The 143,694-nt window shown below is 42.6% G+C and overlaps 3 protein-coding genes, 1 long non-coding RNA gene and 1 pseudogene across 6 annotated transcripts; 3 read left to right on the forward strand and 2 right to left on the reverse strand.

Annotated features, from left to right (window-relative positions):
* The first annotated feature begins 3,537 nt into the window (after nucleotides 1-3,537).
* LOC134481993 (microfibrillar-associated protein 1-like) lies at nucleotides 3,538-36,777 on the forward strand (annotated as a pseudogene).
* Nucleotides 16,173-57,909, forward strand: Elf1 (E74 like ETS transcription factor 1). 2 transcript variants are annotated; one of them, NM_053520.2, is made up of 8 exons: nucleotides 16,173-16,475; nucleotides 36,633-36,813; nucleotides 42,069-42,176; nucleotides 43,822-43,986; nucleotides 45,944-46,027; nucleotides 47,134-47,326; nucleotides 49,453-49,899; nucleotides 55,794-56,816. In NM_053520.2, the coding sequence occupies exons 1-8, from the start codon at nucleotides 16,404-16,406 to the stop codon at nucleotides 56,389-56,391; spliced, it is 1,848 nt and encodes a 615-aa protein (NP_445972.2). In that variant the 5' UTR covers nucleotides 16,173-16,403; the 3' UTR covers nucleotides 56,392-56,816. The 2 variants fall into 2 exon arrangements, with proteins under 2 accessions (NP_445972.2, XP_038949632.1); XM_039093704.2 differs by lacking the exon at nucleotides 42,069-42,176 and having other exon boundaries at nucleotides 16,334-16,475; nucleotides 55,794-57,909.
* Nucleotides 57,910-62,624: 4,715 nt separating this feature from the next.
* On the forward strand, nucleotides 62,625-103,450 carry Sugt1 (SGT1 homolog, MIS12 kinetochore complex assembly cochaperone). Its single transcript, NM_001013051.1, has 13 exons — nucleotides 62,625-62,714; nucleotides 62,802-62,859; nucleotides 69,316-69,406; nucleotides 69,946-70,015; nucleotides 70,614-70,684; nucleotides 75,969-76,022; nucleotides 76,424-76,440; nucleotides 79,787-79,818; nucleotides 81,521-81,617; nucleotides 82,707-82,814; nucleotides 94,860-94,950; nucleotides 99,545-99,726; nucleotides 103,232-103,450. Exons 1-13 carry the CDS (start codon nucleotides 62,677-62,679, stop codon nucleotides 103,331-103,333), a joined length of 1,011 nt encoding a protein of 336 aa, NP_001013069.1. The 5' UTR covers nucleotides 62,625-62,676; the 3' UTR covers nucleotides 103,334-103,450.
* LOC134481994 (uncharacterized) lies at nucleotides 83,987-92,909 on the reverse strand. The gene is made up of 2 exons (XR_010057965.1): nucleotides 88,158-92,909; nucleotides 83,987-88,046 (listed from the first exon to the last, which is right to left on the reverse strand). It is a non-coding gene; the product is annotated as an uncharacterized LOC134481994 (long non-coding RNA).
* A 9,313-nt stretch (nucleotides 103,451-112,763) lies between the features above and the next one.
* Nucleotides 112,764-137,529, reverse strand: Cnmd (chondromodulin). Of its 2 annotated transcripts, none has more exons than XM_006252346.4 (7): nucleotides 137,300-137,529; nucleotides 136,758-136,901; nucleotides 131,120-131,260; nucleotides 125,372-125,482; nucleotides 120,676-120,829; nucleotides 117,113-117,279; nucleotides 112,764-113,250 (listed from the first exon to the last, which is right to left on the reverse strand). In XM_006252346.4, the coding sequence occupies exons 1-7, from the start codon at nucleotides 137,369-137,371 to the stop codon at nucleotides 113,038-113,040; spliced, it is 1,002 nt and encodes a 333-aa protein (XP_006252408.1). In that variant the 5' UTR covers nucleotides 137,372-137,529; the 3' UTR covers nucleotides 112,764-113,037.
* Between the last annotated feature and the right edge of the window lie 6,165 nt (nucleotides 137,530-143,694).

Consider the following 143,694-nt stretch of genomic DNA (forward strand, 5'->3'; position numbering starts at 1 on the left):
GAACTAAACCCAGAGCTTGCACATAACTGGGCATGCTGGTTACCACTGAGCTGCGGCCGCTGCGCTACAGAGCCGTCATCGGGCTTACTGGGGACACTTATTTATTTAATGTTAATTTTGAGACAGTGTCTTTATTATATAGCTCTGGCTCTTCTGATCTCACTATGTAGACCAAGCAGGCTTCAAACTCATGGAAGTCCACCTGTTTCAGTAGAACAAAGAAAGGTATGCACCACTATGCCTGGCCTTATCAAGTATATTTGATTTCAAATAATGGAGGGAAATGTAAAAGAACATACGTGTTTTTGTGGTCTTATTATGATAGTGTAGATGGCTGCATTTTCTTCTGTATACCCTTTAACATTTTCTTGGCTTCTATTGTGTCTTATATTTGGAAAAGCTGACTAAACTCACAAAGCGCTGAAGACAGCTGAGGGGGTGAGACAATTTCTTTTCCTTGGTGGAAAACTTTGTTTTTTACTAGGTTGTCCCACCTCGTTTTTAGATTTAAATGTTACTGTTAGGATTGCTCCTTCTGACTAGAATGTCTCCCTCTCTTTCACAGACTTTGAACTTGGGAAGATCAGATGGGAGTTATCACTAATGAGCTAGCCCCCTTATAAGGCTTAATCTCATAAGTATTTGTCCTTTCCCCTCCTCCCATATTTGATTGATACATGTATTTATATTTAGTTATCTGCTCCCAGTCTTTCCTAGGAACCAACCTAGTAAGGTCAAAGATTATGCCTTAATTGCCTTTAGTTTTGTATACTCAATATCTAGGTCACACCTGAGTACAAGCATAGGTGCACACGTCCGTGATAGCTCCATAGCCAGGCTTTGTATGCACTAGGTGAGCGCTCAGTGCTATTACATTGAACTGTGGGTCCTTATAAGTAAAGCTGTCCTGAATGTTGGTGATAGCAGACTGTATCAAGTAATGAAGAAATTTAAATCTGTCACATTATCACCTTGCTTTACTGAACAGCTCGATGTCATCTATTTGGGCCTCATATTTTTTTATTGTTTATGAAAATCAAGTATCTTAAATTATTAATTTCTATCCTAGTTCAAAGCATTGATTGTGGCTGAGGACAGGTTAGTTGTATTAGATTTCTGAGTTTAGAATCCCTTGAGGCTGCTAGAAAGTGTGTCTTTACAGTCCTGATTTATGCATCGAATGAGATGAATACGTTTATGACATCTTTTGTCTATTTATATTATTTCCTGTTGTCAGTAAATCTTATGTGCTTCTGTGACACAGAGCAAGAATTGTGACAAGTAGGCATTTAGCTCAGAACAGTTATTCCAGGAAATTATGAAGTTTGCGTATTATCAGGTTTTTTTCACTTGAAATTTGATAGAGGTTGGGAAAATTACAATTTATATAATTCAAATGTCAACTCTTGTTTGCTCATCCTTTTATTGGTCCATGCATCAAACCAGGGTCTTACAGCTCAGGTTAATCTTGAACTCAGTGTGTCTGAAGGCTGGCCTCACTTGGAACCCTGCCTCAGCCACCGTTCCAAGCTTGAAAATTATTTGTAAAAGATCAAAGGAGGATTGGGTTGTAGCTTAGTTGGTAGAATCCTTGCCTAGCATGTATGAGGCCCTGAGTTTGGTCTCCAGGATTCTATGTACTAGGTGTGGTGAGGCAGGCCTGTAATCCCAGCACTCTGGAGGTGGAGACAGGAGGATTAAGAGTTCAAACCCAGTCTCCTGCTGGGGGTCAGCATAGTATCTTGGTTCAGTGAGAAACCCTGTTTCCAGGGAATGGGCAGAGTGTGACAGAGCCTCTACATGCACAACTGCACACATGTGCACATCGAATAACTGAATGTTTTAAGAAAAACAAACCCGCAAAGCAGAAAAATGCTTCTAGGAAAGAGCTAAGCGTAAATGTGACTTTACTTGTTCAAGATAACCATTTCTTCACGAATATCACTTCTGGTATCTCCCTGGAATAAAGTGAGTACTTCTGCCTTCTGCCTTCCTTCTCTTCTTCCCTTTTCCTGTGGAGCTGGGAGTCGAGGTCAGGGTTTTGCACATGCTAGGTGTGCTCAGCTCTCTGCTGAGCTGGGTCCTTAGAAGTAAAGCTGTCCTGAATGCTGGTGGTAGCAGACTGGATTGAGTGGCAACAGGATTTGAATCTGTCATGGATATCACCTTGCTTTATTTCACAGCTGAGTGTCATCTATTCAAAAATACTTAATTCAAGTTGAGAACATAGATGCAAATAGTCCATATTTTTCCTGATATTCAAGTGAATGAAGGTTATTTTGATGTTTAGTTGAGTAGCAGATACAAAGAATGTAATAGAGTCATGTTTTTACATTTTTTTTGGCTGGTCATGGAGGTCCACACCTTTAATGTCTCTGAGGGGGAGGAGAAGAAGGAGGGAGGGAGGGAGGGAGGAGGGAGGGAGGGAGGGAGGAAAGAGGGAGGGAGGGAGGGAAGGAGGGAGGGAGGGAGGGAGAGAAAAAGAGAATTTTTAGTTTGTGAATTTTTTTTTTTTTTTGGTGATATTGGGGTGATAATGGGTCTCACACATTGAGCAAGCACTCTGCAGGAGAAGCCAAACCTCTTTTAACTTTTTTGGTATTTTAAATTTCTTTCTTTTTTAAACAAATTTGAGAGCAGGCCTCTCTGTGTCAGTTGCCAGGCTGGCCTTGATCTCCTGTGCAGCCCAGGCTTGAGCTCTTGGTCCTCTTGCCAGGCTGTTGAGTAGCTGGGATGCCAAGCCAGTGCACCCTCGTAGCTTTCACTGTGCTTTTAAGTTATTGGGGGTAAGGTCTAAGTGCACAACTTAGGATGACCTTCAACTCTCTGTTGGCTGGGATAATGGCTGGCATGCACCACCATACCTGGCTTATTTGTGAGACAGGAACTGATTATGTGGTCATAATTTCCTCCTCATACATCTGTCTTCCTGGTGCTGGAATTCCAGATGTGTACTACCATTCCTGTATTTCCTCCCTCCTCATCCTCAGAGAACAAAGCTGCAGTCCACTCCTTCAGTCACGTTTGTTTGTTCTTCCCACAACCTGAGCACTTTACCATGCTTGTTGGGAGTGTCTAGGCCATCAGGAAGAGGCAAAGGGGAGTGGCTTACATACACTTCAGCAGTGCATCATCTGTGCAAGTCACAGCTCTTCCTGCCATTTTGAATGGTAGTACCAGATTATAGTGGGACTGTCATTGGGCTTTTTGAGCACAGGGACCACCCTCTGTTGTTAGAACTTGTATAGGCCCTTCCTAGTTGTTAACGACTGTATCTGGAATGAACTACAATCCAGAATTGGAAGGCTCACCTGTGATCCTGATCTTGATCCCACGAGCTTAAGGCAAGGAGATCTCTGAGTTCAAGGTCACGTGGGACAAGACAAGTCCCAGATCCAGGTGTGGTGGTTCACACATTTAATCGGGGTCATACCTTCTGCTGGAGATTTACATAAGAACATTGGAAGAAGGAAGAGTCTCTCTTTTTTTGCCTGCCTGCCTGCCTGCCTTGTGGGACTGAGCCACTGCTAGGTCCTTGGACTTCCATTCAAAGCTGCTGCTGATCATTGTTGGAGAGTTGGACTACAGACTGAGATTTCAATGGAAAAAGTGAAGGTAAAACGTTGTGTGCCTGGAAAGAGACCAGATTATGCCCCTATGGAGTCCTCAGATGAAGAGGGTGAAGAATTTCAGTTCATTAAGAAAGCTAAGGAACAAGAAGCAGAGCCTGAGGAACAGGAGGAGGATTCATCCAGTGACCCCCGACTCCGCACTAGTGAAGATGTGGAAGAGAGGCTGGCTCGACCAGAAACATGGTGGAAGCTGAAGTAGTAGGAGAAAGAGACTCAGAAGGAGGAGACGCTTGGCGCATGGAAGAAGACAGCAGTGAGGGAGAGGAGGAAGAAATTGACGATGAAGAAATAGAGCGGCACTGTGGCATGATTCGGCAACGAGCACAGGAAGGAAAAGATGAAGAGGTGGAAGTCATGGAGTTGGAAGATGGAGGACGCTCTGAGGAGGACGCTCTGAGGAGGAGTCCGAGTCAGAGGCTGAGTCTGAGGAGTACACAGACAGTGAAGATGACGTGGAGCCTCGACTTAAGCCTGCCTTCATTCGAAAGAAGGATTGGGTGACAGTTCAAGAACAAGAAGCTGAGGCATTGAGACGGAAGGAACTGGAACAGGAAGTAAAACACGTGGCTGAGGAGCGGGGAAAGTGCGTCCTCAAGGTTGTAGAAGAAGAGACCAAGAAAGAGCTAGAGGAGAACAGGCGGTCCCTTGCCGCCCTGGATGCACCCAGTATCGATGATGAAAATGATGAGGAGTACGAAGTGTGGAAGGTTCGAGTGCTCAAAAGAATCAAGGGGAGCAGAGAAGACTGAGAAGCACTAGAAAAAGGAGAAAGCAGAAATTGAATGCATGAGAAACCTGACTGAGGAAGAAAGGCGGGCTGAACTTCTGGGAAATGGCAAAGTCATTACCAACAAAGCTGTTCCTGTCTTCCTTCAGGTGAAGATGTAGAACTCAGCTCCTCCTGCACCATGCCTGCCTAGATGCTGCCATGCTCCCGCCTTGATGATAATGGACTGAACCTCTGAACCTGTAAGCCAGCCCTGATTAAATGTTGTCCTTTATAAAACTTACAGTGGTCATGGTGTCTGTTCACAGCAATAAGACCCTAACTAAGACAGAACCCCAGGGGCTGGAGGGATGGCTCGGTGGTTAAGAGCACTGACTGCTCTTTCAGAGGTCCTGAGTTCAAATCCCAGCAACCACATGGTGGCTCACAACCATCTGTAATGGGTGTGTCGGAAGAGAGCTACAGTGTACTCATATATAATAAGTAAATAAATCTTTAAAAAAAACAAAAACAAAAAAACAAAACAAAACAGAACCCTATTTGGAAACCCCCGGACTGGGTGAAAAGATGCATTGTGGACCTGCTTTATTAACAATTAGATGCTGCCTCCTGGGGTTTAGCTGTCTTGTCTTATTTACTGAACCACACTATAAACTTCACTGTAAACTCCATGGATCAAGGACAAGGCACAATTTTCTGTATTTTCCACAGTACAGCACTTAGGTAAATTCAGCAGTCATTCTTGAATTGCTCACCACTGAATCCATTAATAGTAGAGGTGTTTCTGAACATAGATTCTTGAGATCTTTTGATTAGCTCTAGACAGAGCCAGAGATAGACATCAAAGAAGTGTGTTTCCCATTGGAGAAAACCTCATCCAGTGTCCCTGATGCACTTTAGGGGTTTGTGGAGCCTTTCTGCACATGGCTACCTCTGTCCTGAGAGATTTTACATGACCCCTAATTATATACATATGTAAAATAGGTATTCAGACCTAATGTTTACTGATGCTAAATCAGGGATTATTTTGTAAGGGTCAGTGAGGAGAGGTTCTTGCTGCCAAGTTTACCAACCAAAACTAAGTCCCACACACAGTACCCACATGGTGGAAGGGGGGAACTAATTCCTGCAAAGCTGTTCACTGCACTTCAGAGGCAGATGCAAAGGGTCAGGAGGAGCCCGAGTTACAGGGCAGTCTAGGCTGTGAAGAAAAACATCGTCTCCAAGAAACAAACAAAACCAAGCTGGTGGTCATATATGTGTGGCACATGCCAACTACACATGATCGTGCACACATGTGTGCGCACGCTTGTGCGCGTACACACACACACACATACAAACACATACACAGATGCTCTGAATGTAAACCATTGAATAGAACAATTCTTTCGGGGTTGGGGGTTTAGCTCAGTGATAGAGCGCTTGCCTAGCAAGCGCAAGGCCCTGGGTTCGGTCCTCAGCTCTGAAAAAAAAAAAAAGAAGTCTAAGTTTAGAACAATTCTTTCATATGTGTATAATTTTATCATTTATTAAAGCATACATGCTAAAGAGGGTTACTTGTTTATTTTTCACATACAATAATTAAATCTTAGCATTGTGGTACTAAAACATTTTTAGAGTTGATTGATATTTTGATTTTATTATTACAAAACTGAGAATGTTGCTTCAAATAAATACATGGTACAAAAAAAACGGGAGAAGTATGTTTGGGGCTGTTTCCAAAATTGTTGCAAATTCTGTCTTAATCCAAAACTAAAATTCACTGAACTTTTTTTTAAATCTTAGAGAGAGAGAGAGAGAGAGAGAGAGAGAGAGAGAGAGAGAGTGTGTGTGTGTGTGTGTATGTATCCATGCCCTGTGTGTGTATGTTCATGCCGTGGCTTATTCGTGGAGGCCTGAGAACCATTTTTTTCAGGAGTTAATTCATCCACCTTTAGGTTTCAGGTATTAGAGGTTAACACAGGCATAATAGAAGTTCCTTTACCTGCTGAGCAATCTCCTTGACCTCACGGAACATTTTTTTAAATGACACAACTCATAAACACAAGTAATGATTTTAAAAACCAAACATTCTAAACATTCTAAATTTGATACTCAGGTATCAAACAATGATGATAGGAAAATACTAAAACTCATTGTTTTCCATAGTAAAAACGTTTCTGTAGGAACAGAAAACATGTATAGTAAAAACCACCCCAGTTCATGACATACAGAAGTCTGGAGTCTGAGCTGAGGTCTCAGGCAGCGCTCACAGCGTTGCATAGTGGACAGTGCAAGGTAGGCATGATGTGTGTTCTGAACCAAAGCTACAGTGAAATCATATGGATGTGTGCTTCCAGAAGCATCTCAAATTCATTATACATTTAATTTTGAATTATACTTTTGTCTCTGTATAGTCAGGAACCCTTTTTTTCCCCACAGTGGTAGTGAACACTTATAATCTCAGTTGCTCTAGAGGCAGAGGGAGGTGGTCTTTGAGTTCAAGCCAGGCTCAATATGCAGCCTGGTCTGCATATTGAGTCCAAGGTCAGCAGAGGTTATACACTGAGAACTTGTCTCCAAAACAGAGAGACAGAGATAGAGAAGAAATCTCTTCAAGGCATTCATAACCCTCACATTCTGTCACTGGACCCACTACAATCTAAGGAGCTGAGCTTTAATTGATGAAATGTAGTTGAAATGGATTCAAATGATCTAAAAATTGTGCCCTTAATATTTTAAAAGATTAAAACACTGAACATTTAGGCCATATATGTCCCATACCTTCAGATTACTTACAGTGGAGTTTGTTTTTGAGACTCATAAAAAGGAAAATAGAGTCACACATGCTTTTTAAGCACTCGGTATTTTAAGTGTGTTTTTTACACTTCTATCCCCTGCCTTCTGCTCTCCTGTCTCTCATCTTTGAGGTCTTTATGCTGCTGGTGTTTTATTTCCATTGAGTTTAGAAGCCAAGGTGCCCATTAGTCATGAGGATGGTTTTAAGGATCCCCAGCCATAAGACAGAATCTTTGTCTGGCCTGGAGCTCAATTAGGTTAGACTGTCTGGCCAGTAGGCACCAACACATGGGGGCACTGGCAACCGAACATATTTGATTGACTGAGTGACACACACACACACCAATACCAATGACGGGATCTTGGTAAGCATCCCTCCCGCCTCGGTCTCTAACTTGTGAGTGCTGGGATTATTGTGGAACAGAGTGGCCCTGGAGGTTAAGCCTTTCCCTGCCTTTCCCCATGCAGTCAGTGCTAAAGCCCAAGTGATAAGGATCAAACCATGGCGTTAGAGCCTGGTCTTCTTTCCTAAAATGAAAATATTAACCACAGGAATAAACAGCCCCAGAAATAAAACAGATTTCTGTCAGGTTAATTCTTGTTTGTTGCAGAGAAATGTTTCATTGCCTGAACAGGTTTTACTGATAAGGGTGTTTTAGCATGTTGGTGTTTTCTGGGTAGATGTTTTTTGTCAGAGTTCAGGTTTTGGGTACTGGACAGAAGAAAGTTTCTGTAGACAGTTAGCGTGCATAGTAAAACATAAGGTAATATTTTGACAATAATAGCCCTTTTGAGAAAGACATTAAATATTTTCATGACTAAATTTATGATTGTCACGGTTTTAAATTCTTAGTTTTAAGTTCTCATGTTTTCAGAACATGTTCAGAGAGGGCTAATCCTGAGACCACAGGTAGTAACAGGCCTAGGTATGAGGTCTGTTGGCTTTTCAGGTGCAATAAATGCCGACTGAAGGTAACCTGACACCGGGCGCGCTGAGTGGCCAATAGTGGAAGTGGAGAAGTATGTGAAAGAACTGGAATTTCAGGTGTGGGGAGTAATTGCAGCCTCCCTCAGAGGCCTGAGACTGTTCTCCGGGTGTCAGCAAAAGGCAAGAGTAGAGAAAGCCAGCCTGATTGGTTCCATCATCCTGATGGGCTTTCAAAGTTAACAACACAGTTGAAGGTAAGGTGAGTGTGATTGGGAAAGGCCCTGCCTCAGCTTCCCCAGAACCGTGTGTGGGCTTTATATTCAACGCTACCATTTGTGCTTTACTTATACAAAAGTCAAAGCAGGTTTGGTAAAGTTGTGCTTACCACTCCTCTGTGCTCTTTCTGTTTAAGAATGTCTAGTCTTCTCCTGTCTTAATTAAATAATACCCGATGTAAAGGACAGTTTATTTAAGTTGACAAATGCCTAATACTAAGCTACACTGAATAGCTAGCTACTTAAAAGATGTGGGAGGCGAACGTGATTGCACACACGTGGATTGCCAGCACTTCAGAGGCAGGATAAGGCCTGAGTTCTTAGGGTAGCCTGGGCTATGTAGGGAAACGTCTCCAAGACACAAACAAAACCAAGCTGGTGGTCAGATATGTGGTATGGTATGAATTGCAGAAACTTAGTTTTATTCATTTATTTCTTTCTAAGAAGCAACTCCAGCCACAGAATTTTAAAAAATCAGAAGACTCATTTAAAAAAAAGGATTAAAACATCAAGTTTATTTATTTTTGGGTTCTCATGTGGTCTAGAGAAATTCTAGAAATTCTAGAGAAAATATTCTCTTGCCTCTACTTTCCAAATGTGAGATTACAGATGAATAACAGCCAAGTCTTGCTTTTAAAGAAATTTTTGTTTGTCTGTTTGTGTATGAGTATGCCACTTACTGCCTGGAAATGTATACTGGTCCTCGTAGAATAGCACTGAGCATTTGTAACTCACAAGTCATCTCTCCAGCCTCTCCAGCCCCACTCATTTTATTAATTGTTTGTTCGTTTGGCTTTTTTGAGATAGGGTTTTACTATGTAGCCTTGGCTGGCCAGAAGCTTGCTATGTTGACCCCAGGCCTTGAACTCTTAAAGATCTGATTGTGTCTTCTTCTCAAGTGCTGGGTTAAAGATCTCTCTGCCACCATATCTGGTATTTTTTTTTAAATTAAATTATGAAAGGCCTAAATGCAGTGAGAAATGATTTGTTTACTTTGAATATTAGCCCCTCCCCTTTTGTGAGTATGGTGCATGACTTAGATCTTTAGAGCGAGCTTTATTTTAACATGGTTGTCTTACGGCATGTGAGATGGCTCAGTGCTTGAGAACACTTGCTGTTCTTGCAGGGAACCCAAGTTCAGTTCATCACACCCACACTGTGGCTCATGAACTCCATGAATTTCAGTCCTAGGAAATCTGATTCCCTCCTTTGACCTCCACCAGGACCTGGGCATGCATGTGGCGCACATACATATATTCAGGCAATAAGCACAGAAAGAAATCTTAAAATTACCGTCCTTTCCTTCCTTCCTGTTGGTATCTAGTAGACTAATATTGTTCTTATTTGGAGAAATTTAATTGTAATTGCATAATGGCAGTTCCTTTGTGGTGTGGGTATCATCCCATGTTTACATTTATTTTTCTTTTTAAAGATTTATGTATTTTGTTCCATGTTTTATGTGTGTTCTTTTGGATGTATGTGAATCACATGTGTGCCTGGAGCCCACAGAGGCCAGAAGAGGGCACTGGATTCGCAGGAGCTGTGATTTCAGGCAATGTGGAGTTGCTGTGTGGGTGCCGCCAACCAAACCCAACCTCTGCCAGAGCAGTAAGCGCTCCTAACCCGAGTCAGCTCTTCTGTCCCCATGTTCACACACCTGTTCTCTTCACGATGGCCGCGATACTGTACTTGAACTGTGAACATCAGTGAACAGCACGGAATATTAAGTTGTGGTGGCTGCATAAAAGGCTTACATGCTTTTATTTTTATTTTATTTTTATTTCCCTATTTTAAGGCTGATTGACGCTGTGAAGAATATGGTATGATAGACTTAGGGATGCACAGGAATAGTAAACCAAGGCTCCAAGCTACAAAGGAGAAATCTTCAAACCTTCTTTTCACTCCGACTGTACATATGGTTAGAAGGGATGCATTCCAAGTATCAAGAGGATGCATAAAATATCTTTCTGAGACATTTCAATTAATAAGTGTACTGGAGTGGGAACATGTTTGGGAGCACATGCTTGGTTTTGGTGGTGCTGTGATCTAAACTCAGGGCCTTGTGCATGCAAGACGAGTTCCCTGTCACTGAGCTGTTCCCTAGCCCCTGGTTCTCTGCTAATAAAAACATGAATGAAGTCCCACTAGTAAGATGGAGACAGGGGCAGGAAGAGACTGGGCCTCTAGTGTTCTCTTTGCTGCTTATTGGCTGTCCTTAGGCAGGTCAGCTTGCTTACGGCCCTAAATTCCTTACCTTTTCCATGAAATGTGTAGTCCTCAGTTATTCCTAGGCGTTTTTCAACTCTGAACCCTGTAATTCTACAAAACTTTTGGGTTGATAATGAGCGGACCATTGTGCAGTCTGTTTCAATAACCACGGACTGGATTTCGTTTCTGTTGCCTCGCATTCTAAAACAATGAAAAACATTAGAAAAAAGCCCAATTGTGATCCACCACAGAAAAATCACAGTCATTGCAAGTGGTGGGTCTACTGAGTCTGGTTTCTAGCTTTTATGTGGAGCCTCTCTTTTTTCATGTTGTGTTCTTTAATTTCCGATGCATTTCTTCTAGTATTTTTTTCCCCAAATAGCCTTGTTTTTTTTTTTTTTTTTTTTTTTTAAGTCTTGCAAAGGTCTCTTCATTAGCTATGGTTTGGTGCAAGAGCACTTCCTGTTCAGGCATTTGCTGTTCAGTCATTACAGAACTCCACTTGCTGAGGTCCCACTGTCTAGCCAGCTGTGTACATATACACCAGGTGTCCTCCGAATAGTTGGTTAGCCATTCAGTTATCCCCTTCCTCCTCACTGATGTCTTTTACCTTTTTGAGCTAGAATGATCTACCCTAAAATCTTTTGTTTGTTTAATTGATTCTCTATATTTATTGATTTCCACAGAGAACACTAGAGCCTTACATTAAATGCATGGTTTACTTACATTACATGTGTTTGTACTATAGTAATTTTCAAAAAAGTGCCAAGATTAAAGGAGTGTGCCCCTACCATCTGGCTAAAAAAACCCAAACTTGATGTATTAAGTATTTTATTTAGGATAAGGTTCTGTAAGGGAAGGAATATTTGAGGGAAAAGACATGGGATTCAACATTTTTATGGGCTGTTATATCTGTCTCTACTTTGTATTTTTGAAAACCAACAAATAGCAATATAAAAGTTATAAATACCAGTTTTAATGTATAATCTTAATGGATATTTTATACTTTTGTGTCTGAAATGGTCTTTAAATCCTATATTTTAGGCTTTATATTCAAAGAGGGATTAATTTTTGCAAGTTTCAATTTATGCTTTTTTATATTTGAAATACTTTACATTAAGTTATACAAAACAATTTGAATTGAGTTATTATAGCCATTAATGTGAAACAGTGTTTTGTGTTTAAAATTGATAATGTCACTGTGCTTGGGACAGGTCCTAACTGGACTCTGTTAATTGAAGTTTTTTAAAAATTTTTTTCTATGAATGGGTGTTTTGCCTGCATGAGGGTATCATATTTCCTGGGACAGAGTTACAGATGGTTGTAAGCCACCATGTGGGTGCTGAGAATTGAGCCTAGTTCCTTTACAAGAGCAGCAGTGCTCTTAGCCACTGAGCCATCTCTCTAGCCTCATAAGTAAAGTTTTAAAGTCCTAATCTTTATACCACTGGATTTATCAAAAGGATACCAAAATGCAAAGCACTGAAGTCCATCGATTTTGTTGCTAATGGGCTATGGTGCTGGAGTCTTACCAGTAGCTCTGGTCAAAGACTCTTAGTGGTTATAGAAAGGAGACTTAAGAAATAATTAGAATCTAAGGAGCACCTGTTGCATATTTTGCCCATTATACACAGAGCTATAATTAAGCTAATGTTTACTGAGTTCAGTTTATGGAGCAGGCACTCTGCACATGTGTTTGGCTTTCTCTTTAGGCCGAGCTGGAGACTGAAGCTGGTGTCTTTCTAGGCAAGTGCTCTGTGGCTGACCTGCAGTCCCAGTCCCAGGGACAAGCATCTCAGATGATTTTCACAGCTCTGGATCTTATTGCCATTTATTATGCTCACTTAACAGAATGAGGAGAGCACTAAGGCTTACGTTAAGTGTACGGAAACCTTGCTCAGGGCCATACCTCAGAGGCGAAGCCCAAGAGGTCTGGGGTTAGGGTTCATCAGAATTCAAGTGTGAAGATTGGTGATGAGAACTTAGGAGTCTTACTTAATTCTCAGCGTTTCTGTGCTATAGTCCCCCAAAGGAAAAAGGCAGTAGAGATAGTCTGGGAATTGTATGGATGCTCAAAACTGGGTTACTTCCTGAAACATGCAAATAAGGTACCGGCGTGTGAGCGGTAAGTGAAGAAAAGCTTTCTCCTTTTTCCTTGTTACTTTGTAGTGTTGCAGAAACGCATTTGAGAACTGTTGTAGCAGCCATCTTCCTGAATATATGGCTCACTCGTGGGTACATTTAAACAGGTTTGACTGTTTTAGGCAAGGGTTGGTTATATAGCCAAGACTGGCCTCAGATTCCTGCCTGCAATTATAGGCTGGTGCCACCATGTCCATTATTAAACAAGCTTAAACTCTGTGAGGCTCTCAAGTCGTCTTAGGGTAGATCAGATACTTTTGTTTTCCGTCTTGACGCCCATGGCTTTTCATGTTTAGGAATAACTTCCGGGAAGCATCATGGTCTGTTTGGACATTTTAGACAGAGGACTCAGAGCCTCTTGAGATGGACTTGACTGATGGTGTACTGGCTGGATTTGGAAAAAAACAGAAAGCCGAGTGCCGCCTTAAATTTGATATAAAGGTTTACTTAAATCTGTGTTTTAAACTGTTTAATAGCATAAAGGTCTGGGTGGATTTAAAAGCAAGACATATAAAACACATATGTTTTATAGTAATTGAGTTTTGATTTAGGAAATGAGACTGTAGTGTTAGCTGTGTTGTGCTTACAGATCATGAGATCTCGGCACCTCCGATAATTTAGTGAAAAACTGAATTACTGGTGTAGGTATATGTCTATTACTAAATAAAATTAATACAGCTGACCTATGTTAGCCTTGGCGTGCAAAGAAGGTATTTCTAGTTTAAGAACCAGAAAGTTTTTTGTTTTCCCCTCAAGAACCACTTTAAAGCCACAAGAGACCTAAACAGGAAAGAGGATGAGTAGGAAGAAGGCAAAGAGTGTCAGAGGCCTAAATAAACCGAAGAAATGCTTTTCTTATGTTTTGGGTCGGTGAACTTCCCTGCACATGTGAACTGAAACTGTGGGCCAGAGCTCAGTTATCTTTTCCTAACCATGTGGCTGGGTGATGGGGATGCAGGGCAGCCATTTTGGGTTATTTTTACAGGTTGTCAGTCATGGGGCGTGAGGTCAGCCTATTTTCATTGCTTGTCATTACTTTTGAAGTTTCCAAAGGGCAGTTGATAAAGCACAATAGCACTGTGGAGATGCTGCTAAGAAAAAGTAACTTTGTAACTTTAGACAGGCCACTCCTCACACAGGTCCTCTGCCTGTACCTACTAAGGAAGCCAGGCCTTAGTGCACCCTTGAACCTTTTACGGAAAAACCTCTATGTTCAAACGTGCCTCAATCTTGTTGTATTTTCTTGCTCTGGGGTTTGAACATGATAGTAGTTTCCCCTTTATCAAAAGTACTTCATTGGTAAACAAAGAGCATATGTAGAAATAGCTTGAATATTCAGTGGTAGATGTTTAAAACATAATCTGTCCTTAGCGTGGGCACCAGGTTTGGTGGGTAGAGGAGAAATGGAAAACTCTGGTTCTTTCCCTAGGAGAGGTTTAGCCCTACTTATTTCAGATTCCTACTGGTTTTCAGACACCAAGCACTGAAACATTTATTCAGTTGAATTAAGTGAGCAGCAATTTAAAACACTGTGTGCTTAGAGCTAAGTTCGTAGGGTAGGCAGGAAGTGCTGTGATTTTGGAGGGAACCATCCTTTTGGGTTTAGACATGAAGTTGGAAGACTTTATGAAGGAACTCGGAAGGTAGAGGCAAGGGGATCGGGAGTTCAGAGTTACTATTGGCTACATAGCCAGTCTGAGGCTTATCTGGCCTACATGAGTCCCTCTCTCCAAAAAAAAAAAAAAAAAAAAAAAAAAAAAGAAAAAAAAAAAGAAAAGAAAAGAAAAGAAAAAAAGTGATGTAAACATTGACGAATGGGAAGATAAGACTGAGAGGTGGGAGGGGATGTTTCAGGATGGGGATAATGGAAAGAGAGAAGGGAGACAAGAACAAAGATGCCGTGGCCAGAAGAACGACAGAGAAGGCAGGGCTACTACAGAGGATGGGCCATGTCACAATGTAAGGGCAAAAATAAGGAATGCTTATGCAAGGTCAAGAATGCACCTATGTTGATACACCTGAGCTTAATTAAACACAAATGTATACATATTTGTCCTCTCTAGGCTCAAAACACGACCAGACAGCGTTTAAAGCACTTTCTTAGTGTTATACTTAAATCTCGGTTAAAAGGAGCGGACTGGGTCAGATTGAACACCACTGATTTGAAACTGAGTTAGTTTAGTGAGTAAAAATCTGACTTAAATTCCTAACCCTTATTTAATTTTGATTTCTAATTATGAAAATTACAGTGATCTATGTTGGTCTCTAAAACCTGAAATATACAGGGCATTGGCTTGACTGGTTAGGAGATGGTGTACCTGACCTGGCTACCTCCTGCTAACTAGATGTAAGCGTTCCAGGAAACTGGCTCACTCGCTGTGGCTCTCAGTCCCAAACGTGTGTTTACTGTTATTAGGATTAGTCACCTTCCTTTACTTCAAGTGGTCATCCTTTTGGATTATTTATGTTAACATTATAAAAGATATTTTAAATAACTAGATTTTAAAAACATGACTATTTAAAATCTTAACTTTTCATGTCACATTTATGGCCCATGCACATTTAATCTTTAATACAATTGTAATAAACACCTATAATAACTTTGTTAGTGGCAGCTTTACCTTTAAAAACACTAATACCGGGGTTGGGGATTTAGCTCAGTGGTAGAGCGCTTGCCTAGGAAGCGCAAGGCCCTGGGTTCGGTCCCCAGCTCCGGAAAAAAAAAAAAAAACACTAATACCCAAATGCGGCTGGCAGTCCTTTTCAGAGCTCTGTGAGGCTGGTTTTGCTCCTCGGTTGCATTTCTGTTTTTCTACTGTTGTAAAGTGCGGCCCTTTGCATGTTCGAACTTGCCGTGACGTGGTCAAGTACAGTTTCCTTCCTGTTGCCTGTGTTGGAGATAAGGCTACATTTTAGTACATTCAGAAGGAAGCCCCTGAAGACAGGCTTGGTCTAGCGGTTTTTTCTCACCCCGGGCTTTTCAGGGACAGAAAAGGAGGCTTTAATTTCTGCTCACTCTTGAAAAGCTCAAACGGCATTTACAACCTGTAACTGCCTTCATTTAGATACGTATGGTGGGGATGGCGCTTGCACGCTGCTGTCAAGGACGAATGCGTTTGTTGTGAGACTTAGAGAAAGTAGTGGTTACTGTGCATGCAGGTGATTTGCTGGGTGAGTGAGAATGAAATTGTTTATGTGCTCTGCTGGGATTTAAAATTTCCTGATTATTACTGGAACATCCCTCCCCTCCCCACCCCACACCAGTAAATACTTTACTCAAGTACACCTCCGGGAAGCAAGAAAAAAATAGCGAGGAATGAGGTCTTCAAAGAAAGTTTGTCTTGAAAACCAGAACCCTGTGTTTCCTAGCCACGCTGACTTTCCTTAAGAGTAACAATGGCGCTTGGAGATACTGTGCTGAAGCAGTTGTTACATTATAGCCAGGAGACTGCTTTTTCACCACTCACTTAAGTCTTTGTCTTTCAGGGACAAGAAGACCTAGTGAATGATTTCAGAAAAAGTGCCTGTTTGCTTAGGATGTCAGTGCACCAAGCAAATCTGAAGCACTCCTTTCGCTGAGGAGCGTCCTGTCTGCAATAACTTCACAGACCTGCCCCAGAGGCTTTCCTCGAATTCCCTTGCGCCTTACCTACTGCTCCAGACTGGAAGCTGCTTGGGACTTTTTCACGTGGATCTAAGGGGAATGCTTTACTATGGCTGCTGTTGTCCAACAGAACGACCTAGTGTTTGACTTTGCAAGCAACGTCATGGAGGATGAACAGCAGGTGAGCCAGAAAAAGCCGGGCTCTTGTACATTTCTTTGAGTTTTCATCAGTGTCAGAATATTTGCTTTAGGAGATAGTACAATGTTCTAAAATAAAAATTTAGAAATTAAATATTAGGTAGTAATGTCATATTTTAATTCACTACATGTAAATATGACTGTTCATTTTGATGTGGTAACAAGGAAGTAGTATTTGGGGTTCATCTTGGTTTTCTGTAAAATTAGACCAAATAGTAACTACCCTTAGTAATATTTCTTTAATTATTTTAAAGAGTTCTAGAGAACATAACCGATGTCTGTAATTAACCTTTTAATTATTTACTATTTCAAGGAGAGTAAACCGTTTTGGCCATCTCACCACACTTTTCAATCCAAACACTATGACCGCCCCACCCCCCAAGGAAATTTTCTGACAACTTGATTTGTGATTTGGTAGGGGAATTGAACCTAGAACTTCCTAAGTCTCCTTTCATTGAATCTGTGTGCTGTGTTGTTTACTGACTTCACATAAGTAAGGTCTTAACCTTAACTCCGAGCCTCTGATCCCTCCACAGTGTGAAAGGGCTAAACTTCATAATTAGGACAGGCTGTGCAGGGATGTGAGCAGTGGTGTGGGAATTGATGTGTCGAGAGAGGTCCTTTGCTAAGAGGCTTTTGAGAAGCAGTGGGGTTGAAGTGTGCTGAAGAGGGCTGATTTATAGCCTGACATGAGGCTGCTCCCCAAACCTTAGTAGATCAGTTCTGATAGCTGCTTTATTCTAGACACAGTTACTACAAATAATAAAATTGGCTCTCAGTTTTGGCAGGACATTGTAGTTTTGTATTGTGTACTGGAATGGTGTAATACCAAGTTTATAAATATACTTTCAAATGGCGAGAATTTGGGACTAACTATCCTTAAAGTCAAGATGACATTCACCTGAGGAAAAGGCAAACGCCTGAAAGCATACTGGCACTGATAGGAATTTAATCTAGAGACAGTAGAGGAGATGTTTCCAGGGGGGAAAGTGATTTTGAATTGTTTTGAGACAGGATGTTTGTGCACATATGAAAGCTTGAAAAAGAGTGCTGCCTGCCTCCTTTCTAGATGAAAGGACCCGTGACAGGTCCCAAGCTAGCGGTGGTGAGGTTTGCTGTGGCACTGAGGCCGTGGCAGCAGAGGACAGAGCACTGCTCTGCTCACTGGCATGTTCTAGTGTGCTGGCTCTCACACTCTGACCAGGAGAAGTACGTTTTACACTATAGTTCTGACTTCTTAGTGTGTATAAAACTGAAAGATGTATTGAAAATAATGGATGTACACTTACTACTGTGTTAGATGTACTTAATTTATTTTAGTTTTTTTTTCTTCCCTTTATGTCTTTAGGAAGGGTCCTGGTAGTTTGGTTCTTGCTCTAATATTTGTTTATTTGTTTTTTTTGTCTACTTGCTTAATTTTTCTGAGACAGAGTCTTACAGTGGAGTTCTGGCTGGCCTAAAACTCCTTCCTTATAGAGACCAGGCTGTCCTCCGATTCACAGATACTTCTTTTCCAAGTGCTGAGATTAAAGGCGTGTGTTACTGGATTCAATTTTTTCGAGAAAAGGTCTCACTGTGTTGCCCTGACTTGCCTAGAACTCCCTGTGGAGACCAGGCTGATCTCAAATTCAGAGATCTGTCTGCTTCTGCTTCCCAGGTGCTGGGATTAAAGGCATTCCCCAACATGCTTGGCTCACTTTCTAGATTTCGAGATCTGACCTCATATAGCTGAAGATAACTTGAATCCCTGGTTTCCCAGCTCCCACCTCCTGAATGCTGGGACGTCAGATGTAGGCCACCGCACTTAGCAACTGCTTCCTTTTCCTTTCTCTTCCTTCTCTCATTTCTTTTCTTTGTCCTTTTTTCTTTTCATTCCCTAATACACTTACTTTATATGTTAACGTATGAAATAAATGCCAATAGCTTTATTTTCTCATGAGGAAACCATGATCTAAAGTAGTGAAGTAGCTGCTCCAACCCGTCCAGCTAGTGGTTAGAGCCTGTGCAGTTTGACTTTCAGGACTGTGTATTGCGGCTGCTCTGCAGGGCTTGTGTTCAGGGGACCCATTGCTCGCATTATCAAGCTATCTGAACTGTGGTCTGCTTCCTTGTTTGGTGTTGTTTTCACTTTTATTCTTTACTTTTGAGATGAGATCTTATTCTGTAGCCAAGCTAGCCTTGGCTTTAAGATCCTCCTGCATCCATCTTCTGAGTGCTGGGATTTGGAGTGTTGACTTGTGACACCATAACTGGCTTAGTTTAATTTATATTTTCACATGAAAGTAATGACTTGCCTGCTTAAAATGACATACTACAAAAATGCATGAAGTATGTCAGATGTGGCAGCTCGTACCTGCAGTCCTACCACTCAGAGGGTTGAGGCAGGAGGATTAGGAGTTCAGTACCAACCACTGTGATAAAATGAGTTTGGACTTGCGATCTCTTCTTTTAAAAAAAAAAAAGTGTGTAAAATGGTCTGTGTAGGGTCCGTAGTATTTGTTTTTCTATATTTGAGTGGAACATTATTTACCCTACTAGTCTTTAACCATGACATTACCACTATTTTGCTTAGTGTGGCAGTGAAAATCCCTGTTTGGGAATGGAGTGGCAGTGCTGGCATGGGTTGGTCACTAGCCCTGTTCCTTAGTTTACTACCGAGATCTTTGCAAATTACTTAATCCTTTGCGCATTGCTTTTCTCCTCTGCATGGTAAGAATGAAAATGAAAGGAGCTGTAGGGCGGGTGTGGAGGGCGAGTGAGCTGCTACTCTTCCCTCTCTGAGAGCCAGTTAGAGCAGGACTATGACCTACCTACCGCCATCTTGTCATGACACCTGTTTCTGTACAGCGTCTCTCTCCAGCTGTGGAGGTCATCTGAAAAGTCACTAACCTGGGGTCACTGCTGGGTGTGTAGTAGCATATGCTCTTAATCGCAGCACTCAAGAGGGAGGCAGGTGGATCCCTGTGAGTTTGAGGCCAGCCTGTCTCCATAGATAAATAGTAAAATGATATTTTACTATTTTAATTTACCTTTCTGTAAATGAGTAATGAGTAGCATTTTGTTTTAAAATTTTGTTTATTGATCACTTGAACTTTCTTTGAGTTACATAGTGTCCAATTGCCCAATACTTCTTTATAATGCAGATATGGTATAACCATTGACTTCTTGGTAATCTAGTTTTATGACTAGACTGGGTAAATTGTCTCTTTTGACATTTCCTCCTAGTCTATTAATAGTTTTTATTATATGTGTTATATGTGAAATTTCAAAAGTTCAGTAAAAATTCATCAGTACTTTGAACTAATGTTATAAAGTTTGAGCTTTTTTTTTTCTTAGTTTCTGCTTAAGGAAGCTTTCCTTAACACTAATGTTACTAAATTTTCTTCTAGTATGTTTCTCATCTTTAGCTCTTCAGCTCATCAGAAGCTCATATTTTTATGTGGGAGGTGCTACAGTGATCTGACAACTCTCCCTCTTCCACAGTTTTTTACTCTCTACTTTTATTGATTTTTAAACATGTTTTTCTATCTTAAAACTGAATTGTTATTTGAATTACCCTAAGTCAGACATAAAATTTGAACTTATATTTATTGTATAACTGAATAATTTTTTATGGTGCCAAGGTTGTATTGATTTCGTTGTCACTTTGTAGATTGGTATAGGATAAGCCACTTCAAAGGTGGTTTGCTATTTCTACCCACTTTCAGCACAGGAAACCACTAATTTTATTTCTGTCCTTGTATATTTGCATATTATAGTCATTTTATATAAATGGAACCATAACATATTCTTTTTATGGTTGGATCCCTTACCCACTTTGTCCCTTTCTTGTACTGGGAATTAAACCTAGGGCTATAGCCTTTAATACGCATGTTCATTCATGCTGTGCCAGGACAAAGGGAAAAACAAAACAAAACAAAAACCTTAAGATGATCCTTATTTGCCTTACTTTTGGGAGATGCATGGCCAAATTAACAATTTAACCTGACTTAAAAACAACAACAACAACAACAACAACAAAACAGAACAGAACACCTTTTCCAAGTCCCTGCCCTTTGTTTTTATTACTTGTTGTTGCAAGACAGTATGTGTGCTGTCTTAGACAGGGTTCTGTTGCTCTGAGGAGGCACCATGACTGTGGCAACTCTTATAAAAGAAAGCATTTAATTGGGACTCGCTTACAGTTTCAGAGGTCTAATCCATTATCACGCTTGGAAGTGATGGCACGCAGGCAGACATGGTGCTAGAGAACTAGCTGAGAGTTCTGCACCCGAATCGGTAGGCAGCAGGAAGAGAAAGCCATTGAACTCAGTTTGCTGTGGTTCTAAATACAGGGTTCAGGATGAATATAGCCATCTATACATCTTCAAACCCGAGCTTTAACTGAGATGAACCTGATTACAGTGATGGTTCACCTGAGGAGCCCAGACCTGCACTCTGTGGTGGCCAAGCCTGCTGACTGAGCAAGGTGTCGTCAGTCGTATTGTCTGGGTTTACGTCGGCTGCTTCTGGGCAGCTTGGCTAGGGAATGTCAGCAATATGGCATAGTTGTGGAGCTTCAGTGGTGTAAGCCATCTGTCTGTCTTAGGGTCATATTGCTGGGAAGAGACACCATGATCGTGGCAAGTCTTCTAAAGGACAACTTTTAATTATGGATAGTTTACAGTTTCATAAGGTTTAGTCCACGATCATGGCGGGAAACATGGGAGCCTGCAGGCAGACATGGCGCTGGAGAAGGAGCTGAGAGCTCTACATCTCGATCTGCAGGCAGCAGAAGGAGACAGTGTGCCACACTGGGCGAGGCTTCAGCATACATGACCTGTTTCTGCAGGGATAACACTTTCTTTAGCAAGGCCACACCTCAGGATAGTGCCACTCTCTGTGGCCGAGCATCCAGGCTTAGTGCCACTCCAATTCAAACCACCACACCATCCAAAGTCCTTAGCATGACAGCCGCTTTCACCAGGGCTTTTGTTAAAAGCATCGCTTTAAACCGCTTTCAAAGGTGGAGACTAGAGGGGGATGCAGAGATGGTGCGGCCTCTTGGTTTTCTGTAATGTGACATCACAACATTCCGTGTTACCTGACAACTACTAGACTTAGAATTCTCCCCCTATAATAGACTTTATAGCCAAGGATGAAAAGGGACCCAGAATCAGTACTCTTCAACATTATGTTTAATATATGCCTGGATTCCAGTTCTGATTGTTGCACTTCTTTGAGACTACCTATTAGGGGATACTTTGTTTTTTAATAGCTGCTCACCCGTTTCCTTAGTAAGTTTGATAATTCTGCACTTGATTTGTTTGATTATATGTCTGTTAAATGCTGATGGGATGGTGCAAGGGCTATGTGGATTTGATACAGGATCTGGGCTACTGCTTTGAGTTATGCTCTGTGTTTTTAGAATTATAGGAATCTAGATTAAATATTTTGCTTAAAATGAAAATTCCTAAGCAGCAGCAAAAGAAATAGAGTAAATTACCATTGAATGATTTCCACATATGTAACACGAAGAGGCCCAAATAATTTAATGGTGAATGATCTTAAACTTTCATGAATTATTTAAACAATTTCCATTCAGAGTTTCTTAAGTCATTTTTTACCAAGTGGACATAACAGTGATACTCAAGGCTGGCAAACTGTTCACAGCCACATGTGCAGAGTGTGGCGGCTCCATGTAGACACCTGTGTACAATACTAAGAGCAGGCATTGCTGTCCCTGATCCTTAGTGCCTTGCAGGTGACAACAGTTTTCCTCTTTGAATGTCAACAGAACCATTAGTATCTTGCTATCCTTCCCATACAACAAAGGAAAGCTTTTCAGGTGAAGTCTCAGCAGAGGTTGAAGGAGGAATAGTGTCTTGGGACACACAGCACTTGAACTGGACGTCTACATCTTTGGATGCACCTATTGCTCCATGTGCTAGAGCTGATTGCCAACAAAGAGCAAAACACAGCACGGCAATAACAAGGTGGACAGCATCCAAGGAGAAACACCCAGACTTAACTTTTGGCCTTAATACACATACAAGCATGTGTACACATATGCCCACACGGGGGCGGGGGGGGACTGTGAGAGAGAGAGAGAGAGAGAGAGAGAGAGAGAGAGAGAGAGAGAGATGCAGAAAGAGAGACTGGTGCAAAGGAAATAAAAAAAAAAGATCATCCAATTGGTTAAAAATCATATAAGCCGGGTTGGGGATTTAGCTCAGCGGTAGAGCGCTTGCCTAGGGAGCGCAAGGCCCTGGGTTCGGTCCCCAGCTCCGAAAAACAGAAAAAAGAAAAAAAAATAAAAAAATCATATAAGCCAGTTTTTCTTTATTCCCGTCTGTCCATCCTGTATCCATCTATGCATTTTCTTTCTGTTTTATTTGTCTGTCTGTCTGTCTATTATCTACCTATCTAATCAACTTATCTTATCTACTCTTTCAATCTACTTAACTTACCTACCTACCTACCTACCTACCTACCTACCTACCTATCTACCTACCTACCTACCTATCTGTTTAGTATGCATGCCCCTTGGTGTAGATATGGAGGTCAAAGGACATTTTGTAGGAATTGGCTCTCTCTTTTTACTGTATGGGTCCTGAGGATCAAACTCAGGCTGTCAGACTTGGTGGCAGAGACCTTCTCCCACTGAGCCATCTCCCTGGCCCTAAGCCAGTTTTTGAGACTGCTTATTTCGTCAGTGTATGCCTATAATCCCAGAATTTGAGAGGTACAGACATGAAGATCACTGCTGAGTTCAAAGCCAGGCTGGGGGTAGTGTGTGCATGCATGGCATGCCCCGCCTCCCCAGTTTACTTGGCTCAGTGGTAGAGTGCTTGCCAAATATACAAGAGGTCCAGCCCCTAATTCCCAAAAAGCAACAAAAGAGAGACCAATGGATCCTGTTTCTATTAGGTAAAATTCTGAACAGCTTCATCAGGTTATTTTCTTGAGTACCTCCTATGCCTTACAATTTTAAAAGTTATTTAGCTCCATGCTATTTAATTCCTATGGTAATTTTCAAAGATGGTCTCACGTTTATTTTTCTTAACATACACAGAAAATAAGACTTAGAGAGCCTAGCTAATTTGAACACACCAACACATTGTTTTTCTTCCAAGTGTGTTTAAACACTCAGAGACTGAGACTCACTGCTGACTGTGTTTCACGTGGATGTTTGTAATACAGTTGATGCATGGCGAAATACACGTCAGAGCACATGGCCTTCTAAGCATTTGACCTCTTCAAAATCAGAGGCAAAGGAAGTCATTTCAGGAGTAAGTCTGAGGTCTTCAGATCTTCGGAGATTGAAAGCTTGGTCTGAACCCAGTCTGACTGAAACACAGGACACCGGAACTTGTGTTAAAGTGTGTTGTTTAGCTTATGTGTTTCCTAGAGAATTCTTAGGGTCAAGGAGATTCTGAAGATGGTAGGAATGAGGCGCTGGCCTTGTCAGGGTGCTGGTGCTGGTGCTGGTGCTGGTGGTGTGTGTGTGTGTGTGTGTGTGTGTGTGTGTGTGTGTATCTCATCAGCATGGACTGTCCTCTGGGTTTTTAATCTCAGCTGTTCTGAAGGGTGTAAGGTGGAATCTCAGAGTTGTTTTGGTTTCCATTTCCATGAAGACTTAGTCTGTTGAACATTTCTTTCAGTGCTTCTCAGACATTCGAGATTCCTCAGTTGAGAATTCTCTGTTTAGCTCTGGTTCCCCATTTTTTAATTGGGTCATTTGGATTCTTGGTGTTTAACTTCTTGAGTTCTTTAAATATCTTGGATATTCACCCTCTGTTGGATGCAGGGTTAGGGACGATCTTTTCCTAATCTGTAGGCTGTCATTTTGTCCTGATGATGGTGTCCTTTGACTTACAGAATCTTTTCAGTTTCATGAGGTCCCATTTATTAATTCTTGACCTTAGTGCCTGAACCATTGGTGTTGTGTTCAGGAAGTGTTCAGGAAGTTGTGTCCTTGCAACAAGTTCAAGGCTATTCCCCACTTTCTGTTCTATTAGATTAAGAGTGTGTGTGTGTGTGTGTGTGTGTGTGTGTGTGTGTGTGTGTGTCTGGTTTTATGTTGAAGTCTTTGATCCACTTGGACTTGAGTTTTGTGTGTGTGGGGGCTGATAAATATTGATCTATTTGCATTCTTATACATGCAGACATCCAGTTAGACCAGCACCATTGGTTGAAGATGCTCTTTTTTTTTTCATTGTATGGTTTTGGCTTCTTTGTCAAAACTTAAGTGTCCGTAGGTGTGTAGATTTATTTCTGGGTCTTTAATTCGATTTCACTGATCCACCTGTCTGTTTCTATATTAATACCATGCAGTTTTTATAGGATTTTGTTTGTTTGTTCAGGATTGTTTTAGCTATTCTGGGTTTTTTGTTTTTCCTTATGAAGTTGAGACTTGTTCTTTCAAGATATGTAAAGTGTGTGTGTGTGTGTGTGTGTATGTGTGTGTGTGTGTGTGTATTTGTCTCTCTGTGTTGGTACAAATATATACTAACTACTTGAAAGCATGCTTGTCTTACACTTGTTTTTTGAAGAGAAATTTCTGCATTGAGGGAATTTTAAAAGACTTTTTTTACCCTGCTTTTTGTTTGAGGAAAATGTTTTGCTGTTCGGCTGTGAGCTGTTTTCTAGGATGTGCAGGATGTTTCACAATCACCATGGAACAGATTGAGAGCTGCTGTTAGGGGAACTTGGCAAGCAAGTTCTGTGAGTGCTCTTGTATTCTTTAATATCTGAAAGCGTGTTGAAAACTTAAACTTGCTTGACAGCACTGAGGTAGCATTCTGTAGGTTTTTAGTCTCCATCTAGGACTGCAGGGCCTGCTCTAGTGAGAGAACTAGACAAGCTTATTAGCAGAAACACAAAATGCACTGCTCCTATTGGTTCCTTCATTTCTCCTTTAGGTTGATGGCGTTGGCTCATAACTTATGTGATGAACCATGGCTAAGGGAAACTTTGGGGATAGTGTTGAAATGTGAGGAACTGCCCTTGGTTTGATTTGTATTATTGCTGCTAAAATGTTGGCTGAAATTTTGCTTTGAACATATACTCTAGGATTTACGTGTATATAATATTTTTTCCTCTTGAGCTATTAAGAATTCCAGTAAAATTTGAAAAACCTATAAGTCAGTTTTTCTCTCTATAGCGAAATAGACTTTTAGAAGCAGATGCTTTAAAAACTGTCTTGATAGACTTTTTATTCCAGGAAATCTTTTTTCTCTAGTCCCCAGGGTTTGTGGCTTGCTTTGTTTCTGTTCCGCAAACAAAATGAAAATTATGTACAAATGCCAAGTAGCAAAAGACCTGCAATATACGCTTAGATTTCTGTCATGCAGAGACTTGCATGAGTAATAGCGTTGACAACTGCAGTTTTGAGTAATCCTTTATATCAGTGGTCCTAGACTCTGCGTGCAAATCACACTCCATCGGGCTAGTTTATTTATAGGCCCTGGCTGTATCCCCAGATGCTCTGAATTATCTGGTACTTATTTGGTGTTTTAAAATGTTTCTCAGTGCACAGACAAGGTTAAGTAATGCTAGGATTTAGTGAAGTTCTCCTCAGATAACAGGTAGAACTGGGGTGTGGCTCAGTGGTATAGTATCTGCTTAGCATGCAGGATGCCCTGAATTTTATTTTCAGATTTCCAAGGATGAGGCTGGGTTTAACAAGGTAGAAAAGATGATTAATTTAATTATTTAAATGAGGAAAGCTTTTAGACATCATTGGAGAGAATTTTTCCTTCCTTCCTTCCTTCTGTAGAAAGTGGCTTATGTAGCATAGACTAGCCTAAAAGTTCTCATAGAAATAAGGATGTCCTTGATTTAAAGGAGTAGCCAGACAAATAGAATTTAGTATCTTTTAAGGCAGACTAGAAAACCGTGCTGTACAGCGATTTGAATAAGAATGACCCCCGTAGATTCATATATTTGAATGCTTAGTCACCAGGGAGTGACTTGAGAAGGATTAGAAGGATTAGGAGGTGTGGCCTTGTAGGAGTGGGTGTGGTCTTATTAGAGGAAGTGTGTCACTGGAAAGCTCCTGCCAGCTCCCTCCGTGTGTGTGTGTGTGTGTGTGTGTGTGTGTGTGTGTGTGTGTGCATATAGCTCTTAGCTATTGCTCCAGTGCCATGAATGCTACCATGCTTCTACCATGATGACAATGGATTAAACCTCTACTATTGTAAACAAGACCCCAAATAAGTGCTTTCTTTTATAAGAGCTACCTCGGTTATAGTGTCTCTTCACAGCAATAAAAAAAAAAATGCCCAAGAGAGGTTGTCACTTTATTTCTTTAAGGGAACATCAGGAGTATGGATGTAGCTGAAATATAACCCTTGCAATGCTCAAAGACCTGGGTTTGACACCAACACAACAAAAAAGGGATGAATAATAAAAGAAGTTTTATAAAAGAAACTACTGATTTTCTCTAGGTGTTGTAGTCTCATCATTTTATAAATAATTTAAAATTTTATTTATCTTTTGAGTTGGTATTGTCATATGTTGACTCCAAACTGCTGTAGTCAAGTAATCCTCTGTGTTAGTCTTCCTGGTGTCAGGGACTACAGGGGCATGCTACTGTGCTCAATGTTCTGACCTTTTCTGAAGACTTTTCTAAGTCGGTCTGGGAAAGGAGTTAGATTTAAACAATGTAGAAAAACATGAGTTGAAATCTGAAGATTAAAGTCTATTAATTTTAAAAGCAGCAGCAAATTTATTTACGTCTGTATTTTATTTTCATAAGGTTTTGGTATTGGGATAGAAGGAATCAGTTTTCAAAGCTAATTTAAATAGAGCTGTGTTAGGGGTAGAATTTGTGTAACTGAACCCCTCTTTATCTATTGAAGTCTTAACCTGTGTTACCGAAGAGTAACAGACCTTATCTGGAAACGGTGTCATTGCCCACGTAGTTAGAGTAAATGGAGCAAGCCCATGCTGCAGGGTGGTTCTTTATAGAAGGGGGGAGCTCAGACCCAGAGCAACATGGGAAGGATGTCATGTGAGCATGAAGACAGCCAGTGCAAGCCAAGGAGAGTTGAGCAGCTCTGCAGAGGAACCAGCCATGTTCCAACACCTTCACACTGATCACAGACTTTAGAACTGTGAGAAGACATTGCTGTTGTTGAAGGCACACAGTTTTCAGTACTTATTATAGCAGTTCAAACAAATGGTCTCAGATTTTATTTTTACTTACTTTAAAAATCTAAATCTTAGATAATTCAACATGTGAAATTTATATGTTTGCTCAAACCATCTTCTCTTCATGGCCCTGGCTAGACTGAAACTTGGTGTGTAGATCCTGGCCTTACCTTTCAGCAATTCTCCTGTCTCTGTGAGGAATTTTACAGTGTGTAGATTTGAAGGTTTGGATTCTTGATGACTCATTCTTTAGTCAGTTGCTAGTCAATCCAGAGGAAAGGCAGTTTATCTTGAGTTCAGATCAAAAGCTCCTGGAGTGTGCATTTTCTGTCCATATATGGTAATAGGGCCGAACATCCTGAGTTCACCTGAGAGGTGTTATATACTTTTAGGCTTCTTACTTTACTATTTCTATTTTTTGATTTATTTATATTTTATTTTTTGTCTGTTTGCCTGCATGTACGTCTGTGTAGCACATGTGTGTCTGCCATGGAGGCCAGAAAAGGACATTGGCTTGCTAGGATTATAGTTAAAGATAGGTGTGAGCTCCCATGTGAATGCTGGACTCAATCTCAGGTCCTCCGGAAGAGCAACCAGTTTTCTTAAGCCATCTTTCCAGCTCCTTGTCTTCCTATGAACATGTGAGTTGTTTATTTCATATGACTTGATAGCACCTTGAAGAAGTGGGAGGTGAACCACTTTGAAATAAGCCCATTAATTTTTTTTAAAAAAATTGAAATTATGATAAAATTTCAACATTTCTCCCTTCCATTTCCTCTTTCCAAACCCTCCCATTTCCCATCCTGACTCACCTTCAAATTCATTGCCTCTAGTTTTCACTTGTTATTGTATACATCTGTGTGTGTGTGTGTGTGTGTGTGTGTGTGTGTGTGTGTGTGTGTGTTCCTAAGTATATCTAGCTCAGTCTGTATGGTATTACTTGAATATATGTTTTTAGGACCTACCCTTTGGCACTAGGCACCAATTGATGTGCTCTTCCAGTTGTTTATAGTTGTCCCTCCCCTTCTCTGAGAGGGTGGGTCCTACCCCCGAGTATCCCCAGACCCTGGCAGATCAAGTCTCTGCAAGATTAAGCACATCCTCTCCAACTGAGGCCAGACAAGGCATCCCTGATGGGGAATGGATTCCACAGTCAGGCTACAGCTTTAGAGACAGCCCACTGCAGTTGTTGGGGGGCCCGCACGGAGACTGAGCTGCACACCTACTTCATAGGTGCAGGGGCCACAGTTCAGCCTGTGGTCTTTGTTGGTGGCTCAGTCTCTGAGAGCTCCCAGCGTTCTGTTGGTCTTCCTGTGGAGTTCCTATCCCCTTCAGGGCCTTCAATTCATCCCCCAACAATTCCATGAGAGCCCCTGACCTCCATGCAGTGTTTGGCTGTGGGTATATGTTCATGATTTTAATGAGACACTCAAGGTGCCTTAGCAAGGGAAGACTATAGGCATAAATCAGGAGTGATTCCCCAGAGAAAGTAACAATGCCAAGAAAGTTTATAGCAGACTGATGTAACAGGAATGAATGTAGTGTTAAAGCCACACTGTAAATGTAATCATAGCTTTTATTTCCTCAGAGGAAGGGATGAGAAGAGAGCTGTACCCAAGCTATAAGAATACATGGCTTGGACTGAACCCAGAGTGTTTCTATCTTAACTATCCCTAGACCTAGGCCTGGAAGCTTCTAGCTTCTTTACAATCTCATCTTCTGAAAGCCTGGACCTTGCAGGTGTCAGTTTTCAGCCTCTGTCTGCTAACCTAGGCCTAGAGTGTTTTAGCCTCTGAGACTTACTGGTGAATAAATTCACTTCTAGCTCTTTCTGAATTCTTTCTCTCTCAACTCAGCTATTCTGGTCCAAACTCCTCTTCAAGATGATTGATTCAAACTGGCTTCGCTTGGCTTCTGACTGAATTGCTCTGCTGGGTAAGACTGCCTCTGAACTCTGTGAACTGAACTGCTCTGTTCTGAACTGACTTCAACTGCACTCAACTGAACTGCTCCAACCTGAATGAACTGAATTGAATTCCCTCTCCCTCCCTGCTCTTTAAGTTGCTTTTCTTTATTGTCTGTTCTCATGAGAGTAGGGTATCCTATCTCTGACTCATTCTGTTAAATCTTCCTCTGATTGTCACTTTGTCTGACCCTCAGTTAGATGTCATTGTTCAGGTATGTTATTCTACTGAGGGAGGGTCTGACATTGGAACCCAACCCTTGCTTACTTAGGTAGTCCAGCTAGCCAGCTTGCCCACAGGGTTCTTTGTCTTTAACTTCCCAACACTGGGATTAGAGGTGCCCCCCAACCTGACATTTATGGGGTTCTGGGGGTCAGAATGCCAGTCCTCATGTTTGTATAGCTAGAGCTTTATCCACGAGCCCCATATACACTTTAAAAGGTATTTAATCTGCAGCTGGTTGAATCAGTGCTATTCCTCCTGGGTTCGTGTGTGTTTTCCTGTGTGCAGCATCATCACTCCTGTCAGTGTTGTCTCGTGGCTCCTACATTCTTTCTTTGCTTACACCAGGGCGCTGCCCCAACATCTCAGGACCAGTGCCTCTCTTCTTTTCCTCTCCACTTTGTTTTCTTTTTGATACAGTCCTCACTGGCCTGGAATTCACTGTGTAAACTAGGCTGGCCTTGAATTCTCATCGACCCACCTACTTCTGTCTTCCAAGTGCTGACTTTAAAGGTGTTCTTCATATTTAATTAAACTTTTGGATCACAGGAAATATTTTCTTTCCTTTTCTGGTGTCTGATTTCCCCCTCCCCCCATTGCTGAGCAGAGATGGGGTGGGGGTGGGGGGTTGCTGCTGCTGCTGGTACTCTCTGCCATTGAGCTTTATGCGTAACTTTAGTTTTTTCCTTTCCTGTTCTCTGTCTCTCTTCCTCTTCCTTCCCTCCTCTCCTACATCGTCCTCCTCTCCTGCTTCATCTTGTTTTTGTCTCTGTTTTTGAGACAGGTCTCCTTATGTAGCCCATGTTGACCTGGATCTGTATAACTCCAGCAGATCTCAAATTTGGGGCCCTCCTGCCTTAGTGCCCTTGTGGGGAGGCCTTGCCAATGCCTCTGGCAGAGTAATGAACCTCATGAATGAAGGAAAACCAGTTAGCCCGTGTTGGTTCAAGTTTCTAGAGGTTGACCCTGAGTTATTTAGTTTTTGACATATTTAAGCACAGTGCAGTTTTGAAAAAAAGTTTCCTCATGACAGTTATCATGATTAACCTTAAGGCATGAGTACATTGAAACTTATTTTTTTCTTTCAAAAGAAAACACATCTTTTACAAAGTACCTATGACCTCTTCAGTAAGAATGGGTTCTATTGGCTGGGTGGTGGTGGCATATGCTAGCCCTTGGGAAACAGAGGCAGGGTTTCCACATACAGCTTGCTCAATCTGAGTAATATTACTTTGACGCTTGTTCTCAGGGCTGACCGTTTGTTACTGGATAGCCAGTTGAAGGATCTTCCCTGGGGAAGTCTTATCTCTCCCACTCTCAACATTCCTTAGTTGCCTGTAGTTCTTTGTGGAGGATTAAGGCCTCATGCTCCTCTGACCATGGGGTGGGGGTGGAGCACAGTAAAGAGAATAGCAGGGCACAAGTGATCTGATGGGGAAAGGGGTTCTAAGGAGGAAGCTGGAGGGAGATAAATACAGAAGGAGAGAGGAGGTAAAATATAGTAAGACTTTCTGAAAAAGTCATAAAGAGCCTTAGTTTGGGTTTTATTGCTGTGAAGAGACACCATGACCAAGATTGCTCTTAAAGAGGCAAACATTTAATTGGAGCTGGTTTACAGCTTCAGACGTTTAGTCCATTATCGTCATAGTGGGAAGGATGGCAGTGTGCGGACAGACATGGTGCTAGAGAGCCTAGAGTTCTACATCTTCATCAGAAGGTAGCCAGGAGACTGTCTTCCTTTACTGGGTGGAGCCCACCCCCACAGTGACTCACGGTCTCTAACAAGGACAAACCTCCTAATAAAGCCACTTTCCATGGGCCAGGCACATTCAAACCAGCACAGGAGGATAAAATAACAGTGAGAATATCTGTAAAAGTCATTAGGAATCTTGCTATTATCTACTTTTAAAAACTTAAGATACATGTAATTCTTTGTATAACTATACTCATATCATTTAAATGAAGCTTTTTTTTTTAACCCAGGCTGACAGTGCTCTTTCCAAGAGCCACAGATTATCTAACAAAAACCCCAACACCAGTATGAGAAGCCCTCTTTGAGTTGTTGGTCAGTGCTGTCCAAGAGACTCCCAAAACATTATAAACTATTGTTGACCTTGGCTGTTCTCTAGAGATAGAAATTATTCCTGAAGACATGCACTTTAGATTATAGACCTCTGAACTGAAATTGCCCTGAACACCTACTCCCTGAGGACTAGCTTTCCTGGTACTAGAAGGTACCAAAGGAGGGAAGGAGCTAACAGTCCTATCCAACTAGGACACCTATAAGCTACAACAACCAGCATGGTATGATAACCCTAAAGGATGCAGTGGTGGCACACACACCTTGGTGGTAACCAGTGCCTCTCTTATCAAACTTAAGACCTTCTCAACAAGAGGGAAATTATGCCTGGTACTGAAAAATTCTTCATAAATTAAAAAATATTGCATAGGGGTTGGGGATTTAGCTCAGTGGTAGAGCGCTTGCCTAGCAAGCGCAAGGCCATGGGTTCGATCCCCAGCTCCAAAAAAAAAAAAAAAAAGAAAAGAAAAAAAATATTGCATAAAACAAGCTACATGATGTATATATGGATGATTTCTGCCAGGGAACAAAGAAACTGATAACAGTAGTTTTGTCTACTGAGGGTGCTGTGGTAGAAAATAGTGATATTTCACAGGGTGTTCATAAGATCTGTGAATTATGTAGAAAGAATAGTTAGCTATAGACTAGCAGCTACAGTTTTGTAGACTAGAACAAGGAAGATAATAATAACAATACCTAGTTATTTAAAATATATGGTGGGTAGAGAGATGGCTCAGCAGTTAAGAGCACTGACTGCTCTTCCAGAGGTCCTGAGTTCGATTCCCAGCAACCACATGGTGGCTCATAACCATCTGAAATGGGATGCAATGCCCTCTTCTGGTGTGTCTGAAGACTGTGACAGTGTACTCATGTACACAAAATAAATAAATCTTAAAAAATAAAATAAAATATAGGAGAGCTGGAAAATGGCTCATTTGGCAAATCCATGAGGACTGAGTTCAGGATACCAGCAGCCATGTGAAGAGCCGTGTGTAATGGTGCAGGCTTATAGTTCCAACACTGGGGAGACCGATGGCAGGATGCCCTGAGCTCATGGCTAACTACTCTTGCTGAATCTATGAGCTCCTGGGTAAGTGAGAGACCTCATATTACAAAATAGGTAAAAACAATAGAGAAAAACACTCAACACGTACCCAGTCCGTGGATATAACATACATCAACACCCAAATGTGGGAGCTAGATAGGTTCAGATAAAACTGTCAAGGTGTTTCTTGTAGTGTTCATGTTCTTGCCAGTCTGTATTCAAATTGCAAGAACTAGGTAGGTTTGCATTGGGAGGAACATTCCGGTTTTATTTGAGTGAGTCACACACATGTGAGTTGCAGTTGACTTGGCCTCTCTCGTGGACTTAGCAGGTGACCTTGGGTATGTTCTCAACCCAGTACTTTACCTGTCAATAGATGGGATATGAGCTCTGTTCTTATCTTGCACAAAGTAAGGTGAAATCATGTGAAAATTCACTGAACATTGGGCTCAATCCCTTTAGAAATGGGTTTGGAACTCCTGAGAGAGAAGAGAGGGTAAAGTATTTTAGCACGTCGAATGTTCACGTTGAATGTTCACTAGGTTGTATTCAAGAAAAAGAAAGGGAGGGACCATGAAGTAGCTCAAAAAATAAGAGAACTTGCTGCTACTTCTACTGACCCAAGTTCAAACTCTGGGACTTACTTGAAAGGAGAGAACCAAGTCCTGCCTTTGTCTTCTGACTTACAGACACATGGCCTGTTCTGAAAGGAAAGTCCAATGTTTATATTTTGCTTCGGAAAGTAAATGTTTTCTTTACTTCTTGTGTATGTGTTTATGTGTTTCACAATGTGAATTCTTGAGCCCCTAGTTTCACTTTCAAAACTAGTTTTACAGTTTGAAAAGCCAGTTAGTTCTGGCTTACTTTCCTGAAACTGGAAGAAACATTTTGAAGTAAAACCAAGTGTGCTTTAAGATCATTACCTATAAGCTTCATTGCATAGCATTGCTGAAGGTAAGGGTGCTGTGTTTAACACCCAAGGTATGTGTTAACTTTCAGTGAGTAAGTTTTTATGTTACGAGTAATGTTTGACCTTCCTCTGCAGTTGTGTAAACACTTACTCTGAAACATCAGCACTGTTTAGTATATAGCAAAGGCATAGGTAATTCCAGTGTCACACACACTCCAGAAGAAAATGTCGCTTTCTGTAAACAGGAACCGTTTCCCACTTTACCAAGATGCATTTATGAGCAAACAAAACAAAATATTGAAATAAGTAGGATATTTACTAAATGAAGCCACTGATCCTAAAATGAACCCTGAACTAATTTCTGTTGTTGGATTAAAGTTCTAATAAGCCCATATAAAAGACACACAATCCAGATATTTTATTCATAAGCCAAATGCCCAGACTGGGCAGATCTGGGCTATTCTGACTTACTCCCAGCTATGAGGCCCCTTGTTACTTGCTGTTTTTCCTGGCCATGCAGTTATGGTCCATAGCGGCTTCCTCCTCTCCATCCATCCTCTTCTCTCCCCCTCCCTGCCCAGGGGCAACCACACCTTGAAGCACCAGCTTTAGCTATAGGATACAAGCAGCATAAAGACCGACCCAGGACAAATTCCTCCTCTGATTTTTTTTTCTCTTCTCTTTCCCCTCCCCTGTGATGGCCATTAGTGAGATGATTAGGGAATTTGAATCAGATTTGTAGGTTAGAGCATTCATTTCCTGCTTCTGATATTTTGTCCATATTCATTTGTGATATTTTAAAATATTTGTGATACTTTGTAGAGATATGTATTTAGGAAATAAGCCAATATTTTGGGTTACAAAGGAAGTCTGAGGGTTGGAAAGGTGGCTCAGTAGCTAAGAGCTCTGGCTGTTCTTCCAAAGGACCCAGTTCAATTCCCAGCAGCCCATGGCAGCTCCAGCTGTCTGTAGCTCCCACATTTCAGTTTAAGGAGGTCCAATGCTCTGGCCTCCTGAGAGGCACTGCACTCAAGTGGTACAGACGTACATGACAACAAACACCTGTTACCATAAAAACAGTTATGTCTACTACCTCTTTAAAACAAACCAGAAAAATGTCAGAAGACAACAATAGAAATGCTTATGTTAGAACTAGAGGAGTATGAATTAAGGTTGTATGAAAATTCTTTGACGTAGTTTTACAATTTTTCTAAGTTAGAGATTATTTCAAAATAAGAAATGTAAAGGAAGTCAGGCATGGTGGCTTATTACCTGTTATCCCTGCACTTGCGAAACTGAGGCAGAGGAGTGCTGTGAGTTCAAGGCAACTCTGGACTACTTCGTGAGTTCCAGGCTAGCCTGAGCTACATAACACGAAACAAGGCAAAAGAGAAAATAAGTAGCTGGATTGAGTTTTAGTATGTCTGTGAAAACCTCTTGGGAAAGTAAGTCTTCTCAGTGGTAAAGTGAAGTGGCTGGATGAGGGTGAAGTTTTCAGATCTGATACACGTTGTTTCTGGTGTTGCTTTGAGACAGGGTCTTACCAGGGGGCTCTGGCTAGGCTGGAACTGAGTGTGTAGATCAGACGATTCCTAGACATATGGAGCTGAACATCCTCTGCTTCCCCAGTGCTGGCATTAAAGGCATGCGCCACCACACCTACCTAAAATCTTGTAATTTTATAAACAGGCATCAGTAGGAAAAATTTATAACCTTAATACAGTCACCCTAAAGAGAACAGTAATAGAAAATGAAAGTTAATTGTTTGCACGTGAGTCAAAGGCTGTTAAAATCAAGGCTTCCTTGCCAAGTGTAACTACGCTGGGATTTTCTATTGTGCAGGAAACTTTAGTAAGAGCTTATTTAATTCTACAGCCATTGTATCTCACTTCCTGGCTCATGCTTTGACATAATTTTAAAACTTAATTTTTTAATGTCATGTCATTTTAAAATGTACTTTTAGAATTAACCAGTGAAAACTCGGTTATTAAGATGAAGAATCAGACATGGTGGGCACATGGTGGATAATCTCAGCACTTAATAAATGTGAGCAGGAGGGCTGGAGAGATGGCTCAGAGGTTAAGGGCACTGACTGCTCTTCCAGCCGTCCTGAGTTCAATTCCCAGCAACCACATGGTGGCTCACAACCATCTGTCATGGAGTCTGATACCCTATTCTGGTGTGTCTGAAGACAGCTACAGTGTACTCATACATAAAATAAATACATAATATCTTTAAAAATATATATATATATATATAAATAAAGAGGCATGAGCAGGAGCGTCAGGAGTTCACGACCATCTGCTGGCAAACAGTAAGCAGGGTGGCTGTGATACACAAGACCCTGTCTCTTACAAATGAGGCAAAGTTAACATTTCAGTGTTAGAAGTTCATAGTCCTCACACCACAAAACTATGGTTAAAAAGTAAGTGGTGGAGCAGGTATGGTGGGATATGCTTGTGCTCCTAGAATTCAGGGGGTGAGTTTGAGATCAGCTTGGCCTACATGGAGAGGGGCTGTCTCAAAAGGCTAAGACACACACACACACACACACACACACACACACACACACAATCATATGAGGACTAAATAAGGTTGGGTATAAATCAGTGGTTGTGGTTGAGTTTTTTCCTAGCTTGCATTAGGTCCTGGGTATAGTCCCCATTTAATAAAACATGACCAAATAAGTACTACGAGGGTCAAGTGTTCTTTGAAAAAGTACAATGGTTTTTTGCTTGTATCCAACCAGAGCAGAACTTTTCTCTTTCCTGCCCCTCATCTAGCTTGGCGACCCTGCCATATTTCCTGCTGTCATTGTGGAACATGTTCCTGGTGCTGATATTCTCAATGGTTATGCCGGGCTAGCCTGTGTGGAAGAACCCAATGACATGATTACTGAGAGCTCTCTGGATGTTGCTGAAGAAGAAATCATAGAGGATGACGATGACGACATCACCCTTACAGGTGTGTGTGTGTGTGTGTGTGTGTGCATGCGCGCGCGTGTGTCTCAGGGTCTGGGCCAGGGGTTTTTAGGTGCTTATCCAAGAATTTGAAAATATGGGCTCACACAGATTTGGAAAAGTAAAGTAAGTTTATTCATAGTCAAGCAGTGATAGAGATTATAGAGGGATAGCCTATCAAGATGACAGTGAGTCATGGCATGAGATTATTCAAGGACCCCAGGATAAAACCTAGGGAGAAGAAGGGACTGGGTACTAAAGGACATAGCTCGTGGGCTTCTATAATTGATAGATTAGGTATATAATTATTTTTCTAGGATGCATTCCCCATAGCATGACTCACTTGGTTTTGATTGTATGCACGTCCAGTTACACATAGTCAGAAGCTGATAAATAGAGCTTTCTCTGACAGCTCTGGTAGCTTGCCTTGCTGTGCACGCCCCTGAACCCAGTTTGGGGTGCATATGCCTTCTATTGCTTATACTTGCATGTGCTTGAAACACACTCGACTGCAGTCTTCTCTCCATTGTTAGGAAGTAGGGAATTGATGTTATGGTTAAGAGATGTGCAGCCTGGTGTAGGTCAGGAGGGGTTCTGGGGTTCCTAAATGTATTGTTTGGAGAAGGATAGGGAGTGCATAGTATGTGCGAGTAAGGAAATTAGGCTGGTAAGTATGATTACCATGGAGAGAGATGCTTGGCCCCAAACTGAGTAGAGGTCCTAAACCATCTCTGCCTGCCTGTCTCCTTTCCACCACGATACTGGTACAGTACAGCTTTACACAGTGCTCTGTGCCCAGAGCTTTTAGACAGAGGGGCCCTAACTTGTCCTGGGCTAACTTTATTACCCGCAGAAGCTACAGCTTATGGGACAATAAATAAATAAATAAAAATAAAAGCCCCGACACGCCCTGCCATCTCACCTCTCTACACTGCTTTCCTGATCCCCTCCTCTTCCTCCCTGATTCGATTGAAACGAGGACTTGATTCAGAGTCGAGTCTTCATAAGCGCCTGTATAGCTACCCACAGCTACACTCATGAGAACAAAGTGAGTTATCTGTAGGGAAAGAGAGGAACGTTGTTCTCTTAGCAGTGATAGAAAACCAAACGGTAAATCACACCTAATGTGTGATGAAGCCCTGGGATTCACAGGGGATTTCTGCTCAGGGTCAGAGTTCATTCAAGACGAGAACTTGAAGAACAGACTGGGTAGAATGAGGTGTAATAATACCTTCATCCATTTTAGACATTGGTGTGCACTTTAGCTGTTATGATTTTTTAAGATTTATTTTTATTTTATGGGTACAAATGTTTTTGCTGGCTCTCTGTATGTGTGCTATGAACAAGTCTGGCACCTGTGGAAACCAGAAGAGAGGTGTGGGATCCCTTGGAGCTGGAGTTGCAGCTGGTTGTGAGCTGTGATCCTGGATCTGTGAGCCACCACATGGCTGTTGGGAGTTGAACACGGGTTCTCCTCTGGAGCAGCTCTTGGGCACTGAGCCATCTCTCTGGCCCCAGTCTTGTATGTCTGACTTTTCTGTATTTTGGTCAGAAGTATTGAGGATATTTGAGGAAATTATTTGGAAGCAAGCATTTGCATTTTGATTCTTAAAAGAAATTGTTCTGGAAATAGATGTAATAGGTAGAGTAGTAGGTTTTGGTGGCATTGTGACTGCCTTGTTCTCAACTCTGCCTTAGCATGGGGCACAATACCTGACACAGTATGCATTCGGTGAAAACATCTTGCTTCAATAGCTTATGCTAGCAGATACTAAAACTGAAGTTAGAATATTGAAAACCAAGCTATATTAATAAATGAATAAATGAATTATTAGAACTGAATATGTCTACATGCAGGTGCTTATCTATTTAAGAAGTTAACACATGATCTAGTGCCATTTTGAATTAGAATAGGAAGGAAGAATGACTGGCTTTTGGTTGGGGAGAAAAAGGATTCCTACCTAAAAATTATACCAAAAGGGTATATAACTTAGAGGTTAAAAGCAATGGTTGCTATTCCAGAGGACCTGGTCTCAGTTCCAGCACTAAAATGGGAGCTTACCAACTGTCCATAATTCTAGTTCCATGGGGTTTGTTGCCCTCTTTTGACAACCCCTCAAGGGCACCAGACATGCATGTGGTATACATACATACATATATACATACATACATACATACATACATGGAAAGCACTTATACACATAAAATAAATATTTCTAAAGTACTAAAGTAGCAAAAGAGATACCAAGTCAATAAAATTTTTAATGTAGGAAAAAAACCTTTAAGAGTTATTACTTGATTTATTTAAGTAGCAAAAGGTTTTCTTTGTGTGGAAAGGAGAAGAAAGAGTGTTGATATTTTTAGCAAACATCTTTCATTCTTTTCCCAAATTATAACCAAAATAAAAAGGCAAGTGACTATGTGTAGAGAGGGCTTAAAAATAAGTTAGCAACTGTAAATGGTCATAGAATTTGATTAGTTATGTTAATAATTAAAATATAACTGTCTCATATTATGAGCAAGAGTTCTTGCTTAGCAAAAAAATATGCCTGGTGTGCCTGATGCATGGTGGCACAAGTTATAATCCCAGCACTTGGGAAGTAGCAGCAGGAGAACCAAGATGAGCCTCATGATTGCGATCTCAGAAAGAAGAAAGAACAAAAGTAGTGTGAAATGAAAGACAGGATAGACGGGTTCCTTCCTAGAGTCCAGCAGTCTCCGGCTGGTATCTGAAAGCAAGCCGTATCTTAAAAGCCAGATGATTTGTGGCTTGTGCCTTCTTCCTCCCTTCTTTTCTTACCACCCCAGCCCTTACCTCCTCTCTGCTTATCTAAACAATGTGATGAGAAGGGGAAGAAGTTCTAATTCCCCTCATTCCGGAGTTGGGAAGGTAGTACCAAGCCTTTGAGAAGCTGGGGATCAGAAGGCCTAGGAGAAGAACTGGAACAGCGCCTCCTTGTGGCCAGAGCTAGTATAACACAGTACCTCCCACTGTGGGAGCTGGCAGAAAGCAACATTTCCTTGTAGGTTAAGATGCTGGCCTGCTTGGTTTCTTTCTCCTGTGCTTACTGACAACTGTCTTCTGCCTTGTCTTCAGAGAGTCTTCCTGATTACTGCCCAAGCCCAGATTTCCTAGTGGGTTGACAGAATAATGATTTAGTCTACTATGATGACCTCATTTTAACTGGCCTCTCTAAGGACACTCTACACACCCTCTATTTTGTCTTCTGTTGCTTGCTTTGGTTGTGGTAATTGTTCCTGGTTCTGGGCCTGTGTATATGAGGCAAGTGCTCGCCTGCTCTGTCCCATCACCACCTGAAAGGGATTTTGAGGGATGAAAATTAAAAATATGTAATTATTTGATGTTAATTTTTAATACATGATGATATCTGTGTTAGGCTCTTTTTAGAAAATGTGCTAAAATACTTAGAGATAAAATATGGAGTTGCTGGCCCAGATTTGTAGTCCCAAGACTTGGTAGGCAGGGATAGAAGGATCAGCTACTGTAGGCTAGACTCAGCTACATAGTGAGTCTGAGGTCAGTGTGGGCTATAATAAGGTCCTGTCTTAAAATTGAAAAAAAAAAAGACAAAAACCAGGGCTGGTAGGAAAGGATCAAAGAGTGAAGGCACTTGCTGCCAAATGCCTGTGACCTGAGTTTGATCCTGGGGACCCATGGTGGCCAGAAAGAACCAACTCCTTCAGCTCGCCCTCTGACCTCCATACACTTGCTGTAGTATGAGTGCACATCACGCAAAAAATAAGATTACAGAAATAACCAACAGCCAGACAAGTGAATGAAAACGGAGACTTGACTCCTTCACAGTGATCCTTTGTAGGAAGCAAGGACTTGTGGGTGACAGATTAACCACTTGTTGGTTGTGTTTGAAGCTGTGAATGAACACAGAGGCCTTTATTATTTTATTGTCTTATAACTTTGATTTTGTCCAACCAAAATCTCTAATAATATGACGATTAGTTACTTTGTGGTGGTGAATGCCTCTGATCTCACAACTCAAGAGGGAGAAGCAGGAGGATCACTCTGAAGCCAGCCTGGTCTTATATTTTTGGGCCAACTATGACTGTATTACATTGACATGGTCACTAAGAGCCAAAGAAGGCTGGTGAGGTGGCTCTTACTGTAAAAGCCTGATGACCTGTGTTCAGAACCCGTGGGAAAGAGGAAGGAAAAAAAATAACCATAAACATGTTTTCTGACCTCCCTGCATACTTTGTGATCCAGACACATATCACACACACACACACACACACACACACACACACACACACACACACACACACAAGATAATAATTTTATCCACACTCCCCGATAAAAACAAGACAAAAAGGCAATTGGCTGGTAGCTGGCAGCTGGGTTCCCAGCACTTGGGAGGGCGAGGCAGGATTATCTCTGCAAGTGTGAGGCTAGCCCAAGCCTCACATGTCTGAGTTCGCTTCATTATTGATGTGATAAACACCACACCCAAAAACAGCTTGGGGAAGAAAGGGTTTATTTGGCTTGCACTCTTTTCCCCCTCACCCCTCAGGGAAGTCAGGGCAGGAGCTCAGAACCTAGAGGCAGGAACAGAGGCCATGGAGCGGTGCTGCTTGCTGCTTGCTCTCCTTGGTTTGCTCAGCCCATCTCCACCTCTTTGCCTTTTACATTTATTTTTTATTTTGTGTGCACAAGTATTTTGTCTCTATATAATACCAGAGGGCATCATATGCCTTCAGGTGCTTGAGGAGACCAGAAGATGATGTTGGCCTCCTGAAACTTCAGTTAAAGGTGGCTGTGACCCACCATGCAGGCTGGGAAACAAATCCCAGGATTCCTCAAGAATAGCAAATGTCCTTAGCTGCTAAGCTCTCTCTAGACTGCACCTGCTTTCTTCTGCAGCCCACGGCCACCTACCCAGGGTAGTCACAGTGGGTTGGGCACTCCTGAATCAGTGCAGGCCAATCTGATGTGAACGGTATTTCAATTGAGATGCCTTCTTCCCAGATGACTCAAGTTTTTTGTCAAGTTGACAAAAAGCAAAACAAACAAATAAACAACGCCATCCCAGCTAGCATTATGTGAGACTTTCCATACATTTATAATTATGGCATATATTCTGTTCTTACAGTTTATGTGCATACAAGCTACAAGCTCAGTATTACGTGGACATAAACACTGGCTGAGTTTCAGCGTGGCACATGCTATTTCATAGAGCCACACACCTTTTCAGAGCAGCTAACACTATTCTCTCTTTGTTGCAGTCGAGGCCTCTTGTCACAATGGAGATGAGACCATTGAGACCATTGGGGCTGCTGAGGCGCTCCTCAATATGGACTCTCCTGGCCCTGTACTGGATGAAAAGCGAATCAGTGAGTGCTAATGACTGCTCATGTGTGTGCATTGCAAAGGCATCCTTGCCACCTCCATTAGAGAGTAAATGTCAGGAGAACAGGAGAGGATGTTTTCTTTTGTGGGTCCCAAGCACATTGCAAAGGACAGATTCTATTTGTGGTACCTTTGTTAAAAGTTGTTTAACTGATTTAAAATTTGATGAACTTTTTAGAATAAAAAATAATGTGTCCTTTATGAAATAGTAAGTTATGTAAAATCCTGTCTCTTTCCCCTAACACAATATTTTTTTATTAATTTTGAAATTTCATACAATGCATCCCCATCACACTTGCAAACTCTAGCCTCTTCACCTGTTTATTTTTTAAAACTTATGTGCACCAGTGTTTTGCCTGAAAGTGTACATGTGCACCTGCATGTGTGTAGTATCAATAAAGGAGGGAGGGGGTTTAATACACAGAACTGGAGCTAGAGGGTTGTAAAACATGATGTGGGTGCTAGTAACTGAACCCCAGTCTTCTGGAAGAGCACCGAGTGTTCTTAACTGCTGAGCCAACCCTCCGGCCTCTCATTGGGTTTTAGCTGGGCTAGTATAACATAGTCACCTCTACAGATAACTGTAATGAATAGGCAGAAACCTAGTGACAAATTTCCTAACCATTTGTTGTACAAAATTTATTGCCAGATTATTAACCTCTCTTTAAATCGATTTCTTCTTTGTGCCTTTGATAAGGGAGAACTGAAATCTGAAGGCATAGTTACTGAGAACGTGCTGCGTGTCTGATGCGCACAGCAGTGTGCGAGGCAGTGGCATGATATCAGGAGAATAGCTCTTACTTCTTTCTTCAGTCTTACAGTAAACTTCCGCAGTCAAGCATGTGTGTAAGCGAGTAAAAAGCCAGGGAAAAGGCCATAGAAGTGATAGCATGGTGTTCTGCAGGCAGTGGGTTCTCCTGCTTTATGGAGAGACTGTTTTAACCTAATGACAATTAGCCTTCATTAGATAGAGAAGGCAGAAATGAACATTCAACTTACAAGAAGTAGATCTGAGCACTGACTCACAAAATAGTTTCTTGAGAGAAAGATGTGTTGTACATCTGGCTAGCGTGTTAAGCTTCCGGTGAGTGCGGAATGAGATGGAAAGCTAGGGTTAGCTTGTGGGAGCTTTGAGAGGCATGCTGGAGATCTTGAGTTGTTTGTTCTATTTTTCCTCAGTAAATTATAGGACGATGTCCCTATGATCTTTCTCTAGTTTTTAGAGAATAAAGCATTTGTATAGAGGTCTAATGCAGCAAGATAGGGACTATGTTTCAGAAAGTAGACATGGGATAGTAGACTGGAGTAAGATAGCCTGGGGTAAAATAACCTGGAGTAAAATAGCCTGGGATAAAATAGCATGGGGGAGGATAGACTGGGGTAAGATAGACTGGGGTGAGATAGACTAGGGTGGGATAGACTAAGACAGACTGTGGTAGGATAGCCTGGGGTAGGATAGACTGGGGTAGGATAGCCTGGGGTAAGATAGACTGGGGTAGGAAGCGAAGCCTGGTCTGTTTTAGGATCCTGGATTTAAGGCAGAGGAAATAAAAAGCAGAGAGTTTATACAAACAAGACGTGACTTGTTTATAATACACAGCTGACTATAACTTATTTCACTTCCATTAGATAATAATATATTTAGCTCTTCTGAAGATGACATCGTTGCCCCAATCACCCACGTGTCTGTCACACTGGATGGGATTCCTGAGGTGATGGAAACCCAGCAAGTGCAAGAGTCCAATGCAGACTCCCCTGGAGCCTCCTCCCCAGAGCAGCCCAAGAGAAAGAAGGGTGCGTCTCTAACTTGCCTAGGCCGTAAGTCAGCGCTATGTGGGGTCCAAACATACTTTTTATTACAGGTGCTTCTACACCAGGTAAGATATGCAAGAGCAATGAGGACATGAAACAAATCCAGACATTTCTTCATATTAGTCACTAAAGTATCCTAGGCGCTTAAAATATTGCTCTGTCTATCTGTAGATTTTCCAACACTTTATCTTTTATTGTTTGTGATCAAATGTGTGTGTGTGTGTGTGTGTGTGTGTGTGCGCGCGCGCGCGCAGGTGTGCGTGCATGCATGTGCATGAATGGGTTAGAGGAGAATTCTTTGCACAGAGTCTGTTCTCTCCTTCACAGTCTGTGGCCCAGGCTCCAGCTCAGGCTAACGTGGTGGCAAATGAGCTCACTCGCCAGCCCAGATTTTCCAATTATTAATGCCTCAAGTTTTTTTTAATCTAAATTCTTTATCCAAAATCCACATCCTTTTCTCAACCAAAATAACAAACCCCCTGTGGGTAAAGGTAGGGTCAGCCTTGTTTAGAAAGCGTTTGAGGTCTTCCTTTTGTTTCATTATTCTCTGTTTTATTACTTTATTTATATCCTACAAGATTTTGTCTTTTATTCTTTTAATTTTGTGTGTGTGCACATGCATGTGATTATGGATGCCCACAGCAGCCAGAGGCATCATGTGAGTGCTGGGAAGAGAATCCCAGTTCTCTGCAAGTACAGCAAATGTTCTTATTAACATCTGAGCCGTGTTTCAGCCTGTTCCTCTGTTCTGAGAAATGCTCTCAAGTAGCCAGGACTGGCTTTGAATTCCCTGTGTAGCCAAATGATCCAGGCGAGCATCACTTCTCCTCACACCCCGGGGCATAGTTTGAAAACCTCCAGTCTACCAAAGATTCCATTACATGGATCCAGTAGGAAAAAAACTGCAGAGAGTTGGAATTCTACAGGCAATTGAAGAAAAAAGTGTTAAACTATCTTAAAAGGAGAATCTTTAACTTTTCATAGATTGAGAGTGTCTTGGTTAGTTTTAATTGTCAACCTAAAGCCATCTGAGGGGAAAGACTGGATTCAGGAATGTTCTAGATCAGATTTGTCTTCGGGGATATCAGTGGGTCTTGAGCGCTAATTGTTGTTGGAGGCAAAGCGGCCAACGATGGGCAGCACCATCCCTATGTAAGAAAGCTAAGTAGACATGAGCTTGACCAGCACAGAGTGTTCCTCCACAGTTCCTGCCTAAGTGCCTGTCCTGGGTGTTTTCAGATCCACCTCACCTCCAGCCACTCTCTCACAAAAAATGCATACCTGCTCATTTTGGCCTGGAGTTCACAGAGAGCCATCTGTCTTTGCCCACCTTTCAAGTACAGGAATTACAGGTGTACACCACCAAACACAGCTTTGTGGCTCTTTTTTTTTTTTTTTTTTGGAGCTGGGACCGAACCCAGGGCCTTGCATTTGCTAGGCAAGCTCTCTACCACTGAGCTAAATCCCCAACCCCTGTGGCTCAATTTTTAAGCCCAAGTTTTGTCTATGTCATGAATATTTAAAAAATTGTTAGAAGCACTGGTGTGGTGATCTTGGAGAAACTCCAGTATTTGCAATTTAACCTCCTTTTCTTTTTACAGGTGAGCCAAAGGGTGATTTCTGATTTCTTTACCATCCCTGCTAGGTTAGGGGTCAGACTCCAGGCTTGTGCATGTTAAGCAAGGACTCTGTTGAAAGGACTCTGTTGCTAATCCTGAAGTAATAATTTCATATATAAGCAATAATCACTTGTGATCTGACCTACTTAATGTTTAATTTTTACTGAAGCATAAAAGAGATAGTATTTTGAGAGACCAGTTTGTATAGCCAAAGTATAAAAGTTTGGAATTTGAAACTCAATAAACAACAAGATAGTGAAACTGCCCATTTTCTTTCAGTTTTGAGGGCAAATATTTATACAGAGCTATTCTGATTTCAGGAAGAAAAACAAAACCACCACGACCAGATTCCCCGGCCACTACACCAAATATATCTGTGAAAAAGAAAAGTAAAGACGGGAAGGGTAAGTCCTGAGGTTTCTTTATTATACCGGCCTAGTGTCTTCTCCTCCCTCCTCTTATTCCCTGCAGCCCACCCCTTGTCACTTTTAAAGTGTGTGTGTGTGTGTGTGTGTGTGTGGGTGTGTGTGTGTGGGTGTGTGTGTGTGTGTGTGTGTGTGTGTGTGTGTGTGTTGACACACACTTGCACCAAATTGACTGCCTTCGATATGTTAAACCTATAGTCCAAATTGGTCTGAAACTGTCTTGTAGCTGAGGGTGATCTTGAACTGCTGCTCTTTCCCCACCTCCTAAGTGCTAGAATTAGAGATGACACATCACCGAACCCGGCTCATCAATCACTTTTCTTGTTATAGCCAAATAGAACTTGCTGCTGCCCAGGGCTTATAATACTGTTATCAACCTCTATGAAGTGTCCAGTAACAGAGAGGCCTACAAAATCCATTTCAGTTATTTTTATATAGAAATAATTCACTAATGTGTTCAGCAAAGTTTTGTAGCAATTTAACTAGTCTAGAATTTCACTTTGTAGGTCCTTGCTATGGTGTGTTGGAGTGCTAGTGTGTTTTTACAAGTCTCGCTATCATGGTTGGTCTGCTGGTTCTGATATAAAGAGAACAAATGTTGAACCAGGAGGGAGTCAATGACTGGACTGTAAAAATAAATACAAATCATAAAATAAAATAAAAAAGAAGTTTAAAATGAAAGAGAGAGAGAGAGAGAGAGAGAGAGAGAGAGAGAGGGAGAGAGAGAGAGAGAGAGAGAGAGAGAGAGAGAGAGAGAGAGAGAACTACTGTTGAAAGGGATACCCCCCTCTTGTTTATGCTATGTGATGGTTTTTTAAAAACCAGACAGAAATGAGGCCAGTGTCCGCTTAGGTCATTATGAGTCTAATTGACAAGATTGCTGTTCATATGTGATTTATGGGATTAGCAAGGTCTCCACTAGGTCCTGAGAATTATGACCATACTGAGGGGTTGCATCAGTTAATTGAAGGATGTGACATTTCTGTATGGATAAAGATGGGCCTTAAGACTTTTTGGTCCTGTGGTTTTCCTGTATTCTTTTAAAGGCAAATGTGTTCCTTTAAAATCAATTGGTTTTGTTTCAGGAAACACAATTTACCTTTGGGAGTTTTTACTGGCTCTGCTTCAGGACAAAGCTACCTGTCCTAAGTACATCAAATGGACACAGCGAGAAAAAGGCATTTTTAAGTTGGTCGACTCTAAAGCTGTGTCCAGATTATGGGGGAAGCACAAAAACAAACCTGACATGAACTATGAGACCATGGGGCGAGCACTCAGGTATGTGGACTGTTCATTCTGCTGCACTTTATTTCCAAGGCATTGCAATACAGGAAGCTTTCAAAAATATAAAACTCTGATTGTATTTATGATCTTTGCTTTTGTACTGTGGGGGAATGAACCCAGGGCTCTGTGTATGATAAACAAGCACTCTACCACTGAGCTATATCCCCAGCCCGTGAATTGCATTTATGGAAGACCCCAGAAAATACAGAAACCATGTGGTTAAATCTTACTGGAATTGAGGAAAATGCTTCTCTTCTACAAGTAGTCATGCAAACAGCAGAATCTGGCTGAAAGTCAGTCATCCAGATTCTGAAGCTTTGGGCAACAATAAGAGAGTTAGTAGTTTGGAGTGGAGGGCATTTCCAAGTTTGGATGCTCACTGGTAAGGTCTATGCAAATAACTAAAAATAATTCAAAAGTACCTCCAAAACCTCGGAACACCGCTGGTCCCAAGCATTTCAGAAATTAGATATTCAATCTATGTTTTACTTATAAAGAGATCCGAACATGAATAAAATGCTAAAATATGAATCTCAGAAATCTATTTCTATAGTAGAAGAATGAATACATCATATTGATATTAGAGAAAAGAAGGTTGAGCCCATTTTTGTTTTGTTTTTCTGTGACTGTATAATTAATTATTCCAGAACTGGGTTGTATGAGGAAGACTTGAAATAGAAATGATTTGTCAGCCTTCAATTAGAACTCCTCCTCCTCCCCCTTTCTCTTTTCTTTTCTCTTCTCTCTCCTTTTCCTTTCCTTTCCTTTCCTTTCCTTTCCTTTCCTTTTCTTCTCCCTTTCCCTTTTCCCTTTCTCTTTTCCTCCCTTTCTCTTTTCCTCCCTTTCCCTTTTCCCTTTCTCTTTTCCTCCCTTTCCCTTTTTCCTTTCTCTTTTCCCCCTTTCCCTTTTTCCTTTCTCTTTTCCTCCCTTTCCCTTTCCCCTTTTTCTTTTCCCCCTTTCCCCTTCCCTTTTTCTCTTCCCCCTTTCCCCTTCCCCTTCCCCTTCCCCTTTCCCTTCCCCTTTCCCTTCCCCTTCCCCTACCCCTTTCCCTCCCCCTTCCCCTTTCCCTTCCCCTTCCCCTACCCCTTTCCCTTTCCCTTTCTCTTTCCCTTTCCCTTTCCCTTCTCCTTCCCTTTTCTTTTTGAGACTGGATTATGTATACCATGCTGGCCTTGAACTCACAGTTTCTTTTTTCTTCTTCTCCAGTTTCTTTTCCTCCTCCTTTTTCAGACTTGGAACTTACTAAGGTTTTTTTTTTAAAGATGTATTTTATGCATTTGAATGTTTTGCTGGCACATATGTCTGTGCATTATGTGAGTACCCAGTGCCTACACAGGCCAGAGGTAGGCATTGGATCCCTTGACATTGAAGTTGTAGACATTATGTGGGTTCTGACTCACCTCTTCAACCCTAAGGAAAGGTTTTATGTGGATTTAAGGACCAGTGTTTGAGGAAAGAGACTTAGGGAAAGGAGACACAAGTCAGGTTTGTGTTTTCAAGAATTACTTAGTTTTTTGATTTTTATTAAAACCACTGACATTTGAATCACTAAATTTTGCACAGTTGAGTTAAATTTATTAATTTTTATGAATTCATGCTAGTAAGGGAAGGACGTCTTGAGTTTTTTAATAGATTTTATCATCCCAGCAAATTAGCAGCAGAGAACAGGGAGGGAGAAAAGCAAACATCCTGTCATTCTTCACAGTTCCTAGTCAGAATTCATCATGCTGTATTTTGGTACCAGATTTCTTACTTAACCTGGAGCTCATTGATTCAGCTAGGCTGCTTGGTCAATAAGCTGAAGAGATCAGCCTGTCTCTCTCCTCAGGATGGGGTTACAGGTCCCTTTCTCTTTTCCCTTTGCAGGGTGCTGGAGATCTGAGCTCAGGATCTTAGGCGAGCAGGCTGAATCATCTTTTCAGTCCCTCATTGGAATTAATTTGTGTATAATATATTATATATAATATATATCTACAAACAACAATTTTTCTCATTTAAAAACTTCATCCCTAAAATTTTGATTAGGGAAAAAATAATTTTGTTGAATGTCATCTTAATTTAGTTGAATAAGATTTTATTTGATTTAGTAAGATACTGATGAAATCGTCTGCTTTGACTAGGTACTATTACCAAAGAGGTATTCTTGCAAAAGTGGAAGGTCAGCGCTTGGTGTATCAGTTTAAAGAAATGCCAAAAGACCTTATCTACATAGACGATGAGGGTCCAAGTTCCAGCACAGAGTCTTCAGATCAGTCCTTATCTTCAACGACCACTTCTAGTCGGAATCAAGCAAACCGAACAAGAATGTCTTCAAGTCCAGGAATAAAAGGAGGGGCCACTACAATTCTAAAACCAGGGAATCCTAAAGTTGCAAAACCCAAAGACACCGTGGAAGTTGGGCAGCCTTCAGAAGTTTTGAGGACAGTGCAGCCCTCACAGGCTCCCTATCCTACCCAGCTCTTCCGGACTGTCCATGTGGTACAGCCAGTACAAGCCATCCCCGAAGAAGCAACCATAACCAGCACCATGCAGGAGGAAGCTGCAGGTTCTTCAGTTCAGGGCATTAGGTGAGCAAACCCTAACCGGAGCACATGGCCGTGTGTGACGTGTGATGTCATTGCTTGTTAGTGGGTCAGGATTCAGAAGGCAGAGGTTTTGGTCAACAGATTGTTTCAGGTGCAAAATTAAATCCGTTTTCTAATTCTATCAGTGGTCCCCTTTTTGTTTATTTTTAATTTTGTGTATTTGTGTTTGTGTCTGTGTCCGGGTTTTGTGTACCTGACCTCAGAAGCCTGTGGAGGTCTGATACACTAGATCCCTTGGAACTGGAGCTATAGACAGTTGTGAGTTGCTTGAGGTGAGTGTTGGGAATTGAATTCCCTAACCTCTGCAAGAGTAGTGCCTGCTCCTAACTCACTTTCATAACCGATAAATCAGGATGCACTGACTAGGAAAAATATGTCATCACCTGGGAAGATCCTTTTGGAATACTTCTGCAGCTTAAGGGGAAAGTCAGGTGTCAGGTTCTCTTCTTCAGGTGTTAATGTGCCAGATGTTGGAAAGTCTCCCAGTCTGCTTTAATCAAATCAGACTTGAAAAGATGTTAAATATCTAATTGACCAAGAAAAATCCTATCTTTAGATTGGTTCTCTGAAAAATTTAGGACTGTTCTCATTTGATTTTAGAATAAATCAAGAGATATTGGTCTAAAATTAAGTGGATATTTATAGTTCTTGGGGCTTGTCTTAGTTTGGGTTACTATTGCTATGAAGAAACACCATGCCCAAAAGCAAGCTGGGGAGGAAAGGGTTTATCTGGCTTACACTTCCACATCACAGTCCATCACTAAATGAAGTCCGGACAGGAAACAGGGTGAGAACCTGGAGACAGGAGCTGATTCAGAGGCCATGGAGGAGTGCTCCTCATGACTTGTTTTCTTATAGAACCCAGGACCATTAGCCCAGGGTTGGACCCACCACCAGGGCTGCCCCGCCCCCACAGCCCCCATCACTAATTGAGAATACGCTCTGCAGATGAATATGGGTTGATTACACAGAGGCATTTTCTCAACTGCGGTTTCCTCTTCTCACATGGCTCTAGCTTGTGTCAAGTTGACATAAAACTAGCCAGCTCAGGTTTTTTTCCTTTATTCTGCCATGGGTTTCCAGAACATGAATTATATGTAGAACTTTATTGGGTCTGGGAGAACCACTGCCTCTTCAGTTTGGATTACTACTGCTCCGATGAAATACCATGACCTAAAGCGAGGTGGGGAGGAAAGGGTTTATGTAAACTTATGTAAATCATCAACATTTCAGTTTTTCCTTTGACTCAATTTATAATATGTATCCCTAGTCTCTAAAAGTTTTCATTTGACTTTGACTTCATGCTAGTTCAAGCAAATTGTTTTCTGAGAATGGTCCCTGAAAATGTGGAAGTCCGTTTTCTCTACTACTTATTCATTCACTAATAGTTCGTCTAAAGACATTTAAAATTACCCTCTAAAATGTCTGAAGCTGCAGTTTAACTCCAAAGCAAGGTAGCGCAGTGGGAAGAAAGCCTGCCAACGCTTTCAGCCCTCAGCCTTGCAGTTATTAAGTGTGCCAACCAATCAACTGGGATATTTCCTCATCTACACAGCAGCGAGTACTTAACCGTACAGGCGGCTGTAACAATTAGGTGACACTTCTTGACACCTGAGGCGATTTTCAACACAAACTAAACGCCATGTAAGGAGCCTCAGAATTCTGATGAGTCATAAATCCACAATGTGATTCTGCTTAGTTACAGGCAGCTTGGGAATTTAAAAAAGCAGTTAACTTGAAGGAAAAACCTGAGGCAACAGAATCGTGTACAAGTGACGATTTAATTATAAAGAAAAGTGTTGGGACATCCCTGTGGCTGCAGGAACTTCACGGTGTCTTCTTGAGTATTTCTCCTGACGTGGTTTATTGTGTCCCAGTCGGGCCTCAGACTCGATAGTACAGGGTGCCCTTGACCTTTGGTCTTCCTGCCTCTCCTCTGTGTGTTTAGATTAGAGCAGTCTTCTTGAGTCTTCCTCCTGACGTGGTGTATTGTGTCCCAGTCGGGCCTCAGACTCGATAGTAGAGGGTGCCCTTGACCTTTGGTCTTCCGGCCTCTCCTCTGTGTGTTTAGATTAGAGGAGTCGACCACCTTACTCAGCTTTTGTTTGGTTTGGAGACACAGACTTGATATGTAGCTGAGGCAAGGTGTACAATCCTCTTGCCTTAGCCTCCTGTGTGTTGTGATTTCGAGCCTGCACTATTGTAATTTCCAACTTTTTAGTGAAAATTGCTCCAGAGTTTTTTCACATGAGATAGTTTATTTATTCTGTAAGTAGAATCTATGTTTCCTGAGAGAGAGCACTCATCACAAAAAGGCTGTTTTCAAACTGACTGAACAGTGCTGAAGACCTGGAGCTAGCTCTAGTTTGCATGCAGGATTTCCAAATGCACGTGGGGGCAGCGCACGAGGAAGAGTTCAAATATTTATGAGATAGGGCAATGGATGTGAAGCACAAAAATTCATATGTATATGTCTCCCAAAAAGTTAAAAATGAAAATTAAAATAGTATTCATCTTCAGCTGGCGTTATTCAGAACTTAAGAAGTATTGTAATGGTTCTGACGGGTCTGAAGGCAGACAGCTACTTTATCTGTTTACCTTAAGGAGCCTGTCAACTTTTGCGACAGAGCATTTACATGTAGAGTCAGGATCATAGCATTTACATAGAGAGATCATGTATACTTACAGACTTTTGTGACAATGACAAATGCTATTTTATCTATAGACTTAGGTAAACACTTAGTAGAGGACGGTCTCATAACTTTAAAAAGTGGTATGTGCTTGGGTATAGTGGTGTTGCTGATACTCTTGTCTGGATCAGATGTGTCCAGATTCGTGGTGTCTTATCCAAAGAATTGAAAACACACACACACACACACACACACACACACACACACACACACACACACACACACAAACACGGTAAAGTAGCAAGAAGTTTTGGTATTTGCCATGGGCTACTGGAGCCAGGGTGCCTCAGAATAGTAGGTAATATTTAGGACTTTCTTTTGTGTTCCAGGAAAAGGGTTTTTAAGGGTTGTATAAACCATGGCTTATTATGAATGTTATTTTTATTTTTAAAAATATACTCTTTAAAGTCACTTAAGTGTCCCTTATGTATAGTCATAAGATGGTAAGCAGGGATGTTTCCCTTTAAAGTTGACTGAGAGGATACACTTTGCCTTAACTCAAATGCACTAAAATGAGTTCAGATCAGTCTGGGGACCCAGACTCATGTCTGGACACGAATCTGGACATATTCTTAGACACATTTGAATGGAAACTAATCACAAAACAGGAGTCACCAATGGTTTTTAAGAGAGGAACAATGTATTCCATTCTTTGACATGGGGGATATATGCAGCTTGATGAAGGGAGGGGTCCCCAGGCTGCTAGGCTGTCCCTGTGCTTGCTTGTTTCAGTGGTACACAGCTACAGTCTCCTCACTCAGGATATTGAGGCAGGAACATCATGTTGTGAGCCTGAGCTATATTATAGTAAGACCCTATCTGCAAACAAACAAAAAAGAAAATCTAGGGCAATAGAATTTACTGCAACACATTTGCTTCCATGATCTAAGTTTGTTTTTTTTGGATGGGACCCATATGGTAGAAGGAGAGAACCGATGGATACAAGTTGTCTTCTAACATCTACAGGTGTGCCTTGTGGCATGTATGCACACACACACACACACACACACACACACACACACACACACACAGGCTTTCTATGCACACAACCTTTAAGTATCTATTTGGGAAAGCTGGCCAGGTCAGATATCTACTCAAACTCTCATTCCCCCAGTCGGTCTCGTCCACATGGGAAGCACAGGGATGGGAAGCACAGGGATGGGAAGCACAGGGATGGGAAGCACAGGGATGGGAAGCACAGGGATGGGAAGCACAGGGATGGGAAGCACAGGGATGGGAAGCACAGGGATGGGAAGCACAGGGATGGGAAGCACAGGGATGGGAAGCACAGGGATGGGAAGCACAGGGATGGGAAGCACAGGGATGGGAAGCACAGGGATGGGAAGCACAGGGATGGGAAGCACAGGGATGGGAAGCACAGGGATGGGAAGCACAGGGATGGGAAGCACAGGGATGGGAAGCACAGGGATGGGAAGCACAGGGATGGGAAGCACAGGGATGGGAAGCACAGGGATGGGAAGCACAGGGATGGGAAGCACAGGGATGGGAAGCACAGGGATGGGAAGCACAGGGATGGGAAGCACAGGGATGGGAAGCACAGGGATGCAGTGTATTTGGAAGCGCCTGGCTCCTAAGGTCGTTTTTCTGTTCCCTCTGTTTGCCTAATGGTACCACAGCTTGGTTTTGAGTCTACTCCTCCCACTACTAAGTCTCTATTACTCGGCACTTGCTCTCATTTAGCTCTACCTTTCTAGAAAGCTAGCAAAGCCAGACACGCTGGTGTATATCTGTGACCTCAGCATTCATGAGGATCACTGTGAGTTTGAAGCCAGCATGGTTGGTATAGCAGGTTCTAGGCCAGCCAGAGCTACACAGCAAGACCCTGTCTCCAAAATTAAGAAAAAAGGAAGAGAAGAAAAAGAAGCAGCCTGTAATGTTCTCCCACGGACTGATGTTCCAATGCTGCCTCGGGTGGGGATCTGAACTGGAGACAGCATCCCACACAGATGAGCTGCCCGTGCCTTTCCCTGTCTTTCCCAGTTCACATGGTCTTTGTTCATATGGCCTCTCACATGTGACAGGTCACCTATAACTACTAGCACAACAAAATCCACGTTTAGTAATTTGCTAGTTGAGATTAATTTAGCACTGAGCTATTTGAAGTATAACTCTCACAAAATAACTTCACCAAATTCAGGGAGAACAGTTGAACTCAAGACACAGAGTTTTCAACTGACTTATGATAATAACAGAAAGCACAACTGTAAACTCTAAGTTGTGTGAGGTAGAGACAGGGCCTGGTGATAGACTACGAGGCTATGAGATGTGTCTCAAGCAAGGAAACAACCCTACAAACTCCACAGTGTGAACTTTTAAAATTACAGTCATCACATCATTTATAAACTTTTATTTACTAATGAGGTTAGCTCATCATTCCAGTTCCTTAACTGGATTTTTTTCTGTTAAATTATAGTTTTATGCTGAGTAGGGCAGTACATGGCCATAATTCTATCTGCTGGTGGATGGGGTTAGGGATAGTCTGCGCAACACAGAAAGAACCTGTTTTGCAAAAGTTACTGTGAAAATTACTTTGGTGTTTAAAATTGCTAAAATATATGTGTATTTTATTTTGCCAAAAATGTGGCCCTAATTTTGTTCTCTATTGGCTTAGAACTTGTAGGAGTTAGCCATGACTTCTTTGATGTCTATCTGACGCCAATTATGAGCTACTGAAATCCTAGTAACTCCTTTAAAAAATAGAGAATCCTGTTAAGATATGATTTTTTAAAGTTAATCAAGCATTTTTCCTTGTATGTTAAAGTTGAAAACTGTTATCTGATGTTGGCTATTTATTGGGCGTGAGCACAGTGAGTTGCTTCAGTGTGTCTGTCTCATCCATCAATGCCTTGTTTAGTGTCAGTACCCAACTGTCTTGTGGTAATGTGGTGGTGTTTACAGAGTTCATCTGAGGCATGGGCTTTCTACACAGCCGAGGCCAGCCTCCAACTGCCTCTGCCTCCTGAGTGTGCTGATTACAGGTGTGTGCTGGTGCCACACCAGGCCTGTGTAATGTTTAACACAAGGTTTGGCATGATGTTAATTATGCTGTGAGAAAATCAGGGAAGTAGCAAGGGATGTACTTTTAAGAGTAACTTGTAACGTATTAAAGCTTTAAAAGATGTTCCATTTGCTAATTGTCTCACTTCTGTTTGTTGATCTCAATAGGACGATACAGGCTTCAACCCAGGTTCCAGTAGTCGTGTCTCCTGGCAACCAACAGCTACATACAGTAACACTCCAGACAGTGCCACTCACAACGGTTATAGCCAGCACAGACCCGTCATCAGGTGCAGGGCCGCAGAAATTTATTTTACAAGCCATTCCATCATCACAGCCCATGACAGTACTGAAAGAAAACGTCCTGCTACAGTCACAGAAGCCGGGCTCTCCTCCTTCAATCGTCTTCAGCCCTACCCCAGTACAGCAGGTCCTTACGGGCAGCGTTCAGTCCCTTGGCAATGGAGCTGTCAGTATGGCTTCACCTCCAAACTTCAGTGCTACCGCACCTGTGGTGACTTTCTCTCGGAGCTCACAGCTGGCTGCACACCCACCAGGCACCGTGATCACGTCTGTTATCAAAGCTCAGGAAACAAAAACTCCTAAAGCAGAGGTGGAGAAAAAGGCTGAAGGTCATTTGAATGGAGACCCTGAGGAAATTGAACAGCAGCCCCAGCCTTATGTGATGGTGGTGTCCAGTTCAAATGGGTTTTCCTCTCAGGTAGCCATCACACAGAATGAACTGCTAGAGCCCAGCTCTTTTTAATTACTACACCAAAGGAATTATGGGTGGTTATTTTTTTTAATTGAACTCATTTTTGGTTGTCTGACCATAACATGATTTTTTTCTAAGATAAATCCACAGAAGATCTTAATTTTGTAATTGTTAAAAACAGTGACCTTTGCCTTTGCTAGATAAGGAGGAAAACCCATGTATGTCTCCTCTCTAAATGTTTCAGAACTGAGTTGTGAAGGAGCAGGAATTTTATACGATGAAGAAATTCTTGAAATTTTTTTCAGTTGCTATATCATAAGTATTTTTAAAGTTTCTTTTCTAGCTTGACACTGTATTAGCTTCCTGAATTGTTCGAAAATACTACTTAAATATACGTCAAGAGGAAATTTATATAGGAAACATTTTCATTCCACTTGTATAATTTAAGTCTTGACTCTTTTCAGATGCAAGAAACTTATTTTATACTATTAAAATTGTTCCGCTGTCACTTAGCTTGACTCTAGTTGGCTGGACTGTTTAATATACTACGAATCTGTAAAGTAACATAAATTGAAATGTATATGCCCAATGTGTTAGCATATACTTGTAATCCTAGCGCTTGGGAGGTGGACAAGGGGCAATCAGGAGGAGTTCAAGGACAGTCTTAGCTACATAGTGAATTTGAAGCCAGCCTGGGCTATATGAAACCTTTCAGAAAAACGAAAATAACAAAAATATTGTGTGCCTATGTTAATGTCTGAACCTGAGTTCACAAAATGTGATATTATAAAGGCAGCACTTGTGACATTTCTACTAGCTTGGTGTGTAACCCTGGGCAGGCCATTCACCTGATAGTCTGTGCCTTTCTGGTAAAATAAAGGGATGCATTGGACTAGACAAAATGATCTACAAGTTTCCTTCTTACTAATAAATTTTATGATTTTATTATCTGTACTTTAAAATTATTTGGAATATTACCAGATTGTTTCCTTAAGTAAATATAGGTAAAATATTGCTTAAAAATGTTTTCCTACAAAATTACTATCAGTAAGGTCTGCCATAAATTCTTCCTAAGTTCTTTGTTCATTAATCCTTAGCCCACCGTTTACTGTGGCTTATTAGTAAGCTGAGTGCTAAATGACAGACTGCTATTCTAAGAGACTCAGGGCTCCAAGGGCCAGAGAAGCAACTAGAGTCCTGAGCCAGTCTGGTTGAGTCAGTTATTATAAAGGCATACTTGTTTTTTTATTTGGATCATTTTTTACTGTGGGTGAAGGGGGAGGGAAGTTGCATACAAAGATATTCTATATCCAAGCTTCTGAAGTAGGGTTTTTAGATTACTTTTCCAATGTAAATAATGTAATTTAATGTCACATGAAATTGTTTTCTGCAGATTCTTTAGTATAGAAAGTTTTGTAGAAGAAAAATTATTGTGTTTAGAGGTCTAATATTATATGTTTTCATATTATAAAATGAATTTGTATTTAAACAAAAAATTTAAATTTTGGAATCCTCTAAACATTTTGTATCTTTAATTGTTATTATTAAATCATGTAAAAGTTTTCAATATTTCTGTTTTCAAGAAAATGTTTCTTGTCTGTAACTCATTTGCTTTTTGACACAAAGCCTCCCGACAAACACACAGTGACACAAACTCTGTGCTGTCCTGGAACTAGTGATTGTCCTGCCTCAGACTCCTGAGTACAGGCACATGCCACCAACCAAACCTGGCAAGGTTCTTACACTGTGTGTGCACATCCATGTCCATGCCTGAAGGGGAACACAGTACAACCTTTTCTTCCACCATGGGTTTCCAGGGTCAATCTGGTTACCCTCTGAGCATCACACAGCCCTAGTAAATAATGCTTAGAAAACACACACTCTGCAATGAGATTGTCACAGAAAGCCAAAGAGAAAATAAACTTGTGGTGTAGAAGCAGTGGCTCTAAGTCAGCCTTTTAAATGTTTGAGTACACATGCAGGAATGCACGTAGAGACGAGAGCACAGCACTGGCTGTGGGTCCTCGCCATGACAGGACCTGAGGTGTGTCCTACAGGCCCTGTGCTACTGCTTCCCGCACTTCCTGGGTCCTAGGGATCCTTCTAGGCCACGGGGCGTACACAGTAAGTGATTATTTTCATTGAGATTATTTTCCCCAGCCCCAAATCAGGCTTTTGTATTAATTGCTAAACATGGAAAATGAAAAATTCCAGAACAAAAATCTCTGTAATGTGGTATGCCCCTACTCTCTTAGTGGTAAACAGTAAATTTTCAGATATTCATACCCATCTGTGTGTATATGTGCATGTGCGCGTCGAGACAAGGTGTCACCCACTGTGTACCTCTGGGTGACTCTGAATTCAGAGGATCCACTTTTGCCCCCCAAGTGTTGAGATTTAAGACATGTGTCAGGACTGATACATAACCTTTAAAGCATTAGTGTGTGTGTGTGTGTGTGTGTGTGTGTGTGTGTGTCTAGAGTTTCTATTGCTGTGAAGAGAAACCATGACCATGGTAACTCTTAAAGAAGAAAACATTAATTGGGGGTTACTTACACTGTCAGAGGGTTAGTCTACTGTCCTCATGGTGGAGAGCATGGCAACATACAGGAAGATATACGGTAGCTGAGAGGTCTACATCCACATTGGAAGGCAGCACTGGCCCTGGCTTGGGCCCTTAAAATCTCAAAACCCATTCCCACAGACACACTTTCTCCAACAGGGCCTCACTTCCCAATCCTAGTTTTTTGTTTGTGTGTTTGTTTTGTTTTTCAAATAGGGCCACTCCCCAGTGTCCAAGCATTCAAATCTAAGAGACTATGGGGCTATTCTCATTCAAACCACCACCTGTTTGTCTGCACATGTGCATGTATGTATGGGTGTATTGGCTGATTTTGTGTCAACTTGACACAAGCTAGTCATCACAGAGAAAGGAGTCTCAGTTGAGGAAATGCCTTCATGAGATCCAGTGGTAGGGCATTTTCTAAATTTGTGATTAATGGGGAAGGGCCCAGCCCACTGTGGGTCGTGCCATACCTGGGCAGGTGGTCTTTGGTTCTGTAAGAAGGCAGGATGAGCAAGGCTTGGGAGCAGGCCAGTAAGCAGCATCCTTCTATGGCTTCTGCATCAGCTCAGCCTTCAGGTTCATGCCATTTGTGTGCCTGTTCTGACTTCCTTCAGTGAGGGACAGCAATGTGGACTTAATAGAAACCTTTTCCTCCTCACCATACTTCTTTCTGGTTATGGTGTTTTGTCACAGCAGTACAAACCCTCATGAGCCACATTTGTGAAGTACTCATTGACGCCTGGAGGTGTTGGATCCTCTGAGATGAGAGTTATAGATGTGCGTGAGCTGCCATGTGTGTGCGGAGGAATTGAACCTCTGATTCCCTGGGAGAACAGCTCGTGCTCTTAACCTCTGAGCCATCTCTCCAGCCTACTAATGACATTTTATATATATATAATATATATATATATATTACATATATATTAGTATACTATAAACAACTTGCAACAAACTTTTCTCAAGAGGGGGTCTCAATGTATAGTTCTGTCTGACTTTGAATCATTCTATAACCCAAGCTGATCTTGCACTTTTCGCAATTCTTGCCTCAGACTCACAATTCGAGATTAAAAGTGTGTGTCACAAAGCCCAGCTAAATTATATCTGGTTATTGTGAGAGACACACAAACCCATACACAGAGGTGGAGAGAGTCAGCGAACTTTGTGAAGATGGTTCTCTCCTTCCACCTTTACCTAAGCCCCGGGGAGCAAACTCAGTTCTCCAGGCTTGTGTAACAAGTACATTTACCCACTGAGCCGCCTCACCAGACAGTAAACCAAGTCTTTTAACTCAGGTCAGTAGTGTTTCTCACTGACTAGGAGGATAGCAATTCATTTGTGCCACTATAACACGAACTCTAAGACAGGGTCATTTACTAGGCACAGGAACGTTAGAGTTTTAGGGTCTAGAAAATTCGAAATGAATGTGCTGGTAAGCCTGGCACCTCTGTTTCCAAGAAGATGCCTTGACTTTTGAATGGAGAGATGAAGTGGCCATCACGTCTAAGGGGAAATGAAGATTCTTTTCAGTAAGTGGGGTTGGGTTAATTGGTATCTGTGTGGAGGATAAAATAATGAACTTTTATTCTTTGTTAAAACGTCCAAGTAGGGCTGGAGAGATGGCTCAGTGGTTAGAGCACTGATTCCTCTTCCAGAGGTCCTGAGTTCAAATCCCAGCAACCACATGGTGGCTCACAAACCATCTGTAATGGGGTCTGACGCCCTCTTCTGGTATGTCTGAAGACATCTGCAGTGTACTTATATAATAATAATAATAATAATAATAATAATAATAATAATAATAATAAAGTCCAAGTAGATAAACTTAAATGTGGAAAGTGAGCAATCGACATGTTTCAGTAGCCTTTGAGTAGGCAGTCTCACAGCTGGCACAAAGGAAATGATTATAAGTTGATCTACGTGAAAACTTGTTGTAGACGATATTAAGATATAAAGAACTGCAAACTGAACAACATGAACATTTGCTTTCAAGACATTTAGGCAGAAGACAATCCTCATCTTTATGCTTCTGTTTGGTGTCTGCTGGGTACACAAAACAACCTTAAATGGGAAAGATCCAAATGGAAACTCTCTACCTTCCCTTACAAACCTGCTTAGCTTCAGTTTACTTCAGCTAACTCGATCTTCTCAGCAATCACTCAAACCTGAAACCTGCACCTCTTTGAGTTTAGTGGCCAGCTGGCCCTGTTCTGCCTCAATTGTCTCTCCCTACTTCTCCATTCCTACAAGTGGGTTCAGATTCCTTTCTTTGACCTGTTATCTTCTATCAGCCCTTCTTTTCCCCCTTCCAACCACTCATTTACAATATAGATGGTATATACCTACAGGTTGCAAATTTGTTACACTTTAAACTTTGTAGTATTCCACACTTCTATCTCTTGATGATCCCACACGTACTTAAATCTTTGTAACTTCCATTTTTTCCATCTTGAATACGGACTCGTTTTTTCTATCTTGAAAATGGACTCGTTTCTCCGTGTTTTCAAATGCCCTCCCACCCCTACTTTTTGCATCTGCAAGGGGTGAGTGGTAGGTGGGAGTTTTTAACAAAAAATGAGCATACCCAGGATAACTAGCAAGCACAATCAGGAGTTTGGCTAGTATGGAAAATGTGCTAGAAAAGCTCTTTTAAAGTAAGAACTTAGAAAAGTGGGCCAGTTTAACAGTGGGGAGATGTACGCAAATGCCTAAACTGTAATTTTTTTCTTCGTGGACTGTCATATTTCCAGACCTGAGGTCTTACATACCATGATTGAAGAAACCATGGACCGCCTTATTCATTTCACCTGCTAAAATGCATTTCGTAAAAAGACTTTCTGAGCGTATTAACAGCTTTTAAATCAAGTTTGGTGTGCAGTCTTAATGCAGCGGATATTTTAATTCTGCTACTTGCTCCGCTGAACCTATAATTGCCACTCTTTCCTGTTGCTTCTTACCACTTAGTCTCAAAGAACTCGCAGGAAGTTTCCCAGTTGATGTTTGGCTCTAAGGATGGCGGGGGATGGGGGATGCTCATTGGTTACTTGGAACACAAGACCATTAGTTGTAGGTCATTTTCATCCACGCGGTGCCTGCGAAACAGGCTTTTCTTAGTTTGGAAAGCGGACTAGGAAGGAAGCTTGGAGTGTGGAGCACTAGGACCTGGTTGGGCCTCCGGAAAACTCCATTCTTCATGCCGGTAACGTGACTTCCGGCGAGCCAGCCCGTCCGGGTTCTCCACGGATAGTCGAGCGAACTGATGCGCCATACCCGGCTCGCTGCCGGAAGAGACTTGGCAGCCACGAATGACGTCACGCACAACTTGGCCGCCTGCGGTAGCCATGATGAAAACCGGAGGAAACAGAGCTTAACGTGACACGCTTTAACAATACGAGAAACCCCGCAACGGGTTCCAGTACCTTACAGCGGCCTTTGAAACAATATTAAAAAGCCTACAAGTCATGCGGGAGCCCCCGCCCCGGGCATGCGGACAGGCACAGGCCTCGTGGCCACGCCCTCGGGGCGGGACCTTGTGCGCGTCACGGGTAGGGGCGGGGCCGGAGAGCGTTTCCTCCTCTTTCCCAGCCGGCCCTGCGCCTACCTGCCCACCCTGCGCCTCCTTTTCCGCGGCCGCATGCTGAGCGATCGCTGATTGGCCACGGAGGACGGAAGCTCAGTTGGGGTTTCTTTAGAAGTTTTCCCCTCCTGGGCGGCGGCGGAGCTGGTAACCAAGGTAGAAAACGCTCAGGCAGACGCTTTCGTGACTCCTAGGGATGGCGGCAGCTGCAGCAGGACCTGCATCGTCCCAGCGGTGCGTGATTTTCTTCACCTTTGCTATTTGTCGTTCAATTCTTTCCTTGGTTAGACAGCCCTGCTGAAGTCGTTGTTTTCCTGGCAGGTTTTTCCAGAGCTTCCCAGATGCTCTGATCGACGGGGACCCCCAGGCGGCGTTAGAGGTGAGTGAGCTCATTTCTGCTTCTTTTGCACTGGGACTGTTGGGTTCCTATAGACTCCGCCTCTTCCCAGCATTACCTTCGTGGGACCAGAGCTACAATTTTCAATGTGTCTCAGTCCCTAGATTAAGATCCATTTCTTTGTCCCCTAGTAATCCCTTTGCTATAGATCTTGTCCCTCCTCTCCACAAGCTCCTGGTGGGGGTACCTCCCTCCTATTTATTTCTTGGACACATAGTTACCCTCCGTGATTGCTCTTATAATGGCATTTATGATCAAGGAAAAGGCGAAAATCGGGCTTGATGTATTATTTTTTACTTTAACAGTTATGTTTGCCCTTATGTGTCAGGTACTGTTAAGTGTCCTTAATTAAGTTTACTAAAGAACGTTTTCCCTTCTGTGCCTGCAACTTTACAGATGACTGCTTGTTCTTTATACAATTGTTTATTAAAACGTGTTTTTTACCTAGACTAATCTCAAGGTTTGGATCCTGAGAAGGCTTGGGATGTACTAGTAAATAAACCCTGCCTACATTTTTAATATTATATGAATTTCCTTTGGTTCATTTCAGGTGAAGTCTAGAACAAACTAGCTTTGTATGGATGTTAGGAGCGCTAGCTGGATTCTGGAGAGTTATCAGCACATATCCACTATGGTGGTACAGGCCTGTAATTCTGGTACTCAGGCGATGAATGCACTAGGATCAGAAATTAAAGGTCATCCACAGTAACTTAGTGAGTTGAGGCTAGCCTTGAATGTGTGAAACTCTGCTACACTTCAGAGCTCCATGAATCACTGGAAAAAGGCAACATTTTTATGTTCTGAGCCTTAGAGAAACCGCTTTTCTAGAGGCTAGCAGACTAGAATAGCTACATTGTTGCTTGAATGTTACAAGCTCCATTTTGTATCCTTAAGTCTACGGAATGGTCATCAGGTTTGAGAGCAAGGTATTATTAGTGAGCCTGCTGTTGGCGGCACACACCTTTAATCCCAGTACTTGGGAGTGAATTTCTTTGAGTTTGAGGCTCACCTGGTCTACCATGAGAGTACCAGGACAGCCAGGATTCCACAGAGAAACCCTGCCTCAAAAGAAAACAAAAACCAAGGCATTAGTGACTTTGAGATTAGGGCTACAGAGGCAAATATTTTTTTATATTTTCTGCCAAAGGAAATAAAAACAAAATGGAGAGTAGGGGGAGGCCTGAGAAAGGAGGAGGAAACAAAAAATTATTGAAAGCTTATTGAATGCTGGGTACAGATCTAGGCTGCCCCGGAAACCCTAGGATCACTGGCAGATGCTGTTCCTTCTAATGTATTCAATGTGGTACTCTACAACCTCTGGCTGCCACACATTCTGGACTTTGAATGAAAACGAGCACCAGTGGAACATGGGCACAAGGGTAAAAAGCTGAGAGAGAGAGAGAGAGAGAGAGAGAGAGAGAGAGAGAGAGAGAGAGAGATATCTAAGTTATATGGTAAGCTGTACCTGTGAGGGACTGAGAGAAGTGTAGAGGCTAGCATTGACCTTGACAAGCTGATAGGCATCACTGAAACCTGTTAATAGAAGAGCCTACATTCCTTTTGCCAGAGATAAGGAGAAAGCTCCTTTAGCAAGTAGGAACTATCTTCAGGCCCTTGAAAGAGTGCTGGCTTTTGTCTAAATGCCAGACTTGGGGAAAGGAGTTTCTTGGGGGGGACTGACACTGTTTCTGGTCCTGCTTTGTTTTACTGTATTAATGATACAGTAGCCAGACTGACAGTTGAATCATGTCACTTTCCTACTAGAACTTTCCATGACCTTCCCTCATACTGAAGGTCCAAACAACTTACAATGGCCAGCAGGGTGCCTGGTGCAGTGGACATCTTGGAATTTCTTTCTGTAGAGCTACACTGTTTCCGGTGCTTCTGCTGCTTTTGCCCCAGATACGCTTGCCCTATATCTTGGTTTACCCGGGGATGCCTGTTTCTTTAGATTTCACCTGAAATGATCCTGCTCAGAGGAACTAGTTTTTCTGTCTAAATCAGGCCTGAAAATAGCCTCAAGACAGCAGGGGTTTTGTGTATCTTGATTCTTTACTGCTATGTTCTCAGGGTAGCACTTGGGGCTCACGATGGGCAAGCTTTCTCCTGCACGGATTCTTGCACACTTGTCATTAGCTACATTTTTACTCAGTAGGGAGTTGAAGTACAGCATAAAAAGGTTAACTTGCTCAAAACAAAGAAGCTTGGAAGCAGCAGGTTTCTGGTTTCAAGGGATTAAGGTCATCTGGCAGGGAGAGGACTGGGCTATATGATACCCCAACTAGTAGCTACTTGGAAGCCACTTTGTTGAGGGCACAGGCTGAGATTGATAAACATGTAGTGTGCTGACATTTTTCTCTCCAGCAGTGCTTAGTTAAATGGACTGATGTTTCTATGCTTAGACCCTAGCTAGGTAACTGTAGGGAAAAGAAGAGGAACCGGATACACACACACACACACACACACACACACACACACACACACACACACACACACAGAGGTTCTTTGAACCTTAGCATTTTTAAAGGGCTTAAAAACTTAAATATTTAAAAATTTACTAAGAGTTAGTATTAATTAAAAAAAATTGTTTTGAAGCTTTGCTGGGGTTTGAGCCCAGGTCCTCATGCATGTTAAGTGCATGGTCTGCCTCTACACCTATTCCTACAGCGCCAGCTTCAAAGTCGTATTTGTTACTGAGGCAGGGTTTCACGTATCCTAAGCTACCCTCAAGTCATATGTAACTAAGGGTGACTCTGAACTTCTGACCCTTATGCATGCTAGGATTATAGGCCTGTGACAGGGATCAAACCCAGGGCTTCATGTATGCCAGGCAAGCATTCTACCAAGTGACCTACAGCCCAAACCCATCTAAAGTCTCAATTTTAATGTCCTACATCCCCCTCCCCCAATTATTGTTCGGTTAGTGGTGTGTTTCTCACTGTGGTTTTTGCTTGCCCGTTTCTTGTGGCAGTGGAATTGATGCTGTTCAGTTGCTCTACCACGGGAGCCACAGTACTCATTTTCTGCACGTGTATTTTTGGACTTGTTTACAATAGGTTTGGCTTAGGTCTGCACTAATTCATAGCCTTTTGCTGCTGTGATTCAAGTGTTGGCACCAGAGATGTCGCCTCTTGAGGTGCTGCTTCCATTGACTACCATGCTTCTGTAGGCAGCAACTCTTGAAAGAGAGTGGTGCACTAAAAGCATGCTAACTAAGATCGTGAGTCATTGTCTTAGTGGTTTGTTTGGGGCTTTATTATACCTGGCTTATCCATAAATCACGTTTTATTCATTGCAAATTTGTCATTTTAAGTTTGACTCTCACTGTTTTTTGTTTGTTTGTATGATTGTTTTGGAAACAACTTTTTCGTTACAGCCTTTCCAAGTCTGCATGTTTTATGAGACTGAACTATTATTACTAAATTTGTTTTTCTTAACTAACAATGGATTAGTGGTTTTAAAGAACATTTACGAGTGGCTTGAACTACTGAGCCTTTTACTTGACTTTATAAGAAGAGGAATCAATAAGCTGCCTGTGGCTCATGCCTGTAATCTCAGCACTTGGGGCTACAGGAGGGGACAGCAAGTTTGAAGCCAGCCTAGGCTACATAGTATATCCTACAGACTATATAGTACATACATGGTAATAACTTTTTTTTTGACTTTTTGTTCTTTTCAACTTCTTTTAATTTTAGTTTAAGACACAGAAGCCCAGGTTGATTATGTGGGCAAGGGTAATTTTTGAACTAAAGGTCCTCCTGCCTCTCCTTTTCTAGTGTTGGAATTATAATCTTATGCAGCCATATAGCACCACCATGCTGGTTTTTATGTGGTGTTGGGGATTGGAAAGGGGTTTTGTCAGACCACAACTAGACAATGTGCAGACGGGGAGAGACACTGGGGCCTGCAGCTAAGTGGGGTACTTTTATCCAACCCCTTTCTGGAAGGCTTAGGATGGGGGGCTTAGGGGAAAAAGGAAGCTGGAAGGGAGGCCAGAGGTGATGGATGACTCCAGGGAAACAGTGCCTTCCACACACAATAGGACAAGTCACATAACAGCTCATATTGGAGCAGTGTGTTCAAGACTTACAGGTTCAAGCACCGAGGAGAGGAAATGGATGGGAGGCCCTAGTTCTAAGCAAGAAACTGTTGGCAATTTGTATCTGCTGGCAAAGGGAAATCCGTTTTCTCCAGTGTAGTCACTGCTTATATTAACTGCACTCCAGGGCAAACTCAGGAGTAATCCATCAGTACAAAGTGAACTCCATGGTTTTGTTTATTTGTTTAGAGACCATAAAGTTAGGTGGATAGGGAGGTGGAGGGGTCTGGGAGGAGTTGTGGGAAGGTTAAAAACATCAAAGTACATGAAAAAAATTCTTAAGAGGAAAAGGGAGGGGGGTTGTATTCAGTATGGAAGTTCTCTGCCTACTGAGCCACATTTATAGCCAATCAAAAGGGCTCAACCTGTTATCTGGTTTATGTGTTATATAATGTTTCTAAAAATACTTTTTTGAATTGATGATCTTGACATCAGTATAATCTGTAATAACCTTTCGATCATAATCCATTTCTCTCTCTCTCTCTTTCTCTCTCTCTTTCTAGACAAGATCTCTCTCTGTAGCACTGGCTGCCTAGGGATTCCCGGTATAGACCAGGCTGGTCTCGGGCTGAGATCCCCTACCCCTCTGCCCCGCCCCTGCCCTTACACTGGAATTAAAGGCATATGTCATTATTCTCAGTTTATTTGCTAATCTCAAAGTTTTTTAAAAATTAAGTAGAAAGATTTACTTAACGTAGAGATTTCAGAATACTAGAAAACATCAATACAGGTGGTAGGGAGAAATGCTTGGAGTAAAATGATCTTGGGGGTTGCTACTGTTTTGTGTAAGTTCTACTCTGGGGTTTCACAGAGCTGGATTTGAATGTAGTCTCTTGCACTGGTTTGTCCCTAAGGAAGTTAGAGAAAGAATTTACTGCGTGCTCTGGAAAGAGCATGCTGGGCCCCATGGTGCTCGGCCTTCCTCACACTGGAACTCCTTTCCTCATGTTGTGGTGACCTCCCCCCCATCCCCTACTATGAAATTATTTTTGTTGCTACTTCATAACTGTAATTTTGCAACCGTTATGATCATGATGTAAACACCTGTTTTCAGATGGTCTTAGGCAATCCCAGTAAAAGGGTTGTTTGACCCCCAAGGGGGGGTCACAACCCATAGACCGAAAATCACCATTGTAGCCAGATGAAGTAGCATATTTTGAGGGACTATTAGGTGATTATTGTGGTTGGACCTCAGCTGGACAGAGAGTAACACAGGATTAGAGATAATAAGGGAGTCTTGTCAAGAGCCTTTGGAAGGACCTAGATTTCTGCTTGGCATCAGCTGGAAAGCTTTGTGCAAAGACTCAGTGAAGGGTTTTGATGTTACTGGTTGGACTAGATACATTTAGTGCTTTTGAAGTGGTGGATTGATGGTGTACTTGGTGGGAGTCTTTGTTTAATTTGTTTACAGACAAGGGTCTCATGTAACCCAGGCTGGTCTGGAACTTGGCTGTATAGCTGGGATGACCTTGAACCCTCAGTGCTGGGATTACAGGCATGAACCACTATATCCAGTTATGTAGGTGGCAAGGGTTGAAGCTTTGTGCATGCTAGGCAGACACTCTGCAAATTAGGCTACCTCCTATCCTGGTCTAGGTCTATTTTGATTTTCTGGTATACATTGGTTTTGGGAATCATTAAAATTAAAGTCAGTGGTAAGTGGTTATTTAAATACATCTTGTATAAATACTCTTGTATGGGAGAGAATCAGTCTTTTTGTCTGCATTTGGTATTGGCCTTATTAACACGTGGTGTTTTCTTGTGTTGTTAATGGTCCAATTACTGTGTGAATACTGTGACTACTCAGGGCAGTGAATGTTTTTATCTCTCTAATGCTAACTCTTAACCGGTTGTTTGCTAGATTTTATCTGGGCTTTGAGCAGAATGTTGCAGTGTGTTTCGGTTTTCTGGAGTCGACAGGGAAGGCTGGGTAGTTATGCATTCACTTATTTTGTTGACCTCTATGAGCTATAGATGTTAGATATTTTATATTTTGTTGGTTTGGTTTGGTTTGGTTTTTCAAGACAGGGTTTCTCTAACAGCCTTGGCTGTCCTAGAACTCATTTTGTAGACCAGGCTGGCCTCTAACTTGGGGTCTGCCTGCCTCTGTCTCCTAGGTGCTGGGACTAAAGGCGTGTGCCACCATCCAGCTAGCTTTAGGTACCTCAAATTCAGCCTTCTCCAAATGAGAAGGAATATTCTGGTCTGTGTATCTCAGCTGAGCTTTGGGGAGTAAATGAGATAATAATTGCCATTTTCAAGCTTTTACAACAGACGAAGAACTTAAGTGTGTTTCCTAAGTATTAGTTTTTGCTGACATTCCACGTTTGTATTCCTAGGAGCTGACGAAGGCTTTGGAACAGAATCCAGATGACGCACAGTATTACTGTCAGAGAGCTTATTGTCACATTCTCCTCGGGAAATACTGTGGTAACTACCCTTTCTTACAAACCGTTTTGTCATTTTGTAGTTTACTTATAACATTTTCCCGAGTCAGAAGGTTCAAATGGAGTGTGTGCATGAGTGCCTTTGCACACACTTGCGCATGTGTGTGGAAGCCAGAGGACAGGCTCAGGGGCACTCAGGAATGCCGCCCACCTCTTTGAAAGACAGGATGTCTCATTGGCCTAGAGCTCACCAGTTAGGTGAGACTGCCGGCCAGTGAGCCCGGGGGTTGTAAGTCAGCACAGCCGGGTTCTTACATGGGTGCTGGGGACTGACTTAGGTCTCTGTGCTTGCAGATGAAGGTCTTTTTCATGGCCAAGTCTTCTCCCCACCGCTGTCTTTGAGGGTCTTTAACATGGTTTCTCTGAGAGAAACATTTTGAATAACAGGGGAGTCTGGGCATTGAATTGAGGTTGTTAAGTGTGACAGCTGAACCACTGTGCTGCCCTTGATTCAAATTTTGTGTGTAGTATGTGCTGGACCTGCAAATATCTGATTAAACAATCTTACCTTTTTATATATAGATGGTATTGCCGATGTAAAGAAGTCTCTTGAACTCAATCCAAATAATTCTACTGCTCTTCTGAGGAAAGGGTATGTAATGTGCTGAGTTTGGACTATAGCCAGTAGGTGCTAATTGGTTGAGTAAATTTGTAATATTTATACATGTTGTAATCTTACAATACTAACTTATGCTAATACTAGCATATGTTAACTGAAGTAAGGGATGACAGATGTATGATTTCTAAAGCAGGGGTGATGGAAATATCTGTAAAGTATGGATGGAGCCGACGGATGCTCTCTCAGCGAAGCTGGTGAGCTGTGTTTAATAATCAGCAAAACAAAGTCTACTTTGTGTGTCTTTGTTAGGCACTGTTGATTACCACTGATAAGCATGACTTATTTAACTGAGAACCTCATTCTTTTGCATAATTGTTGTGGCTTAGAACATATGGATATTTGGATATATTATACAGTTAAAATCAGATTCTTCTGAAATGAGTATTAAAATTGAGTTTTAATGACCATTACACTGAATATTATAGTATCTTAAAAAAAAACCTCTGATTTATTAGCATAGAATTAAAGTAAATTCTCTTTCAATATATGAAAGTCAAATATTTTATTTAGAAAGAAGGTATTTTCTATGGTTTACCGTGTATATTAATTTGTTTGTAATGCTCTCGCACAGAATATGTGAATACTATGAAAAAGACTATGCTTCTGCTTTAGAAACATTTGCAGAAGGACAGAAATTAGATGGTAAGTATTAGAGTTACATTTTCATAACGAATATCCTTTCTGGGTCTTAAATACCCTAGTTAGGTTTTGCTGAAATCTCATTTTCCCAAAAACCCAATATCGCCTTTCTTTTAAAATTATTTTGTGATGATTTTAGGATTTGAATTCACTTAAGGTTTGATTAAATATGACTTTTTTTTTTAAAGTATTTAAAGTACAGATAAACTTTCCTACTAGAAAATTAGACCCAAAATTAGGATCTGGGGAATGGGTTAGCTGCTTATGCACTTACTGTCAAGCAAGAGAGGACAAGAGTTTGGACCCCAGAACTTTTGAGTTCCAGGTCAGGGTGGTACCTCGCTTCTAATTCCAGCCTGGACTGGCTGGGGCAGAGGGTTTCTGAAGCAAGTTGACTGTCCAGAGTAGCCAAGCTCTGTGTTAGAGAGAGAGATAGAGAGAGAGGAAGGGAGGGAGGGAGGGAGAGGGAGAGGCAGGCAAGAGACGAGAGAACTCGCTTGCGAGAGAGAACTCTCGAGCGAGTGAGCCAGCGCTTGCCCTAAAGAACAGGTAGAAGACCAGTTGAGAAAGATTGCTGTCAACTCAGACCTACAAACATGCACATCCGTGTTCTGGCATCACACACACACACACACACACACACACACACACACACACACACACACACACACACACGAGAGAGAGAGAGAAAAGAAAGAAGAAAGTGGAAGGAAAGAAAAAGCCAAAAACTATATGTATTCATTCATTCTGGCATCACACACACACACACACACACACACACATGAGAGAGAAAAGAAAGAAGAAAGTGGAAGGAAAGAAAAAGCCAAAAACTATATGTATTCATTCATTCAGTGTGTTTTCCCAACTAATTAATCTCCATATCTCCATATATAACCCCATCCCCATGTGTTCTTCTGTAGGAATATTTGTTGAGTGCATGCGGCAGCCAGGGTAATGGCAGCCAGGGGTAATCTCAGGGCATTACTTAGGAACTGTCTTTGTTTTCTTGAGCGGGCACCTGGGCTTGCTAGATTAGGCTAGGCTGACCTGGCAGCAGGCTTCAGGCATCTTCATATCTTTGGGTCCCCAGTGCTAGGATTAAAGCTCACGGCACACCTGACTTTTTACATGAGTGCTACGAGTCACATGGTGGTCCTTAGTTGGTAAAGGGTAGGAGAAACACTTTACCAACTGAGTTGTCTCTCCAGAGTGTGGCGGTGTTTTCTTCTACTGGAAAAGTGAAAATTTAATTCGCTTTCATGTTCAAAAATATGTTAGTGGGGCTAGAGCGATGGCTCAGAGGTTAAGAGCTCTGGCTGGTCTCTGAGGACCCAGATTTGATTCCCAGCATCCACATGGCAGCTCACATTACTGGGTAGCCCCAGTTCCAGGGGCCCCCACAACCTCTGCTGGTCTGTGAGGGCAGCAGACGCAAACAAGGTGTGCACACATACGTGCAGGCAGATACCAGCACACATAAAATAATAAAACGATTTAAATGTCTGTTCATTTTAAGTTACTCAGATTGCTGAAAGGGATTTTACCCCAGTGTCTTTTTATGAGAAGTAAATTATTAACTTTTAGAACGTTGTGAGATACAGAAGAAAATGAGAACTTCCTGTTTTTGAGACATTTGTGTATTTAACTCATTATGGAGCTGAGGGTGGCCCTGACCTCGTGACCTTCCTGCTCTAGCCCTGGAGTGCTAGGTTAACTGGTAGACATCAGTATACTGAGTTTGTATGGTGCTGGGTAACAAACCCAGGGGTTCCTGCAGACATATCCAGTTATAGCCTCAGGAAAAAATAATTTTGAAAGTATTATGCTTTCTCTAAATTGTCATGTTTTCAAGAAGTGTGTATGAAACATTATCATAATGCCAAGATCTAGTCGCATAGAGCTAGAAAACTACAAGGTAGATTTTATAAGTAAGTAGAAAATGATAGGAAACTTCATAACCCTAATTGGATTAGTTTATCTTTTCCTTTGGTGGAGCTTACCACAGTGACTCTTTAACTGGAAATAACTCTGCTTCTTGGGGGGAGGGGCCTTTTGCCAGTGTTCAAACAATGAATCTATAGGGACCATACCTAAACATAGCATAATGCAAAATACTTTTAGTCCAACTTCAAAAGTCCCTGTAGTCTATTGCAGTCTTAACAATGTTAAAAGTCCAAAGTCTATTCTGAGATTCATCCAAACACTTATCCTCCAACATCATCCAGGATATATTACTGTTCAAAGTGAGGAATTAACTCTACTAATGCAAGACTAAACCAGCCGAGTAAACTCTAAACTCTGTGTCTCCATGTCTGATGTTAAAGTGCTCTTCAGACCTCCAACTCCCTTCATCTCTATTGATTGCAACAAACTTCTTTCTCCTGGGCTGGTTCCTCTCCCTGTGAGCAGCTTTCCTCAGCAGCTAGCCCATGGCTCTGGTGCCTCAAACATCTTAGGGTCTCCAAGGCAACTTCAACATTACAGCTTCTTGTTCCTGTATCTGGGATCCACACTCCATCTTCTGGTCTTCTCAATAGGATTTGGCTCCCATCTCCAGCTCTGCCCTCTGTAGCACTCCAGGCTCAGGTTCATCCACTCCACGCTGCTGCTGTTCTTGGTGGTCATCCCGTGGTACCGGCATCTCCAATACCCTGGGGTCTTCTGCTGCAACCAGACCTCACCAATAGTCTCTCCTAGGCTCCCTTCATGCTGCATGATCCCTCTGAGCTTGGGCTGTCAACTGCAGCTGAGGTGACACCTTTACCAGTGGCCTTCTCTGGCCTCTCACTGTGCCAAGCCTCAGCTGCTCTTCATGACCCCTTCATGCCTTCAAAACCAGTATCACCTGGCTGACTCTTACACATTACCAAGTCAGCTGCAGCACAAGGTACAGCCTGGACTATCTGGAACACAGCTCCTTTGTGTTCTCAGAAAACACTTGTAGAAGATTTCACCTCAGTGGTGCTGGTCTCTTCTTAATCACCACTAATTTCTTAGCTCCAGTTAACCAGCATCAATTGTCCCAGTAGTCCCTTCTATCCTTGACTCTAAAGCCAGTGCCACATGGCTGAAGCTGCAGAGTTTTGCTGCTTGCTGGGGCTGGAACATGGCCCCTAGTTCTATTACATCATCACCAGCTTCCTGTTTTCCAACTTCTCCTCTGCCTAAGCTGGGCTGTCCTGGAGCTTGCTCTGTAGATTGACCTTGAACTCAGATCTGCATGGCTCTCCTGAGTGCTGGGAGTAAAGGCATGTACCACCGTGCCTGGACTTCAGCTTTTCTTTACCTGGAATTTGCTCTGTACCAGGCTGGCCTTGAATTCAGAGTCTGCTTCTCTGTCTCCTGGGATTGAAGACATGTGCTGCCGTGCCTGGGCCTAAGATTTTCGTGGTCACTGTTCATCCGGATCAAAACCTTGTGCCCTCTATTTCTGGATTGTAGTTCATTTCAGCTTCAAAGTCCAAATGAAAGTAATAAGCAGATAATAACACCTAGATAAAACTATTCCTTGATCAACAGCAAACCCAAAAAGTAAGCTAAACTGGCATCTTCCTGAGGTCACCGCTCTCTTAATCTGTTCACTCCTTGAACCAGGATTCAGCTCCTTTCTACTTTCTGCTGCCCCATGATTTGTTAACCACACATTGTGCACTTTTCCTTTTGGAGCTTTCTATGCTTGATTACTATGTTGTTCATCAGACTAAATTAGAGAACAAGTCTGTGTTGTGTCGTATAAGTCTTTTTACCTTAGCCTCAAGTGATCTTCAGACACGGACAAAAAGCAGCTGCATTCATCACCAGAATACCACAAATACAGTCTCTAGGCCATATCCTGAAATTCTCCTCCACTGGAACCTCTCGGGCCAGGTCTGCACAGTTCAGATCATCCCAAGCAGCACCAACTTCCATATCCCTACCATGATGGCCCATTAAGGCCCGCTCAAAGATTCCACTGCTTTCCAAAGTCCCCAAATCCACATTCCTCCAAACAAAAGCCTGGTCAGGCCTATCACAGCAATACCCCAGTCCCTGGTACCAGCATCTGTCTTAGTGTTTCCACTTCTGTAGAAGAGACACCATGACCAAGGCACCTCTTATAAGGGACAACACTTAATTGGGGTTGGCATATAGGTTCAGAGGTCCAGTCCAGTATCATTAAGGCAGGCACAGGAGGAGCCGAGAGTTCTCATCTTCCAAAGGCAAACAGGAGAAGGCTGATTCCTGTGTGGCTAGGAGGAGGATATCATATCCACTCCAACAAGACCACACCTGCTAATAGTACTGCTCCCTGGGCCAAGCATATTCAAACCACATAGGCCCCAATATGCAAATAGAAGCAATGACTTAATAAGGGTAAATTTCCTGGCAACAGTAATGCTTAAATTTGTTTACCCATGTCTGGGAACATGAATTTAGCTGTTCATTTAAGAAGTCAGAGCATTGCTCTGCCAATTTAAAGCATCTAGTTTTCTAATTCTGTGATGTGAAGCATTCCATATTTTGTATTCTTTGCTTTTGTTCCTTCTTCCCTCTTGTATAGTAAGAGACTTTTATTGGTTTGGGGAATAATAGGGTATTTAAGACTAGTGTTTTAATACAGTAATTCCCCAGAAGAAAACATTGTATCTGTGCCTAATATTTTGATAAGGCATGAATACTTAATTTTATAAATCAGGAAATTTTAAAAACTATTTTTAGATTATTTAATAAACTTTTGATTACTTAATAGTTAACACCTTTTACTAGGCATAGTAACTAGTTAGATATTAATCTTCAGAGGTAAAAAATTTGTTGATTCATTCAGCTTGCTGTCAATAAATATGCCCCTCACCATACATACTCATTTTCTTGGATACCATATAGCTTGGAGATGGGACATTTTCACAAAGTATAAGTATGAAGATGGACAAAGTCACAGAAAAGAGTAGACAGTTGGTGGCTGTGTTGTAGAGCAAGATGAAGGGGTGAGAACTGGGAATGTGACTCAAGTCTGCTTTTGCCGTATGAGGGAGCGTTCCTTTAAGATCAGGGAGTCGGCTGTACTTAAACTGTTTAGCGTAGTAGTTTTCTAAGGTGAGCAGGTCAATGGTAAACCCGTTGTTACACTAGAGTGTTAACAGTATGGTTGCTGTAATTTCTGTTTGCGTAGGCAATATCTATTTTATTGACTGCTCGGTTCCCAGTGCCTGGACTACTTGGGGCATAGTAGCTGGCCAGTAATATTTGTTGAATTAATATGCTACATTTTGCACAGTGGGGATTTTATATAGGTTTTTCTTTGTTCTAGGTACAGATACAAATTTTGACATCTGGATTAAAAGATGCCAAGAGATTCAGAATGGTAAGTATGTTAGGTAGGCTTCCACAGTCCTCTTTAATCTTGCTTTCTTGGTTCTGGGAATCAAACCCAGGACCTTGTGCATGCTGGGCAAATGGTTGCTCTGCTACAAAGTTACACCCCAGCTCAGGAGGAGACTGTTTTCTTCTGACCCTTGTTTTCAGTCTTAATGTCAGAAGGAAAATTTGATGGTTTTGCTTTGCCAATAGTAATATGTTATTACCAGTTAAAGTTAACCAAGGAACCAAAAACTGACTCCTGGATGCAAAGTGGAAAGAGTTTGCTTCATTTGAAATACATAAAAGATTAGCTTTTTGGTTGATATGTTTGCCGTAGAAATCATGTATGTGGCTTTGCCTGTAAACATACTAGTATCTGAACATGCGTTCTTCTTTGTTTTATAGGATCAGAACCTGAAGTGGTAAGTCCTCTCATCCCTCACGGTTTACTTAGTCATGTTAAATTTAACTAATCAAATTCATATTTAAGCTAGGGCTTGGGATAAGCTCTCAAAGATATTAAACAATTTCATTTAAATATTAGTTATCTGAAATAACTCATTTTGTTGAAATAAAAGCTACAAGTTTATAATCATGGAAAGTATTGAACTGTCTTAATGAGTTTAGTATATAATCCAAGCTGACTGGGATTTTGTGTCATCAGGATGGTTATTTCCTATCTTTTCTTTACCAATATCAACAGCCCTCAGGTTAAATAATTGTCATCATGTGGAGTTTTTTTCCAGTAGACTTAAGGATAGTTGGAAAGGCTTCTGTTTGGTCCTTTTTTTTTTTTTTTATTTTAAAGATTTATTTTTGTATATGAGTTTTGCAGTTTGTATATGCAGCTGTATGCCAGAAGGAAGGATCAGACCCCATTAAAGATGGTTGTGAGCCATCATATGGTTGCTGAGGTTTGAACTCAGAACTTCTGGAAGAATAGCCAATGCATTTCACCGCTGAGCCGTCTCTAGCCCCATTTGGTTCATTCTTAATGTTTGTTAACAGTTAAGGGTTCTCATGTTCAAAATGTCATTACAGATTACAGTGCCAAGGCTGTAGAGCTGGTTCAGTACTTAAAAGCACTTGCTGCTCTTCCTGAGGACTCAAGCTTGGTTCTCAGTATCTGCATCAAGTGGCTTGAACCACATGTAACTCTAGTAGTTTCAGGGTATCTGATACCTTCTGGTCCCCTAGGATGCCTGTTCTCATGTGGTGAGCAGACACTTATGCAGGCACACATACATACATACATACATACATACATACATACATACATACATACATACACACACACACCACAGAGAGAGAGAGAGAGAGAGAGAGAGAGAGAGAGAGAGAGAAATAGAAAATCTTTAAGAAAAAAAACGATGAAATTATAAGGCAAAGTAACTTAAAATATTCAATTTTAGTTTTTTGAAATTTCTTTTATGTGTATTAGTGTTTTATCTGTGTACCTTATATGTGTGTGGTACCTGTGGAAGTCAGAAGAGGTCATCCCTTCCCTGGGACTGGAGTTGGCATATGGTTTTGAGCTGTCATGTGAGTGTTAGGAATTGAACCTGGGTCCTCTGGAAAAGCAGCCAGTGTGGATAACTGCTGAGCCATCTCTCCAGCCCCTGGGTCAGTTTGGTTTTCATCAGTTTGGACTTTCATATATGAGGCTTAAATTGTGGCATAGTGTTTTACTAGTAGTTGTGACATACATAGTCAATAAGGAAAATGACATAAGTTGAGAAATGTGTGTAGTCCTGACTTATTTTATGGATAATTACCTTTTTGAGATGCTTATTCCTCTTTTAAGAAGGATTTTCAGCAGGGCCTGTAATTCTAGCATCGGAGGCAGAGGCAGACAGTCTCTGAGTTCTAGGCCAGCCTGGTCTACAGAGTGAGTTTCGGGACAGCCAGGGCTACACAGAGAAATACCATTTGGAAAAACTGCATCTAACAGAGCTATTCTGCTTCAGACAAATGTCTTGGGAGTATTAGTCAATGCATGTATATAGGTAAAGTTTACAACAGCTTCCAGAATTGAAGCCCTGTTAACCACCTCTGTATGTTTGTACTTGCCCTTCATGCCTAGGCAATGTGTGGTAAGTGAGGAACTAAGTGAAGAGGGTGTACAGGCTGACTTCCTAATTTACCTGTTAATAGTTTTTATTCAGGCCATAGACTATTGGAATTGAATCTAGATTTAAGTATGGGCCAGGCTTTCGCAAGTACTGTGAACTAAGAAAAGCAGTTTAAGGGAAGAAAGGTTTATCTTGGCTCATCTGCTTAGGGAGATCAGTCAAAGCATAGCAGTTTACATCAGGGTGACCAGGAAACCGAAAGGGTGGGCAGATAGGACACCCAGTATAACTTTCAAAGGCATTCGATTCCCCAGTGACCTTTCTTCCAGACAGGTCCTGACTCCCAGAATGGTACCATCAGGGGATCCTTAGTATCTAAACTATAAGGGCTTGCAAACAACAGAATGGCATTTGGCTAACAAAACCACATTTGTCCAGGAATAAAGCATATATAGCTTTAGTGGTATATACCCTTTATTTTGGTCAGTTGGTCTGTCCATCCGTCTGTTCATCTGTCTGTCCATCCCTCCATTCATCCGTCTGTCTATCTTCTTTTAATGTGCCTGAGTGTTTTTCCTAAATGTACATGTGTGCATCATGACGTCGAGTGGTCCCTGGATCCCCTAGAACTGGAGTTCCTAGGCTGTGAGCTAGGTGTGGGTGCCATACATCACCCCTGGACCTTCTGGAGAGCATCCCTCTCTCCAGCCCTGACACAGGCTAGTTTTGCCCGGTGCCAGGTTAATTGTACTTGTTGTAGTCAGAATCTACGCCTGTTTCCCGTGAGCTGACACTGGAGAGGAATTCCAGGTTGGCTTTGTTCCTCTAGAAGTAGTTTTGCCTCTGGTTGCTTCTCTTTTCATCAGGGACAAGTTAGAGGCCACCTATACTGGGGCATCTTCTTCCCTGTACAGAGCCTTATCAGTGAGCACGCGGTTTCAGGGTATGGTTTGTGTAGACCCATTTTGTTGGCTGGGTGTGGAAGCTCGCCCTTGTTTTTTTTTTTTTTTTTTTGGTTCTTTTTTTCAGGGCTGGGGACCGAACCCAGGGCCTTGCGCTTCCTAGGCAAGCGCTCTACCACTGAGCTAAATCCCCAGCCCCTGAAGCTCGCCCTTGTTATCCCAGGACTTTCATTTCCTCATGGTTAGGGATGCAGAGATGCCTTGGATGTGGTAAAATGGCCTTCGGAAGCCAACGCTGGGATGAGCCTTTCCAGTTTCGAGAGAAATGTTTGGTAATCGTAATTAAGCCTCAGGTCATACTGTCTTAATGACTTTTCTTTCTTACACGGTCTCCTGTAGCCTGGGCTGGTCTTGTCACTGAGGATGACCTTTCACTCCTGTTCTTCCTGCCTCTACCTTGCATTACAGGTGTGTGCTGCTGCCACACCTACTGAAAACCGTCCTCAGAGTGTTAACCTGATCAGTGTTCGAGTCTGTCTTTCAGCTGGACGTACCACACAGTCGGCTCTCCCTGTCATATGAGAAGGGTTGTGTTGTGTTGTATTGCCTCACTGTGTAAGGCTGGTGTGGCACCTTCTGCTGCTTGGAAAAGCAGCCTGCCAATCATGAAAATTACACAATTTCTTCCATGTGATAGAACTACAATGCTCAATTAATCAAAATATGTGAATTTTTAAAATATAGCTGCTAAACTAACATGTAAAAATTTTTCTCTTTCAAATTGCCAAAACCAGTCTGCATCTCAGAGGACCCAGTCAAAAATCAAGTAAGTGTTTCTTTTCTTATAAAGCAGCTGGTGGTAAATGTGCTTAAAGAGGAGAGAATTTTGATTTCACAGAAGGCAGATCCTTAACTGTGATTTTAAGTGTTTTTTAATTTAAAAATTGTGTTACAGTCCTCATGAAAAATTTAACTTTAAGCCTGTCTACTAATTAGTATTAACATTTTAATGAATTGAAATAACTGTCATCTCTAAACTTGCTTGGCTTGGTTCCGTGTTCTGTCGCCTTTGTGTATATTAAGGAGAGCTGCTTCCAACTAAGTTACTGCTATCCCTGTAAGGAAGTAGCAGGCTACACACAATTGAGATTGGCCATGCTGGTGTGTGTGTGTGCATGTGTGTATGCATGCATGTATGCATGTCTCCTGTGTGTGTGTGTGGGGGGGGAGACGTTTGCATGCATGAGAAAGAGGTGCTGAGGACTGAACCAGCAAAGTCCTCATGCATCCTAGGTAAGTGCGGTGTAGGGGAACTATACCCTCAGCCTTTGTCCTGCTTCTTACATGTGGCTCAGTTTTACTTAGGAATGTTCTACCCGAGTTCAAAGCCAGTATTGCAATCACTTAATGGATGAATAGCTAGGCTTTGACTGTGGCTCAGTCCATGAATTCAGTGCTTGCCCTGCAAGTGTGAGGATCTCGGATTCCTATCATTCCCATAAATACAAAGTAACAAAAGCAAGCAAACAAAAAATGGCCATGGCAGCACACATCTGTAATGGTGGTGCTGGGTGAGAGAGAAAGATGGCTCTCTGGAGCTCGCTGAGAGGCCAGCCAGCTTGTCTAGCCATGTTAAAACCTCCAGTTGAGTGATAAACTCAGTTACGGAAGACTCCCATCCACTGGCCAACACATACACTCACTAGGACACATGCACATGCACACAACATGCAAACTATTCTCTAGCCACGGAAACAGCTTGTGTTTTTAAAATGTAGCAAAACACAAGTCGCTTTGGTGTAGGACTTCGGAGTCTCACCAGTTGTGAAGGCATGTGCTGGGACTGTTGAAGTGCATTTCTTTAATCAAGATGCTTTTATTTTAATCGAATCCAGTGAGTGACAGTTCAAAACAGTTTATTAGGTTGAGTGTAAAGTAGGCACTTGCCCTTCTTAGAAATAGATTAGTGCTGGATAGACAGCTTTGCCCTCTGGAGATTTTAGTCTAGTGTAGTTTGGAAGGGAGAACACCTACATTTTCAGTGCTTTCCTTGTGAGAGGACATCTCTTTAGACACACTGGTCTTCCCTCAGAACTTGAATTACTCCTTTAATATGGTGCACAGTGTGTCGGCAGGCACTGTGGGCGATCTGTGCAGTGTTCCTAAGAGGACTGACGCAGATTGACCCATGCCCACTGTGTCATTGCTGCCAGTTGGTTCGGAAGCTAACTGCTTCATCTTTCTAAGCTAGCACTCACAATCTGTGCTTTAAAAAGTTAAAAGATGAAGGTGTTGGTGCGGCACATAACTGGTAGCTGTTAAATTTTCATCTGTATTAGCACAGCAGCATCAGGAACTAGGGCGTTGGGTCTGGAAAGGTTTGACGTTGTCTACCTACTGATAGGAAGTAGTTGTTTATAGCTGCTCTATCATTTGCTTCCTAAAGGTGGAGCTCTTGTTCTTATCAGACTATTAATTTGACAACTTTAAGAAAATCAGAAATTATATTAAGATATTTCTTTAAATAGGTATGACTGGTATCAAACAGAATCTCATGTAATCATTACACTTATGATCAAGAATGTTCAGAAGAATGATGTACGTGTGGATTTTTCAGAAAAAGAGGTACTTAGTCTTTGAATCTTATATAGAAGTTAAATTAGTATAATTATAGAAGTTAATTTGTAATTTAGTATATGAACAGTTTATACCATTTTATTAGATGTATTTCATTTCTTCTTGAGCTAAAATGGAAAATACTAAATGTGTTAGAAGTATTGCTTTTCATTTGAAGTTTTTGAAAATTTGGACTAAGAAAATGTTTGAGACAGGCTGTCTCTAGAGGTCTTGCTGTGTAGCCATCCATGGCTGGCCTCAAGCCCGTTGCAATCCTCCTATCTCTGATTCTGGGGTACCCGTCACTGTGCATGGTGGGCCCAAGCTACCATTGCTGCCTTACATCCTCTGATGTATTTGCAGTGCAAAGCAAAATTATGCTGACAGTAAGATCAATGCTTTGATTTAACTTACTGCTACTTGTTACTTTAAAACAGGTTTCGTTTACTACCACCACCTATCCACCAACACCACACACAAAAACAGTTTACTCGTGTGGGGTTTATACATGCCTTCAAATTTATTAACCATATTAAATGAGTATGATTTAATAGCTTTTTCCTTCCTCGTTATAGTTATTTACAAGCACTATTGTGGTAGAATTAACATAGTTTACATACGGGTAGGCATATAAAAAAGCTGTATGCTCTATTACTTTGTTCTGTGTGTTATGTCTTCTTGGTTTGAATGTTATAGTGTGAATCTGTAATTAATACTATGCAACATTCTTTTCTACCATTCGGTTCTATATATGAGAATTCAAATGAGAGATGCCATGTGAAGAAAAGAAAACACTCTTTTGAAAAGTGCTTAAATCTGACATTGTAGAGCTGGTGAAATGGCATGGAGGGTAAAGGCCCCAGTCCCCAAGCCTGACAGTCTAACTTTCATCCTGGGGTTCCACATGATGGAGTGAGAAAGCAGACTCCTACAACCTGTCAGTACACACACACACACACACACACACACACACACACACACATCTGTATTTCTTTGTAAAATACTTCATCTTCAACATTGCTGAAATGTGTAGTTATAGTAAATACTTAGCCTTTTATATACATCTGCAAAGTATGATACTAACTTTGTTTTCATTAGTTGTCTGCTGTGGTGAAAATTCCTTCTGGAGAAGACTGCAGTTTGAAACTGAGGTTGCTTCACCCTATAATACCAGAACAGAGTACATTTAAAGTACTCTCAACAAAGGTAAGCAAGCAGGAAAGATGTAATATTAAACAAGTAATGTCTGTAAAAAGATCCTGAAGGATGAAATCGGCCATGTGTAAGGCTTGCAGCCCCTGCTCTCTGTGCTAGGCAAGCATTGTGAGTTTCCATCCCACAACGTAGCTTTTTGTAAGAAACACCATTAAGTTAAAGGGATAAGTAAGTAAGAAGAAAGGTTTTGTTTTGGTAAATTTTAGAATTACATTTAAATTGTGTGTGTGTGTGTGTGTGTGTGTGTGTGTGTGTGTGTGTGTGTGTGTACAGGAATGCTGTGATGGGTGGATAGAGGTCATAGGACATCTTGTGGGAACTGGTTCTGGTTCTGGTTCTCTTCTACCACGGGGGTCCAGGGAATCAAACTCAGGGTTGTTGTGGTTTGAATATGCTTGGCCCATGGAGTAGCACTATTAAGATGTGTAGCCTTGTTGGAGGAAGTGTGTTACTATGGGGGTAGACTTTGAGAAACCCTCTTCCTAGCTGCCTGGTAACCAGTCTTCTAGTAATCTTCGGATGAAGATGTAGAACTCTCAGCTCCTCCAGCCCCACATCTGCCTTGTTAGATGCTGCCGTGCTCCCACCTTGATGATAATGGACTGAACCTCTGAACCTGTAAGCCAGCCCCGATTAAATGTTGGCTCTATAAGAATTGCCTTGGTTATGGTGTCTGTTCACAGCAGTAAAACCCTAACTAAGACAGGCTTCTATTTAATGTAGATATATCAGTCAGCCTATTTAGTTACTGTGTGTATGTGATACTTCCTTGAGCATCTATGTATAAAGGCTGAGGTTGAAGTTCGGTGTCTGTCTTTCTCTATTGCTCTTCTCCTTGTCTTTTGTAGTAGCTTCTTTAGCTGTACTGCATCTCCCTGTCTTATTAGATTGGCAGGCCAGTGTACCCCCTGGAATCTGCCTGTTTGTGCTGTGTAGCTCTGGGGTTAAGAACAAATGACAGCTGCATTTTCTGTGGGTGCTGGGAAGCTAAGCTTATGTCCTCACCCATGCAGAGCAAATACCTTAGACTTTATTGTTAAAATCATGCATGTATTTGTATCGGAATATGTGCACATGAGTGCAGGCATCTAAGGAGGCCAGAGGCATTGGATCCCCTTGGAACAGGAGTTATAATAAAGGGGTTGTGAAACCATCTGTAATGGGGATCCGATGCCCTCTTCTGGTGTGTCTAAAGACAGCAATAGAGTACCCACATATAAAATAAATAAATCTTAAAAAAAAAAAAAAAATAGTGGTTGTGAGCTGCCTGATACTTTTTCCACTGAGCTGTCCGTCTCTCCAGTTCTAACCAGCCTCTTCATGAGATCTGATACTCAGGAATTGTTAGTGTGGTCTGTTTTGGTATACAAATGCTCTGTCTTACATAATTTATAAGGACTGTAAGGGAAAAAAATCTGCATTTTGTTTTTTATTAGTGAAACTGAATTTAGGCTATTTTGTTTGTTTGAGACAGGATTTCTCTGTGTTCCCTTTGCTGTTCTGGAACTCCTTGTGTAGACCAGGGTGGCCTTGAGCTCAGAGATCTGCCTGCCTCTGCATTCCAAGTGCTGGGATTAAACTCACGCACCACTGCTGCCCAGCTCTGGAGTATTTTATAAGAGGAAATGCTGGATATATTTGAATTATAGTTGATTATATAATTTAGTTTCCTATATATTTCTTTTTTTGGAGCTGAGGACCGAATCCAGGGCCTTGCACTTGCTAAGCAAGTGCTCTACCACTGAGCTAAATCCCCAACCCCCCTATATATTTCAAAAGTAAGACTATACAATGGAATTAGTTTTTAGAGTTTTAAATGTCATTGCAAAAGAAAAGGAAGTAGTACAACTTAGTAGAGAATATAAGAAGATTAAAAATCAAGACTGTCAGATATAGTGACTCATTCCTGGATCCCAGCACCCAGAAGGCTGGCGTGAGAATTATTGTGAGTTTGAGGCAAGCCTGGGCTACAGCGTGAGTTTCAGGTCAGCATGGGTTAGAGTGAGACCGTCCCTCAAAAAAAAGAAAAGAAAAAGAAAATACAGTGCAAATACAGCGTGTGACTTGTGTAACCCAAAATGAAAGATATAGGTTATCTTGATCTTTATGTAAAACTATGTAATTGTATAACTGAACTGGTTTATCATAAATACAAGCATATTATAAATGAGTTAATGAAAGAGGAATTGTGTAGGTGGACATTTTACAGTGTAGTCTTCTCTGTTCCTGGAATTAGGATGATGACCTTCCTCTGTTGGAGTAGAGTTTTCATTGACTTAAAATTGCCCTTTAAGAAAGGTATGGCTTGTCAGGAACAAAACTGGTCACTTAGGAGGCAGCTACCTGGCTGACAGCGCTCTGTGGGATGATGGAGAGTGAGAAGACGGATGTCTGAGAAGTTAGGCTTCCATTGCTGTGAACAGACCATGACCAAGGCAGCTCTTATAAAGGACAACAGTTAATTGGGCAGGCTTACTGGTCCTGAGGTCCACTTCATTATTATCCAGGCAGGAGTATGGCCACTCCCAGGCAGGCATGGTATGGTGCAGGAGGTGCTGAGGGTTCTACATCTTGTTCCAAAGGCAAACAGGCAGCTAGGAGGAGGGTCTCTCAAAGCCACACACTACAAAGCTACAGTGACACACTTCCTCCAAGGCCACACCTCCTAATAGTACCACTCCCTGGGCCAAGCATTTTCAGACCACCACATTTCCACTCCCCGGCCCCCATAGGCTTGTTCAAACACATGAGCCATAGTATGATGCAAAATACATTTAGTCCAACTTCAAAAGTTCTCATAGTCTATAGCAGTCTCAATAATGTTGAAAGTTCAAGGTCTCTTCTGAGATTCATCCAAACACTGAACTGTAATCCCTTATAAAATCAAAAGCAATCAGCAAAAAGCAGATCGCATATCTCTAACGTCACAGGCTATGTGTTACCATTTGAAAATATCATAGTGAGGAAATACTGGACCAAAGCAAGATAGGGAACTACTGGGCAAACTGTAAACTCTGCATCTTCATGTCCGATGCCAAAGCGGTCCTCAGATCTCCACTCTTCATCCTTGTTTCCACGCCCTGTGAGCAGTTTTCCTCAGCAGGTAGCCCATGGCTCTGGCATCTTTAACATCTTGGGGTCTTCAAGGCAACTTCAGCGTTACAGCTTCTTGTACCAACTTTTGAAATCCACACTCCATCTTCTGGGCTCCTGCAAAGGGCTTGGGTCCCATCTCCAGCTCTGCCCTCTGCAGCACTCTAGGCTCTCATTGACTCCACTCCATGCTGCTGCTGTTCTTGGTGGTCATCCCGCGGTACACTCAGGTCTTCTGCACCCAGGCTTCACCAATAGCCCCTCATAGGCTCCCTTCATGGTAACAAGCCTCACCTTTGCATGACCCCTTCTGGCCTGGGCCATCAACTGCAACTGAGGCTGCACCTTCACCAGTAGCCTTCCCTGTCTCTCACAGTGCCAAGCCTCAGCTTGGGTGGGATCTTGCTCCAAAGTCACTACTCTTTTAATCTGTTGATCTTCTTGAACATAGGACAGCTCCATTCTACTTTTTGGTGCCCCTTCATAGTAATACCCAATTAATCCTACTTAAATCAAATCTACCTGGGTGGTGGTGGCACTCATTGCTACCTGCCCCAATATTCTGGATTTTCTAATGAAAGGCATGTATGTATGCATGCGTGTGTGTGCGCATGCGTGGCCTTATATTTTAATATGCCTTTAACAGCTCAATGGCTGGGCCACTTCTAAACCTCCAAGTGGCTGACACACACACACACCCTCCGATATTTCTGAGTTATTACTTACTAAAATCTATATTTCATCTATGTTTCTTTAGACCCAGTCTAAAGGGATGCCCCTTGGGGCCTACTCTTCCCCAGCTGTCTCTCTATCCTCTGAACCTCTCAGGTGTGATGTCTCCTCTCCTTCCCCATAATGGCCGCTGCTGTCCCTTTCCTTCCTGAGTTTCTTGCCTGGGAATCCTAAAAGTCCCACCTCTGTCTCCCTACCCAGTTGTTAGCCACCTGTAACTGTATTTACCAATTAAAACAACTGGGGACAGGGTTCCATGTGCAGACATGCAATTTTGGGGACCAAATTAACATAATGCTAGTGGCATTAGACCAAGTCCACGACACTCCTTTTTTTTTTTTTTTTTTTTTTTCTTTTTTTCGGAGCTGGGGACCAAACCCAGGGCCTTGTGCTTGCTGGGCAAGCGCTCTACCACTGAGCTAAATCCCCAACCCCCACAACACTCCTTTTAACCATATGTTTTGTAGTTTTCCTTTTAAAGCTCGCCCCTATTCATCAAGGCTCTTCATAAGAGTGAACTTTAGTAACCACACAACAGAATCTATACCAGACTGTTTTTGAGATTCCCTTTGTCAAAACAATTAATCTAAATCTCTTCACCTAAGCCTCAGGCATACTCTTGAAACATTGGCAGAAAGCAGCCACATTCTTCACCAAAATATCACAAGAGCAGTCTAGGCTACACACTAAAATTCTTCTCTTCTGAAACCCTTGAGCCAGCAGACCTATGCAGTTCAAATCACCCTCAGCAGCACAATCTTCCATATTCCTACTAGGATGGCCCATCAAGCCCCACTAAAAACATTCCATGGCTTTCCAAGTCCAAGGTCCCAAAATCCACATTCTTCTAAACAAAAACATGGTCAGGTCTATCACAGCAATAACCCAGTCTCTGGTGGGTTTCCATTGCTATAAAGAGATACCATGACCAAAGCAACTCTTATAAGGGACAACATTTAATTGGGGCTGGCTTATAGGTTCTGAGGTTTAGTCCATTGTCATCAAGGTGGGGGAGCAAGCAGCATGTATGCCAGCCTGAGGAGCTGAGGGTTCTACATCTTGTTCCAAAGGCAAACAGAAGACTATTACCAGGCACCTAGGAGGAAGGTCTCTCAAGCCCAACCCTATAGTGACACACTTCCTCCAACAAGGCCACACTTCCTAATAGTGCCCCTCACTGGGCCAAGCATATTCCAACCTCCTGAAGGGATTACCATATTCAGTTGCTGCTCTATCTACATAGGGTTAAATTTATTTAATAATAGAATTTTGAGCAGTCAGTCCCCAGGCTGGGGAGTTATATGAGAGGCAGGTGAGGAAATGGTGTATTTTTTGTTAAGAGTTTTTAGCTCTTTCACTTTAAGTCAGAGGCCAACCTCAAACTCTATATTCTCCTACCTTGGCCTTTTTTTTTTTTTTGGTTCTTTTTTTTCGGAGCTGGGGACCGAACCCAGGGCCTTGCGCTTCCTAGGTAAGCGCTCTACCACTGAGCTAAATCCCCAGCCCTACCTTGGCCTTTTGAATACCAAAATTCAGATACTGTCCTTTGTTATAGTCTGTCCCTGAACCCCCCACCCACTTTCCCATCTTGCCTCCTGTTGCTAGGTATTCAACTTGGGCCCTTGTGCAAGCTTACCACTTAGGTGTTTTCCCAGCCCTTCCTGCTGCAAATCCATTTGAAGTAATTTAATAAGAATTCTGGGGGCTGGGGATTTAGCTCAGTGGTAGAGCGCTTGCCTAGGAAGTGCAAGGCCCTGGGTTTGGTCCCCAGCTCCGAAAAAAAGAACTAAAAAAAAAAAAAAAAAAAAAAAAAGAATTGATTTCTGTAAAGAGATGATGAATGACTTTTATTTTAGGGTTTTTAAGACGGGGTTTCCCTTGTGTAGCAAGCCCTGGCTGTCCTGGACGCACTCTGTAGACCAGGCTGGCCTCTAACTCACAGAGATCCACTGCTTCCTGAGTGCTGGGATTAAAGGCATGTGTCACCACACCCGGTGACTGAATAATTTTTTAGCATAAATATACTCACTAATTTATTTGCTAAATTTGGTAGTTCTCCCCCCTATATACATGGTGCTCAGTGATTCTTGTGGAAGAATCTGAATGGGAGTTGATAGAGTAAATGTTTTGGTTTTAGTTTGTTTTTATTATTGTTTTTTTGAGATGGGGTTTCTCTGTAGACCTGGCTGTCCTAGAACTCCCTCCATAGACCAGGCTGGTCTCAAACTCACAGAGATTGGCCTCTCTCTGACTCCAATTCCTGGGATTAAAGGCTGGAGGAAGAAAAGTCTCACGTGTTTAAATGGTTTCCGCAAGTGTACCCCATAGTAAATAATTGGTCACTGTGCATGGGGCACACACTGTCCCAACCCTCAGGCCGGTGATCTCTGTTAGTTGTTAGTGCTGACCCAGGATACATATTTGAATTCTGACATCCAGCCAAGAGTAATGCTTAAGTTTTTCTTTCTTCTGAATGGAACTTAAGATTCTAAGGTTCTAAAGCAGGGCTTTTAAAACCATTTTGCTTGAGAAAATTTTATGTGGCTCTTGGCATATATAGATATATAACTCAAGAGTTCACCGATAATAAGTTTTAAAGAATTTTATTTTAAACAGTGTTTTGGTTCTATGTAGAGCCTTGCCATTTACTAAAAACCAAAGTTAAGGTAGGTGTCATTGGGATTTGCATGAATTAAACATGGTGGTTCCTTGGTGCTAGAGCGTCTTGGGTTTTTTAAGAGCTGTTGACCTTTGTTTTTGTAGCCATCACATAGAACGCTGCTTCACATAAGCACACAGTACAAAATGACCAGTATTTTTAGGGCTACTTCAGAAAGTGTTGGGATTCTGTCCTAATCCCAAGCCAGAACTCACTGAATGACTTATTTATTTTTATGAAATTCATTTTGGCAACTCAAGCAGCAACTTAATAAAGTCCCAGGATAGCATAGTTTGATATTTCTCTGTTGCGGTGTGACAGGAGTATAGTAATGTCCAGAGACTTTGCTAATGAAAATGTGTGTGCAGGGGTTTCAGGCGGTACTCTTATAGCGTGTTAGCATGCTGTGAGAGCATGTGCAGGGCATAGAATGCATGTTGTGTGGCTAGGGCTGCCCAGATGCTATGGGCTCCTTACACTCTTGGTTCTGAATTAGCTTGTGGTTGTGCATTATTGTATCTTGTGGTTGTGCGTTATTGTTGCCAAAGCCTTTGTGGGTCCTGGATTCAGTTGCACAGCTGGATACAGGGCTGAGAGACTTACAGATAGAAGAAGCTGTGCTCTGACCCTGGGGTCAATATATTTTGTATATGTAACCGTAAACTGCTGTGTTTTACAAAAAGAAATTGAGCTTTTTTCATAATTATGTTTCTTTAGGGAACTAAATGGTGAAATCTTTGATCATTTCCTTTTTCAAACAGCAGAGGGAGGCAGTGTTATATTCACCAGTGGTAGGAAGATGGGATTTAGTAGGTAAAGAGCTTGCTGCACTGAGGGCCCAGATTTCTAGAACCTACATTAAATCAGGTGGGTGTGGTCGTTGCTTATGATTCTCAGCACACAGGAGATGAACACCAGGGATCCTTAGAGCAAGGTGTCTTGTCAGACTAGCTGCAAAGATGAACTCTACATTCAGTAAGAGACCCCATGTCATGAAGGGAAGCAGAGAATGATAGAGGAAGACATCTAATATCCTTGCACAGGCACACGCACGCACGCAAATAAATGGATATAGACAGGAATCTTTCATGGTTCTGCTAAGTAGGCTGGCATATGCAAAGCCCTGAGCACATAGTGCTCAACCGAGGCTGCTTGCCGTCATCATTGAGGTCTTTATACATGGGGAGCATAGCAAAGGTAGAGAAGTATACAGAGGCGCTGAGAAGGTAATCCCTGCTACCACTGATGACGTTTTAGCATGCTTCCATCTAAACGTCCAGATCTTCTGAATAGAACATAGTCACTGTTGACATTTTAGCACACATTCTGCTGAATAACCAGCTCTTTTCCAGTATGCATGTTGTACACTGGAATGTTGTTGCGGTCTTCAAAAGAGTCACGAGATAGGATTTTGGTAGTAAGTCAGAACATACAGCAGAAGGGAAGAATATGATGACAGCTTAGCTTGGTCTTGTATAGGATACATTGCCCTGACGTAATCTCATCCTAGTAAATAGTAGTAAATATTAGAATTAAGCAGTTAGAAGAGGTGGGGAAAACCAGCTTCCTGTAAATTGCCCTGTGACCTACACATGGTTGAATATAGGTAAGATTACTGCGTCTGCTCACGGTCTTGAGATGCTGCTCTAACAGCAAAGGAATTGGACTGCATAGAATGCTCAGAAGGCTTCATCCTGAATAACTGCCGGAGAGAGCTCTTCAGGTCCTGAGGAAAACCCTTCTACCATCAGTTTGTGGCTCTTGCTCAAAGGGTTTATGGCTACTTCGGAAGGCAGTAAATGCTATGATTGCCTAGGAGTAGTGCTAGAGCATTGTCCTTTGAGAAAAATTAATAAATTCTCTTACACACAGAGTCCTCTGAGGTGGGTTGGTGGTATTACAATACTGAGAACTAGTGAGCCAACACAGTTTGGGTTCTTATATAGTGTGTAAATATTTCTCTGAGATAGGATCATATCTTAAAAGCATGTTCTGTGTACTTGAAAGTAATATTTAAGTAAACTAACAAAGGTTCAAAAAGATAATTGGGGGAATGTATGTAGGTGTGTGGGTGCATGTGTGTGAAGGCCAGGTCAACATCTAGTGTCTTCCTCATTTTACTTTTTGAGACATGGTCTCCCACTGAACTTAGAGCTCGTTGACTGCCTAGATTAGTTGGCCAGCAAACTTCAGGGATCCCCTTGTTCACGCCACATACCCCCAGTCTCCTGAGCTCTGGGGTTATGAGCACATGCTTCTGGGCCCAGCTTTGTACCTGAGGATCTGATCATAGGTCCTTGGGCTTTACCAACCGAGCTATCTTCTCAAACTTTTAAGGAAGTTTTACTTAAATAAAAATAGGTTGGCTTATTAATGGTTACAGTGGAAACTGGGCAGGTAATTCTAGAAATATCTACCAGAGTCCTCAAGACTTAAAATTTTAAGAGCATGTATGAATGGAAAATTAAGAATAAAAGGGGGTTCACAGTTCTCCCCATCTTTAGAACGTTTAAGAAGTAAGTATCTTAAATGGTTTATGGCAGGCATCAGTGACTAGATTAGGTATGACTTCAAGTTAGGTCAGCCTGTGCTAAGAGAGAAAGACTTCTTTGTTCAAACTGCACAAATGCCCAGGTTACAGTAGCTTTCAGAAATGTGAGCTAGTATGTGATGTTCTTCAGGTGGAAGAAGGAACTTTTTAGTAAGAGTGTGCCCATGAACCTGATGGGGATTGTTAGTTCACTGAGCCAGACTAAATTTGCGATCCTTTGGTTTAGCAGTGCCCTGTTTGAGGTACGTGTTTGTTTGTCTCTGCAGGAAGAGTCAGAGCAGTTGTGTGTCGGGCATAAGGAGAGAATTCTAGGGCCCAACCTTGATTAGTTGCTCTTAACCTCTGTGCCTGTGGTTGGTCCCCAGCACTGCTACCCAGCTGCTCACAGTGCTTAGAACTGCAGCCCCAGGGCACTAGGCTCCCTTGTCTGTCCTCTGTAGGCACTACTCGAGCGCACACGCGCACGTATACACACACACACACACACACACACCCTAAAAAATAAAAGTAATTCTAAATGTATGCACCCTAAAGCATTTGTATATTGTATAAAATGATCTACAAACTGGGTGTCTGTTGTCTAAAACAGATATGAATTTCTATTAGTTTTTGCTTTAATCCCAAGACATATTATTTAAAAGCAAAAAACCCTTTAAGAAATAAATCTAAAATCTGAAGTATTTCTGTCCTGAGCATTTCAGCAAATGGAACCTGCCTTGCAGTGATGCAGTGATGTCAGCATTAGTTTTTACACAGCACTGTTGTTCCACAGTCAGGTAAGCTCCTCTGAAGCAGCCGAAATGCACGCACGCTAGAGAGTTGAGAGCCGGTATCTCAGGGACACCGCTGACTTTGCTCTATGAATCCATCGCAGGGTTGTAAGAGTTCCCTAGGCAAATGGGATCTCATAAAACTGCAAAGCTTCTGTAAGGCAAAAGACACTGTCGTTAGGACAAAACAGCAACCAACAGATTGGGAAAAGATCTTTACCAATCCTACAACTGATAGAGGGCTTATATCCAAAATATACAAAGAACTGAAGAAGTTAGACCGCAGGGAGACAAATAACCCTATTAAAAATGGGGTTCAGAGCTAAACAAAGCATTCACAGCTGAGGAATGCCGAATAGCTGAGAAACACCTAAAGAAATGTTCAACATCTTTAGTCATAAGGGAAATGCAAATCAAAACAACCCTGAGATTTCACCTCATACCAGTGAGAATGGCTAAGATCAAAAACTCAGGTGACAGCAAATGCTGGCGAGGATGTGGAGAAAGAGGAACACTCCTCCATTGTTGGTGGGATTGCAAGCTGGTACAACTATTCTGGAATCAGTCTGGAGGTTCCTCAGAAAATTGGACATTTTACTCCTTGAGGACTCAGCTATACTTCTCTTGGGCATATACCCAAAAGATGCTCCAACATATAACAAAGACACATGCTCCACTATGTTCATAGCAGCCTTATTTATAATAGCCAGAAGCCAGAACCCAGATGCCCTTCAACAGAGGAATGGATACAGAAAATGTGGTACATCTACACAATGGAATATTACTCAGCTATCAAAAACAATGACTTTATGAAATTCATAGGCAAATGGATGGAACTGGAAAATATCTCCTGAGCAAGGTAACCCAATCACAGAAAAACACACATGGTATGCACTCATTGATAAGTGGCTATTAGCCCAAATGCTTGAATTACCCTAGATGCACAGAACACATGAAACTCGACGGATGACCAAAATGCAAATCCTTCGCTCCTTCTTTAAAAGGGGAGCAAGAATACCCTTGGGAGGGAATAGAGAGGCAAAGTTTAGAACAGAGACTGAAGGGACAGCCATTCAGAGCCTGCCCCACATGCACAGCCACCAAACTAGATAAGATGGATGAAGCAAAGAAGTGCAGACCGACAGGAACCAGATGTAGATCGCTCCTGAGAGACACAGCCAGAATACAGCAAATACTTAGGCGAATGCCAGTAGCAAACCATTGAATTGAGAACAGGACCCCCGTTGAAGGAATCAGAGAAAGGACTGAAAGAGGTGAAGGGGCTTGAGACCCCATATGAACAACAATGCCAACCAACCAGAGCTTCCAGGGACTAAGCCACTACCTAAAGACTATACACGGACTGACCCTGGACTCTGACCTCATAGGTAGCAATGAATATCCTAGTGAGATCACCAGTGGAAGGGGAAGCCCTGGGTCCTGCCAAGGCTGGATCCCCAGTAAATGGGACTGTTGCGGGGAGGGCTGTAATAGAGGGAGGATGGGGAGGGGAACACACACACAGAAGGGGAGGGGGAAGGGTTAGGGGGATGTTGGCCTGGAAACTGGGAAAGGGAATAACATTTGAAATGTAAATAAGAAATACTCAAGTTAATAAAGATGGAGGGGAAAAGAAAAAGAATTCCCAAGTCTCTTCTCACTGGGTGTCTGTATTCCCCTTCCATTTACCAACTTTAGGTCAAAGATCACTGTCATTGCTGTTGTCAAATGTGCCTTGAATGGCAGAATCATTTCTGTTTCAGAACACTTTTGTAGAAGAAAAATAAAGCATTTAGATTTCAGGACCCTTCTGTAATGTATGTATGTATGTATGTATGTATGTAGAGAGCAAGCACATGTACACACATGCATGTAGCAGTCAGAAGACAACCTCCGAAGTCCGTTCTCTCACCCTCCATGTGGGGTCCATGGATTATAAGGCTTGACCACAGCACACTTACCCACTGGGCCCTCTCATTGGCCTGAATTTCAAGACTGTTTGTTAATTGTAACTTATACGCTATATGTATTGTTTTTGAAGGGTAAACCTTAAGAGTAGAAACAAAATAATTGCTTTCATAAGTCTTCATATTTAATTAACTTCGTATAATATAGGCAAACTGTCAAAGCCACTTAATTCTTATAAAACTTTGATTAGTTATGAAGATTGCAGTTTTGCTGTTTTATGTATCTTGCATTGAGTAATGGATTTTATTTGGTGTTTCTTTCAGATTGAAATTAAAATGAAAAAGCCAGAGGCAGTGAGATGGGAAAAGCTAGAGGGACAAGGAGATGTGCCCGCCCCGAAACAGTTCACAGCAGGTTTGTACTCTGCCTCTTGAACTTCTCGTTCATCGTGTAGTTGAAATTAAATCGTAAGGAGTGCTCTCCGTACTTCATTATTTATGACAAAAAATACTTCGAGTATAATAAAGTCATCCTGATGTCTGACGTTTGAACACAGACACATGGTGGCCAGGCCCAGAAGAGTTGGAACTGTCCCCTGAGTCAGTTATGACTCAAGTCAGCACATGTCTGTGCTGTCTGGTGTGCTGCTCTCTCCCATGGTGAGGTAATTTGCATCGCTGATGACCCCTTCCCTGTTCCTTTTTTATTCCTTTCTGTTTTCCAACTGATTTCTCTTCTCCGATTTCCTAGAATTTTGGGGCTTCACAGAGTAGAGTATTTGGACTGTTTTTGTTACCCATACAGAGGTGGACAGAGATCAGAAAAGGAGTACCTGGAAGAGGAAAATAGAGTTGATTATGTAGCTTTTGTGTGCTGAAGTCTGTTCTGCGCATGTGTAGTCAGCAGATAAGCATCTTTCTACTAGTGAATAATTAACCTGCAGGACCTTCTCAGAACTGCAACCTAACATTGTATCTTAGTATAATGGCCTCATTATTGAATAGGGAGAAATTTCTTTTTGTTATTTAATACTCTGATTTGATGGCTGAAATGAGTCATTGTGTCTCAGCTACTTTCACATTTTTACCCTGTATGTAGTAGAAATTACATGTGTTTGTGACAAGGTTTAGAAAGTGAGTTATTAACAGGTTTGTGTATGTATGTGTGTCAGAATTAATTTCATGTATGTATAAAAGTTGCAAAAATGTAAGTGTTTCTTTGTGAAGTGATAGAATTTTAAGTAATTTGTAGCAAAGTTAGCGAATCCTGAGAGACAGCAAAGATGATTTCTAGTTGATACTGCAGAGGGTAAATGTTTTATGGTAGCCCTTGGTACTGATCAGAGGCTTGGGGCTGAGGTTTATATAGTGAACAGCTGTATAATACAATGCTCATATAATAGGCAGCCCAGATATTTTACCTGTTCAGAGCTCCTAGTTGATTTGTGGAGTACTAAAATTCAGGACAGAGTGGGCGTGGTTCTGGTAATGTGGCTGTGTCCTGTGGGACTCATTCACTGTCCGGGAGATGATCTCTGCGGTCACAGTTGGGTGATACAGTTGAGCGAGCAGAGACTTAGATTACTCTCAGTAGTTCACCCACCATCTCCAGTTACTCAAGTTGTCCTGAGATTAAATATCGAGGGTATGTGTACCTGCATGTGTGTGTGCATGCGTACAGTTTTTCTAAACTGAATCTTTGAGAAATTCAAGATGCACGCCCTCCTGTCCTGTTGTGTTTCTCGAAGAATTAATATGCTTGTCAGATCGTGTGTATTGCAAGCTGGAAATTGTAGATAAGGGCAAGTCGCTTACCCATCTAGTCTGGCTGGCTTATCTGGAGAGGTTAAAACTGCACTCCCATTCTTCCTGGGAGTCAGCGTTAGAATTAATTAAGTCCATGTTCCAGCTCCTTAACAATGTCTTGTGTGTTTTGTTTTCCTTGGCTACCAGAAAATGTACAAAGATAGCGTTTCCAGTAGAGGGAAGTGGCATTTAAGATGTTTAAAGCAATATGTATACTCTGGATGGACCTGCACCAGGTCTTCCTGGGACTTACTGTGATGAAAAATGGATAAAGGAAAAAGTTGGTTTATTTATAGTTAAAAAAAAAGGCGCAGGAAAACAGAATAATGTTTATTTAGTAGTTTCTCAACTATGTTTAGAAAAGGGATGTAGAAAGACAGTATTGGAGAAGGAGCATTTAGATTATTGTGTTCCAGTGTGACGGGGAGCTAGGATCAGCCAGTCTCCCTCCCTCCCTCCCTCCCTCCCTCCCTCCCTCCCTCCCTCCCTTTCTTTTTCTTTTTCTTTTTCTTTGCACTGTAAACTATACCATTTCTTCTAATAACTGCTGCTGGCTGTTTACCACTTGAAGTCTGTATTAAGATGTGAAATGCATACCCAATTTTTTTATATAAATATTTTAAAAGGATTTTTTTAAATTCATTTAATGTATAAGTTCTCTGCTGCATATACATCCACAGGCCAGAAGAGGGCATCAGATCTCCTTACAGATGGTTGGGAGCCACCATGTGGTTGCTGGGAATTGAACTCAGGACCTCTGGAAAGGCAACCACTGCTCTTAACCGCTGAGCCATCTCACCAGCCCACATACCCAATTTTTAAGATGTAAATATGAAAAAGGATCATAATGTGGTTTAGTATTTTCTAGGAAACTTTATGTTGAAATAATATTCTTTCTCTGTTAGGTGTAAAAAATACGTCAAGGGCCTGGTTAGATGACTCAGATGGTGAAGGTGCTAATGACACAGGTTTGATACTGAGGACCCTCCCCAATAAGTACATAGTGCAATTTAAAATTTTATTATATTTTGGTGGGTTGTTTTTTGAGACAGGGTTTCTCTGTATAGCTCTGGCTGTTCTGGAATTTATTGGCCAGACTGGCCCTGTACTCAGAGATCTGCCCCCCTCTGCCTTCTGAGTGCTGGGATTAAAGGCGTGTGCTACCGCCCGTCCAGCTTTTTTCTTCTGCATATAAGTTTTGACTGCATGTTTGTGTGTGTCTGGTGCATGTAGAGGTCAGAGGAGTGTACTTTATCCCCTGGAACTCAGGACAGTTGTGAGCTTCTGTGTGGGTGCTGGGAACTGAGCCCAGGTCCTTTGCGATAGCAGTAGGTGCTGATAACTGTTGACATCTCTCCAGTTCCTAATAAACGTAATTTTTAAAATGAAATTAAAATGTATTTTATTTTCTTTTAATCTCAGTACTAAAGCTGTTAAATTGTGCATATGGATCACATTTCTGGCCTTTGCTGTGGTTTCATTAGACGGTCAACAGCTGTCCTTAGACCTACTGGGTCATTTAGTTTGTCTGTCTTCCAATTATCTGAGTGCCAAGATCTTCATTTCCTTAGTCGTACAGCATCCCTCGAGCTGCCGGGCCTGTAGCTTCTGTATGTAAATAGGTACAAAAGTTTTGTTGTTTTCTATATTATGTAGATAAGTTTATGTGTTGTTTTCAGATACTATATCAAGATGTGGGTAAGTGGATTGGTTTTCAGCAGTCAGGATTTTCCTTTTAAACATTTTATGTGCATTGTTATTTTGGCTGCATTCGTGTCTGTGTGAAGGTGTTGGATCCCCTGGAACTGGAGTTAACAGACAATTGTGAGCTACCATGTGGGTGCTGGGAATTGGACCTTGGTCCTCTGGAAGAGTAGCCACTGCTCTCAAACACTGGGCTATCCCTCCAGCCCCATGGAGTTACTTAAAATTTTCTATTGAAGTAATCTTATGCGTGTGCGTGCGTGCGTGCGTGCGTGCGTGCGTGCGTGCGTGCGTGCGTGTGTGCGTGTGTGTAGGAGATTGAGCATTAGCTCACTACATGGCAGATATTTCCATGTTGAAAAATATCTAAGTATCTCATAGAAAAGCTACACTTCTAATGTTAAAATCTTGAGAGATTGACTGCAGAGACGGTTCAGTGGTTTTACACTCGGGCACAAATTAAATCTTTTAGAAAGCTTTAGACATTTTAAAATTAAATAGGCTTTTTGGTAGTATCTGTAATTGATATAAGAGCCTCACATATGGGAGGTATTCATTCTGCCATTGACGAACATTCCCAGCTTCTTATAGAGCATCCTAAGGTGTGTGCGCACACTGGTATTTTTATAATTATTAGTACTGCCTTTTTAGAAGGCTTACTTATTTGATGTGTGAGAGTGTTTTGTTTGCAGGTATGCCTGTGCACCATGTGTGCCTGATATCGCAGAACAGGAGAAGTGGGCTTTGAAACCAGAGTTTTGAATGGTTGTGAGCCTCCTTGTAGGTGCTGGAAGCAGAACCCAGATTCTGTGCAAGAACAAGTCGTCCTAACCACTGAGCCTTGTCTTCTGCTCTATTTCGCTTTTTTCAAACCTTTGCTTCCTTTGTAAAACGTTGTATACTGTGAGGTTGGAGAACAGCGCTATAGACTCCATTCTGTCCTGACTTTTCATGGGTTCTGGGAATCGAACTCATGTTGTGTGGCTGTTGCCCATCCCCCCAGCTGTCTTTTGACTTTAATTTTCTTCTTTTTATCTATTTTTCTTTCTCTTCTGTTAACTGTCTCTTTCCTGAGGCAGTTCTCATTTAGTACGATCTGAAGGTAATCTTAACCACATAACCACGGCTGTCCTGGTGTCTACTCACAGTATTCCTCCTGCTTCAGCTTTGAGGGACTGCTTTCCACTTACGAAGTTTTGTCTGCTTAACCCGGCTTCTCCTGGCATTAGCACAGAGTGTTTTTGCCTAGCTTTGTATATCGTATACTTTATGGAGTTATTTTGCTGTGAGGACATCCTAGATCTTGCAGTATGCTACCTTATCCAGGTTTTGAAATGTTAGTGATGTGTACAGCAGAGAGACACTGAATGCAAAGTTGAAATTCAGTGACCTAAGCTACTTGCTCAGGTGTTCTGAATACCATGGTCACAGCATTTGCATATTTCTTGACATAATCAGACATGCTGATCAATCAGTCACATCTGCCTTTTACTTTGCAGATGTAAAGAACATGTATCCCTCCTCGTCTCACTACACCAGGAACTGGGATAAACTGGTTGGTGAAATCAAAGAAGAAGAAAAGAACGAGAAGCTGGAAGGTGACGCAGCTTTAAACAAGTTATTTCAGCAGATCTACTCGGATGGTTCCGATGAAGTGAAACGCGCCATGAACAAGTCATTTGTAAGAATATGAAGTTTTCAAATATTTCTTCATTATGAGAGTGAATTTTAAAGTAAGAATAAATAGTGAGATTGAGGCCAAGCTGCATGACCTGGATAGCTGGAAGAGTGTTTGGTGGACTTGGCTGAGCATTTATTTTTTCTTGTTCTTCCAGACTTAGAGTGGTGGTTGAGAAGTGAGATGAGAAACAAGTGGCTTATTCTAACTCATTAGCGTTAGGAGTTGGATGACTAAGAAATACTAAGGTTAGGGCATTGGTGGGAATTTACTGTTTTGTTCAGTTTGTCACAGCAGTTCAATGAGCTCTCACTGTTTTATCTTCCAGAATCATACACAGATGTTTTCTTCTTTAAAATGAAGAACATAGAAGGGAAATTTCAAGAGTAGTATTGGGCTAGTAAAAAATGTCTAGTTTTCAGTGGCTTAATTAATTAAGAAATCAAGCCTCCACTTCTGAGGTTTTATTGATAACTCACCACTGTAAAACTGTGTAAATTGTTTATTTACACTTAAAAGCTTTGATCTGTGAGCTTGCTTTGTGCTCAGGTATGTATGTGTGTGCCTGAGAAGACGGATCTCAGGCAGTGGCTAGCTGCCTTGTGGGTGCTGGGAACTTAGCTCTTACTCTCTGTGGAGCCCCAGGCGGCCTTGAGCTCTCGGTCCTCCTGCTCCATTTCCCAAGCTCTCGTGTGCCACTCTAGCCTGCAGTCATTTTTCTTGAAAATGTAATCATGAACTTTACCAGGACTGTTGGCTACTCAAATCTTTCCAGGCTAGAGACTCATCTTTACTGTTGACTGTAAAGATGTGTGCTAGAGAGACCAGCCATATGTCAGGTCAAAGATGTGAGACAGAGTCTGCATCCATTTTCATATAGAAAATTGATAGTTAACCAAGTGATGTATATCCATAAAGCAAGCCATCTGTGTGGTAACGTTGACCTTAAATGCAGCTTGCTTTTGTCTCTGCGGGAAGGCAAACCAGATACCCTTTATTGTCCTTCAGTCTAACTGTGTGAGACCCAATGTTCCAAGCAATGATAAGAAGATGCTAAATTGCACGGTATTCCACCCTCTATAAGAGAGAAGGGAAAATTGTCATCAGCGAGTATGACCAGATTGTCAACTGAAGTCACTTTTGTGAGTTTTTTCACTGAGAGTCGTCTTAGGAGTAGCTTATTTTACAGACTCATCACATTTCATTCGGTGATTTTATGGGAAGCCTGCCGTGTGCCAGGCCACCATGATTAGGGCTACAGTGAGAGCACATCCAGCTTTCTACATGCATGGTTATGCATGGTTCTACAGCTGTGCGTCCAACTGACTTGTGATTTAAAAGTGTGTGTTTGTACTGAGTACCTGTTATACAGGCTTTCTTGTCATTCCACAAATAACACTGTATGACAGTAACTTGATATTTGCATAGCATTGGATATTATGGATCCTCTAGAGATGATCTGTGGCATAGTAGAAAGGTGTTTGTAGCGGCTGCAGATAGTATTGTATACGGAGGAAGGGATATGTCTGGACCCTCTGTAGATACCAAGCAATATTTATGTTGATAAAATATATAGTCCATGCCTTTGAAGAGGCCTCTTCTTTAGTTCTAGTCAAGAATGAGAATTAGACTTACAGAGGCAAACTCTTAGTAATGGTAATCTAGTACTTGGGATGCTGAGGTAGGAGAGTTCAAGTTCAAGGTCAGTCTGGGCTACATAGCAAGCCCCTGTCTTGAAAGCAATCGAGGAAAGGAAAGGAGTCCATCCTTAACCTGCCAGGGTGCAGTGCACATTAATGGTGGTTACGTAGAGGATAGGCTGTACTGGAGTCCATCCTGGCAGTTGAGTCTTAAGAAATTTGGCTGGCAAGGTGACTCAGTAGGTAAGGTGCTTGCTGCCAAACCTGATCATCTGAGTCTCAGGTCCTCTGTGGTGGAGGGAAAGAGCTGACTTCTACTAGTTGTCCTCTGACCCCTACATGTGTGCCATGACATGCCCAAGCCCATGCACATACGTACATGTACATACACTAAATGTAATTTAAAGTAAGAGCCCGCCAAAAGGTGCTGACATTCATGTTTGGAAGGCAAGTAAAGATCTAAAAGCTGGGATGGAGAATAGCACCCATGCAAAGGAATCCAGGGAAGTTTGAGAAGGCATTGGTTAGCTTGGGGTTCCAGTTCAAAAGGGTAAACAACTTCCTGTGTTTGTCAGAATGCAGCTAATTAAAAGATTGTAGGTTTCAGGAGTTCACATTATACTCTGCTGTGATCCGTGTCTGTGAATTTTTATCACAGCAAATGCATGGAAGCTCTATATCTGTAGAAGCATGAACCTTAGCCTTTAACAGCCGAGCTGGCTCTCCCTTCCATGTTTTTAATAATACAGTTAAGTATTGCTTAGCACTTGGCTGTGTTCTGAGAAATGTGTTGTCGGATGATTTTCATTTGTAGGTAACACCATCGGGTGTTTATACAAATCTGTACATACAGGTAGGTCACTCGAGGTGGCCTCTGTGTGTGTGCTGGGGAGAACCCAGGGTCTGCACATGCAAGGTTGTGCTTTCATGTTGACCCCACAGCCTGATGCGGCTCTTCCGTGTCATCAAGAGTTGTGAATAGAAGATGTTTGAGGCTATTGCAAGTGTAACATTATTTTACAGTAGATTTTTTAATAAGTGGAGAAGTATATTCTAAAATTGCAGTAAAAAAATTCAGCTTAGTACATACTGAAACTAATAGTATTTGTTGTCACATATTATGGGTTGTATTGTAATTGTATGAGCTATTCTTTTATGTGGCTAGTAGTTCAGTGAGTTTGATTACACCAGACACTAGAGTTACGTGCTGTATTAGGAATATTACCAATGGCTATAATATCACTAGGCGTCGTCAGCTGTGTGTTATAATCTTATGACATCGGTATCGTTAAATACAATTAATCATTGCCAAATCATTTCAATGCACTGTGTGGCTCCATGCACACAGTGAGATTGTGGTAGGGTGTGTATTCGCTCCATTATAACCAGGCCACATGTTGTTGACTTTATGTACCTCTATTGTGTGTGCCTTAATTAAATAAAGATTCAGAGCACACTAGAATATGCTTGGCAAAGAGGAAGCATTAAGTGCGGGTCCTTAAAGTTCTATTTAACTGGTATTTTACTGTCCTCAGCAAAATACAACTATGTCATTTTGGGGAGAAGGAATTTTATTTTCATTTGAAGGTGAAATTTCCACATGAGGCCCCTACTAATAGCAGAGTACACAGTCCTTAATATGGTGCATGATGTGCCCACCTAATTACTCTAGAATTGTCTTTTGTCATGTGTCTAACTCGTCAACCTCTCTGGAAAGCCTAAGATTAAATAAAAATGTTGAGTTTATATTGAATTTTTTTTTTAGTAGCCTATATTTGGGGGAGTATGTTTGATCCATTTTAAGAAAAATACTGTATTTTGATATACAATACAGGGATGAACCTTTTTATTTTTTCTTTTAATTCCAGATGGAGTCTGGTGGTACAGTCTTGAGCACCAACTGGTCTGACGTAGGTAAAAGGAAAGTTGAAATCAACCCTCCTGATGATATGGAATGGAAACAGTACTAAATAAATCAGTTTGCTATCACTGTCTTACGTTTGTTCGAGTGCCCATTGTGTGCTTTATCACGTTCTTGAGTTTTAAGCAGTGTCTTTTGAAAGATTAAACAAACCTTTTTGCCTCTCTGTGCTTTAGAAATGATTTTCCTGCAAGTATTCTGAAGAGCGACAGTCACATCTTATCATTTCTGTCCGTAAGGATTTCACACACCCTGAAACTGAATGAAATATCAGCTGCTCCTAGATAGATGAGCTCTGTCTTGTTAGGAAGTGGAGAAATCTTTAATGACATCTTGGGTAATTGCCTTATTTTTGATGCAGTGTTCTGTCAATAATTTATTAGACCTGGCAAGTTTTGTGTTGGTATAAAATTTTCAACTTGAGTGTTGTATTTACTTTAAAGAGCTGCTTTTGAATGAGAGTTGTAAATTTTTCTATGAAGTCTGGTTTATTTACCTTTCTCTTAAGTTTTTACTGGGAACTTTGAGGAATTGCTGCAGAGAATTCCCTCATTTAGTTTTTATGAGAAGTATTTGTAGCTGCAGCAAGGTTTTGGTCCTGCCTTCGGAATTCTCCAATAAAGCCTAGGTTCTTTAACAGCGCACAGATGTCACTGTCCTTACGTAATCGGAAGCAGAGGCCAAGAGAGCGCCAGGGCCCTTTGCTGCCCCTACTGTGGCTTCAGTACTGTGGTTTTTAGCTACTTGGAGAGGAAATTAATATATACGCATTTAGTATTTTGTGTCCCAGATCTGTTGATAATTCAAGCATACCAAAAATGGGGGGAGATGCCCTTAATCTCAGAGTTTATGGCGGAAAGAAGGGTAACATTCAGGAAAACTTAATAATGGCTGAATGCTGGACTACAGAATAGTTCTAAGAAACCAAAAAGATTACCCCATGATGAGAATCTTTGCAGTCTGTAATGATGCATATACCACTGGCAACTTGCAGATTTGACATCATTTTATCAGCCTTTATATAGCATAGTGGTGGGTCTATACTCTGTTAGGTGTTACTGGTGTTTGTGGTAAGGCACTCCCTTGTTGCCTCAGAGCGGAGAGTGAGGTGAAGGAGACAGACATTGGAAAGCATTTCAGCTGTAGAGAGTGTAGGGATTAGTTCCTTCCTTTTAGGAGAGTTCATAAGTGAGCTGGCCCCAGACCCTTGGTTAACAGCTTGCAGAAGCACACTGGAGCTTAGGAGAGGCTGGCTCTGAATCCTGATGCCCCTGCCTCACCTCCGAGTGACTGCCGAATGCTAGGGACCTGGCATTACAGTTTCACACCACCATGTGTGACTTCATCTTTTTGTTGATGTCCGTGCTGAAGTTCTTCTGACTGTCCTTTTGCTCACATAAAGCTTTGCTCCTGAGCACTAAAGGAAAGGCGAAGTTGATTTCCTGCTGGAGTAGAGTTCAGGAATTCTCTCCTTTGGGAAACAAGATACGACATGACATGGGTTGTGGTCTAGATGTTAAATTTTCTCAATGTCATTGATCCTAAGGGGAATCAATTGCTACAGAGGCAATAAAGCCAGGACACCTCCAGCACTGTACAAGTCCACTCACTTTATAATTTTCAACAGAGCTAAGCCCCACCCAGAGGTATTTTTATTTTGCGTGTGTGCGTTTGCATGAATGTATGAGCAGTATTGTGTGTGCACACCCAGTGCCGCAGAGGCCAGAAGGGGCCGTAGGGTCCTCTGGAAGTGGAGTTGCAGACACTGAGCCTCCACGTGGGTGCTGATAAGCAAACTGGGTTCTCTGCAAGAGCAACAGGTGCTCTTAATGCCTGAGCCATCTCTCCAGTTCTAAGCCCATTAGATCGTAATTCCTTTAGTAAATAATATCTAGAGCCTTAAAATTAAAAAATTGTGAATGTAAATAAATTATATTTTTACCATTCAACTTTAAGAGTTTTTATGTCTGGTATTTTTGCATTTATTTTTAAAGCTACATTATATAGAGACCTTACCCATTAGCTACATTTGCTTCATACTGTTGAGAGTCAGGATTCTGCTGGAGTAAATGGACTTCCTGATGGACGACTAAAAGCATTATACAGTGTACCTAAGTACATTAGATTTATCTGTCAAAGGAGCTTTGAGAAATGGGCCAGACTTGCCCAAAAGTGCCCATTCCAGAGGACTGCTTGTTTCCCTGTCTCCGATAATGGAAGCTTATAAATTTCCACAGGGTTCTAAATAAGAGTCTCTAGTGGCTGTCTTTTTTTTTTTAACTCTCTCTGTTTGTCTTTTTAGACTTCCTGTTTATTTCTCAAGTTTTGCTGCTTTCAGTGTCTTAAATCAGCCTCAAATGCCCTGTCACCAGGGCTTACCTTCACTCCAGTCCTCCCTGCTTCCACCTCCCAGGCTGGCGTTCCCACCTCTGATGCACACCCTCCTCCTCCCCCTCTTTTCTCTCCTGGTGCTTAGGGAATAAAGTGCTAGGCTGTTCTGAATTTTCTGATAAGCCTTGGGTTATTTGGAGAAATACCTTTGCTCTAAATCCTTCTAAAATATATTAGTCTAAAACGATAAACTAGAAAATATATTTGTAGTGAAGCAGTGTTGGGCTCAGTATGTTACAGGGGGCAGGCAGCACACAGATGATTTAGCATGTGAAAAGATGGTCAGCCTTACATATAAACAGGGGCAAGATAAATTGACAGAAGACCTGATTTTTTTTTAAATTTTTTTCCATCTTTATTAAATTGGGTATTTCTTATTTACATTTCATGTGGCATTTTTTTTCTTTATTAACTTGAGTATTTCTTATTTACATTTCAATTGTTATTCCCTTTCCCGGTTTCCGGGCCAACATCCCCCTAACCCCTCTCCTTCCCCTTCTATATGGGTGTTCTCCTCCCCATCCTCCCCCATTACCGCCCTCCCCTCAACAATCACCTTCACTGGGGGTTCAGTCTTGGCAGGACCCAGGGCTTCCCCTTCCACTGGTGCTCTTACTAGGATATTCATTGCTACCTATGTGGTCAGAGTCCAGGGTCAGTCCATGCACAGTCTTTAGGTAGTGGCTTAGTCCCTGGAAGCTCTGGTTGCTTGGCATTGTTGTACTTTTGGGGTCTCGAGCCCCTTCAAGCTAGAAGACCTGATTTATACACCCAGAACAGTGGCAGAGGTGAACAAGCTCGATGCGGGGGTAGAGCTGACAATCGTAGAATGTATGCTGTTAGTCTGAGACTGGTCTCTATCTCTCCTCTCAGATAGGATCGTGCTATGTGGTGCAGGTTAGCCTGCCAACATAATCCAAGCTAACCTTGAACCTGAGGCAACCCTCCTGCCTCAGGATCTAGGAGTTCAAAGCCAGCCTGGCACATCCTAGAGCTGAAGGTTGCCTGAAGAATTTGCCATGTGCACTGGAACAAATCCAGAAAATGAGGCCCAAAGATTCCATATTTCATGCGCAAAGCATGCATGTGCACACATATACACACACAGGCACACTTACCTGCCCAAGTATCTGTACAAAAAAGTGTTGGGAGTGACAGCAAATGTTAACACGTGGCCGAGACGGAATGACAGTTAGAATTTGCATATCTATAAGGAATTATAGTTTAATTTCACCTTAGGATGGATACCCTGTTTGTATAGATGTGCATTAATTTGTGTTATGGTGTGTTTTTAGGAAGTTCTGAATCTGGTTACTTATTTCTTCTCTTTCTTGCCCACCAAATGACAATATCATATTATTGCTATTCTTGTTTACCAAAGCAGTTGTTTTGCAGTGTAAGTACAGCCGTAGCAGAATAAATAGAGATGAGGTTGGATTACACAGAATGGCTGCTTGCGAACAGGGCCATGAGGATAAGAGTGGTACAGGATTTTATATTTAATGGTCTTGTTAAAACCAGATCAGCAGAGCACAATTTTTATGGCCCATCTGCTAAGACTAAAGGTAGTTTTTAAATCTCTGATTCCCTTAACCATACATTTGCACTCCCTGCCTGTCAAGATGAGGAGCCAAAAGAAAAATGGGTGGGTTTTCCTAGAGCTAGAGTGGTTTTTAAATACCGTCTAATCCAAACCTTTTGTTTACAGATGTCCCCTCCTCCTGCCTCACAGTGTTCATGGCCGATGGTTTATGAATGGTTCTTGAATCTTAGCCCACATAACCGTCTACTGCCATCACCGTCTCTTAGAACACTGGGCAACTGGAATTATGACATTGGGAAGATGCTTTGCTTAGGATAGAGCCCACCTGGAAAGCTCAGGGGGGTTGTTCTCAGTCTTTAAACGTAGCCTTTGGCTTCTCTTGAGGATTTGACCCACTGGGTTTGGGATCACTGATAGTCTGTAACTTTAATGACTATTGATAGAGAAGCAGGTGACCTTGACAGTGGTATGTAGAGCCCTTAGGGGTAAAGGTAAGACATAGAGGCTACATTATTCTCTCTCAGTGCTGCTAGGAAAAGTTTGGTTCCTGTTAATAGAAATTAAATGACCGGGCTGGGGGCTGGAAAGATGGCTTGAGGAGTTAAGAGCACTTCCTGCTTTTGCAAAGGACCTGTGCTCTATCTCCAGCACCTACATGGCAGTTAACTACCTGTAACCCAGTTCCAGGGGATCACATGCAGGCACACACAGTACACGTGCATACATGAGGGAACACGCACATTAAGAAAATAAGACGGATGGGGATACAGGTTATTGGTAGAGCACTTGCCCCACTGTGTTAAAGACCTTGGATTCAATCTCCAGTAATATTGAGGGCTTTCTGTTGTTTTGTAAGACAGAGGATCATTGTTCAGTGGTTATTTTAAACCTTGGGGACCTTAGGGTAAAGTCCACAGGAATGTGTTATGTTTTTTGAGGTAGGGTATCTCTAGAACAGGCTGGCCTCAAACTTGTAGCCTTGGCCTCCCAGTGCTATGATTTACAGACACTGCACCATGCCTGGTTGTAAGAATATGAGTGTAACTGAGAACACTGGTTACATTAGCCCTGCTAAGGCAAATTTCATGGGTGACTGATTATTCCAGGTCATTGTCACTTTAAGTCAAATTCATTTTAAAAAGATAGGTAATAATGTGGGCTAGTTAAGGATACAGGCCTTTGAAAATAAAATTCTTAGCTATTAAATAATCCTCAACTTGGAATTCAGAAAAGGAAGCCGGAACAGTCATGTTTCAAAAAAAGAAAGTAATTGCATGTAAATTTGCACACGGGTGAGGTAAACGGTACAAACAGGTTCTTCTCCCAGTTTCTCTGCTGTTAGAAGGTCTGTAGCTCTCTACAGATGAGGTAGAAAGAAGGGTTCAGCTTTTCGGTGTTCCAAACCAGTTGTTCCGAATCATGACTGAGGAGAATATTTACATAGGAGCAGGCACAAAAAGAGGAGCAGAATGAGGAAACGACATTGGTTTTAGTGAATCAGGCACAGTTGGGGCAGGACCACTTAAATTGTTCTTAATAATTGAGTATTTTAAAGATTTTCTGTGTATGAATGTTTGCATGTATATGCACACACTGTGTGTGTGTGTGTGTGTGTGTGTGTGTGTGTGTGTGTGTGTGTGTACCCGCGCATGTGCCACATGCATGCCTGGTGCCATGGAAACCCGAAGAAAGTGTCAGGTCTCCTTGAAACTGTAGTGACAGTTGTGACTGCCTGCCATGTGAGTCCTCTGCAGGGGTAGCAAGTTCTCCTCACTCCTGAGCTACGCCTCCAACTCCTAGATTTGTTGGTTGAGATAGGGTCTCTCCTTGTATTCTGGGATTATATGTAGACCAGGTTGGCCCTGAACTTACAGAGATCTCTCTGCCTCTGCCTCCAGTGCTGCGATTAAAGTGTGCACCACCACTCCCAGTTTATTATTTGATATTTTCAATAGTGACTTACTTCAGCATGGTATAGGTTTATCATTTCCAACCCCATTAGTAGCATTTATCTTTCTGGTGGTAACATGCATACCATGCAAGGGGATGACACCCATGTTTTTATATAAAACCTAAGATTGAAAAAGGTCCAATGACATAAATGTCTTGGAAAATAGTGTTAACTATTTGCTAAACTTAGATTATACATGCACAAATCTATATATGTATATATACATATGTATATATCCTCACACATTAAATATCTAAAAAATCGAATTAAATACTTTTGAATATAAATAGTTTAAATAAAGCCTATGGTGATTCCTCCAGTCAGTTAAAACTAACTTGTTTTGAAAAATTGATTTTAACACTAGATCTTTTTTCAAGATGAAATACACTTGCATATTTGCATAGAATATGAGCATGCATATACATGTGTATATATGTACACACACGCACACGCACGCACGCATGCACGCACCCTAAGAGGACTTCAGCTCTCCTATTCCACTGGAACACTCTGCATGTCCGTGTTCTGGCTGAGATTGGTCATCGCTCATATCTGCCTTCATGGTTGTCATGCCCTGTCAGGACTAGCAATGCATGTAGGCGCATGTCGGTTCATTCCTACCACCTGATAAATCAGTTAATTCTAAGAGTGTGGCCATTTCTATGAAGTACACATTGTTGAACTGATCAATATGGCCAGCTTATCCAGAAACCAACCACTCAAGGCATGCGTGTTTTGTAAAATGGAGATTGTATTTCACTGTAATAAACTCTAGTGTAAAATACATGGCTGAGTGGACTGAATAATTGTAGTGTATCTTTTCAATGTTAGAATTATTTGAGGTGCTAGAAGAAATGTCAGAATGAGGTCCACAAGTTTTTTTGTTTTTTTTTTTTTTTTTGGTTCTTTTTTTCGGAGCTGGGGGTCCACAAGTTTTAAGACTGGCTGCAATGAGTGCTGGCGTACTTTAGTGACGGAAGTTAAACGACCCAACTGATTCATAGTTGGGACCAGCAGTACCTTTATGCCATTGACGCCTACCACATCTGAGACTGAATTAGCTCACAGTTCTACCCCCGGTCATATTAGGACCTTGAAAAGCAGCCTACAATGTTCTACAGGGGGTGGTTTACACCACCACTGAGAAACAAGTCTCTGTACACACACATGTTTTGGTCAAAAATCAACTATTTCCAGTTTGGAATTGGCTTGCATAGAGACAATAGAGGATTAGTACAAAGACGAGGGAATCTTTTGCTTTTTCTGTATCTTTACTTCCTGAAATGTTCTTCCTTTCCTCACTTGATTCTTCTCTCTCTGAAAGTAATCTTAGACTTTCCCTAAGAGAACATTGGGTTTCTTGTCATCCAGCATTGAGCCTAACAACCAAATACTTGTTTTTAAAACTGTTGCTGGGGGCTGGAGAGATGGCTCAGAGGTTAAGAGCACTGTCTGCTCTTCCAGAGGTCCTGAGTTCAATTCCCAGCAACCACATGGTGGCTCACAACCATCTATAATCAGGTCTGGTGCCCTCTTCTGGCCTGCAGGTGCATACATGCAGGCAGAAAGCTGTATGATGTATACATAATAAATAAATAAATGTTTAAAAAAAAAAACTGTTGCTGTCCTTTGTCCTCGGTGACTTTATAACAGTGATCCCTCATCTGTATAAAGTAAGCACTCCATTTCTGTGACCATCTGTTTGTACTTCCTTCCAACAGAACATTCAAAAGGAAGCATCTTGTAGGACACAGCATTCTGTTACGACCTGTGCTCCTTGCTTAGCTGCCCTTTGACCTTTCTGTTACGACCTGTGCTCCTTGCTTAGCTGCGCTTTGACCTTTCTGTTACGACCTGTGCTCCTTGCTTAGCTGCCCTTTGACCTGCAATGCCCTCCACCAGGTGCTTCACCTAACATGACAATCTAACCAGCCATCTCCTTACCTAACTCTGGTTGGTTCCCACTTCTGTATCCAGCAAGTTGACGTCATGTAAGGTATAACCTCTAGATGTTTTTCTGTCTTGATATTTCCTACCGAAGTTCTCTGTCCAATTTGTCCCACCCACTGTCAAACCTCTTTACCTCTCCCCAGCATACTCTCTCTGCCTGGGCTATCCACCCTCTCACTTCATGGGCTAGCTCTTGCTTACGTCAGGTCTTCCAAGTTGGAATTCTCCAAGAAGGCCGGCCATTGCTTCCATTCTCAGGGTTTTGAATCCTGACTGCCTGTATCTCTTTGATCTTGTTTCTAGAATTCAGTGCAAGTTTCTGGGGCTCCACGGGTGTGCGAGCATGGGTGGAATCATACAGCTCATGGTTAATAAAAAGCAGCCACTTTAAAGATTGAGCTTGAAAAACTCAACTGCAGGCTGTAGCTTCTGCCTGAGAACAGCATGACATCATTACACGTGTGTTCTTTCTTTGGGTGACGATCTGATCCTCTTCATCCCACCAAGTGGAAGCATTTGATAGCCAGGCTTTAAAAATTCTATGTCATACAGATTTTAATTGGCAAACACACAACAGCAAGGCTTGTTCAGAAGGGGGGACTGCTGGCATTAAGACCTTTCTGCTATCTCAGATTTTGTTTCGGTAAAAATTTCTCTCAGGAAAGTCGGGTCTGTTTCTCTCTCTCTCTCTCTCTCTCTCTCTCTCTCTCTCTCTCTCTCTCTCTCACTCTCTCCCTCTCCCTCTCTCCCTCTCCCTCTCTCCCTCTCCCCCCCCACCCCCCATGCCTCTCTCAAACTATGGGATGCAAAACTAAAATGTCAAAATTACAAAATACTTGGGTGTCCTCCCGATCTAATATTGCAATCTCTGAAAACCGTGCTTGTTCCTGAAGACTTTCCTGTCATAAGTAAGCACGCTCCTCCTTCCCAGCCATCCCTGCCAGGTGGCTCTACCAGGCTGGCTTCCAGGATGGTCACTGCCTGGTCATTGGATTTCATTGCCAGCCCGATCTGTGTTAGACACGTAAAGCCCACTCGCTCTGACCGCTTACTGAGAGCACGGCAGCAGGAATGTAAAGACACGCTTTTTAGAATGTCACTAAAACCTCCACGTGTTCCATTTACCTTCTCGGGCATTGTTCTTTATTCTAATGCTTTCTTCCTGACAGGTAACTTTTTCTCTTTTCCAAGATAGAGGTTTCTCTATGTCACCTGGCTTGCAGATCAGACCAGCTTCAAATTCAGAAATCTGTCTGTCTCTGCCTCTTGAGTGCTGAGATCAAAGGCATGGCCCAACCTGCAAGGTGTCCCTTGTTAATCACTTGCCAGGGGGAGCTATAGGTTAATTCCATGGGGTATCACACTGAAGGTTGCAATGAATTTCATTAGATGAATTTCATTCTATGTCCCTTCCCTCCTTCTGTTTGAAGTTTGTTTCTTTTCCCTTCCCTCCCTCCCTCCCTTCCTTCTTTCCTTCCTTCCTTTTCCTGGGAACTTTGGACACATTTGCAAGACTGCAAATAACACAGTGAAGAACAGTGAAGTCAAGAACATTTGAATTCCATAGAAACAATAGAACTGAGATGATCTCAGTCATGATTTGATTAAAAGGAATTCAAGTATATGACAGATCTGGGACAAATAGTAAATAACTTCATGTTTATTTCAAAAGTAGCTTTTAAAGACTTGCAGTAGACTTTATTGGTAAAGCAAATAGTAAAGGGATAGTAACTGTAGACTTAAAACTACCCTTTCAGTACATTTGCACACAGCGGTGCACAACCAAGGTTCTGCTGCAGCGTTTAGGATAACGTTATTCAGGTTGAGTATAAAATACTTTGCGGTCCCTTGGCATGGTTCTTTGGTTCTCAACTCTCGTGCTAATTCTTGCTTGGCAGTGCTGATAGATGAAATGGATTTACACCATGCCCAAGATGCGGGCAACCCACCAGCTGCACGGCATGACCACTCTGCAGGCTGAGCGACACCCTTGGTAATTATAAGGCCACGGGTAGTAACCTCCCAGCGGTTCGCAGATCTTCTGGCAGTGGATGTAGCTCCGTCTGCACTCTATACAGCAGATTCCTTCGTGATCCAGTCTAGGGTCAAAGGTCATGCTCTCTCCTTCCTGCTGCTGTGACATGAAAGACAATTATTTTCTGCCCTGTATAGCACACATGTTATTTTAAAATCGGATTCTGCGTTCACTGCTTCAAGAGATCAGCACAATCGGTTATAAGGTTTCAAACTCGTAACCTGCCACCACTCAGAATCCCTTCTGACATCAAGGAACCTTCGCCTACTTAACCTGTCACCAGCAGAAAGTTGTGTGGTGTTTTAATGACATCCTCAAGTGCCTCCATGCCTGTAAGGAGCCATGCTTGTCACTCAGGAGCGGCCCACTTTGTTTGAAATAACATAAAAAAGAGCCATTAAGATCAGAAGGAGCATTCTGACTGCTACACAGATGTTTCAGGCAGTGGACACGGCTGCCTTCCTTTAGACTCACTGATGTGGGACAGGCTAGCTTTCTACTCCAGCTCCACTGCTCCCAGACCACAGCCGAGCCATTTGCTCTCCCCTGCCTGCCTAACAGCAGCAGAACACGGGGAAGAAGAGCCCCAGGTGTTCCCAAACACGATCCTATGGATGAAGGAAGACTCCACTCTTGTTGCTAGACAGACACAGTACTGCCCTCTGCTTGATTTAATATCTGGTTTGTCTTTTCGATGACCTACAGGGTCAGGTTTCTGCATGTGTATAAATATGCATTGAATATACTGGCAAGAAGCCCTTGTTCTGATTTACTTGGGAGCATTGGTAGGGTGATACAGGGCCTCACACTAGCCCAGGTTAGTCTTGAACTCAGTATGTAGCTCAGGTTAGCCTTGATTTCGAAGCAGCCCTTGCTTCAGTCTCTTGAATGTTGGGACTATAGTTATGAGCACCACGGTCAGTAAAATCCCTAGTTTTAGATGATCTAATCTCAACACCTGTCCTGGAGGTATCGGGCTCTGCCCTGTGAATTGGTTTGTTGTTGTTGGGTTTTTTGTTTGTTTGTTTTTGTTTTTTAGGTCTAGTCAATTTGAGGAGAGTCAAAATTTTCTTGAAAATGGGAAAACCTTTGTGGAGCATTAGTACACTGGCTTAGTTTGACAGATGTTAACATGTTGTCAAGTTTACTTGTTTTTCTGAAGTACTGTAAAGGGGTTTCCAATGTGAATGTAAGGAAGATTGAAGGTATCATGACATTTCAGTCATAAGAAAAGTATTTCTAAAAGGATTGAGTGGTTAATACCTACCTACACTGCACTGCCACCTGCACTACTCCTGCACTGCCACCTGCACTGCCACCTGCACTGCCAACTGCACTGCCCACACTGCCACCTGCACTGCCACTTGCACTGCCACCTGCACTGCCAACTGCACTACCCCTGCACTGCCACCTGCACTGCCAACTGCACTGCCACCTGCACTGCCAACTGCACTGCCACCTGCACTGCCACCCGCACTGCTGCTGTCACACCCAACAGAATCAGCAGTCCTCACACTGTCTGAGGCATGTGTTTGGTGCTATCTTCAGAATGCCTGCCTTATTCCCTCAGACCAGTCTTTCAGGCTACTTTCCCCTTATCTCTTGAAATAGACTCATTTAGAACAACAAGCAGACAGCCCCTGATTAATTTCAGACTTCTCTGGGGTGGAGGGTGTATAAGTGTTAGTGAAGGCGTTTCCTCATAGGGAGGCTCATTAGGATTAACAGAACTGGGAGGAAATCTTAAGTTGTCGCTGGAGGGGTTTTCCTTAGAGGAGCATATGAAGGACAGATCTTGAGGAAAATGCTTCAACTATTTTTGCTTAAAACTCAGCATATGATAAAGAGAGAGTTGACATAATTGGGGTTTTTCAAGGGATGTGGATTACTCAAATCTGTAGCCAGGGCAGACAGGTCACACCCTGCCCTTCTGTAAACTTCCTGATAGCTTCAGACCTTGAACAAATTCATCTAGCCTGGCTACCTGGGGGAATAAACTATATTAAATTTTGTTTGCTTATTCAGATTATACTTCTTGTTATTCTTTGAGCTTAGGGAATAAAGTGCTATGGTGTTCTGAATTTTCTGATAAGCCTTGGGTTATTTGGAGAATACCTTTTGCTCTAAATCCTTCTAAAATACATTAGTCAAAAATGATAAACCAGAAAATACGTTTGTAATATGTGAAGCAGTGTAGGACTATTGGGGGTGGGGAGAGAACACACAAAGGATTTAGTGCCGTGGTTCTCAACCTTGCTAATGCTGTGACCCTTCAATACAGTTCCTCATGTTGTGGTCATCCCCCTCCCCCCACAGCTGTAAAATTATTTTTGCTGCTACTTCATAACTGAATTTTGCTACTGGTATGAATCATAATATAAACAGTGGTCTTGGGTGACCCCTGTGAAAACATCTTTAGACTCCCAAAGGGGTCATGGCCCACAGGTTGAGAACCACTGATTTAGCGCGAGCAGATGGTCAGCCTTACACATAATTAGAGATGGGCGTGATAAATAGGCAGAAGGCAAGAGAGTGGCAAAGGTGATGGATAAGTTTTGGGGTGTGTACTTAGGCTTGTGTACATGAGGCTTGTGTTCAGTAGCCCCTGCCTCGCCTTACCACGTGTCCAGGGAAGTCTGATCGGAAATAGGACGGTCCGTCACCTCTCACAGACACATAGATGGTGTGTCTTTTGGGAAGCAATTTGGTAGCCTCCAGTAAAATCTACAACTCCTTTCTACCCAGACGTATCAGGACTGTGCTTTGGTATGTATGCCAAGGACCTACTTACATCATAGTGTCTCTGGGCTAAACCCGCTTCGCCTAGACCGCCTCACTTAGAGGGGCACCACAACAGCATTAGCAGTATCGAATGGGAGGGAGAGACTTTATGCCCACCAAGGCCAAGTGGGTCAAGGTGTAGCATATGCCTGTCTTTACATTAGCGTGCTGCTAATCGGCTAGAAGCCGCTATCTGAATGTGGAGCAGTATAAGAGAGACAGAACTTTCCCAAATACTGTCTTCTAATTGGAAAGCAGGGTGGAATTTCTGTGCTGAACAGGTGCGTTTTTCTCTGTGTATAATCCTGCAAAGGCATGGAGCAAAGAGTCATTAATAAGCTGTTATCGAGACAATGTCTGCGGTAGAAGGTTTGGGAAGCTCAACTTCCCTATATATTTTCTTTGTATTTTTTTTTCTTTTTTTCAGAGCTGGGGACCGAACCCAGGGCCTTGTACTTGCTAGGCAAGCGCTCTACCACTGAGCTAAATCCCCAACCCCTTCTTTGTATTTTTTTAAAACTGCTTATGCTTTATTTTAAAAACCAGCTACAAATACGTATTCTGTTTTCTTTCTCTGAAAAGTGTAGTAATGGTAAGTTATAAGTATTTTTTAGATTGGGGGGAGGGGTTAATACCTTAGTGCCCTTCTTATGGACCTAAGTTTTCAGCACTGTAGCTTAGGGAATCGTTACCTGTGTGAGAATCTATCCAGTCTGGACTGAGAGCCCTGAGGGCCAAAGCTGCAGTTGACTCTCTGGGCACAGGGCCTGAGAACTGTCAGGGAATCCACAAACATGTGCCGAATGGATGGCCAAAGTGGAGACAGGCAGGGAAAGAGAATACTTTTGATTCTGTGTGCTGCCTTGAGAGCATATTCTTGGGAACATTTTTAAATGGTCAGATTCCTGATATTTATTTTCATGGATTTTCCCCCCTCTGACCAAAACAAAACAAAACAAACAAAAACAAAACAAAAAAATAAAAAAACCCAAACAACCCTCCAACAATCTCCCCCCACCCACACTCCCTCCGCCGATGACTCGGGAAACAACTTTGATTTCGCACCAAACACATGAAGAAGCAGTCTATGCTTGGATGAGAGCTCACTTAGAAATAACCTTTCAGCAGCACATGGAATGCATTTGTCTGGGCATGTCATAAAAATATCGGTACGTACGTGGTAAGGATTGTCAGGGTTGAAAGGTTCTTCGTCATCCTGAACGCTGGGTCTGGTTCTGTTACTCAGTCTTCCAGGGCCTGCGTTGCCTCGAGGTTCGCTGTGTGGTCTCCTTGTGGTAGAGGGAGCACTGCTTCTCACTACTTCTCTTCTCTCTCTTGGGATTTCTGTAAAATTTGCTATAAATTAATTCCTTTACATGAACAATTAAGGCGATTAGACCTGTGTTTTAGTGATGATTGCAGGGATGAGCCATGGCCCAGCCTCCCGTTCAATTTCATAACTGCAGCAGACGCTGGAAGTTGGTTGACAAACTTCTGTTCTCAAGCCCCGCCTCCCCACCTTTTATCCTCACTTCACTCCTGGAACCCAGCAAATAAAATAGCACTCATTTCCCCTGCCGTCTTTGCAGTGAGGAGCGGCCAGGCAAGCTATTTCTAAACAGAGAATAGGCTAGCGCCGTGGGTGGGAAAGCCTAATTTACTTTCTGATAGAAGAGGACAGAAAGTTGTTTCTGGGTGTTTTTCCTGGATGTAAATGTTCTATCTGGAATTTGGAGCCGATAAGTAAGCACAAGGATGATGAGGTAACATGCTACAGAGAGCAAAATGGTAAGTGAAAAGGAGACTAAGGTGTGGCCGCCATGCCAGAAACCTATTGACTTTGGGTTATACATACAGTTCAATTTACATTTTGAAAACACTGTTGATCAGGTATGCTGTAACCTGCAGCCATATATGTGTGTGTGTGTGTGAAAGTTGTTTCTGGGTGTTTTTCCTGGATGTAAATGTTCTATCTGGAATTTGGAGCCGATAAGTAAGCACAAGGATGATGAGGTAACATGCTACAGAGAGCAAAATGGTAAGTGAAAAGGAGACTAAGGTGTGGCCGCCATGCCAGAAACCTATTGACTTTGGGTTATACATACAGTTCAATTTACATTTTGAAAACACTGTTGATCAGGTATGCTGTAACCTGCAGCCATATATGTGTGTGTGTGTGTGTGTGTGTGTGTGTGTGTATTTACATATACTTAGAAATGTATATGTGGGAGTGTATGGGGGACTGGGAGTATATGGGGGTGGGAGTATATTATATGTGTGTGTGTACCATATATATCTATATAATAAGTAGCTTGTTATATAGATATAAAGCTTTATATTTTCATATGAGATATTGTCTTGGTTAATTCTTAAAGAAACAAACCTCATGGGATAGAAAAATGAGAATTTTTAGGCATAAGGGCATCAAAGTACAGACCAAGTGGTTGGCCAAGACCACAGACTGAGTAACAGCCAGGTCTAGATAGGAACCCTGACTTCCAACCCAGCGCTCCAGTTAACCATCTCGGCATGAATCATGCCATGCAGCTGACGGGTGAGAAGCAGATAGGGAAGGTGCAGCGTAGCATTTTCTGAAGAGCCTCCCCGAGCCTTAGTTTCTTTGTCTAAAATGGAGATAGCAATATTTCATTCATAGTCTAGAGATAGGGCTGGTTAAAACCACACCTGGGCTGGAGAGGTGGCTCAGCGGTTAAGAGCACTGACTGCTCTCTATTCCCAAGGTCCTGAGTTCAATTCCCAGCAACCACATGGTGGCCCACAACCATCTGTAATGGGACCTGATGCCCGTTTCTGGTGTGTCTGAGGACAGTGACAGCGTACCCACATACATAAAATGAATAAATAAATAAATCTTTTCTTTTTTTTTTTAAGGAAAAACCACACCTAAGGATGTTGGCATACAAATGTTATTTTTGAGAACTAAGATTTGAAGCTATAGGTAGCTTCCAAAAATCTCCTTTTACTAATACACAGTCTAGCTATTTCGTGTATGTCTGGGTCATTGCTTAGTTAACCTCAGGTGTTGTTCCTCAGGAGCCATCTACCTTGTCTTTTGTTTTTGTGTTTTCTTTTCATATCCATCTCTTACTAGGACCCGGGCTCACAGTTAGACTCCTGGCTGACCACTGGTCCTTATCCACCGAGCTGTCTTCCCAGCCCTGCAACAGGAAACTCTGAGAGTATCGACTGTTTTCCATGGCATTCCCTGTGTCCCTCGCCTAGAACAAGTTACCTGGTGTAGGACAGCCCTTCCTGCTATTTTGTAAATTACACTTTGTAAACGAGTGAGGGGATGAACTCAAGGGAGCTCTGAGGCTTGTCTTGAGACCAGGGAGAGCTTTGTATGGTAGTGTGGGAGATTCTAGTCCGTGCATGGAAAGGATAATGGCTCTGGGTGGTAGACAGCAAAGAGGCCTCACTTAGGTGACAGTAGTGGGGATTGAAAAGTAGGATGTGGCCATGAGATGGGGATGCACGGACAGAGACGGCAGGCGTGCAATGACTCCTGCTTCTCCAGGTTTTAGAGCAAGATGAGACTTGTGAACAGTCATGGTAGAATCAGAAATCTATACTTGCTACGCCTGGGAGGCTGTTGTTTTGATTGTGGTAAAGCAAGCATGGCAATAGACAAGGTAGCGTATGACACAGGCTCGCCTTGCTCACTGTGTAGCCGAGATCAGCCTTCAGCTGGTCCTCCTGCCTCAGCCTTCCTAGTGCCTGGATTAGCAAGCACTGCTTCCTACCAGGCCTTGCCCGTTTTTAGCGAGGTTTATTTGTAGAGTTCAGGGCATTAAGCTCATTTACCGGTGCTGCTGTACAACCATCCCTACCCTCCAGCCACAGAACTGCTTCTGTTTTTTTTCAGGTAACTGTTCTTTCTCTTCTGAACAGTATCCTGACGAGCCGACGGGTTTAACGCCCACATTTTGTCCATTTCCTCATTGCTGTCTCCTACTATTCAATGAAACTTTTCTGAAAACAGCCTATCTCATTTGTGCAAGGAGAGAAGCCTCTCTCTTCACCTGAGCCACAGCTACAAAGCAGGCCTTGGGGAGACCAGTGTGTTGACCGCACTAGAAATGAAGTGGAAGGCCCTTTGGGGAGGAGAGACGGTGAGGCCTGCTGGGATCACCTGGCCTTTGTCACCCAGAAATGGCTCAGAGGTGTGTGCTCCTGCCTGACACCGAGGGGACCCTGCACTTATTTTCTCTGTGTTTGGAAGCGGCTGCTCCAGCCTTGAACATGAGGAATCTCAGCCTATACCCACAGCAGCTTTTGGCTGTCCCATAATTCTGGGTTCGAATATAATAAACCATCGACAGCATGACAGCTTCTTAGTCCCCTGATGCTGTGCTTTGAGAATAAAGAAATGTAAAATTGGAAGGTGCGAACAACTGAGATTAAGGGGCAGTACAGGAAGAAGCAGGGGTGTCATAAATAAACACCACAGCTAGGAGCAAGTGCTCTGTCTTCCTGCCCTGCCTCCTGTTAACCCTGCTGTGCCTTCCCTTCCATGCTGCGGAGCGCGCCCCACTCCCACCCCACCCCACCCCCACCCCCATCATTTTCCTTCTCTTATATCTCTCCTGCTGATTACCAAGACTCTGAGACAAACATCCCAAGCTACTCTATTTGTCCTACCACGCTCAGGTCAGTGGAGGGGGCTCCCAAGAGCCCTGAAGACAGGAAGCCCTGTTTCAAGATGTAAATTAACTTTACCTTTCGGATACATGGGCTTAAGCCAGAAAATAGGCAGGTCGCCACAGAATTCGAGGATTTTAGAACTCAGGAAGCTGTTGTCCTTCACAGGCTGGTCCACGGCCACCCAAATCAGAGAATTCTCTTCATATTTGACTGGCATGATCTTGCCTTCCTGTAAACGCGAAAAGCCATGTGAACAGAGGAGGGTAGTGCACGCTGCTTGCAGAGTCGAGCCACCGAAGGGTTACTTTGCTTCGTGTAAACTCAGGGAGGGTTCTGAGTGTGCACACACGATGAGTGGGCGCAGTAGGGCTCCGATCTTTAGTGTCCTCAGTACCCAGCACACCTCCCAACACCCTGCTTCTAGACAGCTGTAAGGTGTGAATAGAAGTGTTGAGAGTCGAAGTGAAAATTACTTGATACCAACTTTGAGATTTAGGTTAATCTGATGTTTTCGATCAAAGATGTGTTTGAGGAAAAGTGATTGAACAGACCCTGAAATCCGATAAAGGACAGAGGAACCCTCCATTTGAAGTGAAAAGTCTTTTTTTTTTTTTTTCGTTCCCCAGCTTCCAAACAACAATGGAGAAAAGCAAGTGATTGGTTCTTTAATGTCTCCAGTTCAAAGTGTTATTTAACATAAACCATTTCTCCTGTTCCTAGCTATAACAAAACTTATCTCAGATGTTTCTCACATCAAGCACACTACTGAGATTTCAAAGCTAAGCCCCGGATTTCCTTCTACAGAAAGATACTGAGGATGGTTTGATAACCCAGGAGACAAATTTATTTTTTTGCCAAGTCGTTCCTTTCATGTATTTATTACTTTGCAGTAGGTTGGAGAAATTAAAATGTGTTTTTTTTCCTCACCACAGTAAAAGCATCACTTCATTCGTGCTTTCTCCCTCAGGGGCATGGTTAACATTAAACAGCTTAAAGTTATTGGAGGAAGGTAACACCCAGGTAATCCAGTTATTTACCTTAAATCAAATGGCTCCATCCAGGAAATGACTGCTCTTTGAGCACAGTAGTCCTTTAAAGTTATACAAAACTGTTGAAAAATTTATGAGAGCAAGTGGTTCATAAATCTGTCCCGCCACAGCCTGAAGGGTGTGGAGAAGAGGAGGAGGTGCTCGGGATGACACACATTCGCACCCTGCGAGCCAGGGATGTTGTCAGTCTGGGAGCACGCAGGCTGTGAGCACGGCAAATTGACCCCACTGTACTTTCTGCATTGATTTTTATCTATGAGAGGATCTATCATGCATGCGGTAAACAACAGAAGCACAAGACAGTCTGCTCCGGTCTCAGAATCAAGTGTAAAGATTGGAATACAAAAGATTTGCCACACTTGAATAATTATTTTCAGGTATTATTATCTGAAATTGAGGGTACCTGAAATATTTGACCAAAAAGACTCTCAAAAGTAGAGTCATAAGTGGGCATGACTTGTGCCTTTAATCTGAGTACTTGGGAGGCGTCAGACAAGCCGATTTTTGTGTGTTAAAGGCCAATCTGACACACACACACACACACACACACACACACACACACACGTATGTATCTATGTATGTATTGTGAGTTCCACAATAGCCAGGTCTATGTAATGAGACCCTGCCTAAAAAAAGGACAAACGTGGTGATTTACCATTCATACACTATAACCCACATTTAAAACTAACGTGAAAATAAGAATTTTGCAATAGTCTAGTTTCATCTCTGAAAAGATTATCACAGACACGAAGACACAAAGTTCATCAAACTATTAGCATTTGTTCCTTCAAGATCATGGCGTTATGCTATTCTACTGCTCTTCTTACACCTTCACGTATTTATCTCTTCTGAGAATTTATCTCTTCTGAGACGGGGTTTCTCCGTGTGACCCTGGCTGTCCTAGAATTAGCTCTACAGATGAGGTTGGACTCAAACGGAGACATCAGCCTGCCTCTGCCTCCCAAGCCTTGGGATTCAAAGCATGTGCCACCGCGGACTGACTTATCAATTTTTCTATAGTATCAAAGTACTGTTTTACATTTGAGCGGAAAATAATTAAAGCCAATACAATGGCTCAGTGGGTAAGCCCGGTGACCTAATTCAATCTCCAGGCCCCACATAGTAGAAGGAGAGAAGCCACAACCAACTTCCAAGGTTATCCTGTTACCTCCACAGAAGCCTACACACACACACACACACACACACACACACACACACACACACACACACACACAGAGAGAGAGAGAGAGAGAGAGAGAGAGAGAGAGAGAGAGAGAGAGAGAGAGAAAGAGAGGTGGTGGTGTAAGGTGGTATACTATAAAGTCATGTTCAGAGCCAGGTACTCTGGGGTGGGCAGGAGAGAGGCTGAGCTCATAAGCCGTGTATTGGCAGCACAGCATCAGTGAACACTGTACAGTGAAGAGAAGCCCAGGGCTACAGCAGAGGCGCTTCCCACCCAGTGTATAGGCTGTCCTCTGGGCGTTTGCACTGAGCACAGGGAGAACAAGCAGAACATGGGGTCTGAAGGTCCAGAGGCCACCTTACAGAGGGAACTTGGGGTAACTGGGTGTCCATGAGAAGTATCAGGACTTCCCAGCCCCCTTACAAAGCCTCCGGGCATGTTTGTAGCTTGTGTTTTGTTCTGCTTTGAGATGTCACCTGCTGCTGCTCGCCTGGGAACAAACAATTAGGTGGTTTCTAGGCACCCTTTCCTTCAGTGGCCCCGAGGGATCTGTGGCTCCCTTTACTTCTCTCTCAGGGATACAGAAGGCTCAGAGACGATCATAATAAAATTAGCAATTATGAGCAACCGCCTTCCCATTCACCTTCTAGTAGGTTCTGAGGCTGTGGGCACAATGTGTATGTAGCAGTTGGAAGGGGACAGAAGTGAGGTTCAAGTTACAGCCACATTCACAGCAGGTGGCAGCGCTGGCTTTTGGATCTACAGTTTTGGTTTTTGTTTTTTTATGGCTCACGGGTCTGTTTTTCTCCCACTATCCCTGCCACAGCTCAGATAAGAGACGGCTCATGGTTGTGACTACTGTAAAAGTGTAAGATAGGGAGCATCATTATTAAGTGTGTCTCTAGGACTCTGTGTAATCATAAAACACAGTTTTAAAAATCAGGTTTAGGGCTGGTCTACAGCTCGTGGAATGATTACCTACATGTGTGAGGACTTAAGTTCAATTGCCAGTAATACAAAACCAACAAAGTGCCAGGCTTAAAGGCAAATGGAAACTAGAAACAAATGGAAGAATTATGGTTTTTAAATGTGTAGAGTTTGAGGTCAGCATGGGCTAGGTAGTGAGTTCTACTCTACTCCAAGCTTTCAAGGCTAACTTTGACCCTGTCTGACTTAAGGAGACCCTGCAATTAAGAAAAAAATTATGAAGGTATATCTTAGTGCTATAGTTTTGGCCCTGCTGGAAAGGCTTTTGATCCAATTTCTTGCTTTAAGAAATACAATTTACAAGGTTCGTATAGCTTCATTTAACCTGACTTGAACCAAAGGGAAGAACTGTGGGGAGCATCTCAGCTCAGGGTTGGATGAAACATCCATGGGAAGAGTGCTCTAACCCACCTTCTGGGTGACCAACTATCCAGGACATTTGGGAAGAATTCCCACATTTTGTGGGGCTGAGGCTAGGGGCCTCCTTGAAGTCTCTTTTTTATGAAGATTTTACCTTGTGGTCTTTTTATTTTATTTTGAACTTCTAATCACTGATCCGATAGCCACTTAACATTGGGTAAATAAGGACTACCTAAGTACCAAATCACTAATGCTTTTAGGTATTTTTATGTTTGTTTGTTTGTTTGTTTATGTATTTGTGTGTGTGTGTCTCTGAGTGTATGTCTGTATGTGTGTGTGTGTTGTCTGTGTGAGTGTGTGTGTGTCTCTGAGTGTATGTCTGTGTGTGTGTGTGTGTGTTGTCTGTGTGTGTGTCTCTGAGTGTATGTCTGTATGTGTGTGTGTGTTGTCTGTGTGAGTGTGTGTGTCTCTGAGTGTATGTCTGTATGTCTGTGTGTTTGTGTGTGTCTGTGTGTGTAGCTACAGCACACAGGTGGAAGTTGGAGAACAATTTGAAAGAGCCGGTTTGTTCTTTCTACCATGTGGGTTCTAGAGATCCAGCTCAGATTGTCAGGCTTGTGTAGGAGCCAGAATTAATCTGTAAGCCCCACTTGCTCAAGTCACATGTTTTTGCTCCCCTAAACAAGTTGGGTTTTTTGTTTGTTTGTTTGATTTTTGTATTGGATGTGCTTGACTGAATGTAGGCGGAAGGTATGTAGGCAAGAAATAATACGAGGGATGTATGCTTGCCCCTGATCGGACCTGATGGGAAATACAGTGAACTGTGGGGTTTGCCTTTTTAAGCCTCTGTAAAATGTGGACCTGGCCAGAGTCCATCAACCTGGCTGGTATTTAATTAAAGCTTGCTTCAAATTTGGCTCAAAATGGCGGGACTGTTTTTTCTCTCTCAAATTTCTGGAGTAATACTTGGCAGCCAGTGGCTTTCCTCACTGAGTTATCACAACTAATGCACTTTAAAACATGCTTTCCCAAACCCTTAAATATGTTGCACCACATCAGAGAGACGGCCTGGAGCCAGCAGTATAGATAAGTTCTTCTAGTAGAGAAGAAACAAAACTTAGGTTGTAGTCATGAACCTGCCAAGGAGAAAGGTCTCCAGTGTCTTCTGTCTGTCGTGTGTGTTGGTACCCACCAGTTCAGAGATGCTCTGCTTGGTCCCAGTGCTGACCTCAGGGATGCGAGCCTTCACCTGTGCTTTGATGTAGCACTTCTCTCCTCCAGCAAAACGGATCCCAGTGATGCCCTATGAGATAAAAGTTTATTTGTTTATCCACTTATTCACTCGGTCCATTATGTGTAGAGGTAAATGTAAGATAAAATACTGGCTGCCATGGACTTTATCTTTAGTATTGTTTTCCAATAAGAAGAAAATAAAAATTCAGGTAGAAATAAGGGTCACAGAGAAAAATAGTGCTGGTGAAAAGGCTAGGAATGGCAGGGAGGATAGAGACCATGCCCAGGAGGGGTGATGATAGCCACATAGCTCTTGTTGGTTACCCCAGTGTGTACAGAGCTCAGGAATTGCCCCTCCATCCGTGCAGCCCTTTCTTAGCTGGTGGCCTGGGTGAGTTCCCTGTCTCTGACTTTTCTTAAGCTTCATCTTTCATTTGGCACTTAGTCTATGGTTCTCAGTTATAAAATTCTCGAGATCAGTGTCTGAAGTATGCATGTGCATGTTGGCCAAATTAATGAATTCCCTTAATTCTGAGCTTTCCCAAGTCACTGAGTCTGACGTAAACAGAAAAACTTTACACAGCACCAGGAGCTAAACCTTACCAGAGGACTTGATGCTTTGTTTTGTCCCCTCTGAGATATAAACAGTGTTTCCTCCTGGCTGGGGACCAGCCTTAAGAGACACATTGGCACAGAGCTCCTTCTGAGTTGACAGCTGGGCACTGCTCTCACCTGAAGAGGATGTGAGAGGGAACTGCACATTCTGTCCCAGGAGTGTTTACTTGACTTGGCTGATGTCATTTCATGATGAATAGGTGATCTAAATATTCCAAAAGGTCATAACATTTATGCCTAATAATGTAGATTCCACCACATGTCTGAACCTCGACAACCTCCCGTTGTGTTGAGATCAGTGTAGGACAAGGCTGTACTGGATGACGTCACTAAGACTTCACAAATCCAGTGCTATGGGCTCAGGATTCTTAAATGGAGAATGAAGTTAACCAAATGTCATGCTGCAGGAGAATCACAGGAATCTACCATATTCACTCTCAGGACATGAAACATACAGAGTCAGGTTACAGACTTAGAATGGGTGGGGAAGTTGAGTCTTCCTGCATGGCCCAGTCTTTGCTTTGAGGCCTGCTTGGTCGTACAGCAGGCCACTTGTTCATGCTTGAGAACCATTGACATCTGCCAGGCTACTTCCCAAAGTTCTGCTGCTCCTTCCCTGCATGTAAATCTAGGACTTGTAGCTTAAGGCCTACAGGTTATAACCCTCTCACTTTGTTTCTCTCAACCCAACTCCTCGACAGAGAAGAGGCATGGCCTGACGGAGGTCTGCTTTGGGAACCAAAGTCCCATGGAGAGGTTTTAAGAACATGGTTGATATAACTGACTTTGTAGTACAGCACCAGGGAGGTGGAGGCAGGAAGACTGAAAGTGTAAGGTCATCCTTGGTTATACAGTGAGTATGTGGACCAGTCTGAGATACACGAGATGTTGTCAAAAAACAAACACAACCAACCTAAAAACAGAACCTGGACTATCCCAAGAGATTCTCATTGCACTGATAGTAGCCCTTGATCTATGAGTATTAAACCACCAGATGTCAATGATGGACAGCTAGAATTGAGGCCCAGCAGCTTAGGGTAAAGGGAACTTTGCAGAGTAGTTTTTAAATGATCATAATCGTCTTTCAGCCCAAGTTTCCCCTGTACTTGGAACTCAGAAACATTTGTTCGTATCAGAGTCATTGGGACAAAACTCAGAGGGTTGGATTCCAAGCCCAGGGGGAAGATTTCTGGTTCAGTATGCTTAAGTTTGTTATTTTCATCAAGCCCTTGGAGGTTGTCCTGCTGGTACCTTAGGGATGCAGCTTGAGAACCACTGGTGTCTACTACGCTACTTCCCACAGTTATGCTGCTCCTATCCTGCATGTAAATCTAGGACTTGTAGCTTAAAAAAGAAGGGAGGGAGAGAGATCACTGCCCCCTTATATAGTATGTTTTCTAGCCCCAAACACGCATGCTCTCTGACCATGAGATGTGTCAGGAGGAAAGCGTGCGTCATTCCAGTATGTGTGGAGAGAGTAGATCCTACTGCAGATACAAAGTCCACGTGTAGTGTTGCTTCTCACAGTCCACACACTGCAGAGGTTGCTGACAGCCCATGGGATGGGACCAGTGGAAGGGAATTCACACTTCACCATACAGTCTAGCTGCAAATCCACAAGCGGGCGTATATATTAAGAGATTAAACAGATGGAGAAGAAAAAGAAAGTCAAGCAAATCTCTCCTCCAACAAACTGGGCCCTAGAAGCCATGATAATGAGGACACTTGCTAACAAAGGCAACACAGGAAGATTTAAAGAAGAAAACAACAACAACAACAACAACAACAACAACAACAAAATAATCTAACATTTTGTTCATCCAAAGAGCCATATGATATCACCTAGGGAGGACCTCAAGGAGGGACGGGAGTCTTGTCCCCAACAGGCACGTTAGAAACCTTTGGAAGAGTCTGGTACAAAGATTGAGATATTCTGATTTTTGGGGGGTAGGTCTCATAGAGCCCTGGAGTCTTGAAGAACCAACTGTCCTGTGTCTTAGGAATCACAGCTGCTTGTGGCACTTGCCTGGCACAGGGTGCCATTTTCATCTTCCAGGTAAACATACAGTGACTGAACGTAGCTCACAGCAGTCAATTTCTTATGAACAGCTACTTAGAACTTGAAGTAAATTAGTTTTGCTTTATTTTTGAGACAGAATTTTAGATTTGTCTCAAGCTCACAACCCTATTTCTGCTCCCCAAGTTCTGGGTTGGCAGGCATGCAGAGCCATGCCGGTCAAGGCATCGGCACTGGTGCCTACTGTCTGAGAAAAACGCATAGCATTTAACGGTCAAAGCATACTTGTGACCATCTGCGCTGCAGGTGTGGCACTGACAGTCTTCGAACAACCAGTGGATGCACTTGACTTTATTAATGTCCGCTAATGCATCTGGCGGAGCATGTACATATGAAATCCATATTTCATAATAAATTACCCTCATTTTATTGTTCCTTTACATTACAGTTGAGGGTTATATCGATCTTCGAAATCAATAACCTACCTACTTTCAAGGTAGGTTCATGCTGTCGTTTTCCCCCCTCTAGCTTTTAAATCACAAACTTCAAATATCCACATATTAAAAGAGTTGTTTTCTGAAAACCAAGAATAGCCATAGGTGCTTACCACTGCAGTCTCCTCTTAGTTTCTACTCATGGTTTTTGTTACTGAAATATGGCTTTGGGTCTGAAGAACTTGGCTTTGGTCAACAGCGTGGATGCTTGTCAGGGTATAATCTTTTAGAATACAAATCACGAACTGTGACTCAACCCTTGTTTGCTTATGTCTCAGGGAACAAAGTTTGGGGCACTGGTTTTTGCAGTGCTCCTTTCTTTTACACTGTCTGTTCTCTGTCATGATCTAGCCCCACCTGCATTTCCATCGGTCTCCAGCCCCATCCTTGCCCTAGTTGAGTGCACTGGAAGGGGGCTGTAGATCCTTTTGAGGTATCCTTTCTAGTTCTTCCTGTTAAAGTTCAGGCTATTTCCCCAAAGGGCTATAGCTGGGTGGAAGGGTGCATAGTAGCATAAGAAAGCCCCTTGGTTCAGTTCTCAGCACCACAAATCATTCCTCAGAAGATTATTCAATTTACAGTGTCGTCCCTTCTGCCGTGTCTGTGCAAAGCCTCTAATGGGCAGGGACGCCTTTGCGTGAGGAGCACACTTTGCCCGTAGCTTCTCATGACACATTTCTGGACTGACCTCAAGCCTTTTCTGTGTGCATGTCTTTCTTCTAGACTGGACCAGAAGGTCCTTGAAGGATAAATGTCCATCATCTTCCATCCCTTGTGCTTAGCGCCATCCTTCCATACGGTGAGCCTCAATCAACACTTCCTGCGTTTGACTGATGGTTTAAAATAGAGGCAAAAGTAATAGAAGATGACCACAGAGTCTGATTCATGTCTTTTCAAAAGGCCAGGCTTGTTTAAACCCATAGCAGGTACAATCCATCCATCAAAAAAATGTTCCACTCACCAGTTCTGACTTAGAGAAATGTAGAAGCTATCAAAGAGAATTGATCAGTTTATGAAATATTTGTGGCTCTGTTCGTCTATGAGAACAAAACACAATCAATACCATTATTAGAAAGAAGCAAAGGATTATAAAACAGATATATAGGTTTGGGATTAAAATATTTTCAGAGGATATTCTTGACACATCAACCTCCCCGGAGTGAGGGGCCTTTTGTAATTCATCCTCACAACCCCCTTTGCATATTTTGACATTACGGCACATCACAGGTATTCAATTTTGTTCTGGATTGAATGATGTGAACAGAGGAGCCACATTTTATTAGTTTATATTGAGTGGTACAGAGAAAAAATGTTTTGCCCTGTCCTGGGTTTTGCAGTAAAAGCATTTAATAGGTCCAGAGAAATTATCCTTGAGCACAGACCAGAACCATTTGCAATGTGATGACCACACAAAGTGCAGCTGGGCACACTCAGGGCTGCAGAGCCTGTCCCCAGGTCAGGGCCCTCTGTGAACACAGCCAGGCTTCGTCAGCATCTCAGAGCACTAATGCTAGCATCTGCTGGGAATTCAAAAGGACTCGTAAAGCGTGTTTTGGTTCCCACCAGAGAAGTGCTTTCATGTAAATGAAAAGCTTCATTGGTTTTTTTCTCAGAAATCGGAGGATGGGTTGATGAGATGTTTGTAGACCGATGAACCATCAGAAGAGACATTATTTTCAAGAGCCCTCCTTCAGTATGAAGCTTCGCCTACTGCAGATTTAGCAGAAGAACCCAAATACTATTGCTTCTCCCTCATCACAGAAGAGAGTAAGATTTTGTCAGCCAACGGGTAATGTAGCCCGTGACACTTCTGTTGGCAGATGCACACTGAAGTATCAACAAAGAGCCCAGGGTCTCAAATTGCCTGAAGATTAAATTTTGCTCAAAACAAAAGGGGGATTCAAATGTTTCTTTTGTGATAGGCCTTGCCAGAAAACACGCTTATTTTCTGGATTAAATGGAAATTAGAAAAATATGGACGTAGAATCTACTATCCACAAAGCGCCCAGTGATTAAAATGTCTCTATTCTCTAGAAATCCAAAGTTTTGCTCTTGCTGTGGTTGAAGACTCTTTGAGCACTCTAAATACCAAGTTAGAGAATATCACTCGGAATGACATGGTTCTCACCAGCCCTTCTTGAAGACTGTGCAATTTCAAGAAGAGTCTGTCCTCAATGACGTTCGTTATATTTTCCTATTTGAGCTTTAATTTTGACTTCTAAGTCCATATATCTTTTATTTTCTAGAGGTAAACTCACTTCTGAACTTTTTTTTTAAGCTTGAAGATGGGGATCTCGTGTTGCTCGGGCTGCTTCAAACTCCTGGGCTCAAGTGATATCCTTCCTGACAGCTGTGCCTACTGCACACAACGGGCTTTGTTATTTTCTGTATTCGCCTTCCTTGCAAGGAGATGGAGGACAAAGCAAGACGCTTTCTCAAGGAGCAGAAGCTACACATGCAGGTGGGTTGCTCGCACAGAGGCTGCTGTAAAGAACAGTAACTACCGAGAGCCGCTGCTCCCCCAGCTGGAAAGGCCAGGGCTTTGCCCGTTAGCCTCTGTAAATGTGTGAAATGTACTTACATTTTGGAAATCATTAACTTCAATCGCTTCCTCCGCTCCGCTTCCCATTTTAAAGGTCTCCAAGTTGTTGGCAGCATCTATCTCCATGGACGCGTCTTGTAGTCTCCCATTGATACTCATGGTGTAATGGACGTTGTAAATCTGGAGGGGAACAGAAGAACCTCCGCTGTGCTCTTTCTTCAAGCAATTTGGGACTGATCTTTAGAGCCACAGACTGAGGTGGGTTCCACCATTTTCACAGATCGGTGAAAACAGCATTAATAGTAAATTAATAGTAATACTTGTATTTGAGGACTCTATTCATACACCAGTAAGTTAATACAGTGATTTTCCCCCCTGCCCCCTCTCTCTGTGTGTTAATGTCCTTCATCTTATTTTTGAGACATTGTGTCTCACTGAACCTGGAACTGACCGATTCAAGTAGACTGGCTGGCCTGCAAGCCTGTCTTGGTCTCCTCGTGATAGGTTTACAGTGTGGGTTCAGTTCCTGAAGGCTGCAGGGCAAGCACTTTAGCAAAGGAGCCATCTCCTCAGCCCGATTGTTTTCAAATACTTACTAAGTAAACTCTTTGGTAGCATTTGATAGCTACTTAAAGAGAGGGCTTGGATCCTGGCTACACATCAGGAGCAGATGAAGATTGATGCCCCAGGTACCATATCTGGACCACTTAAACCAAAGCCTGTGAGGTCGGGGGCTGAGAATCAGTGCTTGGTTTTCTAAAGTTTAATTCTATCGTAGCTGGACGGAGAACCACCCACAGACGGATGGGAAGGCATTTGGCTGGGACAGTGGCATCTTTGCTTGAAGAATGACTTTTGAAATTCACCAGTCAAGGTTAGATGTGTGCGGTAGCATATGGTAAGGATTACAGACAGTGCTTGGAGCTGTCTTATATACAACAGCACTTGGGAGGCAGAGGCAGAGGCAGGCAGATTTCTGTACGTTCAAGGCCAGCATGGTCTACATAGCAAACTCTAGGATAGCAATGGTTACGTAGGGAAACTATTCCTCAAAAGGGGAAGAAGAAGAAGAAGAAGAAGAAGAAGAAGAAGAAGAAGAAGAAGAAGAAGAAGAAGAAGAAGGAGAAGGAGAAGGAGAAGGAGAAGGAGAAGGAGAAGGAGAAGGAGAAGGAGAAGGAGAAGGAGAAGGAGAAGGAGAAGGAGAAGGAGAAGGAGAAGGAGAAGGAGAAGGAGAAGGAGAAGGAGAAGGAGAAGGAGAAGAAGAAGAAGAAGAAGAGGAAGAGGAAGAGGAAGAGGAAGAAGAGGAGGAAGAGGAGGAAGAGGAGGAAGAGGAGGAAGAGGAGGAAGAGGAGGAAGAGGAGGAAGAGGAGGAAGAGGAGGAAGAGGAGGAAGAGGAGGAAGGGAGAGGGGCAGGGAGGAAGGGAGAGGGGGAGGGAGGAAGGGAGAGGGGAGGTGGAAGGGAGAGGGGGAGAGGAGGGTGAGGGGGAAGGGAAGGAAGAAGAAGAAGGAGGAGGAGGAGGAGGAGGAGGAGAAGAAGAAGAAGAAGAAGAAGAAGAAGAAGAAGAAGAAGAAGAAGAAGAAGAAGAAGACGACGACGAAGAAGACGACAGATAAAACAAAAACAAAAATCTACCACTATGAAATTATCCAAAGGACTTTCTGTTTTTGGACAGCTTATCACTCACTACAATAGGTTAAAAATAATTCACACACTGCTGCTGTCGAGCATTCTGCTGCCCTGCTAGACTGGAGCCAGGGTTTCTCTTCTTTCTTTCTTTTAAGGACTTTAGGTAGCTATCTGTCTTCATGAATCATCCATTATCTATTGTCTGCCTAACATAGAAAGCACATGTGTGGTCACGCACAAGTACACATGTGCAAGCCTTCACAGGGGAAAGGCTGAGAAACGATGACGAAGTTTCTGTCTCATGCCAGGTCAGCCACTCAGCACTGCAAAGAGCTGTGATTTTATTCCAGTCTGACTTTCCTCCCTCATTATGAAGAGTGACTATTACTCCTGGATAAACACTAGAAAACGTAGCCGTTGTTACAGGATCATTACTCGGAGAAAACTCATTAGTACTAGACTCGCAGAGCACTATTTTATCATCAGAGATGTGGAAATGGCTCTGTCACTCCTACCCTTCTTCCCCCGTACCCGGCTTCCTTTAGCAAGAGAAGAAATATGGGCACCACTCCAGCATGTCCGTCCGTGCCCTCCTGCCTCCTTCCAGGAACCCAGCCGCCTCCAGTTCGCTAAGTCACCCTCACTGCGGGGCCACCCCGTAGGATTCAGACTTAACAGAGATGGAGCAGAGCCCAGCGGCCTGTTCCACCTTCTCCCTCAGAAGAGCCTAGTTATAGAAGTCTGAAGTTTTGTTTTTTGTTTTTGGCTAAAACCAGGCCTTTCTGCATACCAGCTGAGAAAGCAGGCTCTGTTCTGCCCTGGGAGCTCAGAGCAGCCATTGTACACATGGGCTAGCCGCGACTGTTCGAGGAACCTTGGCCTGTGAGTTTCTTCCTGGCATGGTTGTCCTGCAGTCAGAGGACAGCAAACTAAGGCAGTGCAGCATTTAAGAATTTAACCATTGGGGGTTGGGGATTTAGCTCAGCGGTAGAGCACTTGCCTAGCAAGCGCAAGGCCCTGGGTTCGGTCCCCAGCTCCGAAAAAAAGAAAAGAAAAAAAAAAAAGAATTTAACCATTGGGCTGGAGAGATGTCTCAGCGGTTAAGAGCACTGCCTGCTCTACCAGAGGTCCTAAGTTCAATTCCCAGTAACCACATGGTGGCTCACAACCATCTGTAACGGAATCTGGCGCCCTCTTCTGGTGTGTCTGAAGACGGCGACAGTGTGCTCATACATAAAATAAATACATGAATCTTAAAAAAAAAAAAGAAAAGAAAAAGAATTTAGCCAATAGAAATTCTTTTTGGCTGGTTCCTCTTTATCTCCCTGCCCCATACATATCATAGTTTATCATACTATGTCCCAGGCTGGCTTTGACCCTTCCTGGCCTAATTTCACGTTCCAACAGTTGCACCTTTCTCCTCAGAAGAAGCTTCCTTAGCTATAGCTTGCATCCTTTGGATAGAGTTGGCCTGCCTGGCATGTCCATGCTGGTGGTTGCAGGAAAAGCCTGTGCCCTCTTGGAAGGGTAGGGTAGGAGTAGGGGAGGGAGGAAGGCAGTGTGCAGTTTCCAAAGCTCTGGGCTCTGAGCAGGGCAGGAGGCTGAGTTGCTGGAGAGGCAATCACGTTATCTTCTCTAAGCCCAGGGAGCTGTTGGCACCTAAGGCTATTTCTCACTGAGTACAACGAAGTTTATTATTTGCCAAAATTCTGCTCAATATGGTGCCTTTTACAGCCAAGGATATTTGCTAATGAGTTTTTAATAAGGCCTCGGTTCTATAAGATTAATTACATAATGTTTGGGAAAATGTCTAGAAAAATTAATCTATGAACAAGGCCCCAAGCAACGGTCTCCTCCCCTCACTGAACCTGTAGAGTTGTCAGTTGTCCGGCACCGATGGGAATTTCCCAGATCTCAATGCCTTGTTCCATTTACAATAACGTGGATGAAAAATGGCCTCAGTATTTGAGCTCCGTCAGTGATCCCCTCATTATTAGGACCCTGTGCTTGGTAACCCTCCAGCTAAATGTGAGCAGACTTGTCCTTGGGGACTGAGCCATATGAAAGGGAGAGGCGAGAACTTTACAGCTGGTTCTCCTTTGTGAACGAATGCAGAGAGCCCAGGCACGGAACTCTCCAGAGAATGGGGAGTCCATTAGCTCGAAGCTCGTCCCTGTGTGATAGACACACTTACCTTTTTGTGACTATGGCGTGTTTGGGTGATTTAGAGTTATATTCAAAGACAGCAGATCCATGAATGTGCATAGCATAGGCAGGGCCGAGTGCACTCTACTTCAAATTTTGTGATTTGTTTGCCAGACTTAAATAATATAGAACAGCATTAGACAATTTTTTCCAGAAAAAGAAGAATGCCATGATTTTCTTCATTCTCTTGTCTGTGTAGGAAATAGCAATAACTTTGATTGTTCGCAATAAAATGTGATTTACTATTCCTCCATATTCTTAGAATTTAATACTGCTCTCTTAAACCAAACATCTTGCAGGAAAATGAAAGATATGAAGAGAGGGAACTCACTTCTTCAGGGTGATGGTTCATTCTTAAAAGAGATTTGTTACCTCTAAGGAAGTCAGCTAGCCATATTTGTCTTTAATTAAGTGCCAAATGGTATTGCTTTCATGGCCAAAATATTTACCAAAAAAAAAAAAAAAAAAAACCCAAAACAAAACAAAACAAAACAAAAAACCTTAAAAAGCAAAGCTATTTCTGTCTTCAAATTACTTTCATCATGGAGATTTTGTTCTCTAGAAGATGGTATTTACATTCTAACGCCATCCCATTTCCCAAAGGGTGACAATCTCAACCCTGCTACTAATGGAGACAGAGACATTAAAATCACTCTCATGTTCACACTCTGCGCTTTCATATACAAGCATCCGGACCAGCGTCTATATTTAAAATACAAATACATTAAGGCACTTTTCAAATCCACAGAAAATACAGCGCAATTCTGATCTTACAAACTGATGCTTGTAAATTTGATATAGTCTCTAAAACAGACTCCGTGCTAAGTGGCGTGGTTATCTACGTTAGGCATTTGAGTTAAAAATACAAATTATGCAGTGACTGCAGAAGATGTGATGTGTAAAATGGCTGAATTGCTCTCAGCACCATTTCTCTAAGTACTGGAATTTGTTCATGCTTTGAATTTCATGGTGGGAGAGGAGGAAAAGAGGCAGTCAGCGATCCTTGGAGGACAGTGATTAAGAAAGAGCCCTTTGTGTGCGCCCTGGAGATGGAATTCTTTTTCATGAGCTGAAATAAGCTTATACCCGGTGTGGCAGTGGTCATCAAGATAAAATGCCCCCTTTTACATAGGTGGACACAGTCAGGTATTTGGAGAACACACTGGAACTCTGCCCAGTTCAGACAGAAGCAGTTTTTATACTCCTTGAGAGAGTCTATCGAGCCTTAATCGCAATGGGCAGATAAAGGGAGGAGAGTAGTTAGTGAGACATTTGCCATTAAATCATAGGTGACCGCACTGATTCTTAAAAGAGATTTGTTACCTCTAAGGAAGTCTGACTTTTTGTTTTAACCCAGAAAAGGGAGAGTGAATAAATAGGTCACAGACAGGAGAACTTTCTGGATATTTTCCCTCAGCTGTGGGTCTGAATATTCCTTCTACCCTTTGTCCTATTTAAATCGATTAGCTCTCCTCAGCTGGGACAGGCATTAAGGGTCATTTACTTTCATTTCTTGCTTTCTGGATAAGAAGTTCAGAGAGGCCGCGTGCCCCACCCACTGCCTCACAACTGCCTGGTAGCTGCGTTAGTCTGTGATGGTAGAGTGACTTTCCCACGGTGTCCAAGGCGTTCTGGAACAGTCTCAGTTTCTGTTCTCGTCCTAGAAATCCTGAGCTTGCCTACCCTGTGTGCTTTACCCACTTCGGGCTAGACCCACGAAGGGGACCAAAGGAAGCAGCAGGCTGTGCCCACTGGCCGCCCGGCGCTCTGGATCCACCTAGGGGTTCGGCCACCCTGGCACCTGGCGGCCCTTGCATCCCCACTGGAACCACTCTTTGAACTTACGTGATTGTCATTTCCCTTCCAGAAGTAGAAGGCCCCAATGGCCCCGAAGAGCAGCAGCACCGCGCCAGAAATGAGAACCACAGCTCCCACCTTGAGCAGCCGTGTAGGGCTCCCGGAGGGCTTCACGGTCACAGTGGCATATGCCTGCAGGGCAGGAGATGGACTGGTTACCGCACCACCACACTCGCCATCCCTGTGTCGTGTCCCCGGGGAACTGTGAGGATTGGAGTAGGGAGCCTTGGCCCCAAGCACACTCAGAGGCTGCTTCCTCAGGCATAGCAGACTCTCCCCTAGGTAGGGCCCCTAGCCCCTCAGCCCTGCACCTTCTGCTGTCACAAGAGGTCCCCTCCACACCTATGGTGGGTCCTGTGCACCCTGCCACTCCATCCACACACTGGGCATTCTCATTTGATTCCCTCATCACCACACATCCAACAGCACAAATACCTGATTCCAGAAGTGGATCTGGCACTCACACGCAGCCCCGGTCCCTGTGTCTGGACTCACTCCACATCAGTCTTGGGGACCCAGGAGGTACTCACCGGGGGACTGCAAAACTCAACGTCTTCAGGTCCTACCATGGTGATAGGAACTTTGTCCGAGTTCTCTGTCATGACTGAAGACGGAGAAAAAGATACTCAAAGGTCCCGTCTTGCTGTCCTAACTGTCCCAACTGTCCCGTTGTCCCTACAGTGAATGCCCCCTGCACACAGCGGCAGCAGCAGCAGCAGCAGCAGCAGCAGCAGCAGCAGCAGCAGCAGCAGCAGCAGCAGCAGCAGCAGCAGCAGTGTCCTGCTCTGGCCAGCCCTTCTGTCCCCACCCCTTCCAGCACCTCACCTCTCCCCTCCCTTTTCCCTCCACCCTGGAGCAGCCTGCTCTGCTTATCCTGTGTTCTCAGACAGACGTGCCCTTTCCTCACTCACCCCAGTCCAAAGCCCCAAAGTTACATCCAGATATGTTTGAGTATATAAGGGATGTCGAGTCTTGGAACCCCACCTGCACCCCCAATTACTAGCTTGCCAGGATTTCTTAGAGATTTGCTGGGACACTGGTTGGAGGCTATTTCTTGAAGCCCATGGAAGTGGGTTGAAAGGGGAGTATGACAGGAGACAGGGGACCTATCTCAAGTGCCAATCTTAAGACACCTTTCCACTTGGGTTTCCACTGGAGGTGGAAACTGCTGGGCTCTCCTGGAACTAGAGCATGGAGCAGAGTCTTGGAGACAGCCTTTTGCCATTGGATTCTTCAAGGGAGGGGTTTAATTGCCGCAACACTGAGGCAGAAGCAGAGAGGGTCTGAAGCAGAGGGAATGGGGAGCCTGGAACGATCGAAATGCCTATAGTTAAGTCCATAGAAAAACAGGAACAGTGGGAAATGCTTCTCCCAAACACTGATTGGGTATGACCAAAGGAACAAATAAAACATAGTTACATATCACTTGCATATATAAGAGTAAATAGCTCCATTAAGTGAACAGAGAAGATAGTTTGCTTTCTTGTTGTTGATAGTGTCATGTAGCTCAGGATAACCCAGAACTCCCTATGTAGCCGAGAATGACCTTAAACTTTTAATTCTCCTCATACCAGCTCTGGAGTGCGGGGATCACAGGTATTGGCCAATGCTCCAGGTTTTGGGTGGTCCTTTGAGGCACGTCCCTACCCCTAATTTCTTCCTCCTCACCTTTCAAGAATGTGTCTTCTCTCGTGGTACCTACCTCATTTGGAGCCAGGGTTCCTCAGTTCACACTGGGAGGTTTAGTTGTTTCAGGATTCTCTGCTGAGAGGTGATGGAGGGGCTGTTTCTTGGGAGGAGATGAAGTTTTCTGAGCAGAGGGACTGCAGCAGGGGAGTGTTTGAGGATCAAGAAAGGCATACTTTTGTGGAGAGGTGGCTCTTCTGGTGAGAACATGGATGTGAGGCGCCCTGGGCAGACAATGGACGACCGCCTCTGTCATGGCAGAGCTGAAAGCACCTGCTGACTCCTGGGTGATGGTTTCAGACCTCCCAGGGCTATGAGAGTTGCAGAAGCCAGGGGGTGGTAGGGATGTTGGGGGTGGGTGGAGTGGGCAATGTCTAGACTGTTAAGCTTGATGGCAAAAAGAGTCTAGTGATCAATCAGTCTAAACCACTTTGCCTGCACACCCTCCGGATGTGTGTAAAATCCTTGCCTGCACACCCTCCAGATGTGTGTAAAATTCTTGCTTGCAGACCCTCTAGGTATGTATAAAATCCTGGCCTGCACACCCTCTGGATGTGTGTAAAATTTCTGCCTGCTTGCCATCCATGTGTGTGTAAAACCCACTTCTGCACATCTCCTAGATGTGTGTAAAACACCTGTCCGCACATCCCACTAATGGTGCGGGGAAGTGCCCAGTGGGATCCAGCTGGGCTTCTCCTGGCCTCTGCTAAACACAGAGGAGCAGATAGCCTTTCCCAAGGACACAGTCCCAGGAATTTCAGTAAAACCAAAGAGACCCAACCGAGAAGCAGGAGGTGAGCCTTAGCACAGACTGCATATGTTGCGATTGTTCAGCAGAGTCAAGAGTTGTAAAGCACGAGGACCAGGAAGGGCTTTGGATTTTGTACCTATAGTACAGGCTTGTCTTATTGGGCATATAGCATGTATCACAAATGTTACATAGTGACTAAACATAGGTGCCACTAGTGTCATACGTGGGAATTTTATAATCTAGGGTGGTTCTAGGATCTGTAAAATACCATCTCCAACCAGGCGAAAGATAGGAACAGATGATTTACAGAGGGAGGAACACAAAAGGCTGGAAAATCAGAAGCGCTTGAGTACATTCCTAAGAACAAGTGCAGACCCGCAGTGTCCATTTAGTGCTATCTATAAGCGTTCGAGTACAGGACTGGCCATTTGGGCAAGGACAACGTATCAGGGGGCTTGTTTATGGAGAAAACCGAGTCCCCTCTACCCCCAGACACCAAAAGCCTATAGCTTTTCAACTAGAGGTAGGGACCTGTGAGACCTTCCCCATCCATGGCGTAGTCTAGTGCAGGTAACCTTGGTGAGAGTTCATGGGGTAACATCCCTGTCTTGTTTGGAAGTCACCGTTTTACCGCAGTCCTCCCCAGACGCTGTCTCTTACAATCTTCCCATCTCTTCTTCCCAGATGCTCTCTGAACGATCATATAGGACTTGCATTACAAATGTCAGATTTGGGGATGGGCTCCCAACTGTCACATATTCTCTCCACTTTGACTCCTTGTGGGTCTCTGTAAAGCCCCTTCTGCTGCCAAGAGATGCTTCCTGATGAGGGCTGAGAGCCACACTGATCTATGGAGAAGGATAGCATTTAGAAGACAGGTGTATACCATATCGGTTTAGCAAAGTGGAATCTAGGGTCTATGACCTCTCTAGCTCCAGGTTCTAGGATACACACACACATACTGACAAAATTATAGAGGAAGAGAACATGTATGAATTTGAGAGAGAATGTGGGGGTACAGAGGAGTTTGAAGGGGCAGGAGAGGATGGCTACTATAAAATGTGTATGGAGTTTAAAAATTTAAAGGTTTATTTTTCACCTATTAAACTAGCAAAAATAAAAAACAGTTGTCTTAAAAAAAAAACCCTTTGCATAGTATGACAGGAAACAAGGCCTTCTTATATCTTGCTGCGGATTGATGAGACGGTGCGACTTCTGTGGAGAACAATTTGATTTCAAAATGTAAAATGCAATTTCGTTCTGTGGGTTTTATTCTGCAAAAGCACTCACAAGGCAGGATGTTCACTGTCGCATGTTAGAACAAAAGACAGAAAGATCCTTAGTGTTCAGAGAGGAGAGTTGATGGCGTAACCTCACAGTAGGACCTTGGCAGCTGCTTAAAAGAATGAGGTAGCTTTGCATATACTGACATAGGACAACCTCTAAAATATTTTAAGTGGAAAGTCCCCCCAAGGATAGAAAATATGTAGAGATGCCTCGGTATAAAAATTCCAATGAGTATATATGCATATGATCTATGGAGATTAAGGGGGGAGCTGCACTTGCCCGGTTGCCTCTGGGATGGCTGTGAGTCCTGGGAGCCTGGTGAGAGGGTAGCAGTTCACTGTACATCTTTTGTGATACTTTAAATTCTGAATTGGAAGCACATATCAGCTATTCAAGAAATGAGTGAATAAAATAATAAGTAACAGTGAGTGGGTGGGAGGAGATGAAGGCCGAAAATGGAGCAATTGTCTTAAGAACTCCAGTGTGGAGTGGGAGAAGAGAGGGTCAGGAGCCATGATGAAGGGAGTTAGGGGGCAATTAGGACCAGGAGTTCAAAGTCATCCTCGGCTACTCAGTGGATCTAAGGCTAGCCTGGGCTATAACTGGACTCTGTGAATGATAATAATAATAGTAATAATAATGGCAATGTTATATAGTAGTAATAATAATAATAATATGGGAGAAGAGAATTGGACCTATAGCAAGTGAAAAGGGGACTTAGAGGAGAGAGAGATTAGAGCGAGCAAGTGGTGATCAGATACATTGGAGACCCATTGACATTGAGGAGAGAGTGAAGATTTGGGGTGGAGAATGCAGAACCTTGCTACATTCCTATAGCCTGAACAGCTACCCACAGACAGCAGCTGCTGGGGTGAGAAGGGTGGGTAGGAATTGGCCTTCTCTGAGCTTACGCTGTTAATATAGCTTATTTGGACACTTTAGGGTCAAGCATGTATCTGTAGAATATGATTCATGAATGACAGTATAGAAAACAACATGGAGGCAAGACTGGGGGCTCACGAGAACTGGGTCCGATAACTACCTGCTCCATAGACTTACCTTCTCTGCCACCTGGCTAGTGGACTCACCGCAGGCTCATTGTTAGAATCCGCTCTGCCTTCAGCTTGGCTTCTGTGATTGGAATGGGGCTCTGATGGTTTGTATATGCTCGGCTCAGGGAGTGGCACTTTTAGAAGGTGTGGCCTTGTTGGAATAGGTGTGGCCTTGTTGGAGTAGATGTGTCACTGTGGGTGTGGGCTTTAAGACCCTCATCCTAGCTTCCTGGAAGTGAGTATTCTGCTAGCAGCCTTCAGATGAAGATGTAGAACTCTCAGCTCCTCCTGCACCATGCCTGCCTGGATGCTGCCATGTTCTTGCCTTGATGACAATGGACTGAACCTCTGAGCCTGTAAGCCAGCCCCAATTAAATGTTGTCCTTATAAGAGTTACCTTGGTAGTGGTGTCTGTTCACAATAGTAAAACCCTCATTAAGACAAGGGCTATGCCACTAGCAAGGCCATGTGGCTCCAGGTTGAAAGAAACTTATAAAATATCAGAAAAGGTGCTCACTGAGAAGTTAATCACAGGGGTTGGGGATTTAGCTCAGTGGTAGAGCGCTTGCCTAGCAAGCGCAAGGCCCTGGGTTTGGTCCCCAGCTCCGAAAAAAAGAAAAGAAAAAAAAAAAGAGAAGTTAATCACAAAAGGAGGCCATTGCATTAGGCTAAGCAGTATGTCCCGATGTACAGCCGACTCTAAGATTCTGTCCTATCTAATCTGCACTGGACAAGGAAATGAGTAGCAACTTAGGCAGCAGAGTCTATGATGACAACTGGTGAGAGATGGGAACATCGAGAGACTGCATCGTCTAAGGCTATGATATGAAGAATTCGGTGAAGAGTTTGACATTTGAAAGAAAAATTGGCTTGTTGGGAATGAAGAAAGGACATCCAGAAATGAGGCTGAAGAGCGAGGAGCGATCTCAGCTGATAGGTTCTTCTAGATCGCAGTAAGACGTTAGCTATCGAGGTGGCTGAGTGGTGGAGAGTACTTGCTGTATGAGCATCGAGGGCCCACATAAAGTCAAGTACGGTCACAAGTATGCCCATAACTTCAGCACTGAGGGAGGCCGGAGTAGGGCTGACTGGCTGACAACCTAGCCGTAAACCATAGCTCCAGGTTGAGGGAGACAACCTTCCTCAAAGGAACAAGGTTGGGGATGATAGAGGAGGACATTCTTTCTCTGGCTTCTACGTACATGTGCATGCATACACATACACACACATGTACCATACAGAGATAATTGCACACATATACATACACAAAAATATAATACTTAAGTAAATAAGTTTGCTTAAAGATAGTTTCCCCCTTGGATCCCCTCCTATTTGTGGTTGTTTTATTTTGGTTTTTGTTTTCTTTTCACGATTCCTTAACTAGTCTACTCACAATCAACTGTGAAAGCATGGGCTGTTCTATGCCTGCCCTTGCTCTGAATAATGACATAAGGGGCTTTACATTTATTAAGAGTTCAGGCACTATAGCTGGGTAGACACTCAGCTACTCTAACTTGACAATCCTGACCTACTTCCCAGCCACGTGGTCTGTCTCTTGCCATATTAGTCTTGCCCTGGTACCTCCTTCTTCTTTTTTTTTTTTTTTTGGTTCTTTTTTTTCCGGAGCTGGGGACCGAACCCAGGGCCTTGCGCTTCCTAGGTAAGCGCTCTACCACTGAGCTAAATCCCCAGCCCCTGGTACCTCCTTCTTTATCCGTGTCCCAGTGGCCACTCCTGATCCCCACCTGAGTCAGTCTCTCACTCTCCCTCCCCCCCCCCCCCCCGCCTGGAAGTGCCACCTTTTCCTCTCTTGCCTAGCTATTGACTGTTCAGCTCTTTATTTGACCAATCAGAAGGTAATGGAGAATAGTGTTTTACAAAATACTGAGCTAGGAGATGTTTCAAAATATTAACCATACCAAAGTCAGGCTGCAGCCAGATCTCTGAGTCCAGAAATCAGCATTTGAATACACAGTGCGCAAAAACATCCCCCAACAATTCATTCACTATGAACCAGCAAGATGCTCAGCTGGTTAAACACATGGAGTGCAAACCAGATACCCGAGTTCAACCCCAAGAGCTCACGTAAGAGTGGAAGGTAAGTTGTCCTCTAACCTCCCCGTGCAAGCCGTGTCACCCATGTGCCACT

This window comes from Rattus norvegicus, chromosome 15 (genome assembly GCF_036323735.1).
Source record: "Rattus norvegicus strain BN/NHsdMcwi chromosome 15, GRCr8, whole genome shotgun sequence".
Taxonomy (NCBI): Eukaryota; Metazoa; Chordata; class Mammalia; order Rodentia; family Muridae; genus Rattus; species Rattus norvegicus.

Excerpts from the sequence above, each read along its gene's own strand:
- Sugt1 (NM_001013051.1), top strand. The coding sequence starts at position 62,677 with ATGGCGGCAGCTGCAGCAGGACCTGCATCGTCCCAGCG. Across the intron at positions 70,016-70,613 it reads ACTGCTCTTCTGAGGAAAGG|AATATGTGAATACTATGAAA; the intron begins GTATGTAATGTG and ends GCTCTCGCACAG. Across the intron at positions 81,618-82,706 it reads TGGATTTTTCAGAAAAAGAG|TTGTCTGCTGTGGTGAAAAT; the intron begins GTACTTAGTCTT and ends TGTTTTCATTAG.
- Cnmd (XM_006252346.4), bottom strand. The coding sequence starts at position 137,371 with ATGACAGAGAACTCGGACAAAGTTCCTATCACCATGGTAGGACCTGAA. Across the intron at positions 131,261-136,757 it reads GGAAGGGAAATGACAATCAC|ATTTACAACGTCCATTACAC; the intron begins GTAAGTTCAAAG and ends GTTCCCCTCCAG. Across the intron at positions 117,280-120,675 it reads TAAGCCCATGTATCCGAAAG|AAATCCCAAGAGAGAGAAGA; the intron begins GTAAAGTTAATT and ends CAAATTTTACAG.
- Elf1 (NM_053520.2), top strand. The coding sequence starts at position 16,404 with ATGGCTGCTGTTGTCCAACAGAACGACCTAGTGTTTGACTTTGCAAGC. Across the intron at positions 16,476-36,632 it reads TCATGGAGGATGAACAGCAG|CTTGGCGACCCTGCCATATT; the intron begins GTGAGCCAGAAA and ends CCCCTCATCTAG. Across the intron at positions 49,900-55,793 it reads TCTTCAGTTCAGGGCATTAG|GACGATACAGGCTTCAACCC; the intron begins GTGAGCAAACCC and ends TGATCTCAATAG.